The sequence below is a fragment of the Lissotriton helveticus genome, chromosome 1_1 (assembly GCF_964261635.1).
Source record: "Lissotriton helveticus chromosome 1_1, aLisHel1.1, whole genome shotgun sequence".
Taxonomy (NCBI): Eukaryota; Metazoa; Chordata; class Amphibia; order Caudata; family Salamandridae; genus Lissotriton; species Lissotriton helveticus.
The window spans coordinates 518,962,197-519,106,375 of record NC_136057.1 but is presented as its reverse complement, the minus strand read 5'-3'; positions in this window follow the sequence as shown (position 1 = coordinate 519,106,375).

Below are 144,179 nucleotides of genomic sequence, written 5' to 3'. Positions count from 1 at the left end.
AGCTAGAGTGGTAGGCGAATTTGTCACTGACACCTATATAGGACTGTGTCTGTCCTCAAGCAAAGCTGTCTCCTCCCTCCCATTATACTGTATCTGGAGCCAAGTCAGGGAAAGGCAGGGTTTTGTCCACTACAAACACTTTCCTCTGACGTTTGACTACTTCAAAGGCAGGAACTGGTAAAGTACTGGGGCTGTTTCACCATAACTCCAGAACAGTTCTGGACTAAGAGGAAATTCTGCCAAGAAGAACTAAAGCAGCAGCAGGGGAGACTGCCACTCTCCTTGTTTCTGTGTTGTGATGGCCTTCTGTTTGATGCTTCTGTCTTTTTTTGACAGTGAAAGGACTGGAATTTTGCTTTCTGTATCCTGCTTGCCAAAGTTCTCCAAGGACTTGTGTGTGTTTTCCTCCTGTTTAGAAGTTTCAGGGCCATCGAAGACTTAATCTGCAGCCGCTGAACTCCTCTGCTGGGAGTTCTGACCTGCCAAGTGGTGCCAAATTGAGTGTTGGGCCCTTAAGCCTGTTTAAGGTTGTTTTGCTGCAAGGGTTCTGAAGAAAATCCATGCATTGACCTACAGTGTGGTTTATCCTGACGCAGAACTGCTGTGCAGCTGAAAAATCAACCCCCAGCCGCATTCCGGCCAAAGAATTGATGAAGCACCTGCAGGGCGGCTGAAAGATCACTGCAGCCTGAGTCCTGAGCACTGTGTCTTTGATGTCCGAGGCACCTGCTCAGGGCCTGCTGAGCAGCTGAAGAAATTGGAGCAGTACCTGCTCCGCAGCTTGATAATCAATAAAGCACCTGTTTCGCCACTGCCCAGTTCAGATTTTTGATGCATCGCACCTGTTCGCCAAGTTCTGCATCGATGTTTCCCAGCAGTATGGAACCGAAGCCGCATGTCTGGAGACCGACGTATCAACTCCCCTGACAGTAAGGAACCAACACAGGACCTCACCTGCGCTGCAAATAAGGAACTGACACATCACCTCCCTGGCAGTATGGACCCGAGGTTGCATCACCTCTCCTTGGAGTAAGGAACCTATGCATTGGTTTGCTTTTCTAGTGTCTCACCTCCCTTGTGACTGTTTTTGTCTTTGATTTTGGTGCATTCCAGGTACTTCGTGATAAAGGTGATGCATCCGTAGTTTCCTATGGACTGAACTATTTTAAAACTTTTAAAGTGATATCTTTGCTTGTGCATGTTGTATTTTGTTCTTATTATATATGGATAAATATTGGTTATTCCTCTAACGAGTTGGTGTACTTTTGTAGTGTTTTCACTGTGGTACTGTGTGCTTATGTACAAATGCTTTACACATTGCCTCTGAGATAAGCCTGAATGCTCATACCAAGCTGCCAAGTAGAGGGTTATCTTGGATGTGTTACTCCCTTACCCTGACTAGACAAGGGTCCCTACTAGGACAGAGTGCAAATCAGTGCCAACTAGAGACCCCACATTTCTAACACCCTTTTCCTCCACGGCTACTAAAAAGGTATGTTGACCAGGGTCGAATTGAAAGGAAAAACCCAGAACATACTCAACAGTAATCTTCTGAAGCAATACAATAACCCTTTAGCAATCTAGTCTTGTAAGTGTTCCTCTGAACTTGGTGCTGGCATAGTGGCAATTGGGTCATTCCTGACTTTTGAAATGCAACTGTAACAAATACCGTATTCATCTTGTTTTCAGTAAGGCTATTTTGGTCTTTAGTTGCCTTTCACAGTAAAGCTGCTGCTCAGATCTGATGTGCACACTGATCTGAAGCCAAACCATGCTGAGAAATATAAGTGGCAAAGAACATCAGTAATTTGATGTAAAGTTGTTGTGTCATCGGCATGATGATAAGAGTTTTTTCAAAGGGAAAAAAGAGTTTGTGTTTTGACAGATTGTGATCAGACTTACCGAGCAACAGCTACTGTCAGGCACAAGCAGTAAGCATCTTAACAAGCCAATTTCCATCTACTATTAGCCTACAAATCTTGCAAGAAATGCGCATGCGCGGGGGCCCGCCCATGCGCATTCGTCTGAAGAAGACGGCGCGTCAACAGGAAGAGGGAGCCCCGGGATGCCGCACTCAAGGTAAGTTCTTTTTCTTTTATTTTACACTATGTAATATTCAAAATAGGGTTGTAGAAGAGGGCGGGAGGGAGGCGGGCAGCGCGTAGTGGTGCTATGCAAAGTGTGTGGGTGTGCGTAGCGCCCACCCCATTTCGCGGAGCCCCACTATGCCCACCCCTAGTTTTATATTGCACAAACTAAGCCAAAAGGTATCAGAGCGCTTTACATGAGCACCAGTTACATTACAGACAGACACATTCATTTTTGCTAGGCACAGGAAGATTAAGTGATTTGCCCAGAATCACAGAATGTTGAGCGTACCTGCCGAGGCTCAAAACCCGGTTCCCCTGCTGCGAGGTCAATCGCCCTAGCCGTAAGGCCACATTCTCTCCCCTACCTTAACCGTTTCATGGTCATTGCCCCTGTTATAACTCTTTAGTATCTTTTTAGTTTGGAGTCAGAAGTGTCCACCTCTGCAAATTCGAACATAGCTAGGACAACACCCAGCTTACCCAAAGAAGTCACCCACAACTTGAGCAACCACACCAAGACCAACAGGGACAGGTGCCCTAACTTGCTATTTTGCTGGGGGTCAGACCACCATGATAAGGATAGTACTGCTATGAAGGCTAACACCCAGCAGAGGCCACTTACAGCTGTCAGTGCCCAGAACTACACCTTTAGCTCTGCACTGATAAGTTAAGGTGCTAATGTACAGGCGTCTTTGGGTTCAGGTTGTCTGTCTGATGTTTTAGAGTGGGGGGGTCACCACATCTTGTAGTGAACACCCCTTTTCCACACTCTTTTCTGTCAGCTGAGGGCTACAATCTCAAGCTGAACAGCAGCCTGAGGGATCAGGACTTCTTGTGGGGCAAGTAGGGCTTCACCAGTGCCAACATAGGAGTTTCCCCCTTCTGGTGTAGAATCTCCTTGGGGGTCACTGGAACTGTGGCTAACCGTTGTCCACCCTTCCTACACTCTCTCTTCTTTTTCTTTTGGGGCTCACCTACACTAGCTGCATGTTCAGCCCCCAAAAATCATTGGGTGAGAACCCACACTGAACCAGTACCGTTGTTTGAGTCAGACCAACCACTGGGTGGTCATTTCCAAGGAGACATTTAAGGGGGAGGTCTTTACTGACTACCACCCTTCTCAAGCTAAGGGGCCGGGCTATTTCTAGGGGCACTCCAGCCACAGGCCTCTCAGTGACCGTCCCTGGGATGACCCTTACTCTCTTTGTCTCACCTGGGATATACTGGTTGGAGAGACCCAGCCAGTCGTTCACAATGGTATAGCTGGCACAGGTATCCCCCAGGGCAGTAGCTGGGATCCCATTCACCAGTAGGCAGTGGAAGTGTCTACCCCCTCTGGAATATTCAGCTCACCTTTTGGGACCACTTCCCAGTTAAAGGGCAGGGTGACCTCCTCCTCTGATGAGTTACCCCCAAGAGCTACACTAGCAACCCCTGGGGATGTGTTAGTGGTTATGTTTTTAGGACAACAGGGGTCCCTGGCTAAGTTCACTGTTTTGTTACAATTAAGGCACCAGGGGCCAGATGTAGGAGGCCGTTTACCGACCGGTAACGGCCGATTTCGGCCGTTTCCGACCGGTAAATGGGTATTTGTGATGTGGGGGCATCATTTTACAGATTCGGTAAATTTACAGAATCTGTAAAATACCGAATCGATAATTTTACCAATTCGGTAAATCCAAGATGTAGGTAGCACTGTTTACAGTGCTACAGGCCTTCAGAATTCGGTATTTTACCACACAATCCTATTGTGTGGTAAAATACCGAATTCAGGTGTGCATGCACACCTATGCCATGTGACAGACAGACATGCCCTTTGGGCATGTCTGTGTGCCACATGGCGCACATTCCTGTATTTGGGGTGCTAGAGGGTGTCAAAGTGACACCCCCTGCACCCTTGCTGGAATCGGTATTTACCGAATCGGTAAATACCGATTAGGTATTGCCCATTGATTCCTATGGGCTTCAATGCCCATAGGAATCAATGTGCATTACCGAATCGGTATTTACAGAATCGGTAAATACCGAATCTTAACGATTCGGTATTTACCGATTCAGAAATACCTACACCCCCCCCCTCTATTTTACCACTTCTTAAATACCGAATCGGTAAAATTCGGTATTTAAGAAGTGGTAAAATAGAATTACCTACATCTAGCCCTAAGCTTTCTGGGGGTCCTAGTTCTTACCCTAGTATCCATTTTTAGTTTGTGAGGGGTCTCTGGGACTCCCATCCTAAAAGGTTTTTGGGGGCCTACAGGGGACTCCTCACTTTTGTCTTTTTCAAAGTGTCCTACTGTCTTTTCTGGGGGTGGGGGGTGTCTTTTTGGCCTCATTCTTTTGGTCACCCCCACCATATCTAGTTTTGGACACTCTATTTCTAACCCGATGATTAGCATACTTCCCCCACCCTTGGTGAGAGACAGGCCCCTCGTCTACTAGATATTGATGCAACTTTTCCTGGAAACAAATACTTAAAAGGTGCTCTTTCATAATTAAATTGTAATGCCCTTCAAAGTCATTCACATTGTTGTTACCTGTTAACCAACCACCTACTGTTTTCACTGAAAAGTCAACAAATTCCACCCAGGACTGACTGGGTTTTTCTAGTCTCCCTGAAATTATTCTGTACTCCTCAGTGGTGAGTCCAAAGGCCTCAATTGGGGTACCCTTCTTGAGGTCGTAAGACTCAGCATCTTTTTCAGGCAATGTCAGGAGTCTATCCTTACATTTTCCTGAGAATAGTTACCGTAAGAGAGGAGCCAAATTTCTTCTGGCTACTTTTCTACCTACGCAGGCTCTATCGAATGCAGTGAACCACTTGATAATGTCATCACCATCTTTGTATTTAGGGACAATCCCTTTGGGGAGTTCAGAATCATAAAAAACCTTCAACCTCTGTATTTATTTGTATGCTGCCAACAGTAAGAGGTCCCATCTCTTTCCTTTGTCGTTCTATTTCCAGGAACGAAGCTTCTAAATCCAGTCTCCTGGTCAGTTTTCTAGCATTTTGTCCTCATCTGAGGGATTCTTAGCTGTATTTAAGGGGACTGACTCAAATCCATCCTCAACACCAATATCATTAGGATTGTCTTCATCCTCAAGACTGGTCCAACAGTTCTTGGTTATTTCTCTCGAACTGAGTTATCAGTTCTCTAAGATATTCCTTTCATGGCTTTTGCCTGGTGTGATTTCATAGCTCTTACAAATGCCTCTCAGATGAGCATGGTGCAGGTCCATGTAAGTGGTCAAGTCGAGCTCCTGAACCAGACTACTGGTTTCAGCCATTATTTGACTACAGTCGGGACCTTTTTAGGAAGTATAAAAATAAATAATACTTTGTCCTAAGTATAGTACAGATTTGTAAGTTTTCACACAGTTTGTTTCGGGGACTTAACCTGAATGAATGAATGAGGGGAAACCTTTACCGCGCAACTTAGCCCAAGGGCATCAAGGCGCCAATTAGGTCATATAGTCTAAAATTCTCCTAGTGCACGTTTACGGGTAAGCCTCTACAAAAAAATACACGTTTTTAATGCTTTACGGAAAAGCGCAAGGGAGGGTTGTCCTGCCAGTTCTGGGGGGAGGGAATTCCAGAGCTGAGGCACCAAGGTGGAAAACGCTCTATCTCCCCACCTTGCTTTTATAAACCTGGGAACTGAAAGAAGATTTTTATTAGATGAGCGGAGGGCTCTGCTGGGGGAGTAAGAGTGGAGGAGGGACCTAATTCCCTCAGGACCAGAACCATACATAGCCCCATGCACGAGACAAAGGATCTTGAAGGAAATCCTAGACTGGATAGGCAGCCAATGTAGGTTTTTCCTGGCCAAAGATGCTGAAGAAAGCCTAGGAAGATTGAGGACCATTTTGGCCGCCGCATTTTGCACTATCTGCAAGTGCTGGATAAGGCTCTTATTCATACCCACATACAGAGCATTGCAGTAATCCAGTCTCAAGGAAACAAGTGCCACAATGGCTTGCTTCCGGGCATCAGGGGAGAGGTAGTGAGCGATCTTTCTGAGGATCCTGATGATACCACAGCAGGTAGAAACAGTCCTGCTGACCTGACGGTTAAAAGAGAGTGAGGTATCTATCAGTACCCCCAGATTCTTGGCGGATTGAGAGGGAAGGGGACAGTCCCCAAGGGAGGCAGGCCACCAGTCGTTCGACCAGACGTCCTGATTGCCCCCAAATACCAGGACCTCTGTCTTCTCTCCATTTAGCTTTAAAAAATTCAGGATCATCCATTGAGATACTGCCTCCATACAGTTCCTGAAATTCAGGGCAGAATCACTCACAGACTGCGTGAGGGAGACCATAATTTGGGTGTCGTCAGCATATGACAACACCTCAAGCCCAAAAGATCTCACTACCCTGGCAAGTGGGGCCACATAGATGTTAAAGAGTGTGGGACCCCACACTGCACAGGTTTAGAGGGAGAGAGAAATTCGCCCAACTTCACCCTTTGTTCTCTTTAGTTAAGGAAAGAGGCCAAGAGGCTCAGAGCTGGGCCTCCGACTCTTATCTCTCTGAGCCGAGAAACCAGGACAGAGGGAGACAGGGTGTCGAAGGCCGCCGAGAGGTCGAGCAGGACCAGAAGGGTGGTATGGCCCTCATCGACCTTCGAGTGGATGTTGTTAATGACCACGGTAAGGGCAGATTCAGTACTGTGGGCTCTTGGAAAGCCATGTTGCGAAGCATCTAGCAGGCTGGAATCATCCAAGAAGGAGCTTAGGTGGCGGTTAAGATGAGATTCAAGTATTGTTGCAGGGGCAGGTAGTAAAGAAATAGGCTGAAAGTTTTTCAAAACCCCAGGGTCCAAAGAGGCCTTCTTCAGAAGAGGTTTAACGACTGCCATCTTCCAGGAGAGAGGGAAGATTCCCTCCGTGATTGCTAAATTCATCACCTCTAGAAGGAGAGGAATAGCGACTTCCCTACAGGCCTTCAAGACCTTAAGCGGACAAGGGTCCAGAGGGGAGCCAGATTTGGTGTTGTCAAGGAGCTGATTGATCCCCTCCAGAGTAAGGAGAGGGATATTAAGGAAGCTAGCGCAGGGTCCATTCGCCCAAAACCCAGCTGTGGGAAGGGCAGGGGAGGAAGGGGAACCCAGCTCAAGGTTGAGGGATTCAAGGGCATTATAATAATAAACACCTTTTATATAGCGCCTGTTTACACTAGGCAACAGTGTGTCCCCGCGCTTTTTCGTTATAGATATCTGCAATATTGGAATGGAAGAAAATCGAGATTCTATCACAGAGCTCCTGGGTTTCCACTATGGGATCCACAGCCTGGGGCACGGAGAGGGAGTCTATAATCTTAAACAGGTCTCTAGGAGAGTTCAGAGAGGCAGTCAGATTAACAAAGTAAGCCCTCTTTTCCTCAATTATTGCTAGCTTGTATTCTTTTAGGAGACGTTTGTGTGGTTCCTTCTCCATGGAATCAAGAGGAGCCCGCCAGAGCCTCTCCTGTTTTCTGCATCCCTGCCTCAGCAACCTGAGTCTATCTGAAAACCAGGGTGCTGAAGGGCTCTTTCTGGCAGATTAGTGCTGTTTGGCAGGGGCCAAGATGTCCACGGCCCCCGAAATGGTGTTTGAAAATTCCAGAGCAGCGGAGTTAGTATCCCTCTTTGTGACGGGCCTAAGTCTATTCATAAATGGAGCGAGTGTCTCATTATTAATCTCCTTAAAATTCCTTCTAGGTTCCCATTTCCTAGGGTCCGTGAGGGAACAGACAGTATGATGGACTTTAAACTCCAAAGGAACGGCCAAATGATCTGACCAGGCAAGAGAGATTGGGGTGTCTGCCTTCAGTCTGGGATCATTGGAGGAAACTCCATCAACCTAGGCCCTATTAGTTAATTTTAGAAATTTAGAACAGTAGACCAATCAAAAATTTGACAAGCTGATGACAATTGTTTATTTTATGCATGTGGTTAAATATTGACATAATGGTTCCTGGGAATGCAAAATCTTCTATCCCAGTGCTGCCACCAAATGTGGACTAAAATGTAGTACACTGTGTAGAGAATCCAGAGAATCACCAATTGGTATGCAGAGGAAAAAGCAGATCATTCTAATGCTCTTTAAGTGGTAGTATGGGAAAGCAGGTAGGCTCATCAGAGAGTAGTGCTAAGCATTTGTTGTCATATACAGAGGCAATAAATGAGACACAGATTCAAGAATAAATCTAAGTCCAATTAGGAAAAATATGGTCATATTTTTATATATTTTTTAGAAACCAAGAACTTTATTCAACAGTCAATAAATGCTTGTATGTCGATTTTTAACCAAAAGCAATTAAAGACACAACTGCTTATAGGTTTTAAGCAACGGCGGTCAATACCGCCAGGCAGAGGCCATCGCAGTCAAAGGGAAGAAAAGAATAGGGTTAGATAGCGGCGTACCGCCAACACATTTATTGTCATGGTCGATGGAAGCAACACTCTGCCACAAAGTTTTAGAGTGACAACGTTCGGGAGAAGTTCTACTCCAGGGGAGTTAGAGTTTTGGAAGTCCCAGGGCTCCAGCATATCAGGCATTTCTAGGTCATTTGATCAGAGGTGCTGGATGTCTTGGGATGCAGAATTGGTTCGTCACTGGAGGTGTTCATCTACAGGTGCGGGTCAGGCAGTCCACCGAGGTCAGTGTGGTCATGCCTAAGTTGTTGCTTTCACACAGTTGGAGCCACCAGAAAGCGGGTACAGGCTCACAGCAGCAGGGCTGTCGAGTCCTTTCGCAGTTGGCAGGGTTTGGCACCAGCTACTTCTGCTGCAGGGCTCAGTTTCTAGATCAGCTGCACCTATTCTTCCTTTGTCTTCTTTAGGTCTGTGAAATCTGAAGTCATGGTCTCGGGGAGACACCTAAATATTGAATTTAGGGGTGTTACAAGGGGAGACAGGTAGTAGCCAATGGGCTTCTTACCTTTAGGGTGTCTACCCTCTAGTGACTTCATCCTGTGCCCTGATTGAAGGTTTTCTCACCATCTCAAGATGGTGGAATTTCAAGAGAGAAGTTCACCTTGCCTGCCCCACCTAGGGGGTGGTGTAGGCTGAAGAGCGTCCTCCTCTTCATCTAACTAATTTTCCCACCTTTACTCCTGCCAAAAGTGGAGCAGGGAAGATGGCTTGGCCTCCCCCACTATGTGGGGGTTCCGGTGTTGGATTTCAAAGGAGTCATAGCCTTTGAAGCTTCCCGTCTGAGAAGACCAACCTGTCCTGGTGGAGGTGTGAAACCCCCACACCCAAGGCAGGTATTGGTTCTGTCCTCTGAGAGTGCTGGTTCTCACCCTATGAGGTTAGAAACATGTCTGGTGGTTGCAGGCTGGTGAAAAGCAGCCAGAGAACCCAGCAGTGTTTGGTTATGTTTGAGGGGATCATCTGAACTGGTCTCCTGTGTGAAGGTATTAATAAATCCACCACTGGCATCAGAGAGGATTTATTAAGTTGAGATGATTGGTACCAAACATCTTAGAAATTAGTGAAGTCATCATGGAGCTAGGAAACTCGTGTTGACAAGTATTCAGGCCATGTACACTTTTTGGCTTCACTGTTCACTCACAACATCACAGAATGGACTGGACATTGTAGGGGTGCATCTGTTCATGCTGATATGCCCACCCATAAGATATAGTGTACCATGCCATAGGGCTAAGGGCCTGCAGTAGGGATGACTTACCTATATAATATGCAGTGCACAGGAAGCATGACCAAGAGGGCTGTGTGTCATGTCGACTCTTTGGATTTTTCTGCACTAAGACATGCAGCCTGCAGTAGCAGAGTGCATACCCTTGGTGAGGGTGCCAACCAGTGCTGCAGCCCCAGAGGACACTCTTCATTACCCATGCCCTATGTACTAGGGGTTATGTTATGTTATGTTATCAAAAGCTTAGAAAGCGCACGGACCACATAGGTTTCATGGCGCTAATACTGTGAAATTGCGTTGCGTGTGGGTTGTTAGTAAGCTTGTTTGAACAACCAAGTTTTCAAAGCCCTTCTGAAGCCCAGAAGATCGTCACAACTCCTAATTGATAACGGGAGGAAATTCCAAAATTTGGGGGCTAGATAGGAGAACCTGAGGCCACCTTGTCGCTTCAGTTTAACGGCTAGGGTGATAGTAGTTGAAGGTGGGCAGAGCGTAAGTTACGCGTGGGGGCATGCTTGGTGATCATGTTGTTAATTAACTTAGGGCTCTTGCAATGCAGCGCCTTGAAGGCAAGGCAGCCTGATTTAATTGCAGCCCGTTGCGCCACCAGCAGCCAATGGAGTTTTTGCAGACAAGCCCTAGCCGATTGCCATCTCGGCTGTTTGTAGATTAGTCTTGCTGCCTGGTTCTGGATTATTAGAAGACGATTAAGCGGGCACAGTGGCAGGCCCATGCAAAGCGCATTTGAGAAATCGAGGCGTGAGAGGAACAATGACAACACCGCCTGAACAGGGGCTGGGTGGGTCAGCAGGTGAGCAATCTTTCTGATTTTTTGCAGTTGGAAAAGGCTGGTGGATACCACTGCCCCACTTGGCCTCTAAGTGAGAGATCTGCATATATGACAACCCCTAAACTTTTTACAGAAGGGGTAGGAGTAGGGGGTGAGCCATATTCACTTGGCCAAAAGTGCGGGCCCCAGCTGATATCGCTTTTCCCGGGCAACACAAGTTCCGTCTTGCCCGGGTTAAGCTTCAGATGGTTAAGATCCATCCAACGTGAATATGGAGCAAAGTGGTTTTAAATTCCGCAACAGAGTTGGGGGAGTCTAGAGGAAAGACTAGCTGGAGGTCGTCAGCATAGTTAAAGATGGTTACCCTCCTCTCCTTGAGTGAGTGGATCAGTGGTCTAAGATATAGGTTAAACAACAGAGGGGAGAGAGAAGAACCCTAGAGGAAGAGGTGTGGCGCCGTGGCCAGGGCGACTGACACTGGAATCTGGGGACCACGGCTCGATCCCCGGCTCCGGCGGCAGGTTAGCCCAGCACCATGTGACTCTGGGCAATAGCTCGCTTAATCTTCCCGACGGCCCCCAGCGCATGGAGACCCTTACGGGTGATTGTGCGCTTTACAAATGTGGACTTTACTTTACTTTACCCCACAGGAGGTGGATACTTTGGGGGACGTAAAGGTGCAAAGGCGTACTGCTTGGGTTCTACCTGTGAGGAAAGACTTGATCCATGTGTAAGCAGGGCCTTGAATGCCAGCCTGTTCGACACGGTTCAATAAGATGTTATGATCAACCGTGTCGAACGCGGTGGACAGATCAAGAAGCACCGAGGCCTGGGAAACCCCTGTCAGCATTGGCTCTCAGCGTATCAATACCCGCGAGGATTACTGATTCCGTCGAGTGCGCAGGCCGGAAGCCAGCTTGATTTGGCTCCAGATATTCTGATTGTTCTATAAAATTAGAAAGGCACCTGGTCACAAGGGTCTCCATGATCTTGGCTAGGAAAGGGAAAGGGAAATAGTGTGGTAATTGTAGGGGTTTGTGGGGTCAGCTCCGGGTTTTTTTAGCAGTGGGACTACTGTGGCATTTTTGAAGGCGCTAGGTACCTCCCTTTTACTGAGAGACTCATTCAGGAAAGGGAGGATACTATGAGGCAGTGCGGAAAAGACGTCCCTGAGGACTGAAGGAGGGCAGCGGTCACTGGGGGACCCGGATTTAACACGGGTCAGAAGATCAAGTAACGTGTTAGAACATATAGCTGACAGGTGATTCAGGCAAAATGGATTTCTAGAGATATCGTCCAGTGATTCCCTGTTGGCATTGAGTGGAATACTCGCCTTGATGACGGCGATTTTGTCCAGGAAAAACTTGTTTAGGGACGTACACAATTCTTGGGTAGGAGCCTGGGTGGGTAAGATTCTCTTGTCGCTACTCAGGTCGTTCACAATTTGGAAAATTTCCTTTGATTTATTATGGTCCTTCAAAATTCTAGTGGAAAAGTAGGCAGCTTTAGCTGTCAATACAGTTTTTTTATAAACATTGCGAGCTAGCACGTACTGCTGTCTATCTGCGCTAGAATAGTGACGCCTCCATTTCCTCTCAGATTGGCGAAGCTTAAGTTTTTGATCCTTTAGTTCGCTAGTAAACCACTTGGGAGCATCATAGTATCTAGCATGGGAGAATTTGGTAAAAGGTACATGTAAGCCACTGGCTGACAGCAACCAATCCGCAATGTCCTTTTCCATAAAGTTGACATTGGGATTAAAAATAGGTGTAGTGCTGGCTAAGGTGGTGATAAAGTCATTTTTATCAAGGGTTCGCCACTTTCTTGTCGTGCCCCCCACCCCAATAGGGGTCTTGGTCCTGCCGCTAAAAGTAGCAGTGAAGTCAATCAAATAGTGGTCAGACCAAATGCAAGGAGAGATAGAGGGCACTGATGTTATGTGGGAATCTAGGACCTTAGTGTAATTTTTCCCGATTCCTGCCCATATATAGGTATAATTCACCCAGTCCTTATATAGGCATATATAATCATTGCCTTATTTAGTTGTAGCCTGTGCAGCCCTAATATGGCATGACGACTTCCACTAAACTCCGAGAATCCACATTGATTTCGTGGTAAAACCAGCCTTCAGCAGTCAGGAACTTCCCCCTGCTTGAATACTAATTTATCCAAGAAATCCGGGTGTTTTCAAGGAACTGAGGCACTAGTGAAAATATTATGTCCAATCTTGCGTTAGACTCGGCACCTTCATGGGTATAAATATGTCTACATTTGCTCAATCAAACACACGGTGGTTCAGGAGCAGATCGACTAACTAATTGCCCGACGCCCTGCTGCTGCAAGTGCTGAAGGAAGCCGACCCTCCAACTGACACACTGAGAGACTCTGTCTTTTCTCCTGCCGAGAAATCCAGCACCGGTGTTTCCAAGCTACCCTTGCGGGTTGCTGGGAGATCGAATCCCGAGAGAGAGATACCAGCCCTCTACCATCCTAAAACCAAGGTGCGGAGCTGATAAGATCCCTAGAGAATTCTTGAACAGATTCCTGGCAGAGAAATACTAAAACTTAAACTACTCCTCACTTACGTCTTCCCTTGTACTAGGCTTAGGTTAGGTACACCGGGGTAGGTGTATGTTAGAAGCACCAGTTGAGTACTTTTAGCCACTCTTTTATTATTGTATGTATTTTATGCATTTATGTATTCTATGTTTATGGCTTATAAACCATATCATGCTTTTACAGTACTATTTTATAATACTATTCGTATTATATGCATTGTACTTCTTAACTAGCATTTCAATTGTAGCAGTGCATTTTTTATGCTTAAGAAATAAGACTGTTCAATAAATACTTTTATTGAAAACGCAGGTCTCTCTATTTCTAAGCAACTCTGGTGAAACGAAGCATGCACATCTGACTGAGTGAAATAGCCGTCTATTGTTTCCGCGACTCTAGAGATACGTTTCATTCTGGGGAAACAACGTTGTCATGTTATATGGTTGTCGGAAACTAATCCCTTCTTGTTTATTCGAGAAAGTTTCTTGTGACCTCTGAGCTAGCTGGCACTCACAATTAAGTCTAATATATTTGGCAGAGACCTAGTCGACTTAAGTCCTACGTCTAAGCTGCAGGATATATTATTCCAATGCGCAGAGCCTATTGGGAATATAGGAACTACACTACATGGCGCCCAACATTTGGTAAGGCGATACTTCAATGCTAGATACTAGAGTAACTCAGTCGTGCTTTTCACACAGACCCCTTTTTCCCGTAAAAACTCCAAAAGACGTTTGGAGTGGGTGAAAGGATAATATCCGCCAAAACTGAGTAGGACGAAATATCCTATGTATTAGTTTTTGGTTTGTTCAACATTGAAGGATACAGTGTTCCAAAATATTGTGCACCTAATCTTTGTTTCCTTGAAACTTGTTCTGCAAACTCTCAGCCGACTAAAATGCCGGATAGTGATACCGAAATGGATAGAGCTGCAGCAGCAGCTCAAGCAATCTTAGATGACGCTGAAATCCTAGATAGCCGAAAACAATTTCACTGTTACTGGAATGAGAAATTTCCCCAGTTTTTTATGTATCTTGAAAGGAAGGCCATCCGGACCTGCTGCTTTGCCTGATTTCCCTGTCATAATTGCCTTCCCAAACTCACTTTCTGTCATAGTACTATTTATATCATCTCTGCTAACTTCGCCAATTAAACGGGGAGCATCCTGACCCAAACAGCCTTGCATCTTTTCTTGTGTTATTACCAGATCCTTATTATACACCTTCTCAAAATGGGTAAAAAGGCCTCTCCTATACCCTCCCTAGTCCAAAAAGAGCTTCCTAGTACCTCACTTTTAACTTCCTTTATGAAACTTCTTGCCTGATCATTCTTCACTTTCCAGTGAAGTAACTTACCACGCTCTTCTAAATATTCATAGTAGGCAAGTTTGCTTGCCTGCCATCTTTTCTGTACTCTTACCTCCACTACCGCTGCAAAATCCAACTTAAGGGCTTGAAGAGAGGATTGTGTTGACCCCTGCTGCTCAACCCCACTCGCTCATAGCTGTTGTCCCAACCTCTGTATCTTACCCACGATTTCAGCAAGCTCAGCTCTATATTTTTTGCTTTTATAAGATTGGATGGAGGTTATTTTCTCCCTCAAAAATGCCTAGTAAGTGTCCCAGACAACCCCCAACGGTGCACTGCCTCTCGTACCCCCGTCCTTAATCCTGGGTCCTCACTTTCCGGTTCCTACCTTCTCTTTCCTGCCGTGCATTGTCTTTTTCCTTCAGCAGGGTCCTGATGCCCGCATGAAACAGCTACCACTATATTACATCTCCCCTTTGCACATCAATGAGACGTGCAGGTCTTCTACGCACACGCTGCGGTCTGCCAGCTAAGTCCTGATCAGATTGCTCGCCTTACGCCTGAGGGGGAGGGAGGTGCAGGTGCGCTGTTTGGCACTTGGTTGTCCTTATCAGCTTTACTTTCTGCTGCAGCTGGTAGTTCTCGGTTTGTTGGTGTCCACTTACAAAAGTGGGCGACATTCCTGGTTATCCTCTTTTCATCAGAGGCAGCCATGATCAGTGCACCTTTTTGATTTATTGCTTGAAGTGGTAGAGCATAATATCGGCTATCAGTCTTTTTCCTGTTTTCTTGCCTGACCAGTACCACATCACATTCTTGGATGGTTGAAGGCTTGGCTCTCCAATGTCGGTTGCATATCTTTTCATCTTTGCCTTTCTGGATTTGTCTACCTCTACTGGTTGTTCCTGTTCGGTCTTTTGACAAGCACAACTAGCTGAGTTTTCCCAAACAGGTATTCTAGTGCTAAGAGTACAGCCCAGCATCAAAGTGGCTGGACTTTTGTCCATTGTGCTATGTGGCGTTGTTTTGTATGGTTACAGTACTTCATTCAAAGCTGTTTGGACATCTCCCAGTGACATTTTGGCTTGCTGTATGGTCTTCTTCATTGTAGCTATACACCTCTCCACCATCCCATTGGCCTGTGGCCACATGGGAGGTATTCGCCAATGTTTGAAGTGTAGGTGCTTGGCAAATGCTGCAAACTCGTTTCGCTTAAATGGAGGACCTTTTGTCTGTTTTAACCACTTTAGGTATTCCCGCTGCTGCAAAGACTTCATCTAGGACTGGTATGGTGGTGGATGCTTTGGTGAATGCTTTGGTGGATGAGATCAGATGTGCAATTGGGAATAGAGAATATTTGTCCATTATGACAAGAATGTATTTGCTTGACTATAATGGACATTTTTAGAGGTGATGGTGGCTCTTCTCGACTAACCAATAAACATTGTGGACAGTCTTTCAGCATGACTGCAACCATCTTGTCAAGGGAGGAGAACCAGACCCGTTTGTGCAATGTCCTTTTTGTGGCTACGATTCCCCTGTGTCCTTCGTGTGCCAAATTGATGACCCCTCGATGCAATTGTTTCAGAATGACAATCCTCTTGTCCCTTAGTAGAAGTCTTTCTTTGGCGAAAGACAATTTGTCTTTTACGTGACAAAAGGAGGTCAGTTCTTGAATGTCAGTAAGTTATTGGTGACTAGACTCATCCAAATGCCTCCAGTTATTTGTTTGAACTTGATGTATTAGGTCCTGCAGTGTGGCGTCTGTTGTGGTGGGGTCAAGAATGGCTTCAAGAGGAACAGCTGGTGGTTTTGCTTGATCAACGATGAAGTGAATATATTTCTCTGCTAGTGACTGTTTTGTGCTTGAGGAGGTCTTAGAGTGTCTCGACATGTAGTCAGCTGGATTTGCCTCTTTGCCAGGCTTGTGGATTCTGGTGTACGTGTATTCTTGAAGGCGAATTCTCCAGCGCTCTATCCTGAGCTGCATTTCCGCCCGGGGGTTTACAAATATGGTTATTAGAGCTTAGTGGTCTGTGATGAGTGTAAAGTGATTTCCATAGATGAAGATATGGAAGTGCTTGCAGGTCCAGACTACAGACAGACTTTCCTTCTCTAACTGTGAGTATGCCTCCTTTGTGTCAGTCAGGCAGAGTCTAGCATAGGCTACTATGTGTTGTTGATCACCTTCCTTGTCATATTGCACTGGTATGGCTCCAAGACCCACAGGACTAGCATCCACAGTGTTTTCAGTCTTTCGGCGAGGGTTGAAATAGGCCAGATTGCTGGCCGATTCCACGGAAGCCATGATTGATTGAAATGCTTGAGCACATCTAGTGGCCCATTTGAATATGTGACCTTGCTTTGTGACTTCACTAAGGGGACAACTGATGGTGGCATAGTCCTTTACATAGCATGCACAATAGCTGGCCATTCCCAGAAATGACCGCACGTCTACTGCATCTTGAGGACAAGGGGTGTTGCTCAATGCTGAGACCTTTTCAGGGTCCGGTCTCATTCCTGCACTTGAGAAGATGTGTCCATAAAATTTCAATGTGGATTTGTGAAATTCGCAGTTGTCTTTGTTAAGGGTTAGATTTGCTTCTAGAAGAGTATGACACACCTGTCTAGTGCTTTATTTTGTTCCTGTGCAGTAGCGTCAAACACCAAAATGTCATCACTGTAATTGAGGGTGTTGGGGATATGATGAATGGCTCTTCTGATGGCTAAATGGAAAATCTTAGCTGCTGAGGCAACTCCAAAGCTGAGCCGTTCGTAACTAAATAAACCTTGATAGGTAAAGAAAGTGTTTCGGGAACTCTCATAGAGTTCGAGCTGTTTATAACCTATGTTAAGGTCCAGTTTGGAAAAGAGTTTCACTGCATTTAACAGCATAATCATGTCATTGATTTGGGGCCCAGGTGTCTTTCTCGTTCGATGGCGGTACACTGGGTTCTCATGACCACACAGAGATGCACTTTACCTTTGGCTCCTCTTTTAGGTACTATATCTACTGGGAATAGCCAGGGAGGGGAGCCGGATGTCCTTTTGATGATGTCCGTTCAGAGAAGATCTTGTAGCTCTTCTTCTAGGGCTTGTTTTTTTTTTTTTTTTTTTGAAAACCTTTATTGGTCAATAACACATAGTACACTGCTGAATGCCTACAACCCACGTCCGTAGGCCGGCAGCTATGACATTCCTTATGAGGACATATAGACGATTTCGGCGGGGGTATACAACTAACACAGCATGCCGCCTACAACCCATCCGGGCCGGCCGCGATGTATCTAGACGTGGGCCATGGAGGAATCTTTATCTTAGCAACATGATCACAGTGCAGTTTATAAGCAACAAAGTCTTGAGGTTACTTTTTATGTTTTGGTTTTCCTTTTTAAAAAAAAAAAAATAATAACATCAACTTTATAACATATCAATCACTTTTTCTTCCCCTAATGGGGCCACCATACGAAGTATGTGGCGTAGTGGATCTTGTAGTGTGGAGTGCCAGTATGATGTCCTGTAGCAGTTTGTAGTGCCGGGCACTCGCAGTAGTATAATGGCACACCCTGTAATTGTCACACAATGTCGGGGAAGGTATAACTTTTTGGTGCCATTCAATGAATCCGATGTTGTGTCATGTCATGGATGTGATGTAGTGAGTGTTTCCTGGAGTGAGACAAGCTGTAATGAAACAAGACAGAGGGGGGGGGGGGCAGCATCATCGCGTTCCACTCCTCCTGTGCAGTCGGTGGCTTATGTACCAGGGTGTTCCGAGCATTGCGTCATGTGTCTATTCATGTGGGTTCTGGGGCGCGCATGTCCTAGAAGGGGGAAGAAATTTAGAGGGTGTGTGCGGGAGTCACACTGCCGCGCTGCGCAGGGGAGTGGGTCCTGGGGGAGGGGCGGTTGCGCGGCTATTGTTACTCATCCCTCCGCTATCTTCCTCTTCGGATTCGTCGTTATCTTGTGCCTGTAGCAGATATGTAGTGAGGGGGCCCCACAGTTCTTTGGGGCGTGACTTATGAGGTAAAAGGTCAGCGTAGTTATGGAGTTGCTCCTGCCACGTAGACATAGTACTAAGCCAGTCCTTAAATTTGGGCGCCCTTCCTCTACCCCATCTGCACGCCACTTGTCGTTTAGCCAATAGGAGGCTTAGTGCAAATAATTTTCGGTGTGTTTTTAATGCCGGGTTAGTGTGTCCGAGTAAGGCTATTTTAGGGCAAGGGTCCGTGGGCACTCCGATCATTACTGATATAGCCTCGAACACTTCTATCCATTACAAGGCAACTGCACGGCATTTCCATGCTAGGTGTATGAAGTCTGCGCCAGGCCTGCCACATCTAAGACAGCGATCGTTGTCTCTGAGACCCAGATGGTGCAATTTAGCAGGCGTGAAGTAGAGCCGGTGCAAGAATTTATAGTGCACTAGTCTAAGGCGAGCGTTGCCTGTCACGGAGTGTGTATGAGAGCAACTCAACACCCACTGCTCGTCAGTCAGAGGGTCGTCCAGGTCTGCGTCCCAATCTTGTCTAGCTCTGAGGGGGGGTGGAGACGGAGCTATTTGAACGTGTTTGTACAACATAGAGACCACATTCTTTGGGGTGTCTGCCCAGAGTAGGGAATGCAGAGGCCATGATTTCCGGCTCATCCGGAAAGTTGGGTGTGATGGATTTAATGTTTTGCCGGAGTCGAACATAAAGGAAAGTATCCATGATCGTGGGGGAATTGTCTCCAAAGAGCTGCACTACCGTGCGTAAAGTACCTTGGAGGTAGAGATCTCCCCAGGTGTGAATAGCGAGTTTTGCGAGGAACTTGCATCCTATTTCTTCACGTGCAACGCTCACTCTAGGGTCATTTGCCAGCACCATCAAAGGTGAATAAAGGAATTGCACTTCCATATGCTCTGCGATACGCTTCCAAGCCCTGACAGTACAGTCCACCGTAGTGGGGTCCCTGTCTGTCATACGGACTGTCGTGTAAAGATATCCCGAGGGTTGTTCCGGTCTCATGTACCCATCTTAAACCGCCAGGTGGGCCATGAATGGAGGGGGGTGGAACCAGTATGCAGCGAAATGTCCTTGGGCACAGTCGTAGTATTTTCGGAAGTCAGGGACTTCAAACCCTCCTTGGTGGTAAGGAAGCATTAGCGTCTGCAGACTGAGTCTGGCCTGTTTGCCTCCCCAGATAAGGCGCGACATTTGAGAGTCGAGGGCGCGAAAGAAACATGAGCCGGGGCTATAGGGAATGTTAGTGAAAAGATACAACAGTTTGGGGAGAACCACCATTTTTACAAGGGAAATGCGGCCTGCCATGGATAGTGGAAGGTGTATCCATTTGGTTACGTTGTCTGTCAGTTTGTCTAGTGCTGTTCCATAATTGGCTCTGATAAGGGACTCTCGGTTTCTGGTGATTCTAATTCCCAAATATTTGATTTCCTCAGATTCCCACACTAGGGGGTAATCTAGAGGAAATTCCTCGGTCCTGTCAGTCAGGGGGAACATGGCCGATTTTGCCCAGTTTATCTGTATCCCCGCTATTGCCCCGAACCTGGTTATCTCCCGTAGCAAGGGATTTAGATTTTCTTGTGGTTTGTCCACATAGAGGGTCATGTCATCTGCATATAACGCAATTAGAAGTTGTCGTTCCGGGTAAATGAGGGAGCGATGTTTGTGGTGTTGGCGGAGTTTAGCGGCTAGGGGTTCGATGGCGATCGCAAAAAGTATCGGGGAAAATGGGCAGCTCTGCCGGGTGCCCCTTTGAATCGCAAATGGAGCAGAGCGGGCGCCGTTGAGCAGCACCGTAGCCTGGGGCTTACAATATAGTAGCCGAATCCAGTCTAGGAAGGCAAAGGGGACACCCATCCTTTCGAGCAGTGCAAGAAGGTAATCCCACTCCAGGGAATCGAACGCTTTTGTGGCGTCTAGGAATACAGCAGCTGCCTCACAGTTAGGATTAATATCCTGCAACACCGTTTGGAGAGTACACAGGTTATGGGACGTAGCGCGGTTCGGGACAAACCCTGCCTGGTCTGGAAGAACGAGCCGCTCCATAAGAAGGTTGAGACGTGTAGCGAGAACTTTTGCTAAAATCTTGCTGTCTGTATTTAACAATGAGAGAGGCCTGTATGAATCGCAATGTTCTGGTAGTTTACCTGGTTCCAGCAACGACGTTATTAGTGCTTCTCGCATTGTAGGCGGGAGTGAGCCTTCCTCTAACGCATCGTAAAAGACTTGCTTCAGTATGGGTGCTAGCACATGTATGAAGGTTTTATAAAAATCAATCGGTAGGCCATCCGATCCCGGCGCCTTACCGGACTTCATGGACATTATTGCGTCTTTGATCTCATCCAGTTCAAGCTCATGATGAAGGAATTTGTGCTGGGACGGTCCTAACCAGGCAATTGCGGTGTCTTCCAGGTATTCCTGCAAGTTGAGTGTGTCAGTTCTATGTTAGGTGTAAAGCGAGGTGTAGTGTTCAGTTAGCACTCGGAGCTGCTGCTTGAGATCACGTTGTGGTATGTCGTGTTTGTCTAGCAAAGTAGAGACGTAATTCTGGTACCTAGGGGCTCTAACTGCAGCAGCAAGCGCTTTACCTGGCCTGTCTCCCTCTCCATATACTCGAGCAGTGAAGGACTTCCCCAGAAATTTGCATTCTCTATCTGCCAAGTCAGAGTAGTCATTCAACTTTTCCCGAAGCTGAGCCTGAGCTGCACGGCCTCTGTCTCCCTGAGCTATCTCTCGCTCCAGCTGCCTGAGCTCGATTTCTAGCTCGTGAATGTCTCCTCGCAGTGCTTTTAGAACACCCCCTCCCTTGGCTATACAACTCCCTCTTATCGTCACTTTGAAGGCCTCCCACACAGTAGTAAAACTAGAAACTGAATTAACATTCCGTTCGAAAAACTCTGTGATGTCCTGTTCTAATTCAGCAGTAAAGGCAGTATCTGTAAGATGTGCGGGGTTCAGTCGCCAGTTCAGGTAAGGGGCCATGATGAGGGGAATCTGCAGGGAAATTAGGACCGGTGAGTGATCAGAGAACGTACGCGCCAGGTGGTGTGTCTTGGTCAACCATGGGGACAGTCCTGCTGACAAGAATATATAGTCTAGGCGGGCCCATGTGGAGTGGAATGTTGAGTGGTGGGTGCCTTGCTTGGAGGTGGGGTGTAGGTGTCGCCACGCATCTACCATGTGGTGTTCTTTCACTATTCCCAGTAGTGATCGTTGAGTATTCGTGTAGTGGGAGGCTTGCGGACATGATCTGTCCATCCCAGGTATTAGAGCAGTGTTGAAATCCCCCCCTAGTACCACGTGAGCTATCCCCAGGGCCTGTATTTTCCCCCACAATATGAAAAGAGCAGTCGGGTCATCAGTGTTAGGGCCATAATAACAAGCAAACAATATCGTATGTGCGTGTAATTTCCCCCAGATCATACAATAACGTCCCTCGGAGTCTATTTCGGCTCCAGCCGGAGTGAAATTCGTCCCACGTCTTACAAGAATTGCCACCCCCCTAGCGTAGTTAGAGTAAGATGAGAACACCTTGCACGTTGCCCATCTTGAAGCAAATGAGGGGGAGCCATCTGGCGTTAAATGTGTCTCTTGCAGCAGAGCAATGGATATCCCCTGTCTGTCCAGATATCCCAAAATCTGCCTCTTCTTCCTCGGGTTATTTAACCCGCGTACATTCCAGGAGGCAATCTGGAACTGCGAGGCCGATTGCGGTCCAGCTACGTCTCCCATATTTCCCACAGAAAACAGACATAACAAAGGTCTCCGACATCCATGTTTATAGAGCACTTGACATCAAATATGTAACGTGATCCCCATCTTCCTTCTTGGCATGCCCAACAACAGGAATAAATGACAATTAGTGCTTTCGTGCAAGCATCATGTTGGAACATTTCCCCTCCCACACCGGCAACCCCAACCCGCCGGGAATTTGGAACCCACCCATCCCCTGCCATCCCACCCTCTCCCCAACTTAGAAACAGAAGCAATAATACAAATTCCCCTACTCTTCTTGCAGAAGGGGGGTATTGGGGCTCGCCCATCGGGGGTCAGTTCTAGGGGCACCCAACCTGCCATCCACCTCCCTACTTGCACCCACTAGGAGCCAGGTATGTACCCGGTCTCTCTGCGTGGGACGGAGGTGGGTGATCGAGCACAAGTCATATAAACCGGTTTATGCAATAGTTTTAAATTGTACCTCACCAGATTATAGGAGTCTCGTTCGCCAATACTCATCTTAGGTGTAGCAGACGTTAAGGCCGCCTTTTATTCTTGCTGGTTCATGGGCGAGGGGGATCTGGAGCGACGTCTTTCAGCACTTTCTCTGGTTTTGTCTTTCTTGTGTTGTTTGAGGAAATCTTCCACCTGTTGTGGGTTTTGGAAGAAATGCTGCTTGCCTTGGAAGGAAACTTTCAATTTTGCCGGATATAGCATGGCATATGTCAACTCTTGATCCTGCAGCTTCTTCTTCACTCCGGAGAATTTCCTCCTGGCCTCCTGTACCGATGGGGTGAAGTCAGGGAAGAAGGAGAGCGTAGTATTGCAGTAGCCTACTGTACCGATCTCTCGTGCTTGTCGCAGCACTGCGTCCCGGTCCCTGTAATTTAGGAATCTCGCGATGATGGGACGCGGCTGGGCGCCTGGTGGTGGGCGCGCGGCTAGGGATCTGTGGGCGCGCTCTACTATTAGGTGCGAGGAGAATGATTCTTTGCCAAAGAGTCCGATGACCAAATTTTCGATAAATACCTCCATTTTCCCCGTGTTTGTGGACTCCGCAAGGCCCAAAATGCGAATGTTGTTGCGCCGGGACCTCGCTTCTAAATCTTCGTTCTTTTCAGCAATGATTTTTAGGAGCCTGTCCATTTGGGTCACTTGTCTGCTATTGGAGGTGGCGCCATCTTCCAGTTCAGAGATCCTATCCTCCGCGTCTTTGATTCTGGTGTCGTGTTGTTCCAGCTTAGTGACCACGCTGTCCATGCGAGTGTTGATCGTGTCTATTTTGGAGTCGATGTTAGATAAACTCTGTTGCATGCTTATCAGCAAGGCTTTCCAGTCCTCGTCTGGGGGTCCTCGGGCGGAAGGGCTGTCATCCGGATCCTGTGCACCCTTGGGGTTTTTCTTAGTTTCAAACGGAATCTTAGATTGTCTGGTGTCGTTTCGACCCATGTCGCGTCTTGGCGTTCGCGAGGCCGATGAGGTAGCAGCAGCCAGGGCGCAGAGGGGTGGCGTCCTGTCCAGTTGTGCGGGGGTGGCTGGGGCGGAGTGGGACTGCGGGCAGTGCTCCTCCTGTGAGATACGGCGAGGGCTACGCCTGTGAGTGGCACTCGGGGTGCAGCTCAGATCTGTAGTGTCTTCCGTGGCGCAGTTTATATTCTCGCCCCACGATACGTAGATGGGGACAGCGGTCCTATCTCTCCTATGGCCTCGGTCTGGGCAGGAGACGGCTGCGGGACAGAGTATTTCGCGTAGCTTCTCTGTCCTCTATGATCTCAAGGCACAGGCGCAGTGGGGTTCCTCAAGGTCCAGACCCCGGCATGTGAGCACAAAGGGGAAGCAGCACCACAGCTGGAGGGATCCAACTTAGATGAGGGAGGTGTTATATTACAACTTTGTGGAGCCACTGGTAGTTGCTTGAATAGCAACCAGTGTGTTCCTCTTTTAAGCTCCCATGCGATTCCGGGTGGCGCAGGTAAAGATGAATAGTGGTCCCCGGGCTCCTCCTGCACCCCGCGTTCAGGCAGCAGCTTACTGATCTGATGTGGCCCTGAATGCACTCTTGAGGAGAAGGCGCGCTAGGGTATGAGGTTGGGGGGAGAAGCGTCCTCCCGTTGTGCTGGGCAGGCAATCCCCATCAGGCAAGCAGGTGACCCGTGAGCTACCAGCCGTGTTTCGCGGTCAATTCAATCAGGGGCCGGTGACGTTAGTGGGCCAGACCAGTGCCCGGGAGGGTACTGCGAGGGGCAGAGTCGGCACCTTTACTTGCCCGGGAAACAATCCGCTATGTTCATTAATCCACCCTTGTCCCAATAGTCTATCGGAGCCGCTGTTGTACCTGCGGGTCCGGGTTCTAAGTCTCACTGACGATAGTAGGCCTCTAAGCCTCGGGGTAAATTTACAGGCAACTGCCGGCAATTAGTAGGCGGCGAGGAGGTCGCAACTGGAGAGCGGACGGGCCCCATCGGCGGCTGAGGCAGTAAAGCGTGCTATTTAGCGCTTTGGCACTTACTGTGTTTCTGGCCTCGCAAGCGCCCCTTCCAGGCCTCCAAGCTTCGGGGAAAGTCTCAGGTCGCTTCCGGCAGGGGAGGCCACAGCCGGTGAGCGGGCGGGTCCACTCGGCGGCCGCTGCTGTGTAGGGCGTTATGTAGCGCCTGGCGATTTCTGTGTCCCAGGCCTGGCAAGCACCGTCCCAGCCGTTCATGCAGTGGGTAGTGGAGCGCCGGTCGTAATGCTTTACAGCAGTCGAGTCCGTGAAGCCCACCGGCAGTTCCCGCCCGCAGTTCTGAATTTCGCGCTTTGTATTTCTTCCCTCTTCAAGCAGGGCTCTCCGTTAACACAGTATGGGCATCATTCGGCAAAGTTACTGGCTCAGGAATCTTGGCAATGACGATAGCTTCCGCCGCTAGTTGGCGGCGCAGCTCCGATGAGGCCGCAAAGCCACGGAGTTTCCCAGCAGGCTGATCCCACAGATGGGCAGGTCACGGACCAGCACCACAGTCCGCTTCCAGAAAGGCTGGTGGATATCTCCGCCTACGGCTGGCCGATTTTGACGGTTTCAGTACCGTTGTGGTCCGTGGAATGTCATAGACACAGTGGCGAGGTGTCTGGGTAGTTTTTCCCGGTCAGGATGGTCAAAAGGATAGTGCAAAGGCTCGATCTGGCGAGAGCCTCACTACAGTGCGGCCATCTTGGTTTAGCGCCACCTAGCGCCCCCTTCTAGGGCTTGTTTGAGATGAAATGGCACCTTTCTGTAGTGATGAGCTATAGGTGTTACTTGTTCAATGATGTGCAATTGAACTTGAAAATTAGCCACCTTACCAAGTCCAGTTAATAACTTAGGGAATTTGTGGATGATATCCAGTTCATCATCCTCTCGGTATAGTACTTCCACCAGTTTGAGTTGTTAAGCTGTGGGTAAGTTGAGGAGATGGTTCTGGCCTTGTATGTGAGAGACGTTTGAAATTGTCCTAGACAGGCAAGGATTTCCTTACACATCTAAGTGTGGACTCGCACAGCAGCTTTGTGCATTTGTGGTAGTGGGTTCATTCTCTTGTATTCTGCAACTGAGATGTAATTGAGAGACGCTCTACTGTGTAACACAAATTTGGCCTGGTGTTCACCCATCTGGAGATATAGTCGCTGGAATTTTTTTTAGTCTGACAGGATCTGCCAGCATGTAGATGTAATCTTCACTGCCTTCGCTATCATGAGATATTGGTGTGAGGGATCTTGACTCTCATGATTCTGAGCGGGGAGATCTGTAGGTGGCATTCGAGTGAAGACTTGATTGCAATGAGCTGGCGGAACGATCTCAGCGGTCCGGTACAACCTTGGCATGATGACAAGAGTTGACTCCCCTGGACTTTCTATGACTGTCAGCTTGTGATGCTCGGCATACCTTCTCAAATTGATTTTTTTTTGCCTTTTGCCAAACCGTCGACATTTTAGACCTATGGCAGGGCATGACTTAGTGTGTGGGAAGTCTTGTCTGCACCTGTAACACTTCAGCTGATGCTCCTGTCTCTTGTCACCTGGTTTAGGACTGCTGCATCAACTTGCTCATGGAGGATACTCCTTCGATTTGGATGCTTGCCGACTTTCAGAGGGGTGACACTCTTTGTGATGAGCTAGAAGCAGAAAGGCTTGTTCAAGATTTTCTGCTTTGCCAGCCTCCATCTTCTTTGCATGTTCTTCCAATTGATTGTAGACTCTAGTTATTTTGTCTATTTCATCCAGCGAGTGGTTCTTCTTTAGAAGACGTCTGCGTAGGGACTCAGATTGAGATCCTTCGATAATTCGTAGCCGAAGGGCATCTTCTGTCATGAAGTTGTCAAAAGCACAGTAGCGTGCTAGCCGTCTGATTCGTGAAATCAATTCTCCCGTGGATTCACCTTTCTCCTGAGAGGCCAAATTGAAGGTGTAGCGTTCTTAGTCAATGTTCCGTTTGTGAAGAAGTTTCTGTTCAGTGCCTCACAGACTGCCCTGCATGAAACAACTACCACTATATTACATCCAGTCTCCAAATATAAAAATTAACAACGAGGACTATGAAGAATAGGTAGACAAAGCATCTGCAATAGCGCACTCTCTGTGACTTATCCCCTGTAAAAAGAAGTGGGGTTTCTTGGGATAAGACGCCTATAACATTAATTCTATGCACAAAAAATGTACTTGACTGGATGAATAATCGATGGCCAGTGACGTACAAACAGCACATGCATCCATCCAGTCGAACTTGGCGCCCTTGTCAAACATGTCTGCAAACATTGCTAATACTGATCCCAGGCTACTTTTTCTTCGCACAGAGACTTACTGACGTCACTTTACAAGCATAACAGAAATGTGCCTTATATTATCATTAGGTTAAGTACATTTTATTCATTCATATTGCTGACTTATGACTGTGTTCCTAACCCAGTGCTTCAGTACTGCTGCAGAGATTATGCCTGCATAAACTTATGAAACGTTTGAGAATTTAGTACAAATATTTGACTGTGCCTTTTTACTTCACAGTGAATATTTCCCCATTAAAAAACACGTTTCTCTATTCAACCTTTTATTTTAACTCTTTTTGGTTTACATTGAACCACTTTCTGCTCACCTACAGCTGGGCCATCCAGATGGAACTTAAGTGTGTAGTTAAATGTACTGATACATGCTTGTGAATTAGAACCAAGTCCACTGTCACCCTTGCATATAGTCAGCTCTATTTACGAGGGATTGGGTATATATCCTCGCGAGCATAATATTTCCTTAATAAGTCATTTGACTCTACTTGCAACGATCACTGCTCTAAACAAAACTTAAAAGCTGGATTTGAAGCGTTCGCACTGCAAGAATTTCAAGGTATATGTTCAGCAATTTAAGTGCATGCATTTGCGTGTGTGTTTCATAATGTATGGATCAGAAATAAATTATGAATGCTTGAGTAATGACTTTTCTCTGGTGCATTTCGGATACGTGCCCACCTCAACCTTTGTGAACAGACCCTGTTAGTATTGGCCCACTCTGCATTCGAAAATACCGCCCATCAAATTCAGACTCCCCGAAGAGTACCTAATTTTAGACCGGTTACATTTTCCAACCTGCCTCGAGTAAGAACCAGTCCAAGGGCTTCAATGTGAATATTCTGGATGTCGGTACTCGCGCAACAATTTACCAATGCACCCCATTCCTATCGCGTAACAATTGTGGCATCATGGTTCTTGTATATCATCATTTTTAAATAATATATTGTAATTCGAAATTAGCTCTGGTCCTATTCTCTTGAAGTTCTTCTTGCCTCCTTTTATGGTTTAGCGCCATTGACTAACACCTACGTGTACATGTGTGTGAATGCCTCACATCTTTGTATTAAACACAAATTGCACCAGATAATAAGATGACCCTAGAGGGCTAGAGTCAATTGAGAGCTAGAAGAGGAAATGTATTTAAAATGTGTGTTTCTGTTTTCAGGCGCTACATGAATATAATTTCCCTACAGTATTACCATCTAATGCACAGCATCATGGCCACGCAGAAAACACGCATGACTTGCATCAATACACTCCTGAGACCGAACATAAGAGCCTTTGACTAGATAGAGCATGATGCTTCCCTGGGGTTATATAGCATTTTAGGCATGCATTTAGATTGGCTTTTCACAACCATTTAAACAATTAACAGAATAATGGAATAATATGACTCTGCTAAAAGAAACTGGTCATGAAAACGTCAAGGGCTACACAGCACTGATGTGTTCCCTCTGTGTCCTTTAACTGACATCTAATAGCTTACCAAGGCACTGACGAGGCTTGCTCGACACTCGTGACTTCCATTTGCTAAAAGACCACCAACGCTTGACTTCTGTACCTGTTGCATATTACCTTAGGGTTCTACCTTCAAAAGTCGGATTTGAAACTCTTTTAAAGACACACTTGTTTTAGCTGACGTGTTCTTCAAATGCTCCTTCGACACCACGCCGGGTGCCAGATTAAGACATGCAGCATGCCTTTTCTTAGTACTGCTTATTTCTTCCCTGCTGTTTGTCAAGGCGGGAAGTTGGCAAGCTGTGAGGGACTGAGGTAATGGAATCGGGCCAGTTCTGAACTACAAATTAGCCATGAATAAAAGCAGCTTGTGAGGAGGCTGCCTGGCGCATGGCTGGGTAAAGGAGGTTCCAAATTTCCTGCTGAATTTGTTAGCCGTGTATTTGTTTATTCAGTCTGCGTTGTGCGGAAGAGTGACTCTGAAAGACTCTTGCCTCATTCCTGGAGCATATTACAATCTGTGCTAGGGTCGTTCACCGGCCATAACGGCATTTTCTAACAGTGAACATTTGAACACTAATGTGCAAACCATAGCGGTAGGAGAAAATATTGTGTGCGTGTTCAAGCTGGAGGAGAAATAATACAATTTCTCTGTGGACACATCTCTTGTTAAAGTAAGAAAAATGAGGCGTTATATGACTTCGTGCAGATATTTCTGATTCCTCATTGCAAACGACATATGATGTGCCCACATGCATCAAAGTCAATTGCATTCGCAAACGGTGCGAATCGCAATTTTCGGCCGTTTGCGAATGCAATTGACTAATTTGGAATGCATCATGCATTTCGCAATTTTACGAATCGCAACCATGTTGCGATTTCTAAAATTGCGATTGCATTTAAGAAATCGCAATTTCAGATTTCTTAAATGCAATGCATGATCATTTTAAATTTGCGAATTGTCAATTTGGAAGTGGTAAATTAGCACGAGGTTGAACCTCATGCTAATTTACCGAAAACCTTCAAACATGGACAAAAATGCATTTTTTAAAGTTGCATGTTACACACACACATGTCCTTTGGACATGTGTGTGTAAATTGCACTTAAGTTTAATTTCAGGGGTGCAGGGAGGGGTTCTTTGGACCCCCCCTGCACCCTTGAAATTGCATTTTCAATTTGCGATTCGCAAATTCAAAATCGCAAATTGTAAATGCCTTCCCATTGATTACTATGGGCCTCTTGGCCCATAGGAATCAATGGGAAGGGTTTTTCTTAATTGCGATTCGCAATTTGTGAATCGCAATTAAGGAAAATTAAGAAATCGCTAAATAAAATGCGATTTTTTAATGCATACCAATTTGCGATTTCTTAATTGCGATTCCTTAATTTTCGCAATTAAGAAATCGCAAATGGGCACTTTGATGCATGTGGCAGTAACATACCAAAGAATAAGGGTCATTAACTCACTAAAGCTTTAGCAGTATCTTGTGCAACATAGCCTTTGTATAAACAATAATAAAAAGGTATCCCCTAAATATTTTAAGGTCTAAGAGGAGGGAAAGCAAAAAACTAACAAGAGAAACCTCTGAACTAACCTATATTGATTTAGATGTGGGCAATAAGTTATTAGTCATAGCCTTTGTACACCCAGAAGAATTAACCTTGCCTTCCACAACGCAAATTTCACCTCAGAGTAAGAGAAACACTATAAAAAAAATATAGTTGTATATATATATATGTATATTACCTACTGGCGGTCGCCAGTAGGTAGTTATAGTTAGGATTGATTTCCATAGGAAATCCGCAACATTCTATTGGGAATAACTTTGGCGCCGGTGGACGAATCTTTGCAAATTTCTCAAAGAAGATGGCCCGCTCCGCTCTGCTCCTTCCCTGAAAGGTTGGGGGGGATTCGTCAAGCGGGGGCCTAGATATTTGGGGGGTCCCAAAACGTGTTTTTCCCATGTTAATTTCCATAGGGCGGTTGGACTCACTTTTAGCCCGAACGGCTGAATGGATTTCCACAATACTTGGCAAAATTGTAGGGACTGGTAGCCCGATGTGCCTTTGCTATGTCTCAAGATATGTGCTCCAGTGGATTTTGAGTAATTTAGGTTCAAAAAAATATATATATCTGGGCAGAGCCTAACCACACATCTGATCTGATTGGCTGTAAGCACTTCATCCAAGAAGTGTTGGCAGCCTTCTTGGGACCAATATACATGATAGCACCTCATTAAAAAGCATTGTAGTTAATAGAGGGGTTTAGGACTTTAGTTACATTATAAATCATTTGTTGATGGTACCATACTCATTTTAGGAATTGTGGTGTGTTCTAAGGTGATTTTACCATGTGAAAAAGCCTTCTGCTGTGATATCATGAATCATGTTTGAAAGAAAACTAATATCTCATGATTTTCCCACAGTCGTTTGGAAGGGGATCTATAAGCTAAACTGAGAGCATATTGTCTGTAAATTCACATTATCTTTCTCAGTCATGTGAGAATGAAGTCTGACATTCTCAGTAAAACATGTACATCCAACAAGGGCAGAGACTGTCAGTTGATTCCTTTGTGTTCTACTGCAGCCTCCTAGAGTGTTCTAAAGAACAACTAGAGCGCTAACAGTCCTACCTATTACAAAGGTATAGCACACCTGAAGCCATCGTGATGGGAATAAAGTGGTAACTCTTAAAACATTTAATTTAAAAAGGAACAAAATGAGGGGGTATATTATGCCATAGAAAGTATTATTAGTGCTGCAAAAAGAAGAATTAGGGCACATTTTGAGTGACTTCTCAAATCCTCTCCTATTTCATTAAAAAATTATGACATGCAGTCTCCCAAGATGGCCACCAGAGACAAAAGAGCCCAAATGTAGCCCAAATATCACCCAGATGTAGGCCAAATATAGCCCAATGACAGAATGTCCCAGAGTGTTCTAAAGAACAACTAGAGCGCTAACAGTCCTACTTATTACAAAGGTATGGCACACCTGAAGCCATCTTGATTGGAATAAAGTGGTAACTCTTAAAACATTTAATTTAAAAAGGAACAAAATGAGGAGGTATATTTTGCCATAGAAGGTATGATTAGTGCTGCAGAAAGAAAAATTAGGGCACATTTTGAGTGACTTCTCAAATCCTCTTCAATTTCATTAAAAAATTCTGACATACAGTCTCCCAAGATGGCCGCAAGAGACAAAAGAGCCTAAATGTAGCCCAAATATCACCCAGATGTAGCCTAAGTATAGCCCAATGACAGAATGTCCCAGAGTGTTCTAAAGAACAACTAGAGCGCTAACAGTCTTACTTATGACAAAAGTAGGGCACACCAGAAGCCATCTTGATTGGAATGAAGTGGTAAGTCTGAAAACATTTAATTTAAAAAGGAACAAAATGAGGGGGTTCATTTTGCCATAGAAAGTATGATTAGTGCTTCAGAAAGAAAAATTAGGGATCATTTTGAGTGACTTCTCAAATCCTCTTCTATTTCATTAAAGAAATTGTGACATGCAGACTGAAACATGCACTTTAAATACCAGCAGCAGACTTCCCTGGTGAGCAGTAGCTTTACTACAGTGATCTAATGAGCAACTAGAGTGCTAACATTCAGAATTTATGGCAAATGTGTGACACATCTGAATGCCTTCTTGATGGAACCAAAGTAAACAAGCATTGAAAATGCAATAGATCTCGCCCTCGTTTAAGTTAAAGCCATTCTGTTTGTAATGAGGTGGCTTTTTAGCTTTGCTTTTATTAGTGTTTTTTAAACTTTCATGTAAATAACATGCATCTGTATGCATATATGTATATGTATGCATGCATTTATATTTGTATTTATATAGATATACAGATTATATATGTTTATATATGTATGTAAATATACATATATACATACACATACATATATATAAATGCATATGCATATATATGCATATATATATGTGTATTTGTGTGCGTGTAGAGAGAGGTAGAGAGGTAGAGGTGTAGAGGTAGAGAGGTAGAGGTAGAGAGATAGAGGTGGAGACTAGTAGAGAGAGAAGTAGAGAGAGGTAAAGAGGTAGAGAGTAGAGAGTGAGTAATAGAGAGTAGAGAGTGAGTAGTAGAGAGTAGTAGAGAGCAGTAGAGAGAGTAGCAGAGAGTGAGTAGTAGAGAGTAGTAGAGTGAATAGTAGAGTGAATAGAAGAGAGTAGTAGAGAGTGAGTAGTAGAGAGTGAGTAGTAGAGAGTAAGTAGCAGAGTGAGTAGTAGAGAGCAGTAGAGAGTGAGTAGTAGAGAGTAGTAAAGAGTGAGTAGTAGAGAGTAGTAGAGAGTGAGTAGTAGAGAGTGAGTAGTAGAGAGTAGTAGAAAGTGAGAGAGAGAATAGTAGAGAGTAGTAGAGAGTGAGTAGTAGAGTGAGTAGTAGAGACTAGTAGAGAGAGAGTAGTAGAGAGTGAGTAGTAGAGAGTAGTAGAGAGTGAGTAGTAGAGTGAGTAGTAGAGAGTGAGTAGTAGAGAGTGAGTAGTAGAGAGAGAGTAGTAGAGAGTGAGTAGTAGTGAGTAGTAGAGAGTGAGAAGTAGAGAGTGAGTAGTAGAGAGTAGTAGAGAGTGAGTAGTAAAGAGTGAGTAGTAGAGAGAGAGTAGTAGAGAGTAGTAGATAGTGAGTAGTAGGGAGTGAGTAGTAGAGAGAGAGTAGTAGAGAGTAGTAGAGTAGTAGAGAATGAGTAGTAGAGAGTGAGTATTTGAGAGTAGTGGAGTAGGAGAGAGTAAGTAGTAGAGAGTAGTGGAGAATATTCCAAAGTTTGGCACAGCACCACTTGCACAATAAGTCCAATCAAATCATATCACTTAGAGTCCTTATTGAAGTGCTGAATCTTGGTGTATATTCAAATGCTTTTATTTTCCTTAAGTTTATGTACCACAGCCTGCCGAAACGTTTCATTCTGTACAACAGAACTTCTTCAGGGCGTTCTTATTTCCTTCAAGTTATGTCGGTATCCTGTTGTCATATAACTAGATATTTCTTCCAAATGTTAGACGAGACGTAAGTACATTCTTATTCAAAGTGACTAGGTATCAATTTTACCCACACAATTCGGGCAGACTTGAGTAATTTATAGCATCATCAAAGTCAGTCTTTCAAAAATTCCAAAGTATAGGACATGATAATCCAAATCCAAATGTTTCTCAAGAAAAGTCATTTTCAATCGTTCGGAAAATATCGGTGTTTGGGCAGATATGACCCAGGGATCCCCAGTATGCAAGGGGAATTAGTCCCCCCTCTGCAAACGCGCCAGTGGCCTGCGTTGCAGAGAGGTGTAAAAAGGGGCATAGCCTCATTACACCTCTGTGCAATGCAGCCCCCTGGTGCATACTGGAGGTTCCAGGTGGGCTAGTTGGTCCCCAGGGACCCCTAGTATGCAAGGGGAATTAGTTCCCCCTCTTCAAACATGCACGGGGGCTGCGTTGCAGAGAGGTGTAAAAAAGGGAGTGGCCTCATTACACCTCTCTGCAATGCAGCCCCCTGGTGCATACTGGAGGCTCCTGGTGGGCTAGTTGTCCCCCAGGGACCCCCAGTATGCAAGGGGTATTGACGTGATGTCACTGACCATGTCATGAGTGATGTAATATGTGACATCATCAGCAGTGCATTGCACGCGCAAGTTATAGTGAGTCCAAATAACTATAACGTGGGAATTTCAATGGTTTTATGCGAGTAAAATTTCCAGCTAACTATAACTGGTGTAAAACCTATGGTTTTTTCAGTGAATTTAATAGGTTTTTTAAATGCTAATTCCTAACTGTAACTGGTGTGAAACCTAAGGTTTTTTCAGTGAATTTCATAGGTTTTTTAAATGCTAATTCCTAAGTATAACTGGTGTGAAACCTATGGTTTTTTCAGTGAATTTCATAGGTTTTGTAAATGCTAATTCCTAACTATATATAGGGCCTCAAACCTAAGTTTTTTTCAGTGAATTTCATGTTTTTGAATAGCTAATTTCTATAGTTATGATATATAATATTTTTATAATAAATCCTATATTGTATATTTATCTAATATTTTTTTATGTATATTTTTCCCTTTTTTTTTTTTGCCTTGGTGCGCTCCCGGTGCGCGTACTGGTGAACGCACGGGTAAGCGCCGTGTTACGGCGCGCCCCGGTGCGCGTACCGGTGAGCGTCCCGTTTGCACAATTGCCGCGAACGAAAACATAATCGTGACGTGTCGCGTGATGCGTCTTATGACACACGGCTCAAGCGCACCCGGAAGCGCCGGAGCGCATACAATCGCGCAACGTGGCGCGTCGGGTCATGTGACCTGAAAATAACACTTTTCATTGGTTCAGATCAGTTTTGGTTTCCAAATGATGAAAAGCCCGGATCATGTGACTTGAAAATGACACTTTTCATTGGTTCAGAACAGTTTTGTTTTTCAAAGGATGAAAGCCCCCACCTTTTTTCCTCATTCTCACTTTGTTCTTTGAGTGAGGAAGACCTGCTTTTTTCTTAGAGATATGGCTACAGTACTATCAGCAGCTGGAGCATCTGCCCCACCACCACCACCACAAGGACCACCAGAACATCACATTGGTGGTCAAGAAAAAGAAGAGGAGGAGGAGGAGGAAGAGGAGGAAGAGAGAAGGCAGTTCCTGCCAGAAGACCATCCCCCATACAAACCTAGGGAGCACTTTATATGGGAGTTTTATAAAATCCCAAGGGGTTCCAAAAAAGTAAACGCTGCAAAGGTGACCTGTCTCATCTGTGGCGCTGTACTATCCAGGGGGAACCCTGCCAAAAAATATTCATTTGGCAATCACACAATGATTCGCCACATGCGACGATTGCATCCCAATAACTATTCTGCAGCAGAGGTGAAAGAACTGTGCAGAAACCTTCCCCAATCGTCTTCCCGAACCTCAACAACCAAAGAACCCACTCCATCGGGTCCAGAGGCTAGGGAGATGGTGCCAAACATACAAACCAAGTTTGGTGGGTACAAAGCCGTTTGCATTTTTTTGTGGCAAAACAATTACCTATGGTGAGCAAAGTATTATTCTCATCAACCTTGCTGGTGACAACCACCAGTGCCGAAAGAAGCCTTAATTTTTTCCTGGTTTTTTTTGCTCCAGTTGAGCTGTTTACAATTCCCTGTTTTTTGTTTGTATAAAATTCTTCATAAAAGCCAAAAAAAGTAAAAAATGTTCAAAAAAACAATAAAAAAATATAAAACAACAAAAAGAATTACAAAAACAGTTCTTTTTAGAACTACCTCTAATTTATAAAAAAATGCTACATTTTTTGAAAACTCTGTCATTCTTTTTTATCCAGGGTACGCGTATCGGTACGCTCCCCAATGCGCGTACCAGGGCGCGCACCAAAATTTTTTTTTTAAAAAGTAAAGGAGTGAGCATGAGGGAAGGACACAGAGAGAGTGATGTTAAGAGAAAGAGAGCTAGAGGGAGCAACACAGAGGGACTGTGTATTAGATAGTAAGACAGAGAGAAGGTGTAATAGGGTGTAAGTGAGAAAAGGAAAATGAATAAGGGAGCAAAACAAGGGAAGAGAGAGGAAGAAAACTAAAGCAGAGGTACTGGGAGAATGTGAATGGGTGTTGAAAGTAAAGGGAAGGACAGTAAAGGATGGGGAATGAGGGGTAGTGACGGAACCGGAGTAAAGGAACAAAGGTGAGGGAGGGCTAGAAAAGAGCAGTGACTGTAAGTAAAGAGAGGTGAAAGAGGGTGGATAAAAGTGAATAAGGGTAAGACATGGGGAGTGACAGAGAGAAAGGAGAGAGAGACTAAAGGAAGGAGTGACTGAAAGGGAGTGAGTGAAGCAGCAAAGAAAGGTAAGTGAGGGAGTGTGGGTGAATTGTAGGGAGTGAGCATGACGAAAGAGTATTGACAGAATGAGGGGACAGAGACAGCGACGATAAGAGAGACGGAGTGAGGGAACGGAAGCGAGGAACTGTGAGGACAGGCGGACTGAGAGAAGGAGTGACAAGAGTGAAGTAAATGATTAAGGGAAAGGGAATGAGTGAGGGAGCAAAGGAAGGGAACAGAGGGTAAGGGAAGTAAAGCAGGGGGACTGAAAGAAGTTGAATGTGGGAGGGGAGTTAGGGAAAGGGGAGTAAACATGGAGGATAAGAATAAGTGAGGGAAGCAGAGTAAGGAAACAGGAGTGAGGTAGGGTGAGAGAATAATAGTGAGGTTAAAGCAAAGGGTGATGACAAACTAAATTTTTTATTCACACTTACCATATAATTAATGTAACTTTAATTACATTTTTTTACTACACTTTGTATCTGTGAAAGAGAGAAGAAAAAATAAGTTATAATTAGTAAAATATATATTTTAAAATAAAAGATACAAATGAAGAGGTTAAAAATCATAACAGTGTATTAGGAAATAAAGTACGAGTGAAAGACACAGAAAGGGAAATAAAGTAATGTAGAAGGACAAAAAGAGGGTAAAAGAAATAGACGGAGAGCAAATTACTAAGAGTAAGGCATATAGATTCACTGACAGAGAGGAAGAGAAGAAGAGAGAAATGAACTGAAGGTAAGAAAGATACTAAAAGAATGTGAGTTAGCAAAACTAAATCAGGAAACAGGAGTAAGTAAAAAGAGAATGACTGAGAGGGAGAGGAGTCTGATTAAGGATGCATTTAAAAGAATAAGGAATGGAAGATAACTGAGAGTAAGTGAAGGAGAGTCATAGAGTGAAGGAATGAAGGGAGAGAGGATAATATAGAAGGATTGAGGGAAAAGGAGTGAGGACGTTAGTAGACAGAGAGACTAAGAAAAGGACTGAGTGAAGTACAATGAGTGAGGAAAGGAAAATGAGTAAGGGAGCAAAAGAAAGAAAGAGAGGAGAAGAGGACTAAAGCAGTGGTACTGAGAGAAAGTGATTCGGTGATGAAAGTAAAGAGAAGAACATTGAAAGATAGGAAATGAGGGGTAGTATTGGAACCGGACTAAAAGAAATGGGGTGAAGAACGATGAGAGAGGAGCAGTGAAGTTGTTGTAAGAGAAATGATAGAAGGTAGATAAACACAAGTGAACATAACACAAGGAGAGTGAGGGACTGAAGACATAGAGGTAGTGAACGGAAAATAGAGAGAAGAGGTCAAAAGAAAGGAGCAAACAAAGATAAGGGAGGGAGAGTGGGTGAGTTATAGTGATAGAGTGCGACAATACTGGTGAGTGAGTAAAGAGGAATTACTAAAAGAGCAAAGGAGGAAAAGACGGAAAAGACGGAAAAGGGAAGTAAAACAAAGAGACTGAAAGCTAAAAAGTGGTGCAAGGGAAAGATGGGATGCAGACAGTTGAAATGGAAATGAGGCGTTGTGAAAGAAGTGGAGTAAATGAATGGGTGTGAAACAGAGTGAGAGAAAGGCAGTGTGAGTGAGTAAAGAGAGCTGAAAGAGAGAGTCAAAGGAAGGTGAGTGTGAGACAATGGGAATACAATATAAATTACACAATACAAACTATAGAATAATTTGTACAACATGTTAGATAGTTTATTTTTGCTGTTCTCAGAACATATTGAATTTCACTAAAAACAGTGAGTTCAAACTATTCATCATATGACAGCGGGAAAAAAAACACAATCAAAAAGATTGTGTTTAAAAAAACCATATAAACTTAAAAATCACATATGTACACTAATCTTTGATTCACTTACTTTTCCTTTAGGCCAAATAGTACATCATGAAGGTCCTTTTCGTTGGAAGGTACTCTACTGTTCTCTAAAAATTCCATTTCATCAACTCTCTAGAAGAAAAGCTCCAAGAACATCTGAAATATGTTTCAATGTTTTCATATACTCCTTGTGTTCAGTCATGACTCTTTGCTCATTCCTTCACCTTTCCTTAAGGCCAAATAGTGTCAGATGTATCAGTATATTTTCAAATTACTTAAAACAAACACTAAAATTACCGTTTTCCCGACGTTCTGAAAGAAAGGCTCAAACAAATTTTCACAATATTTAAATATTCATAATTCCATCTCTGGCTCTCTCATGTTGAACATTTCCTATAATACTGATATCACTTACTATGCGATCCACTTACCGTACCTTTATGAGAACTATAATTTTTATATTATCTTCATCACTTTTACTCACAATATAATGTTAAACAGCAGACTAACTTTTATTAACTGCTCCTGTCTTCATAGGCCAATTACCTTTACTTAAATTTTGGTTCTAAAAACACGAAGTATGAATTTTTTAAGTCAAAAGGCAAACGTTGTTTGAAAGTCAAATGAGTATCATTACAGTTAGTCCAACCTTTTCGACATTTTAAATAGCATGTGTAATGCCCTGATGTTGTTGAAGGACCGTCATGATAAATAATAGCTACAGTTGCAAAGGTTCTTCCTGAAATTGATAACTGAGAAGCCACAAAATTTTTAATAGAAGTTGTCAATTTAGTTCCATCAGGTCTACATCGTTGGAACATTAAAATGACATACTGACCATAATTTTGTATAAATAATGTGGACAGCATTGCAGACTTACATTGGGTACACACCATATTGTGATCAGCTGCTTTAACTAGATTATTAAAAGGCACTGATTTGCAGTCTGGTAAAGTCAAATATATAAATCTTTCGGTGTCTATTGTAGTACTACTTGATAAACTACAGTTGTCGCAGTCATGCTGCCATTGATAAGAAAGGCTAAAAAGATTTTTTATATCTACACCTTCATCTTCCAATACATCAAACATATACATTAAAAATTCCTGACAATCCTGCTGAATATTCTGTGAAAATTGATTTTGACCAGAACATATGTCTAGTAGATTTCGAATTTCAGAAACACTTTCTATTTTTGCTCTATCACTGCTACATTTCTCAAACACAGAATTCAATAAACAGCAGAATGTTTGATCCCGATTTTCAACAATCTGTTCTTGTAAATTTTGAAGAAAAAAAACAACATTAAGCACTACATTAGCATAGCAGTTGACACCAGAACTGTTTTCAAACTGAAATCCAACAACATCTTCAACAGAATCCTTTTTCTTTCTGCTTACAATTACAGTTTCATCTACTTTTTGTCTTTTTGCTACTACCTCACTGCAATTATACTAATTTCTTCTTTTTCGGCCTACCACACGTTTTTCAAACAGAGGATATTGAGGCAAATGTGGAGCATACTCTCTTCTTAACCTATTGTATTCTTTAACACAATCTAGATCTGCACAAATCTTTGTTTCCTCACACTCAATCAAGTACAATCCTGATAAAGTTCTGACTCGTGATAATGCCACATATGCCATACCCTCTTTAAACACAGAACTTCCAATGTTCAACAAAGCACTATCTACACTTAAACCTTGAGATTTATGAATTGTCACCGCATATGCCAAACAAACAGAAAACTGTTTTTGGCGAACATATAAGTCTTTCACAAGCAAAAATCTAGCTGAACAACGACAACTTTGTTCTATTTCGTCAATGCCATCAAATTTAATTTTTAAAATTTCAATTCCATCTCTATTTTTGTAATTCACAAAATCAACAACATGACCCATTGCTCCATTTACCAGACCTCTTTCAACATTTAAATTCCTTCTCAAAATGATACGACAATTTAAACACACATTCAGAGTCTTTTCAAAACCAGCAGTTTTAGATATACTCTTCTCTAATGAATCCAATTTTGATTTCAAATTTTCTGACAAAATAATTGTTGCTCCCATATGCTCTATTTTATCTATAGCTTCCAGTTTCACAATCTCTTCATTTTCTAACTTTAACATTTTGTTGTTGAAGATGGAACATTCTTGCAGAGTTGGCATCAAACATATCCCAGATTTGTTCTCAGTAATTTTCTTAAAAATATTCTCTGGAAGAATGTTTTCATTTGGATACAAATTTGAAATTAATCGTGCATGTAATGCTTCTTTCCCATGCTCACTTACTTTTCCGATTCTTACATCTTGTAGAATATTTTTATAATCTTCATCCTTTGCCTGTCGCATATTTTGAAGCAGTTCTGCATATTTGAAATGTAACCATATATTAACGTTTCCAATGCTTCCTAGGCACTTCCTGGTATCTTCATGCGTGAGGATGTCCTTTCACTGGAGTCAACTGCAGTAGATCTCCAAAAACAATAATGTGTTTTCCTCCGAATAAGACATCATAGTCTGTTCTAAGAATTTCTTGCATTCTCAAATGCACAAAAGCAAGCATTAGATTTGAGACCATGCTTACTTCATCAATGATAAGAAGTTTAATTTTCTTCAGGACTCTAGAAACTTCAGAACAGGCATCTCCAGATAGCTTGTGGTATTGTAATTTGTTATCATGCTCAACTGGTAGCATCAGTAAACGATGTAAAGTAATCCCTTTAATGTTATGTGCTGCAAGCCCAGTTGGAGCGGTAACAACACAAGACAGCGGTGATTCAGTCCTTTTCTGCAGATAAGTTGCAATAGCTTTAATCAGAAAACTTTTTCCAGTTCCCGCTTCTCCACTCACGTACAGTCGGACAGGCTTAAATGATGTACATGAGCACTGTTTTTTCTCATGACTGAATCCATGTTCAACCTGTTCTGTGACTTCGGCATATATCTGTTTCTGCTCAAGGTTTAGTTGTTTCACCAAATCTTCTAAGTTAACTACATCATCTTGAGCTTGTTCCATAACTCTTTCCACCTCATACATGGCAGATGTCAGCTTCATTTTGGATAATTGGTCCTCCTAGTGGATCCTGACTCAATGAAGCAGAACTCTGACTGTCTTGAGAACTGTCTCTAGCAATCTCTACAACAATTGTGGCTTCTTGCTCTATTTCTTCGTTCAACATTTGCTGATAATTTGGAAAATCTGGACATTCTATGGTATCCTTGGCTGCATTAAAAGAATCTTTGTAACAGAGAAAATCTCCAAGTAGTTCCTCTTCTGTACGCCATGGCTTAAAGATTTGCAAAAGAGCTAAATAGTAAAATTCCCTTTTCTCTGGATTTTCGCAACTCAATTTTCGATGATTAATCAAATGGCCTTTTCTCTGCTTCACTAGACATCCTTCACACCCAATGTTAGCATATATTCCATTATTGATATCTTCTCTGATGGTCCTCTTATAAATATAGTTTTGCAGAACTTCATACAAACAACTGTTCTAAAGATGAATACTTCTATTTGGATAGTATGTATCCAACATGTTTGTCTTCAAAATATCTGTACTGTTTGGTTTCTTGGTTCTTTTATTATTGTTGCAGAAAATGAACAGAACTGACATTATGATGTGAATATTCATAAAGATTTACTTTTTAATGTTATCTTCTCCTGACACTCTGTGTACCTTCATATACAAAAACTCTAAAGATTGTTATCTTTCTCCTGTGAAAGAAGGCAACTCTGTCTCGACCTTGTTATTTTATGGGACCTTCTAGCCCATTCCATAATGCATATTTTCTAATGACTGCCTACTCTGGGAAAATCTCTCCAAGCCTCTACAGATCAGGATAATAGATCCTGTAGGCTATACATGTGGAGTTCCCTGGCCTGCCTGGTACCCAGTGTTGGAGTATCCCTCACAGCATTTTTAATCTAATTGCATGATTTGGACCAGCCATTCCATAGTACAGCCTTCTCCAGCTAGCCTTTTATCCTCCCTTGCCCTCGCATCTAGGCCTTCAACCATTCTTCTACCAAATGGAAATTGAGTTTATAATCTTCACATACATAAATACCTCTCCTTTCACTTGAGACTTTCACCACTGCCTCTAACTTTCACAAGTAAAAAATCTCCTTGGGCCTTTAAATGGCTGTAATCCCTTCATCATCTTTCAACACCAAAGCCACTATTTCATGCTACGATAATGGTAAAATAATGATACAAGTTGCAGATAATAATTTTCAATCCTTGAATACAGTCTTTGACTCTGCTGCATAAAGTATTAAAAATGCATTACAGTCCAACATCAAATATGTTTGATTCATTTCCTGTTCCCTACTCTAAAAAAGATTAAACTTCTTTTCCTATTAGCTCCAACATTCGCCAGCTCTTCCTTACAAAACCTCAACTGTGATAAGAAAGCTTTGAATCTCAACATGCCACTATACCTGCAAAACAACCCCATATGAACAATTGCATACACAGTAACTCTTCTCCTTGCTGGAGTTCCTATTCGTCAGATAGCATGGGCTGGCCTTCTTCAGCATGTCAACCAACATGCCTTTGTGGATCCATACCACTTGGAGGGATTACTTCCAGCCAACTTCCACAGATAACCTGGCACTCTTTATAGAGAACGTGGCTTAACCTCACCATCCCACATTGACTCAATAAAAGACCAACATGCCACTATCAGATGTATTTGAAAGTAACATATATTCCCTCCTAAGACAATACAAATCTACTACTTACTACAAAGTCTCCCTATTATGGCTGGGCAAAATTTCCATCACACCAGCATATTCTGGTGTCATTTCTGGAATTTGGCATAAGAAAATGTATGATTAACGCCTGAAAATACGCCTTTATGCCACACTGCATATCGAGAAGATTGTTGAGGAATAAATCCTAAAGCGAGAGCCTGGAAACATAATTGGCAGAAATGCAAGCTGCATTTTCCGAATGTAAAAAACAGCTGTTCTTCTGTAACACAGACACAAAAATCAAATCAAGCACACATTTTTAATTGTTTTTGTTCCTAGGTAGACCCTTCAGGTAATTGTTTTAGTTCAGCTTTACGTCCGTGGAAATGAAATGTTACTGTTTTCCGGTTCCGGGTCAAGTGATGGAGAGACTTTGCGAGCCGCCGGGGCGGAGCTGGTGTGAGGTTGCAGAGGTTGCGAGGGCGAGAGGACCGCTGAGCACTGTGGAGAAGACAGAAAGACAGGAGCCAGAGACCCGTACCTGGGGCCATAGCAGGATCGTGTCGGCTTTAGTGCAGCATCGGCATTAGCAGTGGCGGTAGCGGTGGCGGATAGGCGGTGGTGAGGCTTCTCTAGCCATGCGTACCAGTGCCTCGATGAAGATCTTGTGTGCTGGAATGACAGTTTTTACCCCCAGCCCGGTCCGGTCCAGCCATTCTCCTGCGCTACTTTACCTCCGCCCCCATGGCCCCTCCCCGCAGTCAGAAACGTAGCCTGAATCCCGGCTGCATTACCAGAACTGCATCACTGGATCCTCACTGAGGAAGAAACAACAAACAGGGTGTAAGAAGCCCTGCCACCCCTCATTCTTGACTTGCGGTGAACTTCTCAGGACCACAGCTGTCCCGCAAATAAACCTCAATTTGACCCCCAATTGACCCGCAATTGCCTCGCCCCAACTGATTTGGCAGTGGGGGAGGGTCCCAGCGGGGGTTCAGCAGCAGCTCCCTAAGTGAGCTACATACCACTCAGAAGCGAGAGGCAAAAGAGGGAGAAGGAAATATCTGCGGTAAGTGCAAGTGCAAGCGCGGCCGCCAGCAATTGGCGGCTGCAGTGACAGTAAGCCCTTGGTAATTACCTATGGTGAGCAAAGTATTATTCTCATCAACCTTGCTGGTGACAACCACCAGTGCCGAAAGAAGCCTTAATTTTTTCCTGTTTTTTTTTGCTCCAGTTGAGCTGTTTACAATTCCCTGTTTTTTGTTTGTATAAAATTCTTCATAAAAGCCAAAAAAAGTAAAAAAAATTCAAAAAAACAATAAAAAAATATAAAACAACAAAAAGAATTACAAAAACAGTTCTTTTTAGAACTATCTCTAATTTATAAAAAAATGCTACATTTTTTGAAAACTCTGTCATTCTTTTTTATCCAGGGTACGCGTATCGGTACGCTCCCCAATGCGCGTACCAGGGCGCGCACCAAAATTTTTTTTTTAAAAAGTAAAGGAGTGAGCATGAGGGAAGGACACAGAGAGAGTGATGTTAAGAGAAAGAGAGCTAGAGGGAGCAACACAGAGGGACTGTGTATTAGATAGTAAGACAGAGAGAAGGTGTAATAGGGTGTAAGTGAGAAAAGGAAAATGAATAAGGGAGCAAAACAAGGGAAGAGAGAGGAAGAAAACTAAAGCAGAGGTACTGGGAGAATGTGAATGGGTGTTGAAAGTAAAGGGAAGGACAGTAAAGGATGGGGAATGAGGGGTAGTGACGGAACCGGAGTAAAGGAACAACGGTGAGGGAGGGTTAGAAAAGAGCAGTGACTGTAAGTAAAGAGAGGTGAAAGAGGGTGGATAAAAGTGAATAAGGGTAAGACATGGGGAGTGACAAAGAGAAAGGAGAGAGAGACTAAAGGAAGGAGTGACTGAAAGGGAGTGAGTGAAGCAGCAAAGAAAGGTAAGTGAGGGAGTGTGGGTGAATTGTAGGGAGTGAGCATGACGAAAGAGTATTGACAGAATGAGGGGACAGAGACAGCGACGGTAAGAGAGACAGAGTGAGCGAACGGAAGCGAGGAACTGTGAGGACAGGCGGACTGAGAGAAGGAGTGACAAGAGTGAAGTAAATGATTAAGGGAAAGGGAATGAGTGAGGGAGCAAAGGAAGGGAACAGAGGGTAAGGGAAGTAAAGCAGGGGGACTGAAAGAAGTAGAATGTGGGAGGGGAGTTAGGGAAAGGGGAGTAAACATGGAGGATAAGAATAAGTGAGGGAAGCAGAGTAAGGAAACAGGAGTGAGGTAGGGTGAGAGAATAATAGTGAGGTTAAAGCAAAGGGTGATGACAAACTACATTTTTTATTCACACTTACCATATAATTAATGTAACTTTAATTACATTTTTTTACTACACTTTGTATCTGTGAAAGAGAGAAGAAAAAATAAGTCATAATTAGTAAAATATATATTTTAAAATAAAAGATACAAATGAAGAGGTTAAAAATCATAACAGTGTATTAAGAAATAAAGTACGAGTGAAAGACACAGAAAGGGAAATAAAGTAATGTAGAAGGACAAAAAGAGGGTAAAAGAAATAGACGGAGAGCAAATTACTAAGAGTAAGGCATATAGATTCACTGACAGAGAGGAAGAGAAGAAGAGAGAAATGAACTGAAGGTAAGAAAGATACTAAAAGAATGTGAGTTAGCAAAACTAAATCAGGAAACAGGAGTAAGTAAAAAGAGAATGACTGAGAGGGAGAGGAGTCTGATTAAGGATGCATTTAAAAGAATAAGGAATGGAAGATAACTGAGAGTAAGTGAAGGAGAGTCATAGAGTGAAGGAATGAAGGGAGAGAGGATAATATAGAAGGATTGAGGGAAAAAGAGTGAGGAAGTTAGTAGACAGAGAGACTAAGAAAAGGACTGAGTGAAGTACAATGAGTGAGGAAAGGAAAATGAGTAAGGGAGCAAAAGAAAGAAAGAGAGGAGAAGAGGACTAAAGCAGTGGTACTGAGAGAAAGTGATTCGGTGATGAAAGTAAAGAGAAGAACATTGAAAGATAGGAAATGAGGGGTAGTATTGGAACCGGACTAAAAGAAATGGGGTGAAGAACGATGAGAGAGGAGCAGTGAAGTTGTTGTAAGAGAAATGATAGAAGGTAGATAAACACAAGTGAACATAACACAAGGAGAGTGAGGGACTGAAGACATAGAGGTAGTGAACGGAAAATAGAGAGAAGAGGTCAAAAGAAAGGAGCAAACAAAGATAAGCGAGGGAGAGTGGGTGAGTTATTGTGATAGAGTGCGAAAATACTGGTGAGTGAGTAAAGAGGAATTACTAAAAGAGCAAAGGAGGAAAAGACGGAAAAGGGAAGTAAAACAAAGAGACTGAAAGCTAAAAAGTGGTGCAAGGGAAAGATGGGATGCAGACAGTTGAAATGGAAATGAGGCGTTGTGAAAGAAGTGGAGTAAACGAATGGGTGTGAAACAGAGTGAGAGAAAGGCAGTGTGAGTGAGTAAAGAGAGCTGAAAGAGAGAGTCAAAGGAAGGTGAGTGTGAGGCAATGGGAATACAATATAAATTACACAATACAAACTATAGAATAATTTGTACAACATGTTAGATAGTTTATTTTTGCTGTTCTCAGAACATATTGAATTTCACTAAAAACAGTGAGTTCAAACTATTCATCATATGACAGCGGGAAAAAAAAACACAATCAAAAAGATTGTGTTTAAAAAAAACATATAAACTTACAAATCACATATGTACACTAATCTTTGATTCACTTACTTTTCCTTTAGGCCAAATAGTACATCATGAAGGTCCTTTTCGTTGGAAGGTACTCTACTGTTCTCTAAAAATTCCATTTCATCAACTCTCTAGAAGAAAAGCTCCAAGAACATCTGAAATATGTTTCAATGTTTTCATATACTCCTTGTGTTCAGTCATGACTCTTTGCTCATTCCTTCACCTTTCCTTAAGGCCAAATAGTGTCAGATGTATCAGTATATTTTCAAATTATTTAAAACAAACTCTAAAATTACCGTTTTCCCGACGTTCTGAAAGAAAGGCTCAAACAAATTTTCACAATATTTAAATATTCATAATTCCATCTCTGGCTCTCTCATGTTGAACATTTCCTATAATACTGATATCACTTACTATGCGATCCACTTACCGTACCTTTATGAGAACTATAATTTTTATATTATCTTCATCACTTTTACTCACAATATAATTTTAAACAGCAGACTAACTTTTATTAACTGCTCCTGTCTTCATAGGCCAATTACCTTTACTTAAATTTTGGTTCTAAAAACACGAAGTATGAATTTTTTAAGTTAAAAGGCAAACGTTGTTTGAAAGTCAAATGAGTATCATTACAGTTAGTCCAACCTTTTCGACATTTTAAATAGCATGTGTAATGCCCTGATGTTGTTGAAGGACCGTCATGATAAATAATAGCTACAGTTGCAAAGGTTCTTCCTGAAATTGATAACTGAGAAGCCACAACATTTTTAATAGAAGTTGTCAATTTAGTTCCATCAGGTCTACATCGTTGGAACATTAAAATGACATACTGACCATAATTTTGTATAAATAATGTGGACAGCATTGCAGACTTACATTGGGTACACACCATATTGTGATCAGCTGCTTTAACTAGATTATTAAAAGGCACTGATTTGCAGTCTGGTAAAGTCAAATATATAAATCTTTCGGTGTCTATTGTAGTACTACTTGATAAACTACAGTTGTCGCAGTCATGCTGCCATTGATAAGAAAGGCTAAAAAGATTTTTTATATCTACACCTTCATCTTCCAATACATCAAACATATACATTAAAAATTCCTGACAATCCTGCTGAATATTCTGTGAAAATTGATTTTGAACAGAACATATGTCTTGTAGATTTTGAATTTCAGAAACACTTTCTATTTTTGCTCTATCACTGCTACATTTCTCAAACACAGTTCAATAAACAGCAGAATGTTTGATCCCGATTTTCAACAATCTGTTCTTGTAATTTTTGAAGAAAAAAAACAACATTAAGCACTACATTAGCATAGCAGTTGACACCAGAACTGTTTTCAAACTGAAATCCAACAACATCTTCAACAGAATCCTTTTTCTTTCTGCTTACAATTACAGTTTCATCTACTTTTTGTCTTTTTGCTACTACCTCACTGCAATTACACTCATTTCTTCTTTTTCGGCCTACCACACGTTTTTCAAACAGAGGATATTGAGGCAAATGTGGAGCATACTCTCTTCTTAACCTATTGTATTCTTTAACACTATCTAGATCTGCACAAATCTTTGTTTCATCACACTCAATCAAGTACAATCCTGATAAAGTTCTGACTCGTGATAATGCCACATATGCCATACCCTCTTTAAACACAGAACTTCCAATGTTCAACAAAGCACTATCTACACTTAAACCTTGAGATTTATGAATTTTCACCGCATATGCCAAACAAACAGAAAACTGTTTTTGGCGAACATATAAGTCTTTCACAAGCAAAAATCTAGCTGAACAACGACAAATTTGTTCTATTTCGTCAATGCCATCAAATTTAATTTTTAAAATTTCAATTCCATCTCTATTTTTGTAATTCACAAAATCAAAAACATGACCCATTGCTCCATTTACCAGACCTCTTTCAACATTTAAATTCCTTCTCAAAATGATACGACAATTTAAACACACATTCAGAGTCTTTTCAAAACCAGCAGTTTTAGATATACTCTTCTCTAATGAATCCAATTTTGATTTCAAATTTTCTGACAAAATAATTGTTGCTCCCATATGCTCTATTTTATCTATAGCTTCCAGTTTCACAATCTCTTCATTTTCTAACTTTAACATTTTGTTGTTGAAGATGGAACATTCTTGCAGAGTTGGCATCAAACATATCCCAGATTTGTTCTCAGTAATTTTCTTAAAAATATTCTCTGGAAGAATGTTTTCATTTGGATACAAATTTGAAATTAATCGTGCATGTAATGCTTCTTTCCCATGCTCACTTACTTTTCCGATTCTTACATCTTGTAGAATATTTTTATAATCTTCATCCTTTGCCTGCCGCATATTTTGAAGCAGTTCTGCATATTTGAAATTTAACCATATATTAACGTTTCCAATGCTTCCTAGGCACTTCCTGGTATCTTCATGCGTGAGGATGTCCTTTCACTGGAGTCAACTGCAGTAGATCTCCAAAAACAATAATGTGTTTTCCTCCGAATAAGACATCATAGTCTGTTCTAAGAATTTCTTGCATTCTCAAATGCACAAAAGCAAGCATTAGATTTGAGACCATGCTTACTTCATCAATGATAAGAAGTTTCATTTTCTTCAGGACTCTGGAAACTTCAGAACAGGCATCTCCAGATAGCTTGTGGTATTGTAATTTGTTATCATGCTCAACTGGTAGCATCAGTAAACGATGTAAAGTAATCCCTTTAATGTTATGTGCTGCAAGCCCAGTTGGAGCGGTAACAACACAAGACAGCGGTGATTCAGTCCTTTTCTGCAGATAAGTTGCAATAGCTTTAATCAGAAAACTTTTTCCAGTTCCCGCTTCTCCACTCACGTACAGTCGGACAGGCTTAAATGATGTACATGAGCACTGTTTTTTCTCATGACTGAATCCATGTTCAACCTGTTCTGTGACTTCGGCATATATCTGTTTCTGCTCAAGGTTTAGTTGTTTCACCAAATCTTCTAAGTAAACTACATCATCTTGAGCTTGTTCCATAGCTCTTTCCACCTCATACATGGCAGTGGCAGCATCATTTTGGATAATTGGTCCTCCTAGTGGATCCTGACTCAATGAAGCAGAACTCTGACTGTCTTGAGAACTGTCTCTAGCAATCTCTACAACAATTGTGGCTTCTTGCTCTATTTCTTCGTTCAACATTTGCTGATAATTTGGAAAATCCGGACATTCTATGGTATCCTTGGTTGCATTAAAAGAATCTTCGTAACAGAGAAAATCTCCAAGTAGTTCCTCTTCTGTACGCCATGGCTTAAAGATTTGCAAAAGAGCTAAATAATCCCTTTTCTCTGGATTTTCGTAACTCAATTTTCGATGATTAATCAAATGGCCTTTTCTCTGCTTCACTAGACATCCTTCACACCCAATGTTAGCATATATTCCATTATTGATATCTTCTCTGATGGTCCTCTTATAAATATAGTTTTGCAGAACTTCATACAAACAACTGTTCTCAAGATGACTACTTCTATTTGGATAGTATGTATCCAACATGTTTGTCTTCAAAATATCTGTACTGTTTGGTTTATTGGTTCTTTTATTATTGTTGCAGAAAATGAACAGAACTGACATTATGATGTGAATATTCATAAAGATTTACCTTTTAATGTTATCTTCTCCTGACACTCTGTGTACCTTCATATACAAAAACTCTAAAGATTGTTATCTTTCTCCTGTGAAACAAGGCAACTCTGTCTCGACCTTGTTATTTTATGGGACCTTCTAGCCCATTCCATAATGCATATTTTCTAATGACTGCCTACTCTGGGAAAATCTCTCCAAGCCTCTACAGATCAGGATAATAGATCCTGTAGGCTATACATGTGGAGTTCCCTGGCCTGCCTGGTACCCAGTGTTGGAGTATCCCTCACAGCATTTTTAATCTAATTGCATGATTTGGACCAGCCATTCCATAGTACAGCCTTCTCCAGCTAGCCTTTTATCCTCCCTTGCCCTCGCATCTAGGCCTTCAACCATTCTTCTACCAAATGGAAATTGAGTTTATAATCTTCACATACATAAATACCTCTCCTTTCACTTGAGACTTTCACCACTGCCTCTAACTTTCACAAGTAAAAAATCTCCTTGGGCCTTTAAATGGCTGTAATCCCTTCATCATCTTTCAACACCAAAGCCACTATTTCATGCTACGATAATGGTAAAATAATGATACAAGTTGCAGATAATAATCTTCAATCCTTGAATACAGTCTTTGACTCTGCTGCATAAAGTATTAAAAATGCATTACAGTCCAACATCAAATATGTTTGATTCCTTTCTTGTTCCCTACTCTAAAAAAGATTAAACTTCTTTTCCTATTAGCTCCAACATTCGCCAGCTCTTCCTTACAAAACCTCAACTGTGATAAGAAAGCTTTGAATCTCAACATGCCACTATACCTGCAAAACAACCCCATATGAACAATTGCATACACAGTAACTCTTCTCCTTGCTGGAGTTCCTATTCGTCAGATAGCATGGGCTGGCCTTCTTCAGCATGTCAACCAACATGCCTTTCTTGGATCCATACCACTTGGAGGGATTACTTCCAGCCAACTTCCACAGATAACCTGGCACTCTTTATAGAGAACGTGGCTTAACCTCACCATCCCACATTGACTCAATAAAAGACCAACATGCCACTATCAGATGTATTTGAAAGTAACATATATTCCCTCCTAAGACAATACAAATCTACTACTTACTACAAAGTCTCCCTATTATGGCTGGGCAAAATTTCCATCACACCAGCATATTCTGGTGTCATTTCTGGAATTTGGCATAAGAAAATTTATGATTAACGCCTGAAAATACGCCTTTATGCCACACTGCATATCGAGAAGATTGTTGAGGGATTAATCCTAAAGCGAGAGCCTGGAAACATAATTGGCAGAAATGCAAGCTGCATTTTCCGAATGTAAAAAACAGCTGTTCTTCTGTAACACAGACACAAAAATCAAATCAAGCACAAATTTTTAATTGTTTTTGTTCCTAGGTAGACCCTTCAGGTAATTGTTTTAGTTCAGCTTTACGTCCGTGGAAATGAAATGTTACTGTTTTCCGGTTCCGGGTCAAGTGATGGAGAGACTTTGCGAGCCGCCGGGGCGGAGCTGGTGTGAGGTTGCAGAGGTTGCGAGGGCGAGAGGACCGCTGAGCACTGTGGAGAAGACAGAAAGACAGGAGCCAGAGACCCGTACCTGGGGCCATAGCAGGATCGTTTCGGCTTTAGCGCAGCATCGGCATTAGCAGTGGCGGTAGCGGTGGCGGATAGGCGGTGGTGAGGCTTCTCTAGCCATGCGTACCAGTGCCTCGATGAAGATCTTGTGTGCTGGAATGACAGTTTTTACCCACAGCCCGGTCCGGTCCAGCCATTCTCCTGCTCTACTTTCCCTCCGCCCCCATGGCCCCTCCCCGCAGTCAGAAACGTAGCCTGAATCCCGGCTGCATTACCAGAACTGCATCACTGGATCCTCACTGAGGAAGAAACAACAAACAGGGTGTAAGAAGCCCTGCCACCCCTCATTCTTGACTTGCGGTGAACTTCTCAGGACCACAACTGTCCCACAAATAAACCTCAATTTGACCCCCAATTGACCCGCAATTGCCTCGCCCCAACTGATTTGGCAGTGGGGGAGGGTCCCAGCGGGGGTTCAGCAGCAGCTCCCTAAGTGAGCTACATACCACTCAGAAGCGAGAGGCAAAAGAGGGAGAAGGAAATATCTGCGGTAAGTGCAAGTGCAAGCGCGGCCGCCAGCAATTGGCGGCTGCAGTGAGAGTAAGCCCTTGGTAGCACTGCGGAGGTGGCCTGACCAAGTCAGGTGGAGCTTGCAGCCCAGCCTTCTGTGCGCGCTTGCCCCGCCTCAGTTCTCTTCCCACCTCAGTCGCACACAATATGCCACAACCTCGACAGCCCATAACAGGCCAGAAACACTCTAGAATCCAGAGACAAGAGCAGCCAGGAGCACCAGATGTTGCTTTACCCATCCAGGGAGGAAAGGGGGAATAAGAGAAAAGGATTAGCGGGTGCCCCCTGATCACCAGCCTCCTACAATCAGCACACAACAGCGACAGCTACCTGCTCTGTGGCAGCAACCAACTAATCAAGTCACATAACATCACTCATGGGTCAGAACAAATTCTCGATCTCCTGCGTTTTAACCTGTATCAGTACCCGCGCAATGAGTTCAGGAAAAATCAGAGGCGCTGTAGGAAAATCACAAGGGAAACCTAAAAGGGAAAAACGAGACCAACAAGTAGCGGACAGCCCCAGCAGAACCCAGGACTGGGAATCAGAGATTAATCAACACAAGGACATGGATACTGACTTGGACAACTCCAAAGAAGGCGACTTGAGCCCCACTATCACCACCAGCGCAATCACCAGAACTAGTGCCAAATCTAGTAAGCTGGCACTTATTAAGGATTTTACAGACTATACCCGGAGAAAAATAAAACTAATAAGGAAGCCAAGGAAGCAAAAAGAGCCAAGCAAGGCAATATCACCTATGCCACCAATGACACCGATGACACACTCTGAGAAGGCAACGGTAATAGCGGCAGCGATAATAAAATAGCAACAAAAAAAAGCGGAACAAGGGGGTCTTATGCCATCCACAAGAGACGGTAAAAGCCATGACAGTCCTACACACAACCGTTTAAATTTACCAACTAACCGCCAAGGACACCATCTTTGGGTCGCAGAGGCATTTATCCATATAGAGACAGGCACAAACTGGGAAATTACACACAGTCAGTGGGTCAGCCCGGTCCAATTAAGCCAACTTAGTCAAGATCAACAACAGCAACAACAAAATGCGTACCAGTGCCTAAATGAAGATCTTGTGTGCTGGAATGACAGTTTTTCAAGCCCTTGTGTATCAGCAGTTCTACAAACACAATTACCGGACCAACCCAGGGAGCAAATTGCTTGCGGTCAAAAACATGTTCCCGGCATGCTTGAGACACCCTCAACTCATCCCATCCCGCTCAGCAGATGGAACGGGAACCATCACAAAAAAAATAAAGGGGGTTGTGCCCCTTGAGGCCACGTTGGCCCCCCTTTAGAACCACAAGGTTTACGTGAAAACACTATTAAGAAACGTCGAGGAACAAGGAGACAAATCCTTGACGGATGCACAAATATATCCACCAACCAGTTCTGTTTGTCACTACTACTAGGCACCATGGAAACCATTGGATCTGCCACGGCATCCCATGCCAACAAGCTAGACGCTCAAGTCGAGCTATTAAATGTCTTAAAAAGAAATATCCAGGGGATAGAACCGAGTTAGCAAGATTTAAACACTATGATAACGAAGGTCCAAAAAGAAAAGGATATTACATATCATACCTGTCACTGCCCCCAAATATTTGATAAACTCGCAAGGGCTCCAACCATAATGTCAGAGCTGCTAGGGGCAGTCAGGGAAACACAAATAAACCCTACATCACCATCTAAGGAAAGAATCCCCAAGGAAATGGACAGAGTTGGCGGGGAGAGCCCAAGTGCCAATATTCCAAGAGTGAAAGCGATAACTAAGTTCCAAGACCACGAATGTAGAATCTCATTTGACACCGAGAATGAGTTTGAACTACTGAACGATCAATTACACCTAGAAGGGTCCGCCTCAATTCCTAATCAAGATTACTTCCAAAAGGAAGCAGTGGAAACCAAGGAACAAACAAGTCTGTGAACCTCACTCACAAAGAGGGAACGAAAACACTTGAGGAAAGCAAGGAAAAGCAAATGAAATAAGACCTGCCCACAAACATCACTGACACCTATCCAGAATGGCCACGGAAAAGGAGCAGAAAGTAAATGGTTGTGGAGAGTACACTGGAGCATAATATCTTAACAAAAAAGAGGCTGCTGTCTCAAGAAATCCTAAACCACAAAGCACCGAAACTTTACAACCAACCAAAATTTATGATATATTTAAAAATCCGGTTAAGAGGGAATTTAACAACACAATAAGTAACGATATTCACAAAACCAGCATAAGTCAACTTTCTCAGGAACTCAGGACAAAACCAAGAGAAGTTCAAAGAAGCTTTATTTCGATATTCAGAATAATATCATAAAAGCAAGCATTATTAAAAACAAATATATAATCACAAACTGCCAATTGCGTTACCATCATAGGTATAACATATATTTTAAAAACAGGGGTATGATCTCAAAGTGCCAAGTGCAATAAAAGCAAAAAATAACAATAGAAAAACAAACAAGAGGAATCATATACATTAAGATCTAAGAGGTTAAAAAGGTCAAAAATACATAAGTATATATCATATATTACATCGAGTTCCTAAACTTTACCAAGAGTTTCAGAAAATTGGCTCGGGTGTGGGCCACGTCCATATTTTCCAGCCGTTGTAGTCTAAGAAAAGCGTTTCTACAAGACCGGAGGCCCCACTCCTTAAAAATTGGTTTAAGTAGGATCTTTCTTGGAACCACATAAAATTTACAAAATAAAATACGATGCATATTAGTTTGGGGGGGAGAGATCATCACAGGGACAGGGCGGTAAGTCTCTCGACCAGTCATTACAGGCTGGGAAAGTAATTAAGCGATAAAAAAGATCCCAGTCTAAACCTTGAGAGAAGCATTCTAGTGTAGCAATTAAAATCACTTTCAAGATACAATTGGAGCCTCGGTTCAGAGGTGATTTGCTGATAAGCTAGTACAGAGTTTTTAAGTTTTTCCGTAGACCATCTTTTGTTCGCTAGATAGTCCATTGCCAATTTTCGCAGGGCTTTCCTAGGCATCGTTTCCATACTAGGGGGGTTCCTAAAAAACTCGGGATGGCCAATCTCGATCAGCATTGTTTCCACATAAGACAGCCATTTAATTTGCCTTATACCATCAAGGTTTAGGCAGTCAGAAATTGTATTGCGATTAAAGGCTGTCTCTGGAGTAACCCACAGCTTATGCCATAGCAGGATGGGCTCAATCTTTATAGTATCAGAAATATAGGGGAGACCCAATTCTATATGTGAAAAATAGCTAGCTGAGGATTTAGGGACCCCCAGAAGATATCTGAGGAAATAATTTTCAGATTGCTGTATTGAAGTTATAGTGTCAATCCCCCAGATACCAGAGCCATACGTGGCCGTAGATAGACATTTAGCCTTGTATATTAAAATCAGCTCCTTGACGAGTCTACCCCCAATTTTTGCCGCGAAATTCTGCAATGCTCCGATCACCCTAGAAAATGCTAATTTTCTAGTTTTAATTGCTGTATGCCAAGAGCACTTCCTGTCGAACGAAATCCCAAGATAGGGGAATTGGTCTGTTGTCTCTACCCTTGTACCCTCGAGGAATATGGGACAGGGTGCTTTCTTTGTACCATGGCCACAGGACATAGAAAAGGTTTTTGATATGTTAAACTTAAGACCCTTTTCCCTTATAAAAAGTGTAAACTTTGAGACAGCCCTCTGTAAGCCCTTCCTGGTTTGCGACATGATGGCAGCGTCGTCCACATACAGATAAATGGGGACAGGGTGACTCTGGACTGAGGGGTAATCATGCTGAAATCCCTTGAGGTGGTCGCCAATAGAGTTAATATAGAGGGAGAAGAGTTGGGGCGCTAAAATGCACCCCTGTCTCACCCCCTCTTGATGGAAAATCTCGACGAGCACTCCCCTCGTTGTCCAAAGCGCACCCTCGCCCCAGCATCTCTGTATATTTCCCTAATGAAGTTAAGGATTGGAGGTTCCATACCCAGGTCCCTAAGTGTGGACCATAACTGATTGTGGTCGACACAATCGAAGGCTGAACTCAAATCAATAAAAGTAATAAAAAGGTTGCCTTTCTTAGCTTGAGTATACTTAGAAATTAAAAAATACAAATTTAGACTCTGCTCAACCGTTCCCATACCAAGGCGAAAGCCATACTGGAAGCTAGATAAAATGTTGCCTTCCTCAGCCCATTGTTGCACACGCTTTAAAATAATGCGGCCAGCTACCTTCATTAAAGCATCAAGAAGGGAGATGGGGTGATAGCAAGTTGGATCATGCCTGTCCCCTTTTTTAAATATAGGGACAAGTTTCGCCTCTGACCACGTTGCGATAAGTCCATGAGTGTTGGCACAATTCATCACAATGGTTAATAAAGGGGCCCAGAGATCAATTTCAGCTTTAAAAACATCAATAGGTATCGCATCCGGGCCCGGTGCCTTGCCTGATGGGCTGTCCCGTATAGCCAGAGTGACCTCCTCACAAGTAAAGAAAATATCGAAGGGGAGGGTTCCCAGGCAGGATCTACTATTATCGCAAGACGTGGGAAGAGCCGGAGGAGATAAATGAATGGGGAGTGGATTGTCATAGAGATTTTGGAAGTGAGCCACCCAGATATCCCCGTTTATGGCTATGTCTATCGGCTCAGAATTTTTGTTCCGGACATAGGGGGCATTTACGGCCTTCCAAAAGGCAGTTGGATCCCTGTTTTCAGAGGCAGATATTAGTGCTTGCCAGGTCTCTTGCTTTATGGATTTCTCCCTATTCTTAATTGCTTGACGATAAAGGTGTCTGGCCTGTCGGACCTCACATTGGGATCTAGGTGTGGCGTGTAAAACCTTTTTTAGGGATTTTAGTGCAGATGTGCAATTCTTATCGGCAGAGTAGATGTTTTAAGGTTGCTTGTATCCTTGAAAAAGAATCCAAAATTTTGGAGGGATCTTGCAGGGGGGATAAGCAGATGTTAATCTCTTCCTTTCTTGACATAAATAATTTAGCAAGAAGTCCAGCGGGATCAACCATATCCCATTTGAGGGTATAGCCGTAGGTACGCCCAAGGGAAATAGGTTGTTGATAGATGGAGCAATTGTCCCTAGATGCCTGCTTATGTAAAAGCTTGTTTATAGTAAAAGAGATAGCATAATGGTCGCCATAAATATCATCTAAGATTTTCCATGATGACAGTAAATGGGCGTGTGTTTTGGCGAAGAGCGTAAAATCTATTACGGTGTTGCAACCCCTCCCATGAAACGTTGGCTGAAATGGTAGAGGTGGTGAGCATAAGTCATTAATGTATGACAAATTAAAGTAAAAAAGAAAATTTTTCAAGATGTCCCCCGTTTTAGAATGAGTGAAATGATTCGGAGTATCATCCAAAGAGGACCCAAGGCCCGAAATTCCCTTCGGGCCATACTGGCAGATATTACAATTGAAATCACCCAACCAAGCAAGGACGCACTCCCCACCTTCAGATTCGTTTAAAGTGGTAATTGTGTGCCTCAACTCATCTATAATTCGTAATAAATTTTCTAAGGGCACATTATTTTAAAAGTTTATTAAAATCAAGTTAACAGAGTTACCCCATCTGATCATTACTATCTGATAAAATTCAGTGGGGATATGTTTCAGCACAGTAAGTCCACTGGAAATACTAATATAAACACATAGACCGCCCCTGTTTCTTCCCTGGGCACTTACTGAGGCTGGTGAGTGAAAGGTCTGAAACCCAAGAAGATGGACAGGATTTAGTACCCATGTTTCCTGGAAACAAAGGATGGTGTAGTTACTAATTAATTCCAACCATGGTTGGAAGCTAGTTTTGGTTGCCAGACCTGCCACGTTCCAATTAAGAACTAAGTGGGGGGAAGATTCATGTATTTGAGTAGGTTTCATAAAAGCGACCCCTTTTTCTTCTCCAATACTGGTGGAGCATGGTATAGTGGATAAGAGAGTATGTTGTTCCCTAGCCTCCCCCGCTAAATTAAGTTCTACTTTCTGAAGAGAGGGGGTGAAGGATTCTACAAGGCTGGGCTCACCAAGTGTGGTAGAGATAACAGGACTGTTAGGTGCTAAGTTACACCCGGAGGCACAATGATTTTTCACATAGTGAGAGCATAAGTTTGACGCAATTTTTCCCATTATGGCAGGTTTCGAGGGCACAAGATGGTCCCCTATGCTAGAAGACAAATCTGGTTGTGGTAAAAAATTATCCCCGGGGTTAATTGGGGGGGCTCAAGTGCCCTAGGAATAGGGATAAGTGTAGCAGTAGTAGCTTCATAGGTTGTTATACGATTAATTGTTTGATCGTGCATACATCCTAATTGGAAATCAGGTAGCGCCAGTCATTCATTTTCATCTAGACCAGAGAGGGGATCGAATGGATTGTTTACAGGAATATCCCAACGCCCGTTGGAATTTATCTGATGGTACGTACTAACAGGAGGGAGAAAGGGCCTATTGGAACATTGGGGTGGGAAAAATGGGGGAACGTTATTGAGTCCATATCTTGATATTGTGATTTGAGAATTGCGATAAGGGGTTTGCGAAGGATTGAATCTATTCAGGGTGGGTGGAAAATTTAGAGGGGTCATCAGAGCTTTAGGATAGAAATAGCTCAGATTACTGGATGAAACACTGCCATCACCTCTCCCTGGGAACCAATCACTAATATGCGTTATGACTCTATGATCCCTAAAATTGATTATCACAACGTCCCCCTCGATATCTTTTGGTGGGGGATCCACCCAGTTACATCGTCTAACAGACACTATATATCCGTTTAAATGTGGTGGAAGAGGTCTGTTAGTGAGTAGCCAATAAATGGCTTTGTGTTTAAGGCTAGCATCGGTTTCTATACTTCTTTCTGCCAAAACTGGGACTCCGGTCAGAATGATGACGTAATTTGATGCCTCAGGGGGTAAGTCTATATAATTTCTGCTATTGAGTTGTGCCATATACGTTTTGGGTGCCTTAGTTGGTACTGTACTTTTGGCAATAGGGAATTTCGAAGAACCTATTTTGGTTTTCTCTCTATGTTGCTGTTGAGACAGCTCTGATCTAGAAGGAGCGGTCTGGGGAATCACTGGTTTGGGTATGGGGCACTCCGCTTGGGGCCTAATTGGTTTCTGTATAGAACATTTAGTTAACGGGTGGTTTACATGGGAAGTAGATTGCTTCGAAGCCTCTTCAATGGATTTGGAGACTTCCAATAAACGATTAATTTGCTCACCCAGCCTCTTAACTCTCTCTGTGAGCGGTAGCAAGAGGGATTTTAAGAGGTGTTCCATAGCCTCCATTAGACCTTTTAAGGACGAACCTTCTGGGAGTAAACTTATTAAAGGGTCTGATGGTACAACCCTCACTGGATCTATTGATACATCCCTCGTTAAGTCTGCTGGTGGTATTTTTGGACATTTACCCACTTTTCTGTCCCCACCCTTCTTCCTTCTTTTTTTTGGTGGTGATCCTTGGACTCCTTGTTGCCTTTTACTACGTTTATTTTCTTTTTGGACACTAACCACTGTCGGGGAATGTGTCTCTAAGGCTACTTTCAGCTCTACTAATGAGTTAGGTAAGGAAGGTGGGACGTATATATTTGTCTCTGAGACTACTTCCAGCTCTATTAATGACTTAGATAAGAAAGGTGTGTCATTTATATTTGTATCATTATTTATATCGTTGGTAGATGTTGTGAGAGATCTATCCTGCAAAATTAGAGGGATGCTCTCAATACTGGATAACTCAAACTCCACATTTTCTAGTAGATTGTTGTTTTGTGGTAAGGTAACTAAGTGCATTGGACCCAACAATGAGGACTTATGTTTGAGGAGTTCGACAGATAACCGGCGCTCGGCACGTCGCTCAGTCAGCGCGATTTTTCTGTCTATTTCTAAAGTGGCCCTGGTGAAATAATTATATAGGGGTTCTATTGTTGTCCCCCCTGCAGTAGAGGGTTTAACTTTTGGTATACGCGTGGTCATGCTGTAGGCAGGTATCGCTAGTGATAAAAACTAAGCCACTATGAACTACTAAGTGAATGTCAAGAAGATAAAATAGTCATTTAGCATTATCCATCAATAGAGTCAGATATGAGGTTGAGGTGAGCAGAATGCGGCTTACTATGTCAAGGTCCAATGAGTCCTGGCCTCAATGAAAGAGGGTAGGCCCAGCCCAGCCTCCTGCAGTCCCATACGGCCACAGATGGCCCGCCCTTTGCCCGGGCTTCGCCCACCGTCCCGCGAACCTGGTGGTGCGCGCTTTTTGTAGCGCCTCCGGGGCCGGGAGATGACGTTGGGGGCTCCTGCCGCTATGCCCCCAGGGAAATGTAGTCCTCCACTCGGCGGCCGCTGATGTAAAGAGCGGCGGCGGGAGGACTACTGCTGAAGATGGAGTTGACTGTTAGCGGCTTGGGCGGAGGGATCAGGAAAAGCCAGGTATTCGGGAAGGTCTGCCCCAAAAAAGAAAAGATTGCACCCAAAACCAAGAGAAATTCGCACCCAGGACAACGCTGCCAAGGAAATGGAAGTCTCAGAAGATTTTAGAGTCAATAAAGAAGCGAACAAAAGTCCTCTTTGCCTGAAAGGCAGAGAGACCACCGAACATATCCAACAGAACCAAGTTGGAGATAATCACCAAGGGGCACTACACAGTCAATGCCCACCAGAATCATCAAATGGACCCTTGATTAATAGAACAAAAATACAATCGACTGCTTCTCATACCAAACACCACGACCAGATAGAGCTGGTCCCACACTACACCTCGAGAGGGGCCCATGATATATTAAACAGGAGTGCAATAATTAGGCTACTAGGAACCCTTCCATCCCTGAACCATATTAAATCAAGAGAGCTGGAAAGAATTGAGTTCAAACCCAATCGGAATCAACCAGGGTCTGAAATAACAATAGCAACTTGGCTAGATGATCTCATTCCTGACCAGATCCTGAGGCATATGGAGGACTTTGCATCCTGGGTCATAGAACAAAATAAGGTGGAATCACCTAGTTACCCAAGCCCACTACAACAACCCCAATGCACAAGGGGTATATTAAAAGGAGCAAAAGGTCCTGACAACCTTGATCAAACTAAAGGTGCCGGCCAAACAATTAGTCATATTACAATCACAATCTCACCCCTGAAATATCTACCTTCGATGACAATCCACAGTTCATTGCCACAAATACAAAATATGGTGCATCATGAACAAATATACATAAAACTCTCAAAAAGTCCAGGGATGCAAGGTCTGCTCCTGGAACATGAATGACTTATCTTCCAAACTTGATGAAACAGACTTCATAAATTTCAGCTTACAGTATGATATGCTGTTATTCCAAGAAACATGGCAAACAACAAACACCTCAATAGAAGGGTACTGAGACCACCATAACACAGCAATAAAGGAGGTAAACCACAGAAGAGCAAAAGGTGGTCTATCAACTTACATCTCAACAGACATCCTATGAAAAATTGAGGATATCGAACTAGAGTCCTCCTGGATGTAATGCACAAAACCTGAGGCCAGTCATCTAGCACCTTGTTAATCTTGAATACCTATATCCATCCTGCTCACAAGGAGAAGCGGAAAAACATCCAACAACTGCCCGCTGCACTCAGAGCTTTAAAACTCACCTACTCACACGCCAACATAATATTGTCTGGGTATTTCAATATGAATCTAATGCAGGCTCAAGAAGAAAACCTACCATCACACAGGCAGGCCAAACAAGGCATTTCATCTAGATGTGATAGATTAGGCAAGAGATGTGCTGCATTAATGGGCAAACTCTCACTGTTCACCTTAAATGGAAGAGGCTCGCAGGACAGCCCTGCAGCTTTTACAAGAGTGACAGCTAAATCAAGAACAACTATTGACTTTACCTTAGTGGATCCCGACTTATTCCCTCTCATATCAAATTTCCAAATAAAGGAAAGAGCAGACAGTAACCATTACCCTCAATCCTTCATATTATCTAACATGCAAGAAAGAACTCAGCCAGCAAGTGCCCTCACACTAGCAACCCAACTGTATAATCTAAAATGATAAACATGGCATAAAAATAATGTAGATGCAATCATGAAGTCATGTTTTGCTCTACTGACTCCTTATGACACAAAACCTTTAGGGACAGAAGCCTGGGAGTCTTTCGCCAATAGCTTAAATATGAAAACAACTCTAAAAGCCAAAAACTATTTGCAACCACCGGGGCAGCCTGGTATACACACACTTTAAGGTTAAAAAAATAAACTAAACAAATTTCATGGACTAATGTGAACTCAATCAATCAATCAATCAATCAATCAATCATTGAAATTTATATAGCGCGCTACTCAACCGGAGGGTCTCAAGACGCTTGGGAAGGGGGGGTCTGCTACTGCTCGAACAGGCCCCCAACTCGACAGGCAGTCCTTGGCAATAATTGAACAAATTAAAAGAGACCTAAAGAAAAGACTTCAGAGCGGCAAAGCGATCTTACCAGGAGCAATTCTGGATGAAAATTCTTTATGTCAGCAAGCAACAACATTCAAAACAGTTTTGGGCACTCATTAATCTTCAATCAAATGGCAAAAACAGGCACTTCAATTCTGATATCACGGAACACATGGAGAGTGCACATAGATGCCACATTTAACACCCATACCTTTTCAGGGGCCTCTGTCAAAAATAAAAAATCAAAGGAGATAAGGATCAATAAGACCACTTTAAACAAAGGGACCCGGACGAAAATCATTCCGGGACTGAACTCCCAGGTCCCAGCATTCAGAAGTAATCAAAGAATATAGCCTATGGCCTATAAACCAAAACTGATAAATCACCCTCACTTTCAAATCAACCAGTCAGAAGGTAATTCTCACTTATGCTCACTTGAAACATCAAGGCCCGACCCTCAAGACTACCATCCACAGATCACGGAAAAACAGGTTTTGAATGCCATAAAAAAACAAAGATCTGATGGGGCCCGGGACCAAATGGTCTGCCCAACGCCTTATTTAAAAAAGACCCAGCATTTTGGTCCGTGCATTTAACCTCGCCGTTTGCATACACATTAGAGACCGGTACCATTCCAGATTCATGGCGAGAGAGTATCCTGCAACCAATACATAAATCAGGGGCTCGTTCTGATCCTTCCAACTACAGATTAATTACCCTTATAATTGTTGAGGCAAAAATCTACGCAACTAATCTGCTGAAAGATCTAGAGGACTGGGTAAATTGCACAAAACTGATTCCCAACACACAAACAGGCTTTCGAGCACGGATGGGCACTCTAACAAATTTATCAGCTGTTACACTCTTGGCCAATCAAGCTATAATTAATTTAAAAGTTTTGTACACCTGTTTTGTAGACCTCAAAGCAGCTTTTGACAAGGTCCCTAGATCCACGCTGTGGGCAAACATGAAGTCTTGGGGATCCCCCACAAAATTGGTAGATGCAATCATCAATCTCTACTCAAAAACATGGGCCAAATAAAAATGGGGGCTGGTCGAAGTCTAACAAACAAAATGACAACCATAAACGGCTTAAAACAGGGGTGCGTTTTGACCCCTGTTTATTCAACATCTATACAGCCGACCTAGACAATAACCTTCATCTAACACAAGGGGACCTCCCAAAATTGGGCAACGTCCGAACAACAAGCCTACAATTAGCTGATGACATTGTGTTGCTCTCTCAAGCCCCTAGAGGACTGCATTGCTTGATAAATCAACTCGCACAACAAGACAAGGGGCTCTTGCCAAATATTATTGGAGAATGATGTCAGCGGAGGAAGACTCTTTAGCACACTACTGCTGGCTGGAGGTTGAAAATCAATCAAGATCGACTAACGGAGTCTGCTTTTCCTTAAAACAATCCATCACAGCTCTAAAACTAGAGGATGCTTGCAATACAATATTGTCTTACCCTGAATTCAAAGAAATAGTTAACAAAACCATAAAGCTACAATGTCAGGTAATAGACTAAGCCTCCTTGACTTCAGCAACCAAGGCCTGGAAAGTAATGCCAACATATAAAATGCTAAAACCCCAACCATACCTGACAGAACATTTCGCAAATCAAAATAGGTGGAAACTGAATTTAAAAATGTGAGAAAGTGCCCTCTTTCTGAACGGCTGCCCCTACTTTTTGCTGAATTGCTGATGTACTTTGGCTGAGTGTGCCCTGGGCACCTGCTAATCAGGTAACCAGGGCCTATGTTCTTTACCTAAAACTGCATTTAAGCCTAAACCCAATTGGCATCTCTGGCTACAGGACAGCCCCTGGTAAATGGTACCACAGATACCCAGGGCACTGTGACCAGAGAAGGCCTCCAAGGGCTACAGCACTTATTGTGCCACCCTTAGAGGTCCTGTACCACTACACTCACACACTGCCTTTGCAGGCTGCATGTTTTGGTGAAGAACAACGTGAAGAGTTGACATGGCACATCTCCCAGTGTGCAATGCCTACAACCCACTGCCCTGGAATAGATCAGTCACCCGTCTAGTTGGGTGCACTACACCAGTGGTGAGGGTACAGGTGCATGAGCCCTGTACCCCTACAATGTCTAAGTCCATTCTTACTTAATAACAACTAGAGAGGAAGGGAGACGAGGACGCTCCTATTCCCCTCGGATCAGGATACTTAACAACAACAGAGGAGTGTCATATATGACGCTCCTCTGTTGTTGTTAAATAAGTCCATTCTTAGACATTATAAGTGCAGTGCTGCCATTTAGCGTATATGGTTCCAGGAGTTTGTCATTATGAACTCCACAGCAACATAATGGCTACAGTGAAAACTGAGAAGTTTGGTATCAACCTTCTCAGCACATTAAAGCCACACTGATGCCAGTGTGGGATATAATGGAAAATGCACACTGAGGGCATCTTAGAGATGCCCCCTGAAAACTAACCCACCTCTTGTGTCCTGGCTGAGTGGCTGCTTTCAGCTGCCACCGCCAGACATGTTTCTGGACCCTGGTTCGAGAGCCTGCTGCTCTCCGGGGCCTGAAACAATGCACATTCCCAAAGCTCTGCGGGTCAACCTACCGTTTGGACAGTTCTTGAGAGTTAGGCGCAATTGTAGCAGCCTCTCTGATTACAAGACCCAATCCACCATTCTGTCTAGAAATCTAACTGACAGGGCTTACCCTAGTAGAGAAGTGGCTAGGTCACAGAAAAGAGCTCTCAACAACCACAGGGGAGCACTTCTCGAACGCAGGATTCCGATTCCAGGATCCCAAGGGAATGACCCTATAACATGCGTCACCACATTCACGCCTGCTTCCAATGAAGTCAAGAGAATTATCAAACGCCATTGGCAGATCTTGAACACGGGCAACCTTACTTTGGAGCTGCCCCGGTTCGCATTCAAGAGGTCAAGGAACATAAAAGACATCTTAATCCAGACCAGACCCAAGAGACAGGGACCAGCAAAACAAACGACGTTGTGACAATTACCACAAGTGAAAGGACACTACCCTTGCGGGATGTGTAGCGTTTGCTCTCTCCCATCTGTACATAAGACTGTGTCCCTTACAGAGACATTCACATGGGAATTAAGGGGCCATACTAACTGCAACACACCCAACTGTGTTTACCTACTTAAATGCCTATGTGGACTACATTATGTGGGGATGACCACCTGCCCCATTAAAATACGCATCTCAGAACATCGGAGCAACTTTCGTTGCAAGAGGAACCACACTAAGATGTGTAAACACTTCATTGATTGGAACCATACAGCTGACTCCCTAAAGTAGCTGATACCAGAAGCCAGCCCAAATGCGTCCAAACAGAGCTTGTTCTTTAAAGAGCAAAGATGGATACATCGGTTGGCCACAAACAGGAGGGGCCTGAACGAGGACATTCCCTGGAGCTCGCTATGAACATTTGAGACCAAACCTATTCCAATCCTTCCTAGCTCCTAGCCAGCTGAGAGCTGTATATATAGGGGCCGTATTGGGACTACCATCGGCGAGCACTTGACCCGGTCCCTAGTTGGATTAAGTTGCCAGTTGCCCTTGACTACATTGCTATACACGATACCTGATCATAAGACATTTCTGTGGTACTTCCCATTATTTATGGCTATTAACCACACTTCTGTAACCGAGTGCCTAACGCCATGATTACATACTCCATATCCGGCTTCACTCTCCAGCTCCACTCTAAGATGGCCGCTGCTGTAACAGCCCTGTCCATGTGACCCGCGCCTTAGGAGGGATTGATCCCGCCCTCTTTGTGTTTTAAACCTTTACCGCCCGCCGGATCAGTTCTACCCGGTACCAGCGCAGAGGGGTAGGCAAACACGAACGGACACGGGGGCAGAGAATTAAGTGCTTTAGGCTTCCAGAGAAGTACCGCACAGCCGCTGAGATTGCAATCACATGGCTGACCTCCGACACGTTAGTACGCGGAAGAGTCTTGCAACCGGCAATGTTGTTTGATGTTTGTTGTTGGGGGTTTGGCTTCGCACAACCCCATAGGCACTTAGTTTTTCTCCATGCGTCTGAACCTCTTTCACTATCATACTCAGAAGAGGTCTGACGCTGCTGGTATTGTTTTTTACATTTTCCTCGCACAACACACCTCATACCTTTTTGCGGGACTGACACGGAAGCAAGCTTATTTTACTGCTTTGTGTATCTGCGCTACCCACCGGAGATTTTACAGAGTATGATTGAACACATGAGACACTCCGCATACCACACTGCGCAGGTCATGCCTGCCTTGAGTGTCATGCCATTATTAGACTTTAGTCGAGGTTTACCTTGTTTCTGTGCATACATCTTGCGGCTCACAACTGACGTGATAAGCTTACTGAGGAGGCACTTACTGCCGACTGGAACCATGCGCATTTTCTTGAGTGCCTCTGAGAAAACCATAGTATTTATATGTTGTTGCCCCATTAAACGCATTGCCTCAAGAACCACCAGCTACTGTCCCTCGTACTACTGGGGCTTGATACATGCATGGTGTTTACTCTACTTTACCAAGGGCCAGGTGCTTACTACTATGAGAAGATTTCCAGCATCAGCGGCATTATGTATTTTGCTTCTATCCTCTCTTTCTTTTCTCCATACATAGCCTTAGATACAGAGGCTTCCCTCCGGGTGTACGACCTGCTGGCTACTGTCGGTGCACATAAATCCTGACCAATAGGTGAGTTGGGATTGACCTGAAAATAGCTGCTGCTATGTTTTAACTGTACTCATCGACAGGGGCATGCTCCACACTGTGCCCTCTGAGTTGAGTACTCACGTTTGGTTTTAATCACATACTAGCAACACCTTCACTAGTATGTCACTGTGTGTGTTAGGTCACTGTGAGCGTGTTTTATGAACTTGTCCTGTTATTTATTTGTTTCCATTGCCTCCCAATACAGGCAAGGACCAGTGTAAGACAGGTATTTCTTTTCACTAACTGTAAAGATTCACTGATACTTTGGTAGATCATGTGTTGTAGACAGTTGTTACCTCTATTTAGGTCCTGATGAATCGCGCGTCAATGTACCACTAGCGAGGAACATGTCGACCACATCCTTCACTTTCTAGTCTAGTCTCGAGCTGCGAAACCTAATTCCCCAGCGAATACAGACTTGTTTTCGTTATTAATTGGAGCAAAGGGACCACCAGAATAAAGCTGTTCTCCGGTACCCTCTGCCTCATTTTAACACACTATTGTGTCTACAACTTCCTGGCCCCTCACCCACACTTCACCCATAGGCAGTTGGATTAAAAGATCTCCGATAAAGAGCCCCTCTTTGAGGTGTTGCCCGTTGGGGATTGCACCGCCTACCCAACGAGGAGCATTGCCTATGATGAAGCATGACACCTGCAAAGGTGTGTGAGGCCTCTATATCCAACAAAATGGATACCCCTTGGTAAGTCTCCATCTACCTTCACGTCACACCCCTGTGACTGATCCATACGCACACTCTCCAGGAACAGCCCAGTTTTCTGTTGGAACCTTGTATCATTGAGGGCACTCACTGTGGCTGGACCTTCCACTCTCCTCGAGTGGTACTTTTGCCCTTCTAGATTGATTTTGATCTTCTCCTCCCCCTTGATTGTATACATCTCCCAGTGTGCCATGCCTACAACCCACTGCCCTGGAATAGATCAGTCACCCGTCTAGTTGGGTGCACTACAGCAGTGGTGAGGGTACAGGTGCATGAGCCCTGTACCCCTACAATGTCTAAGTCCATTCTTACTTAATACCAACTAGAGAGGAAGGGAGACGAGGACGCTGCTATTCCCCTCGGATCAGGATACTTAACAACAACAGAAGAGCGTCATATATGACGCTCCTCTGTTGTTGTTAAATAAGTCCATTCTTAGACATTATAAGTGCAGTGCTGCCATCAAGCGTATATGGTTCCAGGAGTTTGTCATTATGAACTCCACAGCAACATAATGGCTACAGTGAAAACTGAGAAGTTTGGTATCAACCTTCTCAGCACATTAAAGCCACACTGATGCCAGTGTGGGATATAATGGAAAATGCACACTGAGGGCATCTTAGAGATGCCCCCTGAAAACGAACCCACCTCTAGTGCCCTGGCTGAGTGGCTGCTTTCAGCTGCCACCATCAGACATGTTTCTGGACCCTGGGTCGAGAGCCTGTTGCTCTCCGGGGCCTGAAACAATGCACATTCTGGGAAGAGGTATCAAGCCTGCTCTCCCAGGATGGGCAGGGTTCAGGAAGGGGAAGCTTCAAAAGCTTGGCACCTTTGTGAGCTTCCCCAGGCCAATTTCTGCTTTCAGAAACTGGTCCCCACTGGTTCTGACCCCCACTTTGGGCAGGAGAACCGGCGGGAAAAAAAGTGAGGAAGAGAGGTGTGCCCACCTCTGCCAACTCCACACCTCAGGTGAGGGAGGTGAGGTGAAGCACAACTCTCAGTCCACGCCATCTTGAAGTTGGGGGACCCCTCCAACCAGGGACAGGCACATGCCCCCCTCCCACTGGAGGGTGGCATAATAGGGCGTGTACCCACCCCAAGGAAGGGACCCATTGGTCCCTGCCTTTTACCTACCTGTAACACCTTGAAATCTAGTATTTAGGGGCACGGCTGAACCTTGCTTCCCCACATCCAGACAAGAAACAAGTAGAAAAGTAGAAGAAGGACCAAATAGCAGTGCAGCAGCTAACAAGAGGAAGATGCCCACTGTCTTGATCCCAGCCCTACTCCCCCTCGAACCTGCTCCTGCAAAATCCCTGTGTGTCCTTCAGCCAGCAACCTCAAAATCCCCGAAGGCCCTGCCTGCCTTCACTTCCAAAGACTGCTTCTCCTGTGAGCACCGGATTTGTTCAACTGCAACCTCTTACAGCTGCCGGAGACCACGAATCCGCCCCAATCTTCACCCGCTGTCCACGGCCCGATGAGGAGGTCACCCCGGAAATCCTAAACCGAGATCTGGTGACCCCTGACCTGCCTCAAGCCTCCAGCCGACGCCTGCAGCCTAAATCCAGAAGGCCCCCCTAAATGCAACCAGGAGCTGGTAAGAAGATCCGACCCCAAAAGGCACCCCTGTACCCGATGCCCACGGCCTTGTGTGCCCAAACCTAATTTCCCAACATATCTCTCGAAGTGGGGGTCGCACCTAGAAGTCCTTTGTCTCCCTGCCTGCAGTGCTTTTGCAAACCGAAGGTTCTCCATCGGAAGCAACAGGGCATCCGACCTCGAAACAGCACCCTGAACACCCTGCCGCTGAGGGTGCACCTTTGGTGCTAATTTGTTTCCCCATTTGCCCTGAGCTAAAGTCCAGGAGCTTTGCTTCCACAACCCAGCGGCCTGCTTGCCAGCAGACACCAACCGAATGCCCCCAATCACCCGTTGGATAACATTGGGCCTCAGCACCCGGCCGCACTAGTGCCGCTAAGGGTGTAATGAGAGTGCATCCTTGATGCTGAGGGAACCCTTGTCCTAACCCCAGAACCTCAATTCCAAACACCAATCACTTCCCTAAAAAAGGATAACCATATTTTCTTCCTTAGGATAACATTGACACTTTTTCCTGAAAAAGTTTCAAAGTTTCTAAGTGTGGAGTTTTTGAAACCTAAAGCAATTCTTAAAAATTGTGCGATTTAACAAAAACGCTTTTACTCACCTGTTTGCAGGAAACATTCCAGTGCTGCATCCAGGCGTACAGCACTGAGTAAGAAAAGTAATCCAAAAGTAATTTACCTGATATTTTACTGAAAATCCAGTCTATATATTGTATTTACCAGTGATTGCATTTCTCTGAAACAATACTGTAAGTCAAACCATAGTACATTTACAATTGCATTTGAGCTGTATTACAATCAGCATTTACTACTGTAAAGCATTTATTTCTTACCTGTGCCAGGCTTGCTTAGTTCTAGAAATACAATAACTAAAAGAATATTTTTATACAAAAACAATTGGTCTGAAGTTCTGTCTTTGAGTGTGTGAATTAATTTGCTGACTGAGTGTGTAGAACAAATGCTTAACACTGTCCTCCGATACTGCCTTACTGCTCGACCACAATATCACAAATAGAGAGTAAGGTTCTATCTAACTTTACCTCTGCCTACCTTTGGGTTCCACTGGACTCTGTGCACACTATACCTCACTTTGTTATAGTATATACATAGCCAGCTTCCTACAACTGAGACTGAGTATTTATTCATCAAAAGATCTTCTTCCAAAATAAAAATGGGTTTAGCCCACAATGGAGTGTTACCTTTATGGCCAAGGAGAAGAGTCGCTACTCCACCTACTATGTATTTGTCCAGCTTTACTACATATTCAGAAAGCCCTTCTGTGGCTGTTATTGAAAAAAGAACCAACAAGGACTTGCAGAACCGCCGTAATAAAATGCCTAGGAGGCTCGACAGTACAACTGGCATGCAAGGCAATAACGTTTCTGAGTATAGAGGCAAAGGAACTGGAAAAGAGCGATAGACACCTTGAACCAGCTGGGGATACAAGGTGATAAAGTGCAGTTAACATTCATCAGTCTACTCACTTACAGCACCACGCACTTTACCTTGCAGAAATACCAGGAAATTACCAACGGTACTAGTGCTCACTTTAGATAAAGTGCAATTGAACATTTTGCAGTCTATTCATTCACAGCACCACACACTTTATCCTGGAATGTACCAACTGTACTAATCATCTGTTTAGACCACCAAGCCGACTCTATCACTAGTAACAGTACTTAATAAACAGGAAGAGAATTTGACCTTTTAAAAAAACATGAACCAAAAAAAAAAATGTGGGGGAACTGTCAAATCATAGTTGTCTTTTACTTCAGGGCCTCTTTTTGGATTGTGATCTGGTGTGCAGCTCAAGCTGAATCCCACAGTAAGCCCGCTCTCTACAGTCCGGCTGGCTACCAATAAGTCTCTAAGACCTAGTGCATTCCTTTTTAACTTGTTTTAATGCAAAAATGTAATGAGATTCATGTTAATTACTGTATTGATATAATTGCTCGTGTATTTTATGCATATTGGTGGATGTGCCACCCTTTTATGATTTAAATCAAATCAAATAAAAGTAACGTTTTCATTTATTTTATTCATGGTGGTGGGTAATGGGCAAATACATATTTCAGGTACATATTGGGCATTTAGATTTTTTGCATTACTTTTCTTCCAATGCAAGAAGTTTTTTTTTAGGAGGGTTGTGAAGTGGTGCAGGCATGTTTATTGTTCTGCTTGTCTCCTTCTTTGCTGGCCATGTGACAGACAACCATTTTGTGAGGCGTGTTGCTGGACATGTGGCGATGGCCATTTTGTCTTTGTTCTCCCTGTCTTCCTCCTTGCTGACCCAGGCTTCGTGGTGAATGGCCACCATTTGTCGAGTCAGTGGGTGTTTCTGATTATTATAATGTTCTTCCATTCCCTAGGAGTATTGATGAAAGAAGAGGCCCATGCCATTTTTGTTCATTTTTACTTTTTTCTCATAACTTTTTCTTCATGTATTTATTTGTGATTGTGGCTGATTGGAGTAGCCTGCAATGTAGTTGATTTTGATTATATCATTTGATTTGATTTTTTTCCCGTCACCCCAGCCCCACTTAGACAGCCTCAGTTTGCAGCAATACACTTCACAGTGGTAAGCCAGGAAGACGATATATTAAGGGAGTGAAAAACCATCACAAAATCATGTCAGAGGTGCACCTCAAAAGGGTAGCTACTTATGAGATGGAAGAAGTTGAACTGATATAAGGCGGTGATGGTGAGGAAAAAGAAAATGTTGGCATCATAGGAGTCAGCCTGTGACTGTTGCTCCTTCTGTGAGGTCATCACTTCAGAAACCTCTGAATGGCGCAAGGGACAGAGGGATAAAGTTATACCAAATATATAGTACAATGGGAAGCAGGCTAAAATGTTTGCGATTGACCTCCTCTCTTTGTCTTTTGTGGAGCGAGAGGGGTTTCTGGAATTTGTAGAATCCCTCTGTCCAAAATGGAAAGTTCCCAGACCGATCTTTTTTCCCATGATTGCTGTGCCAGTGCTGCACTATAAAGTGATGCAATTGGATGTTGAAGCTATAAAGGAGAGCATTGTTTTGTCCACCCACTTCACGTCAGATATATGGACCAGAAATCAAGCAGAAGGTTACATGTACATCACCACACGCTGGATCATCCTCAAGGGTTTAACAAAAGCTAGCTACTGATCTCGCCACTGGTGCTCACCAGTACCCCCTTGCTGCTTGGCAGTGCCTCCTTCCTCCGTGTGTCTCCTCCTCCATACTGCTGCTAGGGCTGCTCCTTCCCTCTGCTGGTTAGTCCTGGTCAGCCAGCCTTGTAAGCCAGTATGAGTTTTATTTTTAAAAAGATTTGCCATTCTTTTTCCTGCTCAGTGCCGTCCCGCTTCCCTCCACCCTCTTCCTGCCACCCACCTCCCCAGCATCCCTCCCAGGACCTACTTGATGAAGACTGCACATCAAAGGCAAGCTCAGTGCCAGGAACCTCTCCCACCATCCACCGTTACTCTAGGACTGATCTTACAGCCCTGAACTCAGACCCCACAACAAGAACTGCTGTCGTACCTCTCCAAGCTCTACAGGAGGAACCCACGCCTTCTACCTCCGCAAGTTCTGCTACAGCGCTGACACACACACATTCCCCAAAACCTTACCCAATTCAATTCAATTCAAATACACGCAAAGTTTTTGCTCAATGCCTGATCACTTTTCAAACATGCAACCGAGATATGAAACAATATCACCACCCTCACCCCGAATAATCTTCCTCACATAGAACTGGATAAACATCTTCCTCTGCACCTGAATCAACATGGCCACTCCCCTTGGCTACAAGATTGCTCATTGGGACTGCATCAACAAACATGGTGGTGGAATCGCCACCAGCCATAAGGAATAAATCCACTGCATCACCACTACGGATGATACCACCACGACCATGGATTTCTTCAACTTCCAGCTCAGAATAAATGGCAAGATCACCATCAGAGGCACCCACAGGCAAACAGGACCCCGCCCTTTCTTCTGTGATGCCATCCCTGAACTCATCACACCTGTGCCATTGACACCAAACACTACATTTTCCTCAGAGACCTTAATATCCACCTCGACAATGCCAACATTATCAACCTTCTGGACAGCATGAACAACATCGCTCGGATAGTGATGTCAGAAATATGCTACATCACATCCTCACTTCCAGAAACTGAGTCAAATACAACTATACCACCGATTTCACCTGGACAGACCATGCAATCATACACTTCACTTACACAGCAGCTCCTAGCCGAGCCCTAGAACAGTCTGCTCCTCCCCCTGCAGTTGGAACATAGTATCCTAGAGCGGATGTATGACGTTACAATGCAGGCTATTACAACGCCTGCCTTTACAACGCTGTTTTTACATCGCATACCATTACAACGAATAGCGCTTTTGGTGCTGGATAGTGAATAGTTTAATTTACTATTCCAACTCCAGTCCCCGTGGACACTAGGGAAGGTGTTGGATAGTAAATTAAACTTATTCCCTATCCTAGAGCGCCCCCCAGCGCAATGCGTTGTAATGGTTTGCGTTGTAATGACCGTGTTGTAATGGTAGTGCGTTGTAAAAGTTTCGTTGTAAGTGATGTTTACCCCTAGAGCCAATGGACCAACACCTCTAACTCTTCTCCCTGACACCTCCTCTAAAGATAAACAAGCTGTCAAAGTCAAAGCACACTTTATTCGATTTAAAAAAAAAAAATCATAAAAGCACATACAATACATATACATTAAAATCACAGTTCATTTATGTACAAAGTCAGTGAAGGCCGTAATTAAACTGTACTGCATCTTGTTTGGCTCATAGAGTTAAAATCAATTAAAACGATACCATATTTACAATAAAGTGTTCAGTGGTACACGTTTGTTCCTAGTTCTGAAAGCTTCCGCTAGAAAGCTGGCAACGCTAAAAGTAGTGTAAATATTGCCCAACATCTGAAGGTAGATTAATGCGGGTCTGACTTGAATAAAGCCAGCCTCCCTCAAAACAGGTAACAAGTGTTTTTTCCTAGCGGCAGTATAAAACCCACAAATCATAAAATGCATGGTATCTTGCTTTGAAAAATTATCACACTCACAAGGAGGGGCATCCTCTGAATTACTCCATGATGGGTAGCAACCTAGAGAGAATTGAATCAGATTAAACCTGAATCTTACTAAAAGGAATCTGTGAAGAGGTCTTGTAACAAATTTCAGGTATGGTTCCAGAGAGGGAGTAGTGATTAACATAGAGTGTGCTCTTACAGATGGTTTCATTATTTCCTTCTCCTCTCTGTTAAGACGGACTCTCTCCATAAAATGGACCTTGATCCACTTTACATCTTCTCTCCTGATATTAGATGGAGATAAAAAAAGTTCCGGTCTACCTAGAGCTGAAAATGTTTTTTTTAAATACTGCAGCCACGGTATTTTCATGGCATGGTCCAAAGAAGTGACATCCTCCAGAATAAGATGGTTCAAAGTTAACTCTGGATTTAGCCATGTCTTTGCCCAGAATAGGAGGGGTGCCAGGTTCAACTTATCTACAATGTAAGGCAAACCCACTTCCTCGTGGATGGAAAAGGTAGGGGTCGATTTGGGGACTGAGAGCAGTTATCTAATTATCCCATTTTCTACCCTTTGGATTTTATCTTGGGTAGCGTAGCCCCACAAGGCGGCCCCATAGGTGGCAATGGGAATACACTTGGTGTTATAAACTTTTAGAAGTGCTTCCATCGGCCTAGCCCCCAGCCTTTTTGTAAAACCCAACAGTGCAGATGTCGAGCGAGCCAAGGATAAACTCTTCACCTTTATCTGGGGGGGCCCAGGACCCCCTTTCGTCAAAGAGGACCCCCAGGTAAGGGAAGACCGGAACCCTTGAAACCACCTCGCCCTTACATATGAAGGTTTTAGATCTAAACTTTCCTCTTTGTTTGCCCACTATCATAGAATGAGATTTTTTAGCATTTACCTTCAGGTCAAGGTTTTCCATGAAGGAGCCAAAACGATCCAATAGTGTCTGTAGACCGATACCTGTGCGGGCAATCAGTACGGCATCGTCCGTGTATAGGAGGGCCGGGACCTGCAGTCCTCCCACACACGGAGCGTCTACCCCCCCTCCTCTAGATGTTTTCCCAACCCGTTTATGTAAATGGTGAAAAGAAGGGGGGCCAGAATGCACCCTTGGCGGACCCCTTTCTCCGACCTAAATGTGTCCGTACACCTCCCCTCATTTGTGAGCCTAACCTTGGCGAATAGCTCCTGATGTAAAGAGGCCATGAAAGTGACCAGGGAAGGATCTATTCCCATCTCAAGAAGGATTAACCACAATTTGGACCTATTTACCAAATCGAAGGCCGAGGAGAGGTCCATGAAAGCCAGATAAAGAGACCCCTCCCCGGCCACCGCATATTTGGCAATTAATAGGTGCAAATTCAAACATTGGTCCAGGGTACCTCGTTTCTCTCTGAACCCGTATTGTATGTTTGAAAGCCCCCCACAGACCTCCAGATTTCCACTAAGTTTAGACAGTAAGACTCTGCCTAAAATTTTAATGGCCGAGTCTAGGAGGGAAATTGGTCTGTAACACCCCGGGTCCTCACGTTGTCCCTTTTTAAAAATTGGCACTATAATGGAGGTTGCCCAGGTATTGGGGAACACGTTGTCATTTGCTGCCCTAAAAACTTTAGTTAGTACCTGAGACCAAGTTATCAGAGAATGTCTATATAGGTCTGCAGGTACGCCATCGGCGCACGGCGCCTTGTTTTTTGAAGTCTCCAAAATGGCCTTCAACACCTCCTCCTCAGAAAACTCTACAGGGGGGGACACCCGAGCAACCAAGTGGCCGCCCGGGGCTGTACTATTCTTGTCACCATAGACGTCTTTGAAATGAAGGACCCACTTCTCGTCCGGAATGACGCAGTCAGTGGCTGCATTGTGAGTCCCGGCAAAGAATGGGTGATTTATGATAAACAAGCTGTCAAAAACTTCACCACTTGGATCTCCATCTGCACCAACAGAGTCACCCCCAGCAAACCCTCCAAACAAACCAGCTTGTACACCCAGGAACTAAGAACCTTGAAATGCAACTGTGAAGAACTGGAAAGTAGAAGGTGCAGAATCAAGGAGCCTCTGAATGGACCACTTTCAGGACATCACTCAGACTGTACCACAAACTCCTGACAATCACCAGAAAGAACGCCTTAGCCAACCGCCTCCAACAGCTCCAACCTCAGCAAAGAAATCTTTAGCATCATCACAGAGTTTTCCAGCCCCTCAGCAACTGAAAACAGCATCACCCCCTCCCAGGAACTCTGCGATTCCCTAACTGACTTCTTGCACAACAAAATATCCACCATCTAAAGGAACTTCAAAACTCAACCCACTGCTGCTTATATCCTCAGCCTCCAAGATCCCTCCAGATACACCCACCGACAACAGGGTCACAATCACCACTAGCCACATGTGCCCGTGCAAGGTCGAGACCCACGTGTAGTAACAATTTGAACATTAATTTATGACCATAAGGTACCAACCAACATTCCTCATCATGTACGGTACTCCAGAAATGTTTATGGCTTGATGTAAACAATTATGAAAGACTAACTAGAACCAAATGTAACTTGAGATCATCCTTAGACCTCATACCTGTTACTGTTCTCCTGACTGAATTGTGTAATTAAACAAAGCTGTTCGTGTTTTGCCAAACTTTCTTGTCTTCTGTTTTTTAAGGAATTTGAACCCTAGAAACAGAAGCATGTGGAGGGTGAGGAAGTAGGTAGAGGAGACTGCATTGATCTGGCTCTTCATAGTGAGTTTGCTGTTTATGATGATGCTGAGGTTTCTGGTTTGTAGGGGTGGACTGGGGTCCTAGGTCAGTGGGACATGAGTAGTCGTCCCACGGTGATGCAGAGTTCCTGCAGATCAGGACTTCTGTTTTATCTGGACGAGTCTGAGGCAGTTGGCGATGCTGGTCATACCGAGGTGGAAGTTGGCCTTGGTGGTGGAGGGGATAATGAGAGGATGAGCTGGGTGTCATCTACGTAGGAGATGATGTTCAGCCCACATCAAGCCATAAACGTATCCGGAGTACTGCATGATGAGGAATGTTGGTTGGTACTTAAGAGTTATAAATTAATGATCAAATTGTTACTACAGGTGGGTCTCGACCTTGCGCAGGCACATGTGGATAGTGGTGAATGCATCCAGAAGTCCGCCGTGATCACTATGGGTGCTAGGCCCTGATTGGCATGCGAGGTAGATGTGGAATTTGGAAGGGTGATTTTATCAATAGGGATGACTGTTAATTTTTATCGAAAAATGCATTGATATTGTTAGACCTGGCACCATTGGCGTGGGTCTCCCTTCCATTTTTTACTGTTACCTCATGTGTTTTTTCTGGTGTTAGATGCTTTGGGCACTGTGCCACTGCTGCCCATTGCCACAGTGCGAGTGCTCCCTACTGTAAATGGATTTATTGATTAGTGGTTCCATGATTGGATGTTTGGTTTACTGTCAGATCCTAGTACAGTGCACTGAGTGGGCCCAGGGAGTGTAAATCCAAATGCTGCTAGTGGGCTTGCAGCACTGGTTGTGCCACCCACAGAAGCGGTCTTGTAAAATGTGTCTAAGGTCTGCCATTGAAGAGCCTGCGTGCAGTCTGGTACAGTCATGCTGACTGGGCAAGTGCACCCACTTGCCAGTCCCTAAACCTTCCCTTTTCTTCATATTAGTCACCCCTATGGTAGGCCCAAGGGCAGGGTGCATTGTAAGTATAAGGTAGGATATAGTGAATTACAGCCATTTTCGTTTTTCACTTTTGTAAGGCTACCTGTTCTCCATAGGCCAGAATGGGCTTGCCTCCCACAATGCTGGCTCCACCTCCTGTGAGGCGTCTGATGTGCCTGCCCTGTGTGGTGAAAGGAAAGGCGAAGTCTGGTAAACAGAGTACTTCAGAACTGGCTCGAACTGGGCACAGGCCCCTCTCCCCTCAGAGAACAAAAGATTTAGGGGTCTAAATATTGGGACCCTGATCCCAAGAAATTAGATCACTTCTGGACTTACAAGACAAAACCTCTACTGAGGAGAAGGAACCTGAAGAAACTGAGAAGAGACTATTCCCAAGCTGAAGTGCTGCTTGGGGGATTGGCCTGCAGTGGTTGCCTGACTGCCAAAGAGAGGAGAAAGAACGTTGAGGACTTTTCTTTCAACTTGTGCAAAGATCTCCAAGGGCTTGGAAGAGAGCTTGCCCCCTGACCGAAGTCCCAGGACCAGTGGACTTCATCAGCCTTTGTGAATTGATGCTGGAAACAAGTGGCTACAGAGGCAGGGAGCTGTGACCGACTCTCCCGACCGGCCCGGTGTCCTGTAGGCACCGCACCAAGCAACGTCCTGCTCGAACAACGCAAGCTCTGCGCTCACCGACTCCGTCCTGATGCCATCAATGAGCCCTAGCCTGCACCGAGACTGGAAGGACACCGCGATGTGCAACGCCTCGCTACACCAAAACGAACTGGTCTGACCAACGCGGTCACTGCTGCTGACTTCGAGCCCTGTGATCGCACCGGTGTTGGGCACCGACTCGCACGCTTCGTGACGTACCACCTGACTGGCACCGCTATCCGGACTGACCGACGCCAGCTCCCGAACTCCGGCTCTGTCGCCCCACCGTAAAGCTGGAAGCACCGCAACGAGCAATGTCCGCCTCGAACCTCGCAAGCTCTGAGCTCACCGACCCCGTCTCGATGCCGTCAACGAGACGTAGCCTGCACTACGACTGAAAGGACACCGTGACCTGCAACACTTTCTTTTTCTACACCGCAACGAACCCCGGAACCGGCTCACACATCTGTGCCGGCCGCCTCAAGGAAAAGGTACTGTGACTGAGTCTGTCGACATTTGAGTGGGCCCGGACCCCCACGGTCTGCCCGATTTGTTAGACTCTGTGTTCTTTTCAGCAACGCTGTAGCCGGAAAAGGCTACCGAGATGCACAGAACCTTGAATTAAGCCTTTTTAACCGGAACTCTTGGAACTTAATAGTACTGTGGATTCTTTTTGTCCTTTATTGGTCTTGTGATAACTCTATATAAAGTATACTTATTTTTTATATAAAACCTGTGTGGTGTCCATTTGTAGTGTTGCCACTGGGTTACTGTATGTGGTCACAACTGCTTAACTTACATCGCCTCTGAAATAAGCCTTGACTGCTGGCACCACGCCGCCTAGAGGGTGAGCAGGGGTTATTTTGAGAGAGTAATTCACTTGCCCTGACTAGAGTAGAGGGTCCCTGCTTAGCACAAGTACCTACCTGTGCCAACCAGAGACCCCCAATTCTAACATTGGAAGCAGCGGAAGGATTCAGAATTTGCATTTGTGACTCATGTACAGTGATTGGTGAACACTACTTAGTGAATGAAGGCCATAACGCAGTCACGTACTTCTGATTCTTGTTTTTACCAGAGATCTCCATTTTTTTAATCATGCCTGATTCAGTCATCATGGAGGAGACAGCCTCAGTCACATCTGTCGACTGTGATCGGGACTAAGAGAGAATAGAAAGCTATACCAACAAGCAGCTCAAGAGCTCCTGCAGGAAGTTTAAAATTTCCATGGCCGGAATCACCAAAAAGGAGCAATACCACAAGGTGCTGAGGGCCTGGGTGGAAGCAAGGAATGCCCCAGGTGATTTATTGAGTTATGAGGATGCAGAGGAGCAGCTTGGTGGGCCACTGGGTCCTGAGAGGTGCGCCCTCCCCAGTGGGTAGCAGTGTTTCTGCCTGAAGTCTGTCCCAGAAGAGTTGGCACACAGGAAAGAAAACATGATGTATGAAATGGAGATGGCCAAGCTCAAATTGAATGGGCAACCGGAGCTAGAAAGCAAGAAGATGGCTTTAGAGGAAAAGAGATTGCAATTGGAGCATGACAAAGTTTTGAGGGATTTGGATCTGAATAGCCAGGAGCCTAGAGATGTCTCCCTCTGGAAGCAGCACACCGTCAGCACCTGGTGAAGGTAGAGTGTACATCCCCAAAGATGTGGTAAAGGAGTTTTTTAAGAATGATGATAATGGGCAGTGGTTCAGAGCCTATGAGGTAGCCATGTCTTCCCACCAGGTCCCTGAGAGAGACTGGGGAGCGGGGTTGTGGGCAAGGTTCCTTAGTGAGGGGCGGGACACACTGTTGGACTTGCCTTCTGAAGTCCATAATTCCTATAGCCACATGAAAGAGGCACTCATGACTAGGTATGGTTTTACCCCTGAAATATATAGGCAGAGGTTCAGGAAGTGCAAGAAGATAGAAAGTAGTACCTGGGTAGAGTATGTCACTTTCTTATCCAGAGCATTGGATGGTTGGTTGAAGGGCAGCATAGTTAATGATTTACAAGGTCTCTTAGATTTGATTGCATGGGAGCACTTGTCTGAAAATTGTTTTCTAGAGCTGCGACAGCATCTGATTTATAGGAAGTTGACTAACCCTAGGAAGCTTGCTGAGGAGGCGGACCACTGGGTCAGTACCAGGGTCCACAAGGGTCACGTGGGAGACTCAGTCAAAGTTGGGCAGGGTTCCCAGCAGAAGAGTGGGGGGACAAGGGTAAACAGTGGGAGTTCCGCAGAAGGCCCCAAAGTAATTCCCAAGGGATCCAAGTGAAAGGTTCCCAGCCTCCCCCTGAGAAAAAGTCAGTGGTCCCGACAGGTTATCCTGTTCCACAGGGACCCCATAAATGTTACAGATGTGGGGACCTGGGTCATAGGGCGAATGATACCAGGTGCCGCATGTTTGGTAAACCAGCACCCACTGTTGCTCCGCCCCAGCAGATGGCTAGTGTAGCCTTTGGGGAGGAGGTGGAAGTCCAAGGTGGGTGGGGTTCCGCAGAGATGTCCCTTGTCTCTTTAGGCGACTGTGAGGTGGTCCCAGAGAACCATCTGCCCAACAACACTAAGAAATATGGGCAGTGGGTGACCATCAATGGCCAAAAGGTGGAGGCTCTTAGAGACACAGGAGCCTGTGTGACAGCTGTCAGGTATCACCTGGTGTCTCAAGAGCAGGTTGTCCCACATGCATCCTGCCGAGTTGTTAACGCCGACAACACAGAGAGTCATTGTACAATGGCTCAGGTTCCCTTTGAGTGGGGGAGGTCTCTGGTACTCTGGTACTCTGTGAGGCCCGCCATGCCTGTTGACTGTTTGTTGGGGAACGATTTGGAGAGCTCACCTTGGGAGAAGCTGGAGAAGAGTACTCACCTGAGGATGGTGGGTCTGCCTGACTGGGCGTGCGTGACCACCCGGTCAATGGCAGCCAGTGGGGTGCTCAAGAGGACCTGGAGCCTGAGAGGGAGGCCCAGGAACCTGCCTTAGAGAGAAGAGGCAGGGGGTGCGGGAAACCGGCCCCCGAAGTTCCCACGGCCCAGGAGGAGGTAGACCCTGAGGGGGCTGCCCAGGAGCCTACTGGGGAGCAGGTAGCTGAACTGGGGTACCTGCCTGAGCTGACCCATTGGCAGCAAGAAGGAGGCCCCTCCAGGGAAGAATTCTGCAGGGAGCAGAGAGAATGCCCTTCTCTTGAGGGCTCGCGAAAGCAGGCTGCATGCCAGGCAGCAGGTGATCAGTCTGGGTCACATTGGATCTATTGGGAGAATGGTCTCCTGTATAGTGAGCCTAAGGTTGCTGAGCCTGGGTCAGCCGTGTTGTGGAAAAGTAAATTTTGCCATGTTCTGTGTCCCTACGCCTCATCCATCATATGTTATGTGTGCATGACCAATATGCATATGTTATTCCCCATGTCTGATTAATGACGCAATTACAGTTGTGTCCACCTCTGGTATGTCATTTTCCAGTCCTCGTGAATACTACGAATATCAGGCCTATGTAAAGTTATGTTGCCACGTTTCTCAGTGTGCACGTTATTCCATTATAAAATCTCCGTTTCCAGGCCTCAAAAGGGCCCGGACCCTAGATTCAGCTCCTGTTTCCTGAAAGCCTCGCTGAGGAGCGATACAGCCCCCACCTGTATCCTCGACCCTTCACTTACTTCCTGCCTCGCAGTGCCCGGTGCAGCCCGGTTCTGCCTCTGAGTCTGCCAAAAGTATGTTATAGTTCCAGTTATCAGTTCAGTCCTCCTCTTCTGCATTCCTAAGCTACTGAACTGCATCAATAGTTTCCGTCATTGTCTAGCCTTTTCGGCTCCAAGTTAGAGAAATACTGTATTAATGGTCATTTAATATTCTTCATCACGCACTACATGTAGAATAATGCATGGTCCAGTCTTAGAATCAAGTTAGCTTTTCCCCTCATGACTTCTAGTTTATATCAACATGTTCCCTAAACATCAGATACCAGATAGGGTTTAGGTACATGTCGCTCCGACCCTCCAGACTCTAGTCTCTGCTCCTAGCACAGAGTTCGTAGCCCCCAGCTTCTCCTAGTAACACGTCATTGCCAGTTTCCGCGCACCATTAGGTTAGAGGTCCCGGCTCCTTAGGTAGCCCCCTCCAAGGTTTCCGCCCATTCATGACATATTCTGTTACGTTTTCATCACATGTCTATGTATACTCCCAGTTACACCTCTTTTTACTGTTATCTTTCACGACTGCTACGCGTCACGCCTTCTGCTCCACCCACTGTTACGCCTACTGCAATGTAATGCTATGTGTTTGCGCTATGTATATAAGTCAATGTATTGTTATTAAAAGTTAGCGCGCTCATCCCAGACCTAGCCCCAGCAGCTGCTGGGCCTCTTTTCCCCTGTTGGGCCCCAGTTGTCCTGCTGGACCCTGTCGCTCGGTTCCTATGCAGGTTGTCCTGATCCTGTCCTTATGCTGTAATAAACCTGCACAAACTCCTACTACCTCGAATCTTGACTCTTATTTATTGAGCTATCTGTTATGCTATAAGTCTAGTCAAAAATAGGGTATTATTTATTTATTTACCACATAATGGCGCCCGAACAGGGACTTGCCCTTTCCCCACGCGTCGGTGAAGCCACGCCGACCCCCTGACCCTCTGCAGTCGTGACGGAACTCTTCTGCGCAGTGGCAGATATTTCTGCTCAAGTATCCCTCAGGCCCACGGAGGAGACGGAGGAGGCGGTCCAGCATCCGAACGAGACGGTGGAGGAACGCGGCGAGTCCCGACCAGAGCCCAAGCCGAGAGTCCAAGGTCCGAGGTATCCGGAGGTCCACCTGTAACTGAAGTCCGAAGTCCGAAGTTCGTCGTCCGTCGTCCAGTCCAGTCCGAGGCCTTCCATTCCGTGCTGCCCGGTGAGTACCATTGCTGGGGTAGTATCTAGACAGGACCAATCTAAATTGACTCCTGGTCCGTGGGTTGGTGGTGCCCAGACCCACAAACGAAGTGTTCACCTAGGTGGATACGGGTCTTGATGCGTTCCTTTATGGGACCGGTATGTTCCGTACTGTTACAGCAGTGCATCCAGTAATTCTAGTCTGTTCCGTTCTCGAGAAATTCTGTTCTATTTCTGTTCTCAGTGTTTCAGGTAATATTCTGTTCGAATTGTTATTTATAATGTTCTTCATGTAATTTACTGTTGTGGTATGAGTGCGATGTGATTTCGTGTTTTTATTGTGTATTGTATTGTGTCCAGATTACAGTTCAGTCATGCCTATATTTTCCAAGTTACGTCAGTTAAAAACTAGAAAAGGTTTATTAGAGGAAGCAGTTCCTGTCCCGCCTAGGGACAGTCCAGGTCACTTTATGTATCAGAAACATGGCATAAGCGCCATATTGTATCTAGATTTATGGGTAGAGTATACCAAACAGTTAGAAGAAAAGTATAGATGGCCCGTATCGGGTACATGGGATGCCGAATGTATCATGCGAGTAGAAGAAGCATTATGGAAAAAGAAAGCCAGACAGTCACAGAAAGATGCCATCGAGTTATGGCGTAAGGAAGCGCATAGAAGAACGGAAAAGGAAGTCAGAAAGTCAGAATTAAGTAGAGAATCCCAAGAACGAGCCCAAGAAAGAGAATTGATCGAGATAGGTGAACAAATCAAAGCCGAACAGTCAGACAGACAGAGGCATGCCCTTATTAAGGGTATGTATCCTCTCCTTGCCGAAGGCTTGCCAAAAGCGACCCCAGAGGCACCCAGTAATTTCCCGCCACCATTAATTCCGACCAAGCTACGTCACAAACCGACCGCAGCTGATATTTTTATTTCGTCCTATCTGGACGACACAGTCCCAGAATATGCAAATCCTGTTCGCGCTCCGCTAGTCCCTGTAAATCAGGCACTTCCCGCTCCTCCAGACACCGGAGTACCTGTTACGGTACCCCCGGTCCAGCCTACAGTTCCATTTCCCACTCTGCCAGGACGTAGAGCCTCAGTAGACGACTCTAGTCTAGGGGCCGCAGGAGGAGCTACTCCTCAAACCCCGCCGCCACACAAACGTTTATCGGCACTCGAATTACATGCTCAAGCATCACAGCGTACTCCTAAAAGTAATAAGTCTGTTACAGAAATCAGGCAAGCCCTTAACGAATGTGTCTATGATCCAGTTCCAGGCGAATATACTATGGTTTTATATTCCTTACGTGTAAGGAGAGTGACCGAGTATCTAGTCACCTTGCCGAATATGAAAGAAGATCTAGACAGAATATATCGTTTCATCCGTACAGGGGATGATCCAGAAAGTATTGGCGAGATTATGTCTCAAAGGAAAGCCGAGATTCAGCTCATGATATTAAAGTTCCTGATCAATTGTCTAATAAGAGAACAAGATTACCCGTCTAAAGATCCCGCTGAAATGAGAATCCTGACAAGGTGGAGTGATAATATAGCCGAGGGTAAGCACAAGACCGTCAGTGCCATGGAGAGTATGTACAAGAAAATTCGTAAAGAAATAATAAGGTTACACGAACAGCGTAAAGCAGCACAAGTAAGCGAGAAAGAAAGTATCTCTGATCCTGAAGAGGAAGACGAGAATCCCGCCAGAATAGCGTATGTAGGAAAATCTAGATTTCCAGATCGCCATTTACGCCTAGAATACAAGTCTATTTTTCATCATACAGCGCCAGAACAAGGTTCCCTAGAACAAGTATTTCAAGCTACCGATCACATTCTGAAATCACGAGTCGGTTACAGTGAATTAAGTACCATGCATGAACAAGAACTAGCCCGATCAGCAGTCCGATGGATTACTGATTCTACCACTTTTCCAGACGAAATAGTGGCACAAGTGTTTCTGAAACTGCCCCCAGCCGAGCAACGACTGGTGGGTATGTATATGATCCAGCACCTCATTACTCTGTATGAGGGTCAACATTCTGATCCAGGCCCGTTACACGATATCCTGAACGAGTTACTCCAGTATAAATGGAGAGGTCTAGGTACCGATTTAATTAGTGTCATTCTAGAACAGCGTCACAAATATAGAACGTTCCTGAACCCACATTTTGTTCATATCTCACCCCCAGAAAGTAAATCATTTTACATAGACAGACAGAATCCGTTACGAGAAGTCCACCCAGTCCAAGGGGCGGGGGGCGTAATGCAACGAGTGTTTGTATACACTCCAATTTCAAAGATGGAACTTCTTGAAATGAAGAAATTAATTCCCTGTCATGACAAAGATCCAGCAGGGTTCCATAGAGAATTAAAAGACATGCTCCGTATGGGAGAATACACTTACCCAGATATCATTAAAATGTTAAAGGTCCTGTTACCCGCAGGGGTGTATGAAAAGTTAAAGGAAAAAGAATGGGAGGTGGGAGAGAAAAAGATCGATTGGGCAGCTCTAGAAGCTGAAGACAAGGCACGAGTACCAGGTACCGGTCTTGGAGATAAATGTAAAGAATTACCAGAATTATTGATTCAAGTTTTACCCAGATTATTGACAACTAGGAAAGAAGACTGGGATGCAATCTCAGCCTGTAAACAGAAACAAGATGAAGATATTAGTGATTTTTATTCTAGATTTGAGAAATGTTTCAGTATCAACAGTGGTCTCAAGACAAGTAGTGAGTCATACCCTCATCTTTTCGTTACTAAATTAGTCGAGAATTCAAGTCCACAAATTAAAAATCGAGTTTTGAAAGTTGAAAGCACCTGGCAAGCAAATACTCCGTCCCAGATGCTCCAGATGCTCCAGTATCACCAGAATAGAATTAGAGAAGAGCAAGAACACGAAAGAAAACGTATGAAAGACACGAAAATGAAAGTGCTAGTTGCACAATCTGTTCCTCAAGACAGTCAGAAGAGGGGTCCGAATCAAGCCAGTCATCCTGCAGCTCCCGTTAGAGGGAACTGCAATTATTGTAAACAGCCAGGTCATTTTATAAACGAGTGTGCAGTTCTGAAACATAATATAGCTACTGGTAAGACTAAAGAAAGACCACGTCCGCCTAGACAAGAACAAGTTTCACAGATTCCTCAGCCACAGAATGCACAACAGACAGTTACAGTACCGCAGCCTATTGCTGCAACACAGCACGTTACATCACAGATGTACCAGTATGCGCAGTCTGAGTATCCAGAGTACCAGTCATATTCATGAAACAGCCTAGAGAGGGAGGTAGGCTTGCCTCTCATCGAGATACCTGTAGATCAAGAAGGTCCCTATGTTCACAGTCAAGTATTAGGGAAAGACAGAAAGTTTTTGATCGATACAGGGGCAAGTAGGACCACAATTAGTCATGCCGAAGTTCCAGGGGCTCCGCTCTCAGGCTCAAGAAATGTTTCCCTTGGATTTTCAGGAAAGCCAATAGTTAATGAGATATCAAAGCCAGTCACTCTAGAAGTAGGTCCATTGTCCCGTACTACTGATCTGTTACTTACTAAGTCATGTCCAGAAAATCTGTTAGGCATTAGGACACTGAAAGAGTTAGGTGCAGTTATTTGCTGTTCCCCAGAGGGAATACGTCTGTTCCTACGTGACTTTAAGGGTCACTATGTATTACGAGATTTTGATTCAAGATTGTCTAATGTTCCACAGCATTTATGGGCGCAAGGTCCAACTGATGTAGGTTACATGCAAATCACACCCCATCGTGTGACTCTCAAACCAGGTGTAGTGTTACCACGAATCAGACAGTACAGATTGCCACCTGAGGCTGTAGCAGCCTTATCCAAAATTATTGACGAGCTCATGGCTCAAGGAGTAGTTGTAGAAACTGACTCCAATGTATGTAATTCTCCGATCATTCCAGTCATGAAACGTACTGATCCAAATGCACCCCCAGTATATCGATTAGTGATTGATTTACGAGAGCTTAATAAATGTATCATTCCTCAGTACCCAGTTGTCCCAGATATTTCTTCCCTGTTAACAGCCATTGATTCCGAAGCCATGTTTTTCACTGTCATAGACCTTAAGAATGCATTTTTTAGTGTTCCAATTCATCCAGACAGCCAGTTTCTTTTCGGATTTTGTTTAAATGGAAGGAGCTATATGTTCACACGCGCTCCTCAAGGTTTCACAGAAAGCCCTAGTATTTACAGTCAAGCACTCAAGAGACAACTAGACAACATTCACATGCCAACTGACACTGCCCTGCTCCAGTATGTTGATGATCTACTGATCACAGCCCGTTCTGAACGTGACTGCGAACGAGCGTCACTTACAGTTCTATATTTCCTTGCCGAGATGGGGTACAAGGTGTCACCTTCGAAGCTTCAATTCTGTGTCCAGCAAGTGGTATACTTAGGACACTTGCTGTCCAAGAGGGGTAGGCAGTTGACACCCGACCGTATCCAGTTAATAGCGAGTCTTCCCCAGCCCAGAACCCAGAAGGAGGTACGTGCTTTTATCGGCCTTACTTCTTATTGTAGACAATGGATTCCCCAGTATGCATTTCTAGCCAAGCCACTGATACAGTTAACGACACAGGAGGCAGCCGTATCGACTGTCCTCCCTTGGACGTCTGAACATACACTTAGTTTCAACGAGTTAAAGAAAGCCCTATGTCAAGCTCCAGTTCTAGCTACACCGAACTACAGTAAGCCTTTTACACTTTTTGTTACTGAACGCGAAGGTACAGCATTATCTGTTCTCACACAAGATCAAGCAGGACAATACAAGCCCTGTGCTTATTTTTCTAGCACATTAGATCCAGTCGCCCAGGCGTTGCCTGCGTGCCTCAAGTCAGTTGCAGCCACAGCACTAGCTATCAGACAAAGTGATTCCATAGTTTTAGGACACTCCCTGATTGTACAAGTTCCACATTCCGTAGAAGTTCTTTTAAACCGAACACAAACTCAGCACTTGACAATTGCACGTTTAACGGGTTATGAATTAACACTGTTCCAGCCACACATAGAAATCAGACGCTGCAACGTTCTGAATCCTGCTACACTGTTACCATCAGTTAATTCAAATCCAGACCCACATGATTGTGTGGAAGTAGTTAACATTACGACAAAGCCAAGACAAGACCTGACAGATATTCCGTTACCAGATCCCGACCTGACACTTTATGTGGATGGTTCATGTATGAGAACTAGTACAGGAGAACTAGTCGCCGCGTATGCAGTGACTACTGACACTGAAGTTATTGAAACACACCGTATTGACACCCTGTCCGCTCAAGCAGCAGAGCTAGTCGCTCTGACACAAGCCTGTATACATGCCAAGAACCTGAAGGTTAACGTTTACACAGATTCACGTTACGCATTCGGAGTTGTACACGACTTCGGAGTACTCTGGCAGGAGAGAGGTTTCATGACTTCTCATGGAACCAAGATTCAGCATGGTCTCCTTATTCAAGCCCTGTTAGATGCCATACATTTACCGACATCTATTGCTATCATGAAATGCAAAGCACATACGAAAGTCACTGACATTATTTCCCAGGGTAATGATCTAGCAGACCGCACAGCCAAGCTTACAGCACAGACTCCAGACATTCCAGTTAACATGACACATACTCCAGATCCGATTACATGCATGACAGTTAAGGACCCTACACAAGATGTCATAGATATACAGTTACATGCTACTCCTGATGAAATCAAGAAGTGGTCTGAACAAGGAGGGGTCCAGACAGGTCAAGGATGGTTAACGAAGGGTAGAGCCACATGGTTTCTCCCCGATTCTATGGTTCAAGTCATTATCAATACCGCACATAGTCCAGCACATTTAGGAGAAAAAGCTATGTTAGACAGTATCCAGAACATTTGGTTCAACAAGCATTTACGAGCTGCAGCCAAGCAGAAAGTCCGTACCTGTATGATATGTTGTCAGTTTAATCCAGGTAAAAGTGTCCCGGTGGAACAAGGTGGTTTCCAGCCCCCTGACCACCCTTTTGAGGTCCTCCAGATGGATTATATTCAGATGGAGCGATGTCGAGGTTTCAAGTATGTCCTTGTAGTTGTATGCGCTTTGTCCAGGTGGACAGAAGCATATCCAGTCCCAGATTACACAGCCGCGACCACTGCCAAGCAGTTGGTTCGTGAATTTTTCCCTAGATACGGACTCCCTAGAGTCGTATATTCTGATAACGGCCAGCCATTCTCATCTGAACTCATGAAGCACGTTTCCCTTTTGTTAGGGTACCAGTGGAAGTTTCATTGTGTACGCCATCCTGAAGCAGCCGGTCTCGTAGAGAGACATAATCAGACTCTGAAAATCCGCATTGCAAAAGTCTGTAAGGACAAAGGTGTAGACTGGCTAGTAGCTCTGCCAGTCGCTTTATTTTATATGCGCATGGTCGCACATTCCAGATCAGGTCTGTCCCCGTATGAGGTCGTATTCGGCCGCCCCCCTAACATGTGGGGTACTCCTAGACCCCGAAGTATTACTGATGTTTCATGTAATATGCTGACAGATTACCTAGCTTCCTTGATGTCTGCCCTCAACTCATGTCGTTCACAGGTTGCCGCCGCATTTCCAGACAATACCGAGGTGGCACCGCACGAGATCGTTCCAGGCTCCCTTGTGATGGTCCGGAATTTCGACAGATCAAGTCCGCTGGAACCACGTTGGAAGGAGCCACGCCAGGTCCTCTTGACCACCCGAACTGCCGTCAAGTTGGAAGGCAGGAAGGGGTGGGTCCACCTTTCTCATGTAAAACTTTTCAATGGATTGAAATCAGTCTCCAAGAACATTTCCAAGGATTTCCAGGATTCGAAGGACTGCCAAAACATTGTCTTAAAGGACTGTCCCGCACAAGACATTATTACAACCCCTCCCTTGTTAGAGAAAACTCCGCAACAGGAGTATAAGCTCAAATTAAGGTCTAGTAAAATAAGTCAGTCAGTTTGATTGTATAAGTCCTCCCCTAGGTGAAACGGTTAGATTGTTTCTGACATGTATAAAATAGACCCCCATAGTGAGAGAGTCAGTCGAAGTTCACTTCAATGTATCGTTTTTCTAAGTTTCATATTGTTTCTCAGCATAATGATTTCCTGCACTAGTTACGCACTTTTCCTGTGTTTTCCAGTTCCTCATGTAAATATGTCTGCTAATGCTACAGTAGAGCACACGTTTAGTGATCTGCCTCCTCACGAATATTCTTACCGCCTCGCTATGCGCAACAACACATTCATCCGTATGTTACATTATTCACACCAGACCAGCAATGCCACTAATTGTTGGGTATGTGGTCGACTCCCCCCTTTTCAGACACCGAAGGGAGTTCTGCCACTCTTTCCTTATCCATTCTCACACAATGGTTCGTGTGGAGCATGGTCCACGTTAACGTCATCCTCAACAGATATGTCTTTTCTTAACAGTACATGTTTCCCAGACAAGCAAGGTTTCCCCCACAGAACAGGTTTAGATCTAGAAAACGAAGTATATAATTTAGGTAATTATTCGTCGAATTTCATGGTCCTGAATGTTCAGTCTGATACTACTCCAGACTTACCTGCTATTTCAGTACTACCTGTCAAAGGCGAATTATGTGTCCGTAATTATGGTTCTGTACACATAGGTCATAGTGAATGTACTACTATTATCAAGTATAGTGACAGTGGGAAATCTATTTTCAAAGCTTCACGTCATTCTTATTTTATTTGTGGTCAAACTGCATATGTCCGTCTGCCCCTCGATTGGGAGGGAACCTGTTACATTGCTTTCCTACTGCCACCTGTTTTTCTAGCCCCATCTGATTATCACAGAAACACACATCTAGTACACATTAGACATAGAAGGGAGTCCCCAATTGTCGATTATACTGAAACTACTCTAGAACAGTATACAGATTTCAATAAAGGTTTCTTCTTCTTTGTAGGACCTGTCCAGAATAGTAAACTGATCCGTAGGTTAACAAGAACCCTTGAAGCTGTAGTTAATGAGACTGCTTCTGCTCTAGGTAACCTAACCGAGGAACAATCTGCTATGAGATTTGTCGTTTTGCAAAATCGTCTCGTCCTTGACGTCATACTGGCCGATAGGGGCGGGGCCTGTAGAGTCATCGGATCTAGTTGCTGCATTTTCATTCCAAATAACGCGCCGTCTGTTTATTCAGCTATAACCAGACTCCATAAAATTGCCCATCTGTTACATCAAGACCCAGGCACCTGGACATGGTCCGGTTGGTTCTGGAATATAATTTCCGCATGGGGATGGAAAGTCCTGTCCTTTCTAAGTACAGCAGTAGCGATCATATTTAGCTGCTGCCTCTGTATACAATGTGGCCCTGCGATTTGCAGCATGTGTGCTACCTCTTGTATTCCTAGTCCCAAGCCCCGTTCTAAATCCCGTTCCAAGACAATTCGAGACGAGCAAATGGTACTGTATGAAATGATAGATGGTATCATGAAAATTGATGTTTCCTGATGGAAACGTAGTGACAAGGAGGGAATGTGGAAAAGTAAATTTTGCCATGTTCTGTGTCCCTACGCCTCATCCATCATATGTTATGTGTGCATGACCAATATGCATATGTTATTCCCCATGTCTGATTAATGACGCAATTACAGTTGTGTCCACCTCTGGTATGTCATTTTCCAGTCCTCGTGAATACTACGAATATCAGGCCTATGTAAAGTTATGTTGCCACGTTTCTCAGTGTGCACGTTATTCCATTATAAAATCTCCGTTTCCAGGCCTCAAAAGGGCCCGGACCCTAGATTCAGCTCCTGTTTCCTGAAAGCCTCGCTGAGGAGCGATACAGCCCCCACCTGTATCCTCGACCCTTCACTTACTTCCTGCCTCGCAGTGCCCGGTGCAGCCCGGTTCTGCCTCTGAGTCTGCCAAAAGTATGTTATAGTTCCAGTTATCAGTTCAGTCCTCCTCTTCTGCATTCCTAAGCTACTGAACTGCATCAATAGTTTCCGTCATTGTCTAGCCTTTTCGGCTCCAAGTTAGAGAAATACTGTATTAATGGTCATTTAATATTCTTCATCACGCACTACATGTAGAATAATGCATGGTCCAGTCTTAGAATCAAGTTAGCTTTTCCCCTCATGACTTCTAGTTTATATCAACATGTTCCCTAAACATCAGATACCAGATAGGGTTTAGGTACATGTCGCTCCGACCCTCCAGACTCTAGTCTCTGCTCCTAGCACAGAGTTCGTAGCCCCCAGCTTCTCCTAGTAACACGTCATTGCCAGTTTCCGCGCACCATTAGGTTAGAGGTCCCGGCTCCTTAGGTAGCCCCCTCCAAGGTTTCCGCCCATTCATGACATATTCTGTTACGTTTTCATCACATGTCTATGTATACTCCCAGTTACACCTCTTTTTACTGTTATCTTTCGCGACTGCTACGCGTCACGCCTTCTGCTCCACCCACTGTTACGCCTACTGCAATGTAATGCTATGTGTTTGCGCTATGTATATAAGTCAATGTATTGTTATTAAAAGTTAGCGCGCTCATCCCAGACCTAGCCCCAGCAGCTGCTGGGCCTCTTTTCCCCTGTTGGGCCCCAGTTGTCCTGCTGGGCCCTGTCGCTCGGTTCCTATGCAGGTTGTCCTGATCCTGTCCTTATGCTGTAATAAACCTGCACAAACTCCTACTACCTCGAATCTTGACTCTTATTTATTGAGCTATCTGTTATGCTATAAGTCTAGTCAAAAATAGGGTATTATTTATTTATTTACCACAGTGTGCTAGTGGTACCCCAGAGCCTCAGAGCCTTCCTATTGGGGCTGGCTCATGAAGTGCCATTGGCAGGACATTTGGGGCAGGACAAGACCTTTAAGAGGCTTGTCACCCACTTTCATTGGCCCCAAATGTGCAAGAGTTTGGACACTCATTGCAGGACCTGTCAGACTTGCCAGGCTAGTGGAAAGATTGGGAGGAAGCAGAAGGCTCCTCTCCAGCCATTCCCTGTGGTCAGTACCCCCTTTGAGCGGGTGGGGATTGACATTGTGGTGCCACTGGACCCCAAGACAGCCATGGGCATCAGGTACATCCTGGTCTTGGTGGACCATGCCACCTGATACCCAGAAGCCATACCTCTGAGGACAGTGACGGCCCCTGTGGTGGGACGAGCACTGATGGGAATTTTCTCACAAGTAGGATTCCCTCAAGACGTTGTGTCTGACCGGGGCACCAACTTAATTTCTAAGTACATGAAGTCCCTGTGGCAGGAGTGTGGGGTAACTTACAAGTTCACCACTCCTTACCACCCCCAAGGAAATGGGTTGGTTGAAAGGTTCAACCGAACCCTGCAGGACATGATTATGGGTCTTGAGGAACCCATGAGGCGTAAGTGGGATGTCCTCTTACCATACCTGTTGTTTGTATACTGAGAGGTGGCCCAGAAATCTCTAGGGTTCAGTCCGTTTGAGCTTCTCTATGAACACCCGGTCAGTGTACCTCTGAGTCTGGTCAAGGAAGGCTGGGAGCAATCTCCCAGGAAACCTCCCCAGGATGTATATAGCTACATGCTAGCCTTCAGGAACCAGATTAGGCGTTTCAGGCAACTCGCTGAGGCAAATCTGTATGCCAGCCAGGAGGAGATGAACCGGTGGTACGACCAGAATGCCACTCTGGCAGAGCTTCAACCTGGTGAGAAGGTGTGGGTTATGGTCCCAGGGGAGCCCTGTGCGCTCCAGGATAAGTAGGCCGGACCATTTGAGGTTGTGTAGCGCAAGAGTCCAGTTACCTACTTGGTGGACTTGCGGTCTCCCAGGAACCCCTTGAGGGTCCTGCATGTCAACCGCCTTAAGCCCCACTTAGAGAGGTCTGAAGTGGGCATGCTCTTGGGGAAAGATGCTGGAATGGAAGAGGAGACTGAGCCTCTTCCTGACCTCCTGGCGGCCACAGAGCAAGATGGGTCAGTGGATGGTGTTAACCTCTCTTCCACCCTGGCCCCTGAGCAACAGAATGACTGCCGCCTACTGGCTGGGACAGTTTTCTGATCTGTTCTCCCTGGTTCCTGGTATCACAGATTGGTGCGTCTATGATGTGTATACAGGAGACAGCTTACCTGTGAAGCACACATCATACAAGGTAACTGACAGGGTAAGGGCTTGCATCAAAGAGGAGGTCTCAAAGATGCTTGTGCTTGGGGTGATTGAGTCCTCCAGCAGTCCTTCAGCCAGCCCAGTGGTCTTGGTCCCAAAGGCTGCAGCGCCGGGTGCCACACCTGAACTCCGGTTCTGTGTGGACTACCGAGGGCTCAATTGGGTCACGAAGACCAACACGCACCCCATCCCCAGAGCTGATGAGCTCCTTGGTCGGTTAGGGGCTGCCTGGTACCTCAGCATGTTTGGCTTGACGTCTGGGTACTGGCAGATCGCCTTGACTGATGGGGCAAAGGAGAGGTCAGCATTCTCCACACCAGATGGGCATTTTCAGTTCTGGGTTATGCCCTTTGGGATGAAGAATGCCCCTGCCACCTTTCAGAGGTTGGTCAACCATGTGTTGGTTGGACTGGATGGTTCAGTGCCGCCTACCTGGATGATATAGCAGTGTTCAGTGTCAATTGGGAGGAACATCTGCGCCACCTCTGGGAAGTGCTGTTGGCACTGCGGAAGGCAAGCCTCATGATCAAGGCGAGTAAGTGTCAGATCGGGCAGGATTCTGTGGTGTACTTGGGACACCAAGTTGGGAGCGGCCAGGTGGCGCCCCTACAACCCAAGATTGAAACCATCCTGGCTTGGGAACCCCCCAAAACCCAGACAGAGGTGCGGGCCTTTTTTGACTCACAGGGTACTACAGGAGGTTTGTCAAGGGGTATGGCAACATGGTTGCACCCATGACAGAGCTGACTTCCAAGAAGCAGCCCAAGAAAGTGATTTGCACTGACACATCTCAGAAAGCTTTTGAGGCCCTGAAAGCTGCCATGTGCACGGCGCCCGTGCTCCTGGCACCCAACTTCTCCAAAGAGTTCATCGTTCAAACAGACGCTTCGGAGCATGGTGTGGGGGCTGCGTGGTCACAAATGAATGAAGAGGGCCTAGATCAACCTGTAGCCTTCATCAGTAGGAGGTTACTTCCACGGGAACAGAGGTGGAGTGCTACTGAGCGTGAGGCATTTGCTGTGGTCCGGGCACTGAAGAAGCTGAGACCATACCTGTTTGGGACTCACTTCCGGGTTCAGACAGACCACAGGCCCCTCAGATGGTTGATGCAGATGAGGGGTGAGAATCCAAAGCTGTTGAGGTGGTCCATTTCCCTACTCTCCGCGGCATTCGACACTGTCTGCCACCGCACCCTAGTGCAGCGCCTCAGTAACGTCGGAATCCAAGAGAAGGCCCTGAAATGGATCATCTCCTTCCTCGCCGGAAGAACACAGAGAGTCCGCCTCCCCCCGTTCAGATCAGAAGCCACCGAAGTCATCTGCGGCGTACCACAAGGATTATCACTCAGCCCCACGCTGTTCAACATCTACATGAGCCCCCTTGCAGCCATCGCACGCCAACACAACCTCAACATCATCTCCTACGCCGACGACACCCAGCTGATTCTCTCCCTCACCAACGACCCCGCCACCGCCAGAACCAGCCTACACGAAGGGATGAAAGACATAGCCGAGTGGATGATGAACAGCCGCCTGAAACTGAACTCAGATAAGACGGAAGTCCTCATCCTGGGATCATCACCATCCGCCTGGGACGACTCCTGGTGGCCCCCTGCCCAGCGCTCCCAAACCAACGGACCACGCACGCAACCTGGGCTTCATACTGGACTCCTCCCTCTCCATGACCGGACAAGTCAACGCAGTCTCCTCGTCATGCTTCAACATCCTACGCATGCTACGGAAGATCTTCCGATGGATCCCCACCGAAACCAGGAAGACAGTCACCCAGGCCCTCGTCACCAGCCGTCTGGACTACGGCAACTCCCTCTACGCCGGAACCACTGCAAAACTCCAGAAAAAACTCCAGCGGATTCAGAACGCCTCAGCACGGCTCATTCTGGACATCCCCCGACACAGCCACATCTCCGCACACCTAAGAAACCTCCACTGGCTCCCCGTCAACAAGAGAATCACGTTCCGGCTCCTCACCCAGGCACACAAAGCTCTCCACAACCAAGGCCCAAGATACCTCAACGACCGCCTCAACTTCTACACTCCCACCCGCCATCTCCGATCGACCAGCCAAGCCCTCGCCGCCGTACCCCGCATCCGAAGAGCCACAACGCGAGGAAGATCCTTCTCCTACCTGGCCGCCAAGACGTGGAACTCCCTCCCCACCCACCTCCGCCTGACCCAAGACCACCTCGCCTTCAGGAAGCAACTCAAGACCTGGCTGTTTGAGCAATAGCGGACTCCCCCTCCCCAAGCGCCTTGAGACCCTCCGGGTGAGTAGCGCGCTATACAAATGCCTGATTGATTGATTGATTGACTTTACAGTGGAACACCGCCCTGGTACAGAACACGCCAACGCTGATGGTCTGTCCAGATTTTTCCGCCTTAATGATGAGAACTCCCAGGAGGTAGGGCAGTTCTCCCCACATTTCAGCTGGAGGAGATACGTGTTAGACCTGGCACCGTTGGTGTGGGTCTCCTTTCCATTTTTTGCTGTTGCCTCATGTGTTTTTTCTGGTGTTAGATGCTTAGGGCACTGTGCCACTGCTGTCCAGTGCCACAGTGCGAGTGTTCCCTACTGTAAATTGATATATTGATTAGTGGTTCCATGATTGGATGTTTGGTTTACTGTCAGACCCTAGTACAGTGCAATGAGTGTGCCCAGGGCGTGTAAATCAAAATGCTGCTAGTGGGCTTGCAGCACTGGCTGTGCCACCCACAGAAGCGGCCTTGTTGTAAAATGTGTCAAAGGTCTGCCATTGCAGAGCCTGTGTGCAGTCTGGTACAGTTATGCTGACTGGGTAAGTGTGCCCACTTGCCAGTCTCTAAACCGTCCCTTTTCTTCGTATTAGTCACCCCTATGGTAGGCCCAAGGGCAGGGTGCATTGTAAGTATAAGGTATGATAAGCCCTGATGTGTGTGGCATGTCCTAATAGTGAATTACAGCCGTTTTCGTTTTTCACTATTGCAAGGCTACCTGTTCTCCATAGGCCAGAATGGGCAGTTAGAATTATTACACTTTATAATCCTAGCAGACTCAGAGAACATGGTAGAAATTCGAGTTTAGTATGCCTGGACTCAGAATAATAAAATACATCTTTTAGTAAAGTTTATTTTAATATTCTGTGTTTGCAAATACCACTTTTAGAAAGTAGGTATTTGCTTGCCTAACCATTTGAGCCTGCTTCTGCAGTTCTGTCAATTGTTCCAATTGCTTCAGGATTTTTGTTCCTTGCATTTTCACTTGGTACTTCAGTATAGATTGGTGTGTCTCTGCTAAATGTCTTTATTTGGGTTTTCAGAGGTCTTAGTTCTATTGCATTATTGCATAGTCCTTCTTGTTCTTCTGCAGGCGTTTCGAATGTGATGAGCCTTTTTGACAGGACCTCTGTGCTGGTAGCAAACCTTGGTGTTCTGCTACTTATTGGGAGTCCACTTGGCCTACTGTTTGTTATCGGCCACATGTTGTGGTTTTACCAGGTCGATGGATACAACTCGGTTCTCCTTTTTTCCAGCAAGTGGCGGTAGTACAACTGATCTTGTCCCGTTGACAGACAAGACAGGAACTGCTTTTCTGTAAGAAGGCCCAAATTCCTTCTTTACCGCGATCTTCTCCCTGACTAGATCCCCGACTTTTGGAATCCAGACAGGTCTTGCTGGGACAGGTGGTGATTCTTCAGTGGTTGTTGGCTGTTGTTTCAACTGTATGTTGCTCAGGTCTTTTCTTGTTTTGTTTAAGTCCTGCAAAATAGCCAAACGGTCTTTGACATCAAAGCTTTTTTCTATTACCACTGAAGTCTGACTATCAAGGTCAGAGATCAACATCCTAGTTCCGAATAACAATTCGTACGGACTGAATCCCTTCAGAGAATTTCTTGGCAAGTTATTTAGACTACGTTGGACACTTATTAGATGTTTGACCCACCCAGCTCCCGAACCTAATATCCTTTCCATTATAGATTGCTTTCTGCCTTGGTTTTTTCTTTACACCATCCCGTACCCTCAGGAAGGAAGTGAGAAGATTCCCGCTGGGCTGTGCTCATTTGGCCATGTTTCCCCCCCAGGCTGGATTGCCTGAGTGAAAACAATGGTCGAACGTAGCATGCTCTTAGCGTATATGCCATTTAGACTCGCAAATCTTGTATAATAGTCCGGACGTCAGCCGAGTGCTGGTGATCTACATTATAAGTGGAAACTAGCCTGTATATGTTAATCGCAAGCCATTCCTTTTGCTGGTAATATTATCTGCCTTGATACGACGAGGTATTAAACTGCTTCTCTCCCCACTGCGATCTCTGTTGCAGTTTGGGCAGTTTTTTACAAACATGGTGTAGTGCAGGCTCATGCCTGGCCACCAGTACCGTGATTGTAATTCTTCCAGAGAATCTTTTAATTTAAGGTGTCTGTGACCCTCGCCCATGTGTGCGTCTGCGATTAACAAGTTTCTCCTGTCCATGTTTGGAATCACTCTATCCCCCACTCCAGGGATTCGAGCAAAAGGGACGGAGTTTGCATCGATTATGTATGTATAATTGAGTGGATAGTTGATCGGTAACGCTGAGCAGTCGCCTTTTGATGACGTTTTCACCGCCAGCATTGTTTCACCGTCAATGTATTTTAATGTACGCTTTTTTCGATCTACGGGAGCCGATTTAGTGGCTGCCGCTGCGGATGTTTCAGCCAATGAATTCCCTACAACGTGAACGCCATCACGTTGATGACTCAGTGAGTGAGTCACGTGAGTCTTTGGTAGTTCTTTTTTCAAAAGAGCTACTTGTTCCCAGAGCAGTCTCTGCTTTATTGGTGCATCTGTGTCATCTTTGTAACCGTTCTGAATCCATGTCTGCAAATCCTTGTTATATGCTTTGACGCAGTAATATGAATCTGACACTATAAGCGTCGGGAATTCGCGATCCGCATTATCTAGCGCCATTTTCAAAGCTATTATTTCAGTTTGTAGTTCTGAATTAGTTTCTACTGAGTGTGATTTTGTTAATAGAGGTCTTAGTTTACCTCCGCGCCACACTTCTTTTGTAATCTCACATGTGGGGTTGTATGCATGTTCTCCCCAAACGGAGGGTTGAGCATGTCCGTCTGTATAGATTACACAGGCGTAATGTCGTAGAGGAAGAATGTCGATTGGCAGAGGATACGTCTTTTCATATTTTAGATTTTTTAATTCTTCTAGTTCTGGATCAAAGAAGTAGTATACTTTGTCCATTGTGATTGAATTCACCCATTGTATCCATTCCGGATTCAATGTTGTTGTTGGTAAATTACACGGTGCTGTTAGTGCCTCAAAGGCTGATTCTGCTGTTCTGACTGTGATATGTCTACCGTCAGCTATGTCTTTTTCTCTAGCTATTGCGGTTTGAACTGCACGAATGATTTTTTCTGTATTACTGAATTTCTGTTCAGCTTCTGTGTACAAGTGTGATTTGAATGCAATTGGTACCTTTTCTCCTTCATTAGAAGTCAGGTATGTGAATCCGCATCTCCCTGGGATGACTCGAATCACAAGATTGCGTGTGTTATCACGTGTTTCTAATTTTGTTTTAATTAGCATGTCTGTTTGTAAGGATCTCAAAATTTCTGTGTGTGTTTGAGTCCAACTGGATCTTTTAAAGTCTGGTTTAATTAGATCATAAAGGGGTTTGACCCTTTCTGCGTAATTTGCAATGTATGTTCTTCCGAAATTTAGGAAGCCTAGAATTGACTGTAGGTTTTTTAGTGTTTTAGGAGCTTGGATTACGGCACATTTCTCTAGGAAATTGTCTGCCAGGCTTTTACCTTCACTTGATAACTCATATCCTAAGAATAGGACCGTCAGATGGGCAATTCTGGACTTTTTGAAGTTGAATTTGTAACCCTCTGCAGCGAACCCAAGTATTATGGTGTTCACTCTTTTCAAGTGAGTCTCCAAGTCATCATCTGTTAGGTAAATGTCATCAACATAAGATAATGCTTCATCATCATATAGTTGTAGTAATTCTGTTACTCTCGCTGAGAATACCCCCGGGCTGTTCTTGTACCCCTGGGCTAACCGACAGAATTGTTTTTGAGTGCCATTTACTGAGAATGCAGTTAAATATCTGTTCTCCGGTGCTATGTTTTGACAAAAGAATCCATTGGAGATGTCCAAGGTTGTTTTGTATTTTTTGCGCACTATGTTATTCATTAGTGCAGCACTGTGTGAGTTTTGTACTGCAAAGGTTTTGCAACATGTGTTAAGGTGTCGGTAATCCAAAACTAGACGATATGAATTGTCTGGTTTGGAGACCGGAAACAAAGGATTGTTCATTTGTGAGGTGCAAGTTTCAATCCCCCCCTGGTATTCTAGCTGATCTAGTATTTCATTTACTTGTTTTTTAGCTTCTTGCTTAATTGGGTACTGCCTTTGTGCAGTTGGTTGTGATTTTAACTGGATTTTGTGAGGAGGAGAATCCTCATCCCATCCTACATGATTTTTATATAAAGCAGGTGCTAAGGCCACTGCCCACTTTCTAGCAAGTGTGTATTTTTTATGAATCGGTATTTGATTCGAGAAGGCAGGCATAATTACTTCTTCGCCATGAGGGCACTCCCTGACAAACTCTGGTGGCCAGTCTTTTTCAGCTAGAAGGATGTCATAGCCTTTGGAGAGGTTATCCCAAAATAGTCCCCTTATTTTCCTAGTCTTATCTCCCTCTATACGTAATGTTATCTCGTATATCTTGTGGGGCTTGCTAACTCTGGTGTCTGCAGTTTCTACTTGAAGGTATTCATTCGTGTCCACTGTCTCCAGATGATTCATAAGGACTTTGCGAGCTATGCTCACCTCTGCTGCGCTGTCTAGCATTGTCTGAGCCCACTCTCCGTTTTTCAGTTGTGTCCTCAGTATTCTCGGCATTGTTAACTACCTTGATACTGGCTACCTTCTTTTTTGGAAATTGTAATTTCTTTTTTAGCTGAGCAGGTTCCTTGTCTTTGGACTTGGCGTGCTCTTCTGATCGTCCTCTTCTTTCCGATTTCTGCGAGGAATTCTGAAAAGATTGAGAGGGACGTGTATCAATGTCTTGATATCTATCAGGTTTTTTAATATTATCCCTATTTCTAAGGTTATATCTATTCCCAGAGGGGTCACTCTGTGGTGACCTCTGTCTTTGGTTTGGAGATTTCTCTCTTCGCCTCGGAGACCTTCCTCTGGACTGGAATTTCTTTTCTTTAGGATTGGATTGTTTATTTCCATCCCAGTTCTTTTTTGGTGAATTATTATTATTAAAAAATATTTTTTCTGGACTTGTAGTCAGTTGCGGTTTTACTGGTATTCCACCTAGACTATCTCTGCCTAGTTCTTCATAGGATTTTTCTATGATTCTGGCAATTTCAGCTGGTTGGTCTGCTATATCTGTCTCTTTTAACCTCTGGCGGATCGCCACGTTTGCTGCTTCACCTTTTATGTTGGCTAATAATATAGCCGAGACCTGCTTGAAGTCTTTTAGTAATTTCATACCAAGAGTTAAAGCAGGTTCTGGACCGTATTCATCTTGAATTTGTTTTAGCACATCTGGTATTACCGAAATGGATGGAACACCGTGCGTTTTTGTGTAGATGGAAGCAAAGACTGTACCCCAAGTGTCACAGTCCTCAATATGTGGTGCGATTCCCATTGGGAGACATATAGTCAGAATCCTGTGTTTTTCCAGCGGGGTGGTGTCAGGAAACACCGCCTCTATTTGGGTGATTTTCTGTGCCAACCAGAATGGTATTTGTTCCCGTTTAGCTGGAACTTTACCTAGGCAGGATTGGATGTTCTGTGGTGTGATTTTATTTGTGTTCCCCTGGTGAGGGGTCAGCTGTGGAAGTTTAATCGCTGGCTGAATTGTTGAAGTCCGCATTACATACTGAACTAATTGTCTATGAATTTTTAGTAGTTGTTTTAGCTGTATTAATAGCTCTGCTGCAGGCATTCTTTCGATGTCTGGATGTGGTGTGTATCCGGCTAAGACCGGCCACGTTGCTCCTGGTCTTCCTAAAGGACCGAGCCTTGTAATGTGATTGTTATGTTTTAGGGCGCCATCAAATAAGAGCAAATGCTCTTGGAATTTGAGTGGTACTTCCACCTCCTCGAAAGGAGTGTACGTTTCAGGAGGTTCCTCTACTTTGTAATAGTGGAAGTACTTTGTTACAGCATTTGCTGCTGGAAAATGTATCCATGAATAGTATACCTCTGTCTGCCGATATTCGTGTGCCTCAATTACGAATATGACTGTGCCACCTCTAGGTGTCAGTCCATTTTCTATAAGTTTTAAGGTTATAGATCTCCTTTTTATGACCGGAATGAGTGTTATATCCGCGTCTGCTGCTTGCATGGTAGCATCAGCATCTGCGAGTTCAGTTGCTAATCTAACTGCCTCTCTTTCATCCTCATTGTCTGACATTTTACTGTCCAAAAGGTTATTTTGTTTGTTTGCAGATCAGGTTTCTTATGGAAACAGAGATTAGATGCACAATATTTTGGAACTGTTTATCCTTCAACGTTGACTTGACCAAGAACCATACATAGGAGTTCCCTCCTGCGAGGTTTTGGAGGATATAACCTTTCACCCACTCCAGACGTCTTTGGAGTATTTGGGAAAAGGGGTCTGAGTGAGAAAGCATGACTGAGTTACTCTAAATGTCTTACGTTAGTTTTATCGCCCTTTCCAAACGCGTTGGGCGCCATGTAGTGTAGCTCCTATTTTCCCAATAGGCTCTGCGCATTGGAATAGTACCTACAGCAGTAAAGGCCTAGGCCAGACGTTAACTAGGTCTACTACTGTCGATACTAGACTTAATTTTTGGGTTTGCCAGCTAAGCTCAGAGTTCGCTAGAAACTTTCTCGAATGTTCAAGGAAGGATTAACTTCCCTGAACAGACAAGAAGGGATTTAGTTTCTGACAACCATAGAACATGACAACTTTGCTCTCCCCTAATCAAGAGTCAATCTCAAGAGTCGTGTGAGCACAAGGCAATTATTTTACTCAGTCAGTACGTGCATTCTTAGTCTCATCAGAATGTAGAGAAAAGGAAGAGACGGGCGTGTTCAATAAAAAGGTGTTATTTATTGATCAGTCTCTTTTCTCGTACAAGAGAAATGGATCGATATTATTGCAATACTTATAGTTAAGTAAAGTGCATACATTAAAAGCAATAGTATAAAATAATACTGTAAAAACATTGATATGGTTTCTGAGCCATATGATGTTTAAAATGATTAAAATATATTTACATACACATATACATTTGACTAAACGTACTCAACTGGTGTTTCTAAATACGCCTACCCCGTGTACCTGACCTAAGTCTAATGCGTGGGCGGGAATAGAAAGTTACAGTTTAAGTTAAGTTTGTTTTTGCCAAGTGAATAACTAAGGAATTCTCTGTGAGGGGTTATTCAGTTCTGTACCTGGAAGTTAGGATGAATGAGGAATGGTATCTCTTTCTCTGCTCTCGATATTCCAGGCTGCCTGCAAGGGCTGCCCGAAAGCGCCGGTGCTGGGTCTCTCGGCTTGAGATAGCAGCGCGTCTCTCAGCGCGTCAGGAAGGCGGGGCTGCTGCCACCGGGGTCTGCTTCTGCTCTCGGCTTCGGCAAGTATGGCTGCTCCGTCTTGTCACCACGCGTGTGTTTGCATAGGGCAAGGTCGGCAATATTTATACCTTAAAGGTGCCGAGATTGACGTAAGGATGGACATAGATACGTCAATAAAGATGTCATACGACTTGCTCGTTAGCACATTCTTTACTAAAGTTCTCTGTGAAATCAAAACAATGGCCGCACGGATTTTCCAGGTTGTCATAGGTTTGATTTGTTATGAGAACGTCGTATGCCTTATCAGGGGCTGGAGGAATGTCGCTTGTCTAATTAGATCTCAAGCGTTATGACCTAATCAGATAACACGTTCCTGTGCCGGAGTGTGACTGCGTCAGATAACGGTATCTGCATCATGGGGGTTTTCTTGCCTCATGGGCTGACTGTTAGTTAACTTGATAGTTAGTTTAACCAGAATAGGGTCAGGAATAGGGGGACTGATTCAGAACCTATAGAAATACACGACAGGTTGTGTATTCCCTGTCTGGGTTTGTGTGTGACAGGGCTGGGGAATTGCAGGAGACAGGCTGGGACAGCCCGGTGATGAATAGGGAGATCAGCATCTAGATGGAGGGAGGAGTTGCACCTGGGACCTGAATAGGGCTGAGCCTTCACTCTACAATGCTGGCTCCACCCCCCATGGTGTGTCTGATGTCTCTGCCCTGCACACTGAAAGAAGAAAAGGAAAACTGTCTACAAAGTGCTCCTGGACTGTACTTGCCTTCCACAATGCTGGCTCCACCGCCTGTGGGGCAACTGATGTGCCTGCCCTGCGTGGTGGATGGGAAGTAGAAGTCTGGTAAACAGAGTACTACAGAACTTGCTCAAACTGGGCAAGGACCCCTCTCCCCTCAGAGAACAAAGGATTTAGGGGTATAAATATTGGGACCCTGATCCCAAGAAATTAGATCACTTCTGGACTTACAAGACAAAACCTCTGCTGAGGAGAGACTATTCCCAAGCTGAAGTGCTGCTTGGGGGATTAACCTGCAGTGGTTGCCTGACTGCCAAAGAGAGGAGAAAGAACGTTGTGGACTTTTCTTTCAACTTGTGCAAAGATCTCCAAGGGCTTGGAAGAGAGCTTGCCCCCTGACCAAAGTCCCAGGACCAGTGGACTTCACCAGCCTTTGTGAATTGCTTCTGGAAACAAGTGGCTACAGAGGCAGGGAGCTGTGACTGACTCTCACGACCGGCCTGGTGTCCTGTAGGCACCGCACCAAGCAACGTCCACCTCGAACAATGCAAGCTCTACGCTCACCAACTCCGTCCTGATGCCGTCAACGAGCCGTAGCCTGCACTGCGACTGGAAGGACACCGCGACATGCAACGCCTCGCTACACCGAATCGAACTGGTCTGACGGACACGGTCACTGCTGCTGACTTCGAGTCCTGTGATCGCACCGGAGTTGGGCACCGCCTCGCACGGTTCGCGACGCACCGCCCGACTCACACCGCTATCCGGACTGACCGACGCCAGCTCCCGAACTCCAGCTCTGTCGCCGCACCGTAAAGCTGGAAGCCCCGCAACGAGCAACATCCGCCTCGATCAACGCAAGCTCTGAGCTCACCGACTCCGTCTTGATGCCGTCAACGAGCGTAGCCTGCACCGCGACTGGAAGGACACCTTGACCTGCAACGCTTTCTTTTACTACACCGCGACAATCCCCGGAACCGGCTCGCACATCCGTGCCGGACGCCTCAAGGAAAAGGTACTGTGACTGAGTATGTCGACATTTGAGTGGGCCCAGACCGCCGCGGTCCGCTGGATTTGTTAGACTCTGTGTTCTTTTCAGCAACGCTGTAGCTGGACAAGGTTAACAACTCGCACAGAACCTTGAATTAAGCCTTTTTAACCTGAACTCTTGAAACTTAATAGTACTGTGTATTCTTTTTGTCGTTTATTGGTCTTGTGATAAAGTATACTTATTTTTCATATAAAACCTGTGTGGTGTCTATTTGTAGTGTTGTCACTGGGTTACTGTATGTGGTAACAACTGCTTAGCTTACATCGCCTCTGATATAAGCCTTCACTGCTCACGCCACGCCACCTAGAGGGTGAGCAGGGGTTATTTTGAGAGAGTAATTCCCTTGCCCTGACTAAAGGAGCGGGTCCCTGCTTGTCACGAGTACCTACCTGTGCCTACCAGAGAACCCCAATTCTAACAGATATCCATATTAACATTTCAATTCAATTCAATTTGATCTTTATTTCGACTGATTCAGCCATAAAAGATACATGATAGTTTGCAACCTATCACACAACACATATATACATATACAAGTTTAAAATACATCTTTTAAAAATAGGAATGAACAATACTAGTACCATTTATGGTACGAGATAAAAACACATGTATATACAAAAAGTGAATTTAGTCACCAATTACATTTGTTGACAAAGGGCACAAACATACACCATTTTCGTTTGAGAGAAGTGTGTGCTTAGTTAAACTACTCAAAGGGGTTGACCAACCTTCTTTCTAGAAAAATAAACTGAGAGAAGAAATCTACTGATACTAAATACAACAGTTTGTAATGTATTTGACTTTGCAATCCTATAGGCCTGAAAACATGTTCTTATTCCTAGGGCATTACACAGCGGTTTAATCCATGTTTTTCTTGCTTTATCATATGCTGAACAGAAAAAGAGGATGTGTCTCTCGTCTTCCATATGAGAACCTGGACACATTGTACACTTCCCCTGTATAGGTTCAACCCCATCCCCACTTCTCTTAGACCAGCGTTCGACATTACTGCCCGTCATGAGGTTCCCATACCTAAACTTCAGGAATAGCGATTTCGCGAGCGGGGGCTCAATCTCATCCAAGAAAATCTCGAAAAAAGGCTCATCCTTAAAGCTTAGGAAATTTTGAGTAAGGGAGCCAATGCTGTTTCCATTAACAAGACGAGTAGAAATGAAGGACCAAAATATTTGTTTTACCATAGATTTTGCATTAAACGGTAACCCCTCCGGGCGTTCCCAAAACTCTGATAAGCCCAGGATTAAAAACCATTTTTTGATATGTTTAAGCCATACAATGGAATGCAAAGAATCAAGACCCAATATCTCTTGAAGTCCCTCCCTATAGTCAATTAGTTCAGGGGTAGACCATAGACGTACCCAAAACATTAGTGGTCTTAATGTTGCATAATCGTCAGTTCTTCTAACATTTCAAAAGATCTTCAAATGTCTTCCAGTCTCCACCATATGAACCATCACTCAAGCCCTTATCACCAGTAGGCTTGGGCATACAACTACGCTATGCTCCCGTAGTTTGCGCAACTACGCGCTAAGCCAATTGCAAGTAGCACAGTGCAAAAATGTGTAGCGTAGCGGACATTTTTTGCTTGCTCGCTGTCCTCTATGTCAAGTTGGCGACCGCGAGCGAGCAAAATAACATTCCGGCAAGACTTTTTCCACGCTCGCGATCAGCAACTTGATGTTTTCAACGCAGGGAGGTCAGGTTTCTCATTGCGAGTCGTCGCGTATGCTCGCGACCACTTATGATGAGAAACTACCAGTTCGCGTTGAGAAAGCTGCAGCTCGAGTACAAACCTACTCGAACTGCAGAAAACAACCGCTTGCACTGTGCAAGATATGGTTTGCACTGATTGCACAGTGCGGACAAGCATCCGGCATTGTGCAATCAGTGTAAACAGCATTTTGCACAGTACACTACGCAGTTCGCGTAGCTACACGTAACTCGCATAGTGTGAAGTGCACTTAGCGTAGCTACACGTAGCGCTACAATGCAAACTACGTCCAGGGTTAATCACCAGCCGCCTGAACTATTGCAGTACACTTCACACTGGAATAAAATCACACTTCCTGAAAAGACTGTAGTCCATTCAGAACTTGGCGGCCAGACTCATCTTTGATCTCCTCAGATAGACGCACATCACCCCCACCTGAAAAAACTCCACTGGCTAACCATCCACAAGAGATGCCAATTCAAGATTCTGAAGCGCGCCTACAAAGTCTTCTACAACCAAGGGCCAGCGTACATCAACCACTGCCTGAGCATTTACTTACCCTCCAGACCCCTATGCTCCTACTCATTCTCCATCACCCACACCTCCCACATCCGCCGCAGCAACAGTGGAGGTAGTTCCTTCTACCTCATCATGAAGTCTTAGAGCCGCTTCCCCATCCACCTTCGGACCTCAACTTCCCTTCAGGAGTTCAGAAGGGGCCTCAAGACCTGGCTTTTCAAATGAAGTCCCTGAGCCTGGAACTAGAGCCTGGATATCCCCACAGGTGATTAGTGTGTTCTACAAATTCTGCTTGAATGATTGATTGATAATGCTTTTTGAGGTGTTTGACAGTATGCAATTGCTGCAATAGTCACCATGGAGAAACGCATAAAGCTACCAACATCTTGGACAAAAATAAATACTACTGTCTACTAATGCCTTCAATGCAGAGATCTCCGCATTTCATTTGTTGCCTCTGACAATGGCAGTCTTATAGGCAGAGCCATGATGGACAAAAGATACCTTAGATTCCTTCATTTAGCACATTGCATAAACCTGATGGTGCAGGGCTTCCGCAAATAAAAAGTTGTAGTCAACAACGTGCTGGTCACCTGTCTCAAAATCTGCATAAGTTTATTCATTTGTTTAAAGCTCAGAAGCTGTTAAAGATCAATCAGTGTGCTTATAGAGCCCCTGTAAAAGTCCTTATACAGTAGGTGCCAACATGTTAGAATGCCATTTAGTACATCATGCAATGCCTGTTTGAGCACCAAGGTTCTATCAATGATTACGTACTACAAAGCAGAGGGGATACAACTGCCAAAGCCATGATGATAGAGGTGGACAAATAGGGGCTAGTGGCCTGATGCAAATCATACTTCCTTTTGAGATTATTACACAGTAGGTGAGCAAGGAGGACTGTACCATGCGGCAAAGGATCCCCTTGGTGCACCTGCTTCAGGAACATTGGCAAAAGGTGTACAAAATTAACCAATGTCAAAGAAGAAGTCAATGAGCAGTTTATTTGGTCACTTAAGAACTCATTAAAGGCTATAAAAAGGCATTACATCATCCCAAGAGTACAACTGTTCCACAATATTGGATTTGTATTTGTATTTGTATTTTTTTATTTATAGAGCGCATTGTGACCAAAATGATATCCAGACGCTAGCTAGACCCAATAATAGAGGCTTAAAAAAGGGGGTATATTCTAGTTGGAAAAAAACAGAAATTTAACCCAATAATGAATGGGGGAACAGCCAGGTTTTAAGGGATTTCCTAAACTTAAACAAGTCAGTTTGAGATCTTACTGAGACTGGCAGTTTATTCCATAACTGAGCCGCTGATTCACTGTAAAGTTGTGTCCTCCCTGACAGACTTTAGTGAATCTCTGTTCTTGGACATAGTTGAGCATAGCCGATCAAAGGGACCTGCCAGTAATATATTTTCTTAGTCTGGCTTTCACAGGTGTTGGTAATTATACTGTACTGCCTTACAGTATAATAGAGAGTGATTTAAAAGTAATCCTCTGTTTAATAGACAGCCAATGGAGATCTTTGAGAGAACGGGAGGCCAAGGAGTTCTGAGCTCTGTTTAGCATTAGTTTCCATGTGACTATCTGAATGTGATCCAGTTTCTTTAATAAGTAGCTTAGAGCTCCTAAAAGGAGGGCATTACAGTGGTCCAGCCTACTTAGTATACCGCCTCTAGAAATCAGGGATCTAGCTTGGATGTTTAACATTGGGTACAGTTTCCTAAGACAGTGAATCATAGTAAAACAGATCCCCGCAACTCCACTCAAATGCTTTTGCATAGAAAGGTTCTCATCTAGTATTACTCCCAGGTTCCGGACCACAGTTGAGTTACCAAGTGGGGGTTCTGTGGGTAGAGGCCAAACATTGGGGGGGTATGGATAGTAGGATTTTACTAGAGTGGCAGCAGAGGAGCTCTGTTTTGCTTCCATTCATCTTAAGGGAGTTTGCATTCATCCAGCTAAATATGTCTAAAATGCAGGCCTGGAAATTGCAATACGAGTTAGCCTGACTTTTATAGAATCAATTGGGTGTTGCCTGCATAATGAATACATTTAATCTTGTGGGACTTAATTTGGGAGATTAGTGGGCAATTTAGACATTGAATGGAATTGGGCTAAGGGAAGAGCCTTGTTGAACACCACTTTGAATTGTTCTAGGTTTAGAGAGAAACGGGCATGGGTACAGCCTGACAACGGTCATCCACGTAAGAATTTTGCCAGTTAAACATCAGGTCTCCGACACCCACTGACGATAATCTAGTCAGTAGAGTGCAGCGGTTGTCAGTGTCAAACGTGGCTGATAAGTCAAAGAGGACCAGTACTCCTGGTTGTCTACTCTCTTTTGTCCTGCGTATTTCATCAGTCGCGGAGATCAACGTGGTCTCTTTTCCATGACCAGGTCAGTAGCTAAATTGCTCTTCGTCTAGCCATGAGTGGTCTTCCAGATATTGAGACAAAGTTTTACTAACATGTCATTCTAATATTTTAACTGGGAAATGTAGAAGGGAGATTGGTCTGTAGTTGGCCAAGACTGTAGGGTCGGACAAAGCTTTCTTCAGCATCGACTTAACTGTAGCCCTTTTCCAGCATTTTGGCACCACTTAAGTTTCAAGGGATTGGTTACAAAGTTGTAAGAGGGGTCCTGACAATTCATCGTCCCATCCTATCCATTGTTTTGAGGGAAGGGGGTTGAAAGGTGAGCCTGACTTAATAGATCTGTACAAGGATTTAAATGCTTCTGTAGAGATAGAATCTAGCTTGGTCAAGGTCGCTCGGGGGGGGTCCGATAGATGTGACGTAGCAAGCCAGGGTGGACTGTTAGTGTTAGGAATCCAGATATTTAATTCATTAGATTTATCAATGTCTTCTAGAATCATCTTAATTTTATTTTCTAAGAACTCTGACAAGTCGTCACATAATTGTAGTGACTACTGTAAAAATGTCAAAATAGAACTAGAGGTTTGTGTTATGTATGGTTTGTAATGCTTAAGAAACATTTGACTGACCAATCTTTTTCAAATGTAACAAAATACTAGTTGATGCATTTTTTATATTTGTATTTTGTTGTCATGGTAGAAATTAGAAAATTGTACCTACTTCATTTAAAAATATACAATCATTTGTCAGCCATGGTGAATTAAACCATTAATGAAGAGCCACAATTGTTTAAAGCACAATATCCAAAATACAACTGCCATCAGAAAGGTGAGTGTGTCCAGAAATTAGTTCACAAAGGGAATGGTAGTAACACATTGGAGGAAATTAGGTTGTGTGGGGCAGATTTACAATCCCCTTGTGCCTCATTTGTGCTGCCGTTGCATCACTTCTGTGACGCAGCGGCGGTGTAAAGCATGGCCCACGTTGCGCCCTATTTACAACGTGACACATCTAGGGAGATGCGTCACGTTGTTAAGCTCTGTGCCACATGTGGGCGTTCCGGTGCAGGGGGGGCGTTCCGTCGCAGGAACGCCTTGGAAAAGTGCTTGTGTGAAATCTACCAGATTTCACCTAGTCACTTTTCTGATGCCGCTGCATCAAAACCTTGTGCCTGCTTGAAGCAGGCGTAAGGCTTGACTCCTATGTTGGACATAGGCAGGGTTGGAACAGTGCTGGAGTTGCGTCGCGCCCGCAACTCAATTCCAGCACTGCGCCAACATTACGCAAGCAGATGCGACACGCATCTGTTTATCCTTGCGCCATGATTCGCCGCATTGTAAATGCGGTGCATCTGTGGTGGTGCAAGGGTAAACTTGCGTGACGCATCTTTCCTGGTGCATCCCTGCTGATTTGTAGGGATGAGCCAGGAAACAAATCTGTCCCGTGTCTTTTGCAGGTGATGGTGGTGGTGCTGGTCTTGCCATCCTCTTTTAGTGGTCTGGATAAACGTGTGCTCCTGCGGGAGGCTGGTGGATCCACAGTTACAGGGACCTAGGTGGGTGCAAGTGTTGCCTCTTTGGGCAGGGACTCCCTTTCTGTGGCTGAGTCAGATGTAGTCGGACTAAATATTGTTGGACCACACAAAGGGAAAGATAGTTCTGGAAAAGCCCTGCCCACATGGGTGTAAATGTCCCTCAGCACCATAGTCAGGGAACCCACATTAGAGTTAAGATTCTCCATCTGTGCATTGTACCCCCTTTGCAAATACTTCATCTCCTGGCCCATCATGTCTTGACACTGATGGAGGGATCCCAAGCCTTAGTTGACTGTGGCCTGTGTGACAGTAAACCCAGTGGCCTCCCTTTCCTGGCCCATATGTTCCCTCCTCAAGCCCTGCTCCCACTACCCTGTGCTCATGACCCAGTATGCCCTATCTCACTGGTACCTGGATGAACTGGAGGTGGTGGTGGTGCCTCAACAGCAACCAGGACTGGGGGGCACAAGATCAGTGTGGTGTTGGTTTGGGCACAGGAAGTGGAGGTATCCATAGATGAGGTGCTGTAACAAGTGGGGTGGAAAGTGTAGGTGTGGGCTGAGTGAGAGTCACTGGAGCCTTCTGCCCAGGCAGATCAGATATATCAGGACTCTCCTCTTCCTTTGTATATTTCCTTAGGTTCCTCAGTGACAGATGTTTGGCCACATGCTCTGGCTGTTGGACCTATTATGAATGTAAAAAAATAAATACATTGTAAAAGTGTGAATTACACATCCAATGAGTTTTAAGCAAAAACTGGTAGCAACCTAAAAGGGGAAAGAAATTGAATATTGTGATTTAACCTTACAGTGGTATTGTACTTAGCTACACAAACAGTTTATATTTAAGACAAACTACTTCTAAGGAAAAGGTAAGATGTCCTCAAATGAAAATAAAATAGTAACTATACATCAACGGGCACATGCATCAAAGGAAATTGCATTCGCAAACGGTGCGAATCGCAAAATTCGGCCGTTTGCGAATGCAATTTCCATTTTTGGGATGCATTATCATTGTAGGTATTTTTGCAATTTAAGAAATTGCTAAATTGCGATTTCTTAAATTGCAATTGCATTTAAGGAATCTCAAATTGAGATTCCTTAAATGCAATGCATCAATTTTTAAAATTTTGCCAATTCGCGAATAAGGGGTGCAAATTACCATGAAGTTGTCTTTCATGGTAATTTGCGAAAACTTTGAAAAATGCACAAAAGGTTTATTTTACACACACACATGTACTTATGGGCAGATTTCAGGGGTGCAACAGGGTGTCCTTTGGACACCCCTGCACCCTTGAAATTGCATTCTTAATTTGCAAATTTCTAATGGTGAATCGCAAATTAAGAATGTTATTCCCATGGGCCTCTAGGCCCATAGAAATGAATGGGGTGGTATTCCTTAATTGCGATTCTCAATTAGAGGATCGCAATTAAGGAATTTTAGGGAATCGCTATTTTTTTAACGATTTTTTGATGCATTGCATTTTGCAATTCCTTAATTGCGATTCCTTATTTTTCGCAATTAAGGAATCGCAAAATGCAATATTGATGCATGAGGCTGCAAATGTGCCAACTATTCAACACAACACAGTAGAAGGAAGAAATGTGAAATTAGCCATTCCAAGGCCTAGTAGGCTAAACAACAGACACTAACACTTAGAATAATGTTTAGCATCAGTCATCATATAAACGGTGGAGAGTACATTTTTCACATATACCACTTATATTCAGCATGCAAGTTACATGCCTTAAAAACATTTCAGTCAAACTTTTATTTGTGAAACTAATGACTTCATTTGAAATTGCATAACAAGAAAAGGACAACATACAACATTCTACACAAATCAATTTTTAAAAGAGAGCATTAAATAGAGATTGATCAATAAATGACACGTTACCATATATGAAAATGTGATAGAAAGGCACAATGAGCACATTTACATTGCAGTATTATTTTCACAAAACAGAAAAAAAGGCATATTGGTAGTTTAGTTCTTTTAATTAAACATTCACATCAGTTCCAAAATTGTAACTTGAATTTACCAAGTGAAAATCAGCAGTAAAAAGAGAACAGACATTTAGTATATGGAACACATATGTCATTTGTTATTTGGTGTACAAACACATATAAGAACAATCACATCATGTAAAATGTAGTGGAGACTGAAACCTGTTATTTTAAATACAACACAATACATTTGAACAAACAAGCCAAATAAATATTTACTCATATATTTAGGTTTCTATGTAAAAAGCAAATGTGCTCAACACATTAGCAACAGCTAACTTCAAAGCAAACAGGATATTTAGGTTTAGTGACATATTGCAAAGTATTACTTACCAGTCTCCACTCCACCAGGGATTCCTATCAAGCCTTCAGGATGTAGTATCCGCAAAACACTTTCCACCCAATGAAATAGTTGTAATGGGGGGCTGTGAGAACTTCCACCAGTCCTCTGGGCCTCCAGGTGATGCTGGGAGGCCAGGGAATGCACTCCCTCCCACAAGTCGTTTCACCTCTTCCTAATTTCCTCTTGTGTGTGCAGATTGTTTGTGACAGCATTTACTCTTTTAACTATTCTGTCCACATTTGCCTTTTCTGAGATATGGTTATATTTTGGATTTGGGCTACAAAAAATTGAGGATCCACTCTAATGATGTCATCTACCATGACTGACAGTTCACCCTCTGTAACACAGGGATTTCTCCTCAGTGCCTCTATCCAAATGAATATATGATAAAACCAAATTAAATAACAACAAGGGAATAAATGACAGCAGAAAAAAAGACAAGAAGCAGGGAAAACCAACAAAATAACCTGATGTCAGTGAGAAAATTTCTCCTTTCAAAAAAGGAGTGAAAAAGGATCATTGTCTGAAATGGCGTATAATATAGTCAGACCCTCCAGCTTATCGCGATTTTGCGATTTGCAAAAAAATCGCGAAATCGACCGATCTCGGGAAATGCCGCGATATTTGGCATAAAGCCCGCGAAATTTGCCGTTTCCGCCCGTCGCCCGTTTCCGCCTTAAAAGAAGGCGCGAGGCACCCATTTTCCCATTCCCCCCAGGATTCATTTGCGGCGAGAGAAGAGAAAGGACGGCGGCCGAGCGAAGGGAGAAGACCAGCACCACACCAAGAGGGGGAGAGAGCACGAAGCGGCAGCGACACGAAGACTCTTCCTCAGAGACCGAGACCGGGGCTCGGAGCAGGAGGAAAGCCGGCCGGCAAACAGAAGACAGGTACGTCCGTCCTACGCTGGTGGGGGCCCGCCGCACACATAGGGGAGAGCGCTGCCCTGGTGGGAGGGGGGCAGTGGAGATGTGGCCGACCGGCCCCCGGCCTGGGCTGCGTGTTTGTGGGAGAGCGCTGGCCGGGTGGGAGGGGGGCAGTGGAGATGTGGCCGACCGGCCCCCGGCCTGGGCTGTAAGCACCTCCTTGATGGAGGGAAGGCAAAGCATAAAATATCACATACAAACCAAAACACTGTCAACACCCACAATACTATGATTCCTTGAGTTTGTAACCAAGTGCACTACTGGAGTGCATGTGTAGGTATCAGGGTTGCGAAGGGATTTTCTTGCCAGGGAAAGCTCTGGGCTGTAAGCACCTCCTTGATGGAGGGAAGGCAAAGCATAAAATATCACATACAAACCAAAACACTGTCAACACCCACAATACTATGATTCCTAGAGTTTGTAACCAAGTGCACTACTGGAGTGCATGTGTAGGTATCAGGGTTGCGAAGGGATTTTCTTGCCAGGGAAAGCTCTGAGCATTTGCGATTTTCACCCTTTCAATGATTAGCAATTACTTACCGGTTTACCTCTGCCTTCCCCCAAACAAGGTTTTTACTCAAATTGCAAGGTAATTCAGAATGCAAAATGAGATAATTTTCACTCTCAGCAATCCCTGCCATGCTAGGAAAGATACCAAGAATATTTCTCTGTAATTTTACGTGTGGGAAATTTTGTATGCACCTGGGAAAATGTTTGCGGATTTTTTAAATTTTCGTTTATCTTTATTGGCTGAGCTCTTCTGTGCACACTGCCAGAAGAACACCTTGGCCCGATCACAAAATAGCAAAAAATCCCGATTTGGGGAAAACTCCTTTTTGCGTTGTAAAGGCACTCCAGGGTCCAGGGGAGACACAAATATTGGGAGGAAAGAATGATGCGCTATTTGTGCACCCTGGTATACTCTACAATACCTGCTTGTTTTTCCCCATTCCAAACTGTACAGCCCCACATTGTGATGTATGTCATTCCATTATTTGTTGTAACTGTTCTCTATGCAGGGGATGGTGTTGGGGTGGGGGAGTGTGTATGTGTGTGTGTGCGCGCGCACCCTGCTGCTGCCTGTGCTGTACCTGCTCTGTGTGTGAGGGAAGCTTGCACTGCTGTTCCCTGTGCTGTACCTGTTCTATGTGTGAGGGAAGCTTGCACTGTTGCTGCCTGTGCTGTACCTGTTCTATGTGTGTTGGAAGCTTGCATTGCTGCTGCCTGTGCTGTACCTGCTCTGTGTGTGAGGGAAGATTGCACTGCTGCTGCCTGTGCTGTACCTGTTCTATGTGTGAGGGAAGCTTGCACTGCTCCTCCCTGTGCTGTACCTGCTCTGTGTGTGAGGGAAGCTTGCACTGCTGTTCCCTGTGCTGTACCTGTTCTATGTGTGAGGGAAGCTTGCACTGTTGCTGCCTGTGCTGTACCTGTTCTGTGTGTGAGGGAAGCTTGCACTGCTCCTCCCTGTGCTGTACCTGCTCTGTGTGTGAGGGAAGCTTGCACTGCTGCTGCCTGTGCTGTACCTGTTCTGTGTGTGAGGGAAGCTTGCACTGCTGCTGCCTGTGCTGTACGTGTTCTATGTGTGAGGGAAGCTTGCACTGCTGTTCCCTGTGCTGTACCTGTTCTATGTGTGAGGGAAGCTTGCACTGTTGCTGCCTGTGCTGTACCTGTTCTATGTGTGTTGGAAGCTTGCACTGCTGCAGCCTGTGCTGTACCTGCTCTGTGTGTGAGGGACGCTTGCATTGCTCCTCCCTGTGCTGTACCTGCTCTGTGTGTGAGGGAAGCTTGCACTGTTGCTGCCTGTGCTGTACCTGTTCTATGTGTGTTGGAAGCTTGCACTGCTGCTGCCTGTGCTGTACCTGCTCTGTGTGTGAGGGACGCTTGCATTGCTCCTCCCTGTGCTGTACCTGCTCCGTGTGTGAGGGAAGCTTGCACTGCTGCTGCCTGTGCTGTACCTGCTCCGTGGGGGCAGAGCCTTTCTCTGGGGTCAAGAATGTAATAGTGCAGGTTTTCCTCTCTCCAGGATATTGTGACTCTTTCATTGCCTTTAAATTGCCACAGAATGCCTGGATAGCTTGATTCCAGTGCCATGGAGAGCACGGAACTCACGTCTGAGCATACCCGTCCCACTCGCTCAGAGACCTGTCTCTGCCTCCAGCATGCCTAGTCTGAAACCTGTGGGGGCCGGGGGGCCGTACATAGTTTTGTTTATGCTTTTTGTCACAGGGTTGACCACAGATGAATGCACTATTTCACCTGTGCAGGTTTTATCTGCATTCTCCACCACTTGGAAAGTCTTGTCCTGAATCTTGACCCTTTTTCATGATTTTTTACTTGCGCTGTACTTCAGTTTCAAGAGCCATTTGGCCCAGCTGCCGCAGCGCACTGGTAAGTTTGGTGTCCTGGGCACCTGGTGAGTATCCTAACTCTTTACTTGTGTTCTTTTGCAGAGCATCACTGGGAAGAATCTGCTGTTGCAAGAGCCAGAATTGGGTCAGCTGCCGCAGTGCACTGGTAAGTTTGGGGTTGTGGGCACCTCTGGGGAATTTCATAATTGTTTGTTTTAGTTCTGGGGAATTGTTGTGTTCTCTGGACTGTACTGCATTTTTTTCCTGAATCTTGACCCTTTGGCCTGATTTTTTACTGTCACTGCACTCAAGTTTTGTCCTGAATCTTGACCATTTGGCCTGATTTTTTACTGTCACTGTTACTGATTTTTTGTCCTGAATCTTGACCCTTTGGCATTCATTTTTACTTGACATTGGGCCAGGTGCCGCTGCGCACTGGTAAGTTTGGGGTTGTGGACACCTGGTGAGTTTCCTAACTCTTTACTTGGTTTCTTTTACAGAGCATCACTGGGAAGAATCTGCTTTTGCAAGAGCCAGAATTGGGTCAGCTGCCGCAGCGCACTGGTAAGTTTGGGGTTGTGGGCACCTCTGGGGAATTTCATAATTGTTTGTTTTGGTTCTGGGGAATTGTTGTGTTCTCTGGACTGTACTGCATTTTTTTCCTGAATCTTGACCCTTTGGCCTGATTTTTTACTGTCACTGCACTCAAGTTTTGTCCTGAATCTTGACCATTTGGCCTGATTTTTTACTGTCACTGTTACTGATTTTTTGTCCTGAATCTTGACCCTTTGGCATTAATTTTTACTTGCCATTGGGCCAGGTGCCGCTGCGCACTGGTAAGTTTGGGGTTGTGGGCACCTGGTGAGTTTCCTAACTCTTTACTTGGTTTCTTTTACAGAGCATCACTGGGAAGAATCTGCTGTTGCAAGAGACAGAATTGGGTCAGCTGCCGCAGCGCACTGGTAAGTTTGGGGTTGTGGGCACCTCTGGGGAATTTCATAATTGTTTGTTTTGGTTCTGGGGAATTGTTGTGTTCTCTGGACTGTACTGCATTTTTTTCCTGAATCTTGACCCTTTGGCCTGATTTTTTACTGTCACTGCACTCAAGTTTTGTCCTGAATCTTGACCATTTGGCCTGATTTTTTGGTTTGGGGCAATGGAGAATTTCATAGTTGTTTATTTTGGGGCAATTCTTTCACTTTCTTTGCACGTGGCTTTGACATTTTACATTTTCAGGCACTTGGAGCTTTTCAACAATTTGCATGGCTTTTTCCCCCTGCGCTTTTCTCTCTGTCTGTTTGCTCAACACCGTTCGGGGACTGGCATTTACCATTGCAGTTATGGCCCAACACGTTTGTCACTTTACTTGTGCTTCAGGGTTGCATGCATTTCTTATCGTTGAGCATCTGCGCTTTATGAACTTTCCATTCAACAATTGCCTTTCCCCCCTTCCCTATCTTTGTAGGTGAGGTAACTGACAGCGCCACAACAGCGAGATCTTCTGTCTTACAAGAGAGCAACAAGCCACCACAAGAAAAGCAGAATGGATAAGTTTGTGCTGCACCCTGCAAAGGGTGTGAAGCACAGATCACACCTGCCCACCCAGATAACCGCAGCAGACCGGGCCAGAGACTACAGCACCGTGATGCACGCTGACGGTGGGGTGCTGTTTTGCAGTGTGTGCAATGTGGCGGTGGACCACATCCGGAAACACACTGTGGATATGCATGTGCGGTCCCAAAAACATTTGAAGCGCTGTTCAGATGATCCTGACCTTCAATCGTCTCCAAAACGTGCACGGCAGATGACAGTGAACTCGCTATTCACAAAGAGTACAGCTGCCGGTGCCGCAAACCATGAAATGATAAGTGAGTGGGTTAACGTCTGCACTGCGTTGAACATTCCGCTCAGCAAAACCGACCACCCTGTGTTGCGCAAGTTCCTACACGAGCGAGTACGGAATGGTGGAGCGATACCTGGGAGTCATCAGCTGCAAGAACGTTATCTCCCTGAGAGATATACAAGTGCCAAGAACGAGCTGAAAGAGCTATTGAAAGATCAGCGTTATCTTTGACGAAACACCAGATGTCGAAGGGCGGTGTGTTTTGAATGTGCTAGTTGCAGTAGTCTCTCCGCAGGGTGCCCGTCAGATCCATACCTACCTGGTGGACACAGTCTTCCTATCCCAGTGCAACCATGGGACTATTGCGCAAGCTGTTGTAAAGGTGCTCACAGAGTACAGCATAGACTTCCAGAACGTTGTTTCCTTCAACACTGACAACGCGGCATACATGCTCAAGGCATTCAACACAGTCTTGAGGAATCTGTACCCAAACTCCATCCACATCACCTGCTTGGCACACATCATGAATCTTGTTGGAGAGTCATTTAGGAAGCCTTTTGTGGAGCTGAATGCTTTCCTGCTGTACTTCTCCCGCATCTTTTATATGGCTGGCAGCAGAAAGAGAAGGTACCTGCACCATCTTGCAGAGAACCATGGGATGAAGGCACGGGTGGCACCTGACCCTTGCAGTACCCGCTGGAATTCTTGGTTTGCCGCAGTCCAGTACCACTGCAAGCACTTTGAGGCCTATGCTGGGTTTGTGGAGTCAGAGATGCAACTCAGCAAGTCTCCCCAGATTCCCTTGAAAATCTACAGAAGATTTTTAACACCGACCAAATGGAGTGCATTAAAGTCCAATTGGACATTGTGGCAGAAAAATGCCAAAGCATTTTAAACCTCATGGAGCTATTCCAGAGTCAGACACCAGTGACCATGAAGGTATACGATTATTTGGAGGACCTCCACATGAACTTAACCAACAATTCAGTCCTCACTGTGGAGTCACTACAGCCGTTTGTACAGACCACTGCAGGGGCAAAATTAAGCCTGGCACAGAAAAAAAAAATTACAGCCCAGCTTAATGAAGCTTTTGAACATTCACTAGAAAAGGTGGCCAAATACATGGGGGAGGCCCAGCCAGGCATACAATTCTTGAAACAAGTGCGCCTCTTCAACCCTGCGCGACCCAGCATCCTGCCTAATGAGAAGAGTGCCTATTCAGCAATCCCTGGTTTCAGCGAAGTTCCCGATCAGGAGCTTCGCCTCTACTTTGACAATGTAGGGCCAGAAGCAGTGCAGGCGTCTGTTTTCTTATTGACACCAACCTCTTTTGGCGTGGGCTGGCTGACCGCATTCCAGCTCTTTCCCAACTTGCAGCTGTGTATAAGGACTGCGTCACAAGCTCTGCAGATGCTGAAAGGAGCAACAGTATATACAAAATTATTCTCTCTTCCAGACGACGGTCCCTTTCTGAGCAATCAATCCGGGCATTATTGTTTTTACATTACAACCAGCAGCACAATACTGGTCTTGATTTGGAGTGCTCGGAAGAACTTACCGTACGTGGCCAAGACTAACATGCCTTTTAACTAAAACAAATGGGCTGAATTGTAAATAAACAAAATGTACATAGCTCCATGTTGTCAAATAACTCAAACAGTAAGATATCTGTGTTTGGTGTTGCTAAAACCACAAAATAAAATGCCGCTAAATACCGCTAAATTTCCATTTTTGTGCCGCTAAATTTTCATTTTTGTGCCGCTAAATTTGCCAATCCATGCCGCTATATCCTGGGGGGTCTGTATAGTATGGTATGCAGGTGAAAACAATTAGGCAAAACACATCAAATGTGTAATGCTATCATCTATCCTACAGCCACAGGACTAGTCCAATGCTGACCGAACCCATGACAGAACACCACCATTATAACTGTGAAATCTAAATAGGCTCTGTACAACCCTGCTGCCCTGGTGGCGATGGAGTACTATTTGCTAGCAGGGGAGTCTGCCACGTTGGCAGCGTTGAGATGCATACGGGATGGCAAACCATCTGTTGACGTGGATGGAGATTCATCCTGCATAGATCTAAATAGGGTGGGCATGATTCCGTCAGCTTGACGGAGTTCTTGGATACTCCGTCGCAGAGTGACATTGGTAGTCAACCAATATCTAAATCAGGCCCTAGGTTTGAACGTAAAGCCTTCACCCCGACTTTGTTCAGGAGCTCCCTGACAATGATGCCTTCTCCTCGGGCACTTCGTGCAGCCTTAACCTGGTGAATTTCTACCTTCTCAGACACTTTTTCCTCAAATTTCTCTGAAGGTAAGCACTGGCTCGGCCCAATTCATTTTTTCCGTCCAAATCGTGCTCCATCGCTGTCGGACATAATTTTTTACTTTAACCCAGTCTCATGCAACTAGATGTCAGCATTTTGCGCTTTGATCATTTAAATGACAGTTTTTACCTTAAACTTTAATAATTCATAACTCTAGTTCTACTGATTGGAATGATGTAATTTTGGTGTCAAATAATGTATTAAAATGTACTCTATCTTTCTAAATGGGTGTGGGATTTGTTTGTGTTGTATGTTCACTTTATTGATGTGTGTGTGCTACATGAATGCTTTAGACATTGCCTCTAAGTTAAGCCTGACTGTTTTTTTGCCTACCTTCCACAGTGTTAAGCACAGGTAATTTACTGATGTTTGTGGTTCACCTTCACAAATATTGTGTCTGTTAACACCACACTTAACCAAAAACCCAATTCCTCACAGGCACACCGAGACTCTTAATGAAAACCATGTGGGACCCACAACCTTTCCTTAGAGATTCTCAGACCACCTATACTTTCTTCTAAAGTCATGCAGCCCGTGCTCACATCATTCATAACATAAAGCCTCTCATCTATCCTTTAGAAACATTTAGCCAAAACTTAAAACAACAGTGGCCTCAATGGGCCTCTCAGTCAGAATTTGGTTACCCACACATAGACCTCAGAGACAATTACCTAGCTCTATGAGAGCTAGATTGCATACCATTGACTCATAACATCACCTTGCTGATACCCTAAGGTCCTCAGAGCCCCTCATCTGAGTCTGTGCCAGTGTGCTGGCCCACGGAGCAACCATGCAAACAATAGGAGACATTCTGCTAATTCTCAGAGCTCAATTGCTGGCTATCGAGCAACTAACCTGGACCACAGAGTCCTTAGTCTGTATCATATGTAACCTACTTGCAGACCCACTGCTGACATTCAAAACCTGTCCTCTGGCCATATGTCACCCTCATTAGTCCCTCAAGAGTCCCTCACTGTGTCTGATTGCCACCAGAGACCCTTGGCCTATGCTCAGATATTATCAGTGGATCTTAGTACCGTCATTAGACCTCAACACCCCTGAACCAGCTTGTAGATAAAGGATGTAGCCAATTACATGAACTGAAATAAATATGATTCATGTTTAAATGGTGATGACATGCTTTGAATATCATGGCAGTTGGTAAAATGCAGCAAAAAATAATATTTTAAAGCCAAATGTATCCAAATGACTTGACACATAAGTGTGCTGACCCCACAGTGGATACAGACCATGCCTGTAGAACATAGATACTATGTGAGACCATTTCACAGGCAGGCTTGAAATGATTTTTCCTAGATGTGAAGTATTATCTTTAAATAAGTGAACATATAGTAGAAAATGTATCCAACCCAATAAACAAACAAATTGCACTTTGTCGCTGACAGCCCTATTCTACCTCCTACATTTAACCATCTATCCCTGTCTGAAGACAGCTTGCTAACTCATTCATAACTGCTGCCCTAACTACAACTCTCTAACAGCCCAATGAAGAATAAGAATTACTTTCTGTACTTCTTGGCCAAGGTCTGACTAGTCCCAGAAAGCTTGGTATGTGAAAGTGAAGAGGAGGAGTTGGGAGGCAGTGTTGCTGCTTCAATCCAGGTTGCAGCTGTCTTGGCCCCCACATTATGCAGTAAGGCTCACCAGTAGGACAGCCAAGCTCCCTGTAACACATTGTAATTCCCTTTCCATGCTGCAACTATGAGCCTTTCCGCCTCCTCTGCTTAAGAGCCTATGTACTAATTCTTCAACTGCGCTGAATTTTTGGAGTCATCCTCCTGGCTTATTCCCAGCTTTACATCTTCTGCCTCAAGAGTAAGAAGTGCACTTATTATTAGTGCTCCAAAGGGCAGATTGATGGAACCAGATATAGTGATCATGGATGTAGTGGCATCAGAGTCAGTGGCAATGGCAAATGTGGCTGAAGCTGCACTTATGGCATGGGCAGATGTGCCAATGCATACAACACAGTGCTGTCCCTGGTAGTTTTCTTCTGCTCATGGTTGCTAGAGGACACCCTATTCTCCTCTTCAGCATGCATGAGCTAGCTCTTGACCATTAAGTGTGTATTGGATCTTTGTTAACTTCCACTTCTCAGACCCCTGCACAAACAGGAGTTTGTTCAGGGACTTGATTTATGAATGTTTTGGTAATGTCCACATCCCACTAATTAGGTCCTGATGCATTTTGACAGAATAAACTTTACAGACATTTTCAGGAGGATGGGAAAAGAACATTCTGATACATTCAAAAAAGTTATGGCATGCATCTCTTTCCATATTCAAATCACCATTTATAGGGGCCAAACCTTGAATCAGTGTTATTTAATGTGCCAGGGAAATATCTTATTACCTCCATTTGTAAAAAAGTGCATTATTAATTGGGGTGGGTAGCAGTCCACCACAAGTAATAAAATCACTAAATGGGCCGATTCACAGAACTAATCTGAGACAAAATACTAAACGTACTACTTTTGGTATTCACAGAGGGCATTTAGTAGTAGTAAAGTTAGGATTTTGTCTTAAGTAGGATTTTGTGTTAAATTAATTCTTAAGTTAAACTTAAGTTTGTCTTAAGTTTTGGTCTTAAGACAAAATCCAAACTTAAGACAAAATCTTAATTTAAGACAAAATCCTAAATTTATCTATACTACTATTATAAAGAGAGAACTGTGTCCTTTGAGCCAGGTAAACACGAAAAGTACACCACCAATCGCAACACCCAATACAGCGTTGGAAAGGGGGGGTCCAGTAGATGGACATAGGCTATAAAAAATAAATAAAATAAACGTTATTTAAAAAATAAACAATAAAAAAAAGTAGTCCCTAAGAAGTAGCGCCAGCCGTGTGTGCTAACAACGTGCGTGCTGACATCATCAGAGGACAGGAACGCGAGGAGGAGCGGACAACAGCGCAGGGAGGAGTGGAAAACTTAGCCAGACTGGAGGGAATGAGGTACGTGAACCGCGGGGAAAAGCGGTGAAGTAAGGCGGACTGGAGCGGAATGGAGGACAACAGCGCATGGAGGAGCGGAGAACGTAGCAAGACTGCAGCGCCATGAGGTATGTGAAACGCAGGGAGGAGCGGTGAAGTACGCGGGGAGGAGCGGTAAGTGAGGCGGAATGGAGCGGGATAGCGGACTGCAGCGGGGCGTGCAGATTGGCTTGGTGTAGTGGGGGGCGGTGAAGTGAGACGGACTGGAGCGGGGGCCTGGGTTTGAGCGACTGGGAGCAAGCGCTGAGGTAAGGTGCACGCAAACCTGAAATGCTACCCCCAGCCCCCTTCTGCCCCGGGCAACGCTGGGGTGGGCTGCTAGTTACTAATAAATGAGGATTTTGTCTCAGATTAGTTCTGTGAATCGGCCCCTAAGTTGTTATATCCAGTCAAAGGTTTCAGTAATGTAAACTTGAGCTCAACTCCTGGTAGCTATGGCATAGAGCCGACAATCCTATCTTAGGAACTTAAGGAAAATTTGCAAAGCATAAGGAAGTAGCAAAACAATTAAACAGTCAAAAGCACAACACCTTAATAATCCCACTCCAATTTATAAAAATAAAGGAACATTTGAAGAAAAATGTGACATTAAAATAACAAAAATTTAAAAAGGGTAACAGGTGATATGATTTTTTTAGGTTTAAGTGACACTAGTACCAAAAATCAAAATGTGAAAATAGTAGTCAATGGTCATGGCAGACTAGGACCTAAGTGCGATTTAACATTGATCGTACCAAGTAGATTGGCCCTGCTAGGGCCTGGAACTAGAGAAGTTTAAAAACATTTCTAAGTCCCAATCTAAAAAAGGGCGTTGCTGTTTTGGGCCAAACTTGAAATTCAGAGAGACACCATGAACCTCCTGATTGAATACTGTTCATGCAGGCTCCTTGAAGCTCTGTTGCTCTGGAGCAAAAGCTTTCAAAAACTTCTTTTAGTGCCCAAACAACTACACGGATAAACCCCCAGCCCCTCAAGGGCAGAACTTAGAGACTCAAGCAGAGGGCAACAGCAAAGCTCAATGTGAGTCCAGTTGGCAGTGGTCCATTTCAGCTTTTTTATGTTCCTGGAGCCATCTAGTGTGCAGGCCTTATGATTCTTAAAGATCTTTCTGTCCTTGGATTTCAATTTGAGAGGTCCAAGCTCTAGGGGTCGCAGATGCCAAGTTCAGCACTTTCAGTCAGCATAGTATCATTTTACAAGTCGAGAAGGTGCCTTGAGGTACCACAGTTATGCTTTACCCTAGCCAGTGGGTGAGAATAACTACTGGGCACTTCACAAGCCATTGTGTAAAAGTTCTACAGGACAGTCATACCCATCTTTTGAGTCGTTCCTGTATGCCTTATTGAAAACAAGCCCAAAATGTAGCCCAGGTATTAGATGTTGGTCAACATACCTGTCAAGCAGGATTTGAGACTGTACTGTCAACTGAATGCCCGCCGCCCCACTCTGCATTTTGTGTAGAGTTCACAGGAGTCATCACTGCATATTCAGGTCAGCCTATTTTATGCTTCTGAGAGGCATTTCACACCTCTTTCACACCTATGCCCGGGCTTGAGTGTAGGATGGGAGCTGGCAGAGGCTTCTACTGATTAGTTAGTTCATGCTGGTAAAGAGTAACTTCCCATAAATTACTTTTCCCTAATATCTATCGGATCTTCAATAACTTACAAAAATAGTGGTTTAATAATTGTTCTAGCTTGTCCCATTCCTGAAATAGCAGTGTTAGTATTTTAAGCTGTACACTAAATATTGTTCATGTCCCACTTTTAAATACCATGTGACCATGAATCCTATCTGTGGGCTATGAGCTTATTTAGGGTTGACTTACTAATATTTGAAAGGGAGGTTTATACCTGTTTAAAGGGTTATTTTAACAAGTTGCACACATCGTTTAGGCTGTCAGGCTACAATAGTAGGCCTGAAGCCATATTTTCCTTTTTTACATTAGTGGATGCACTGTAAGTGCTGAAGTCCACAGGTGAAATTTAATTATTCATGCCATGCGTGTATTTCAGCACCCTATAGTATGGCTTCATATTCGAAATGTTAAATAACCCAATCAGTGATTACCTAATTTCTGCATGTTTTAGGATTCTGAATAAATACAATAGGTAGTAGATAGCTGTGCACCAGTGTGCAGAGAACAGCAATAAACATCAGCAAAAATGTGGGTGACACCACAAAAAGGCGTATTTTCTTCACTCATCCAACAAACAAAACCAATAATTGCTGGATGCAGTAAATTCTAGTAAAGCACCCCCATACTCGGAGATTCAGTTTAATTGACTGACAGCAGTAACTGCAAGGGTGACATAAATGTACCTGTGTTGGAAAAATTGCAACAAAAGACTAAGGCTCTCACTTGAGAGTTGCTGTTATTATAAAGAAATGATAAAAAAATCGAGTTATTTAATTATCAGACATTTCAATCCATCAGCCCTTTTTAAACATTGACAGTATAAATTGGGACTTGATATTTAAGGGTCAAACTTCTGGCAAATAAAAACTGATGTGAATATACTTAATGCACTGGTCGTAGCCAGGTAATGAATCTCTAGTCATCCTGAAATTTGAGTGACTGTGCTTGCAATGTAAAGGAAATGACATTTGCTGATGATGTGATCTGTAATAGGAATTCATGGCAGGGTCCCTTTTTAGGTCTCGCCTGTCGATGCGCATGCGCATCGAGCAAGCGAGACTATAGGGGCTCATCGACTCTTTATCTAACTTGCAAGGAATCGTGGCGATTCCTTGCAGTGCCCGTGACTTTTAAGCTCAATGCGCATGTGCATTGAGCTTAAAAGCGCGTGCACAGCCGCCCGCATTCCTCCGACACCTTTGAAGTGAAGCTTAGCTTCACTTCAAAGGCCCGGCTTCTTCACACCCACATGCCGCTCTGCCCCGCTCCGCCCCCTCCCCTGAGTCATCCTGCCTGCCCAGACTTCTCCTCCCCCCTACTTACATCCCGCTTCCTACCCTACCTGAGACTTCTCCTCCCCCCTCCTCCCCCCTCCCCTTCTCTCTCTTCCCTCCGCATTTCTCCTCCCCCCTCCCCTTATCTGCCTTCCCTCCGTCTGTTCCCTCTCCCCGCTCCGCCCCCTCCCCTGCCCGCCGTGTCGCATTTCTCCTCCCCCCTCCCCTTCTCTCTCTTCCCTCCTTTCCCCCACCCTACAGCCATTAACACGGTTTCGTCTTTTTAGTAATTACAATCCTTGCATACTGCAAAAACTGTCCAGCCCACTCTAAACGTCTCGCAGGCCTCCTGAGGTGTTAGGAATTCCCCCAACCCACCTCCTCTCCAGGTAGACGTCTTTCAGGATCATGTATCCCCTTCCCTCCACCACCAGCCGATCACCAACATGCCCTCCACGATGTGTTGCACGCCATGAAAGTGCTTGCTTTTACCAGCTGTCTCCCTTGTGTACTTCTCTCCAGTTGCTCTGTCATCCATGTGCTTCTCCCGGCCCCTTTCCATGTTGCGCTCTCCCTCGTGCACTTCCCTGGTTCTATCTCGTCTGTGTCATTCTCCCAACTCGCTCTATGTTGTTTTCTCACCTATTGCTTCTCTTCTCCACCCGCACCACCCCTTCGCGCCCATTGGCATCGCCAGTGCTTGTTTAATAAGGGATAGCAGGAGTTTGAGCGCAATGTCGCAGGAAACTGACTTGCAGGAGGACATCTACAGGAAGCCATGAAAGACAACATTCCTTGTAGCAGGACGTTTTCTCAGGTAGACCTCCGGTATGTGAGCATGGGTGTATGTATACCTGCCTTAAGTAGGGTTTAGAATCTCTGCGTTACGTTTGCGATTAATTGACTTTCTTTTTAAAATGTATAAAGGCTTAATTAGACTTATTTCCTTTGTCGCTTCCTTTTTTTTAATTTTATTTAAATGTGTAGTTCTTAGATTTCATAGACCAGACCAGTGTGTGCAGGTTCCTTGCTGTAGGCCAAGTACACCCGCCGCCCCTCCCACACAAGCGCCTTCAAATTAATTCGGGGTGAAAACCCATCAGACGACACACTGGCGAACCGTTCCGCATTCAGCCTTGCAGACATGTCGGATATTGTTCGGCGCCTAAATGAGTGTTGCCATGGACTCGGCCGTGCTGCTTATTAACCCAGACGGTGCCCTTTGACTCCGGGGCCCAGCTGACGTCAGCCCGATGTGCCTGCCTGGCATGGGTTGTTGGTGCTGCCTGCTGAATCAGCGCTTTTCTTTCCCAGAAGATTAGAAAGCAGGTGCCCTGCCTCCCTCTTGAGTCTGGACTGTGCTGTGTTTGTGACACTGCGGGCGGAGTACCAGGCTCGGCCGCTGCCAGACTCGGCCAGTGAAGCCCGCAGCCCTGCTAATTCCTTGTCTAATGAGTAATCCCTGCTCTCTGGATGTGCCTGGACTGCGGACGGGGTAATTATGAGGCAATCGCAGTAGGAAGGCTCGGGAAGGGCAGGCTGAAATGGGATGTCTTCATGTTATTTTAGCTCGCAGCTGTCAAAGGATGCTCCTAATTTCATATTTTTGTCACTGTTTTTATGTCTCACTCAGCACCAGAGTGGCCATGATTTTTCAGAAGGTAGAGTTGGCTTGCAGCCTCAACCTGTGGTTTGTGTGTTTCCTCTAAAATATTCATACGGCGATGTTACCCCTCCCATCAAAAAAATATAAAAACCATCTTCAAATCTCTAAGCATAAAACCCACTGTTGGGTGACATTTCAGACACAAGCACACCATATGTTAACTTATGACGTGCAGACGGTGTACTAAACACAGTGATCCAGAACCAACAGGCATACTGCTTCTTCCATAATGTGTGGCATGGACTTTGGACAAAGTAGTTCTTGTTCTAGGGGTCTCCCGCCTGCCCCCACATCAATGGAATTAGGTTGACGATCATAGTAGTTAGCCTAAGAAATACATAAATACATTGTGGGAGTTTGTTTTAGACCCAGGGCGTGTACACAGGAGCATGATGAGTTTCGAATACATTGGATCAGTGTTTTTTTGTTGTCCTTGGCACAACGAGTTTATTTTGCCTATGTTTTTTTTTTTTAATAGGAGGTGGACTGGTCGAGCTGCATCATACTTAGCCTGAGCCTCTACACTAACGCCACTCACCCTCACTCACCCTCAACCCCTCACCCCCTCACCCTCACTCACCCTCACTCACCCTCACTCACCCTCACCCTCACCCTCACTCACCCTCAACCCCTCACCTTCACTCACTCACCCTCAACCCCTCAACCCCTCACTCACCCTCACTCTCACTCACCCTCACTCAGCCTCAACTACTCCCCCTCACCCTCACTCACTCAAAACCCCTCACCCTCACTCACCATCACCCTCACTCACCCTCAACACCAACACCTCACTCACCCTCACCCTCACTCACCCTCACCCTCACTCACCCTCAACACCTCACCCTCAACCTCAACCCCTCACCCTCACTCACCCTCACTCACCCTCACTCTCACTCACCCTCAACCCCTCACCCTCACTCACCCTCACTCACCCTCACTCACCCTCACCCTCACTCACCCTCACCCTCACACAGTGCAATAGTTCTCAGACCATTTCAGTTAGAGCTTTTAGAAATGTTTATGGCTTTTTTTATTTGTAATACTTTAGCATTGGCTACAGGAAACAAAAATGCTAAACATTTACAAAAAAAACCCATAAACAATTCTAAAAGCACTAACTCTAATGGTGCGAGACCTATTGCATTTCCAATGCTTGTTGTATTCAGCCTCTGGTTGAGGGCCGAGGGGGCGCCGTAGGATTCCTCTTGTTGATCCCTGCACATTGTGGCAGACACCTTGAGGTGCCTGCCACGGGGTGCAGGGATGAACACAGACTCCAATTCCTCTATGGGAGAAGGTGTTAAGGACGGTTTACGGCTCCCAAAGAGGAATGGGACCATGCAACAGCAATATGAGAAGTTGCATCATGATTAGGGGGTCGGGACAGTCAACCAGAGACCCGTCAGTCCCATTTCCCTGGCGGTGTCAACATCGAATTAAGCACCTTGGGATCCTGTAGAGAGAAGTTGTGTGATGTTTCATGAACCAACTATCAGGGGTGTGAAAACATTTGTTTAATTTGCTTTTGAGTAATTGCTGGAAATTTTGACCATATTAAGGGAAATTACAAGAAATTATGTGAAATGCAAATCTTTCTTTGCGCTATATTTTAGTTTGAAATGTGCACTCCAATCAATTTTTGGCACAAGAACACTCTTAGGAAAAGCATCACTGCAGGCATTCTGTTCTTTCTGTGTGATAATTTTTGCCATGAATGGCATAATGTAAAGTGTTGTAATGGTGTAATTTTGGGAGTATGGCACTCTCAAAATGATGTGAATTACACTGACGTAATTGAAATTTTTCCAAGGACTACAAGTTTATATCTGTTCTTTTCTGCCAGCCCAGTTTCTTTACAATTTTTAAAGTTATGCACTCTTTGCACCATACAATCTTCCCTCTATATAGAACATGTAGGTCTGGCCATCCAAAAACATTTATGTGTCTTGTTAAATTTAAGAAGCTATTGTCTTCTATTGCCTGGTTTTAGCTGGACTGTTCCCGTTGGGCGTAGGTTCAAGACTGATTTGCATATGGCTGGGTCCAAACTGGAATGGCATTGTGAGCAAAAAACTATGGATTTAGGCCCAGATCTCTGTACAGGGGTGAATGTATGACATTGTTCTGCATTCTGTCTATCAATTGTTCTTTTTGAATTTGTCACCCCGAGTGGGACAGGTATGCCCAGACGTGGCTCCCGTGCTCTCCATGCCACTGGAGTCAAGCTATCCTGGCTGATGCGGGTTGAAAGCCCAAAACCGGTCCTAAGCTGCTTGTTTCCAGTCCAGGGTGGACCTGGCCTGGCAGTTCGGGCTGGACTACAGAGTCAAGACTGATTTGCATATGGCTGGGTCCAAACTGGAATGGCATGGTGAGCAAAAAACGATGGATTGAGGCCCAGATCTCTTCACTGGGGTGAATATACGACATTGTTCTGCATTATGTCCATCAATTGTTCTTTTTGAATTTGTCACACCGAGTGGGACGGATATGCCCAGACGTGGGTCCCGTGCTCTCCATGCCACTGGAATCAAGCTACCCTGGCTGATGCTGCCTGAAAGCCTTAAACCGGTCCTAGGATGCTTGTTTCCAGTCCAGGGAGGACCTGGCCTGGCAGTTCGGGCTGGACTGTTTCAATTTGGTGCAGGGTCAAGACTGATTTGCATATGGCTGGGTCCAAACTAGAAGGGCATGGTGAGTAAATAAACGATGTATTTAGGCCCAGATCATTGTTCTGTATTCTGTCCGTCAATTGTTCTTTTTGGTTTTTGCAAATGTTACGTTCTTCTTGGCCTACGAAAGCACCTAACATAGTTTACACTAAATGTAGGATTACTGTTTCCAGAAAGAAAATTTCAAAAACAATATGAAGAAAGGAACAAATTAACTTTGCAGCACACACAGTACGCGTAGGTATTTCCAATCTTAGAATAGACTAAGTTCAGGTGTATTCAAAAAACCTTTTCAACTGCCCAAACTTAAATTTTATAAACATCTGTAAGGCACATGACCTCTGCCAAAGCTACTTTAGAGCTAACGTCACAAAATTGAAAAGGGAAAATTGGATGACGTTCAAATCAATATGTGTTTATGTGAGGCAAATAGAAATCATTGATTGATTTTTAAAAGCTCATGCAATTCCTTTTGCTTCTTCACATCCTTTTCAATGACATCCTTTCCCTTTATGGATCACTAATGCACAGTAATGCAAGTGCTCTCTTTTGATTGCGATCGTTCAAAGAAGGGAAATTCTTTTGAAATTGCCTGTCCTGGTGCCTGGAAGTTCGACGACATTGAAATAATTCAGCATGAATTAGTTTCTGGTGTGCACAGTACAATTCAAATGGAATAGGTGAAGCCACCTACCTGTTCTGCTAACAGCAGCTACTCACCCACCCTATCTACTTATATGATACAAATAAACGTAATAGCTTCTCTTTTAAATCAACTACCTACTGCAAAAAGGCATTAGGTTAATATTGTATTCAGTGAGTAACATCAAAGGGTTTAACAAAGTAACATCTTGCACCATCACATGTTTTAACATTTAACATATTGTATCACAGCCTAACACTCAATATCAATGCCAATAGATCTGTCTGTTTAGTCGACATGCAGGCACACAGAACATGCACACAGGCACCCATTAACATGCATTAAATGCATAGGCTAGAACACATGCAAAGGTTTAGAATATGCATAAAAAGCAAATATTCACATCTGAAACTTAGAATGGCTAAAGATTCTGGACAGCTTAGATACAAAACCAAAATCTTGCGTAATATCCCTTTGTTCATGAAAAATATCAGAGCTGTCATATCCTTCTCAGGCAATACCATAAGGGCATGTAGGGGTTTACCTGTGCTTATCAAAAATGCTCCCTTCTTCCCTACATTCAAAACCTCAAAATCTTAATCATAAAAAGTACATAAATCTTCATAAACAGTGACTCCACCTACATGATGACTTAGTTTCACATGAAGTCTTGCTACCACAGCAGGTTTAGATTACCTCTTCCCTTCTCTCCTCTTTTCACTCATGTACTCTTTACAACTTCCTTCATCCTTAAATCTCTCTCACTCATTCTTATTGTGTATAAACCCCTGTCTATTACAAACTAGGGCCTTATCTAGAGTTTTAAAGACAGGGCATGGGCCACCAAACTCTTGGTCCAAATTCCTCATTTCATGATGGGCAGATCATGAAATTTCTGTTAACATAGTGCCCATTGATTCTGTCGAAGGAAGCTTACTTTGACAGCTCGACGGAGTATGGGTCATCTGGTAAAGGGTATTACACCACCAACCCTAATTATGGTGGGTGGCGTAATGTCCTTTTGTCTGTCCTAAAATAATCACTGCGCTTTCTCAAGAGCAGTCTCCAGGTGCAGAAGTTAGTGTTGCTTTAAATGGGCACTTTATACCCAATCAACAAGCATACATCCAATGTGATCTGTTATTGATTTACGATTATTTAATATCATTCTTCAATCAGTTGTTTTTAAATTGAAATTACACTTTTTGGTCATGTATTCACAATGTGTTTATCCTTATTGTTAATTTACACTCACTCTTTATGTGAATATGTCCATGAGTCATGAACACCACAGCATTTCAGGCATGTGGTCCTTCATTTAGGAGACATACAACCATACTGTACAAAGAACAATCATTTACCATCCAATATAAATATTTTTTAAAAAGGATCAGAAAAACACATCTTATTATTGCCTCAATGTAAAACTGAGTTTTAAAACACATCACCTTGTTTTCAACTATGTGTCTTTCACAAGTGATACATTGTTAACATGTAACTTTCAATTGATCTTGGTTTTTAAGTTGATGTTAATTCAAATATCTGGAATCTGACCTGGGTCAAACAACATACCACTTAAAAACATCTGCAATTAAACACCCTGTTGGTGTGGAGATTCCTGTGTTTATACTTGTACACCCATGCTCTCTGCATAAGTGCATCTCACTTTCTACAAATATTAGAATATCTACTGTAAAAAAATAAACGTTGCCTCTATTACCAGATCACAAGTGAATATACCTCCAGTGGCAATCGTGTGTGCCAGTACGCGTTATCTTAGGGTATGCATCATGCGTCACAGTGCCACATGGTGGATACTAACTAATGTGATGAGGGGTACTGCAATACAGTGTTGCCATCTTTGAAAGGTGTTGTGTACCATATTAAAGATAATTAGATGCAATGTGTTAGCAGTCGAATTCCTTATATTTCGTGCAATGCATATAAACCCAAAACCAACATTAATTTAGCAACTCAAGCTGGTTGCACATATTTGGAAATAACTGTTTGTGTCCTTATATATAATTTGCTACGCTTGTTCAATATGTGGACATGTACCCATAACTACAGTGAAGGCTATGTCAATGTTGACGTTATGGCAAGTGAATACATTCATTTATTTCAAAGATACTGTCCCTTGCTCATTGCACCATCAGGATTCAAGCAAGCCGGGCCGAAGAAGGCTGTGATGCCAGAAACCGGTCCCCGGAAGCTTGTTTCCTTCCCAGTATAAGAATTGGCTTGGTAGTTTGGTTTGCCCTGTTCCCATCAAGCACTGGGACAGGAACAGACTAATTTGCATATAGCCAGGTTCTGAGCTGGGATGGTGCAGTGAGCTAAAAAACGGTGATGGATTAAAACCATGATCTATTGACGTGGTAAGAGTATTCTGTATCATTCAGAAACTCTGTCCATCACCACCCCCCTTTTCCAAAATCGGTTTTATCCACACTATGCGTGGGAGGGCATACTCAGACGTGAGTCCCTTGCTCATTGCACCATCAGGATTCAAGCAAGCCGGGCCGAAGAAGGCTGTGATGCCAGAAACCGGTCCCCGGAAGCTTGTTTCCTTCCCAGTATAAGAATTGGCTTGGTAGTTTGGTTTGCCCTGTTCCCATCAAGCACTGGGACAGGAACAGACTAATTTGCATATAGCCAGGTTCTGAGCTGGGATGGTGCAGTGAGCTAAAAAACGGTGATGGATTAAAACCATGATCTATTGACGTGGTAAGAGTATTCTGCATCATTCAGAAACTCTGTCCATCACCACCCCCCTTTTCCAAAATCGGTTTTATCCACACTATGTGTGGGAGGGTATACTCAGACGTGAGTCCCTTGCTCATTGCACCATCAGGATTCAAGCAAGCCAGGCCAAAGAAGGCTGTGATGCCAGAAACCGGTCCCCGGAAGCTTGTTTCCTTCCCAGTATAAGAATTGGCTTGGTAGTTTGGTTTGCTCTGTTCCCATCAAGCACTGGGACAGGAACAGACTAATTTGCATATAGCCAGGTTCTGAGCTGGGATGGTGCAGTGAGCTAAAAAACGGTGATGGATTAAAACCATGATCTATTGACGTGGTAAGAGTATTCTGCATCATTCAGAAACTCTGTCCATCACCACCCCCCTTTTCCAAAATCTAAATATAAAAATTACCACAGTAAAGCAAACTACATTACTTCTGACCCTAATGAATAAGTTGCTATAGCACTGGAATAAAAGCATAAGTATCTTACAAGAGGGTTTCCTGAAACTATAATAGTTTCAAGTTTATTTATTTGCGTGCTTAGTTAATTAAAACCTTTGTACTAACCATGTCAAAAGAAATATATTCATGTATAAAAACATTCAAATGTTATAAAAAGCTGATTATTCATAGTAAAAATGGCTTAACTACACGATACACTATATATAAAACAGGAACATTCTGATTGGTACAGTATCAGTACTAAAATTGCACCGCATGGAGCACTACACCTAGGACTAGATGCATGACAAGTTGATTTTCTCAGTATCTAATTGCGATTATTTGCGAATCGCTACGAGAGACTACCAAAATCAAAGGCATATTTGGCGATTCCCAAATGGGTCGCAAATAACTTGCCTCATTAATGTTCATGAGGTAGATTGCAATTTGCAAACCATTGGGAATTGCTGGCACTCACGGGCATGGGGTCAGCAAGCCAGCATGTCTTTAATGGACTGGTAGTTAGTTAAATTAAAGTTTGCATCAAGGTAGCAACAGTTAAAGTATTGTGCAAAAGAAGGGGCCAGGATGCCGGCTCGAGTCCGAGTTTGTCGACGCCTGTTAGATGGTAGATGTTCGGCATGAGTCTTATGGACAAGAAAGTGGTGTCATATGGTTCATACTATCTGTTGGAAATGGCCCTTTTTGCAGGGTTATCTCCAAACTTTTTCCTTCTTCCTCCGATTTTTTCCTGACCTGTTGTCGTTGGCTTTAGGACTCTGGTCACTTTACCACTGCTAATCAGTGCTAAAGTGCATATGCTCTCTGTGTAATTTGTTATTATGATTGGTTATCCATGATTGGCATATTTGATTTACTGATAAGCCCCTAGTAAAGTGCACTGAGTGTGCCAGGGCCTGTAAATCAAAGGCTACTAGTGGGCCTGCAGCACTGATTGTACCACCCACATGAGTAGCTCTGAAAAGGTAACCCAGGTTTGCCAACACAGCGTCTGTGTGCAGTTTGTAAATTGCCATGTCAACCTGGCAAGTGCACCCACTTGCCTGTCCCTAACCTTCCCTTTTCTTACATGTTAGTCGCCCCTAAGTTAGGCCCAAGGTACCCCTGTGGGCAGGGTGCAGTGTATGTGAAAGGTAGTACATGCCCTGATATGTGTGGCATGTCCTGATAGTGAAATACTGCCAATTTTGTTTTTCACTATTGCAAGGATATCTGTTCCCATAAGATAGAATGGGGAGTTTGCTTATAACATCTTATACCCCTGGGCAGAAGGTAGGAAAATAACGTTTAGTATGCCTGAACACAGAATCTAAAGAAGCATCTATTAGGAAAGGTGATTTTTACATTCTGCGTTTGAAAATACCACATTTAGAAAGTAGGAATTTTCTATCTTAGCCATCCTGTGTGCCTCTGCTGGGTTGTGCATTGACTGTATGTCTTTGGAGACATGGCCCGGGGAGGTGCAGTGGCTCCAGAGAGTCTGGATGAGTCAGCGCTAGGCTGAATAGGCATGGTGTGCATTTGGAGTGCTGGGAGGGGTAGCACCTGCACATGAATAGGGCAGTGCCTGCCTTCCACAATGATGGCTCTCCCCTGTGGTGTGTCTGCGGCCAGGGCTTACACTTACGTTGGGGAGTATTTTGCAATGGAAAGAGGATTTTTAAGTGCCCCCCAAAACTGGTTTGGACTGGGCTCATTGCTCTGGGCCAGGAGAGAACAAAGAGATTTACTGTATAAAAAGGGAAACCCATACCCCAGACTTTTAGATCATCACTGGAATTCAAGAGGACCCTTTGCCAAGGAGTGTTAGTACAAATACTTTACACATTGCCTTTGGGATAAGCCTGTCTGCTCTTGCCAAGCTACCAAGGGGGTGAGCAGGGTTTATCTAAAGTGTGCATCCCCCTTACCCTGACTAGAAGCATGGGTCCCTATTTGTACAAAGATACCTACCTCTGCCAACTAGAGACCCCCATTTCTAACACTATCTCAATAAGACTGTGTGCTTGGACAACATAAATGTCAAACCTGTGCTGGACTGAGTCCTTGCACACCATCATGATATGTTAATCTTAGTCCTGATGATCTCACAGTGCGCCACCCGGACCTCAAAAACGTAGGAGGTACCAGATGGTATGTGCAACCTAAGAAGATGATAACCCTCCCTCCCCAATGAAATTGTGGAAACAGATCTAACCCTTTTGTGAAAAACTCAGGCATGCCCAAATGGAAACACAAGAAATGCTTAAATTGGCATTTCAACCATCTAACTCCCCGTTTACCTGAGGGTATGTGCCATCTGGAAGCCTGCCTTTGTTGTAAAGCAGGACACTGTCCTTCTCAGGATGGTAACAGGATTCAGCTGAGCTAGAATTTCGGCATGGAGCGACCTCAACAGTGCCAGCAAAATGTTGCTCTCCAAAAAAAAGGACCGGGAGAGCTTTTACAATAAACTTCACCCTTACTCTCTATGCCGGAGTTCTAGTATGGCTGTTATTGTGTTTTTTTACCCTTGCTGAGCTGTCGCCTAACATCGCTTATTATAGGCCTACAAAGAAGTGTAAATGTAAGCAAATCTATTTCTGAGAACATTATACCATACGGGTGCGCAAACAAATGTGTTTTAAAAGTCATTGTTTAGAAAAGATATCAACTTTAAACTTGAAAATGTGAAATCCTGGTGTTCTGTGCAGGGGGCCTATGTAACCACATGAAATTGGCAGTGCAGACAAAGTCTTTGAGCGGGAGAAAGGGGGTTATGACATGGAGCACCAGGCCAAGTATCTTTTTAGCATGCTAATAGGAGGTGGAAAAACTGCCCAGTCAACCACTCAAGAGTAAGCTGGAAGTATGTAGTGTGCCCGTGCTTAGCTGTGCTAGGAATCGATACGGGAGCTGGCAGGAACAACCTGAACCAAAAAGAATCTGAAGTGAATGCGGTTAAACTAACGAAAAAAGGTGACGCCCCTAAAAACGAAAGCTTGGCGTTTAGCCTCTGTGCGGAATCTCCAATGCTCTGGCAGCCGCTCGCCCAAACAATTGTCCAATAATGGATAAAAGGCAATCAGCAACAGTATCCATGACTAAGGAAAACTGATAAATAACTATTCAATCGCCAATCAAGAGTCCCAACCAACCTGAACGGACCTGTACATGCACTCAGGAAGGTACCCAACTAATAGCCCTGAAGAAAAGCCCGACGAATAAGAAACAGGCTTGGAAACGCCTCGGCTTAGTTTTGTTCGTCGCATTTACGAACACTTATTCCGCAAAGGGCCATTAGAACGTTGTGTAATTAGCAAATGAAATAACGTTTATTAAGCTCTCTGCCCTTGCGTGACCAGTCCTAGATTAGATATAAACTACTTATCGTAGGTCTGGTGTTTAAATTAGTTAGTAGGGTACAACCTAGAATAGGTTTGTAAAAAATGTATTCAGAAATTGTAATGTGAAATGTATAATTGTATCCCAATTGTCTAGTGTGAAAAATGTATATATTATATGTATGTAGTAACTTTATGTTTGGGCAACAAGTAAAACCTCAGAGTATTTGAGAAGTTCACAAAGTGATGTAACTTGTACTTGATAAAAATACGTATAACACCCAAGGATTAAAACCTTAAGGTGTATAATCTGCTCAAAATAAAAAAGTGGCAGAATTCAATAGTGACTGGGTTCCCTTATTTGTTAAATATTGTTACATTGTCCTACCCGGCCCTAGTAAGGACACAACCCCACTTTTTTTACAGTTGCAGTAAAGTGGCAGTCAAAGAGAGTCAGAGTACCAAGTTGATAAGTCTGATTTTTCATAGTAAAGTGGGTGTCCTTATAGAGATTTCTGCAAAAAAAGTGAGTTTAAGATACCTGATTCAGCCTAGATGTTGTGCAGGTTGTTAAATGATTTATTTTCTGTTCTAGTCTTGTCAGGTTTTTCACTAGTCTACAGTTGAGCTGGATGCCTCAGAAATTGAAGCAGGCTATACGGCCTGCCTACAATATCACAGCCCCCTCATTGTAAATGCTTGTCTTAATACAGCTTTCCAGTCCTCCAGGTTTAATTACATTAGCATATTTGGTGAACTATAGGTTCAGTGGATTGGCCACAGAGTCAACAGGCCTCTAAGCTGGCAGGGCAATTCCATGGTGGCAGACAGTAAACAGCCCAGATTGGATTTCAGAAAGAATCTTTTGGTCTGGGCTTTGATACATGCTACCCTATATGGTTGTTGTACAAACTTTCCATAGGATCCTAATGTGAACCAAGCATGCTGTCTCCTTGAGAATACCTCCTTGTTGGCCAGTAGGGAGGTGCACCTGAGTCTTCTGTTTAAGATGGCTTTGACTAGGAGAAATTATCTTCCATATAAATAAAAATGTAAATGTTCGTTTGTTCAAAATCGCAAATCTCCGAACGTTCTTCACCGATTGCTTTGAAATTTTGACATAACATTAGATTCAAATACACACGTGTTTTTATATACATAATGTTGGATTCCAATATGCGCGTGTTGAATGCGTGCGTGTTTTTATTCGAAAGCCCGAACAGACACACAAAAATGTCAATGTTCGTTTGTTCAAAATCTTATATCTCCGAAAGTTCTTCACCGATTGCTTTGAAAATTTGACACAACGTTGGATTTGATTAAGCCCGTGTTTATATAGACACAACGTTAGATTAGAATACTCGCGTGTCCTATATCTGCATGTTTTTAATTGAAAGGCCGAACAGACCCTATCGATTTGGTTGCTGCTCAACAACTACAAGGGACGCATAGAGACAATAGTCTACATATATTAGGATGGACAGTTCGTGTCAGGATGGCAGACCGGGAAGTTGGAGGAGGGAGAGGGGAGGAGTTGGTTCACTTTCCAACATTAGCGCGTGTTTATATATACACAACGTTGGATTTGAAAACGCGCGTGTCTAATATGCGCGTGTTTTTAATCAAAAGGCCGAACAGACCCTATGGATTTGCTTGCTGCACAACAACTACAAAGGACGCATAGAGACAATAGTCTACATATATGAGGATGGACAGTTGCTGTCAGGATGGCAGACAGGGAAGTGGGTGGAGGGAGGGGGGAGGAGTTAGTTCAATTTGCAACATTAAGAAAGGACGCATAGAGACAATAGTCTACATATATTAGGATGGACAGTTGGTGTCAGGATGGCAGACCGGGAAGTGGGTGGAGGGAGTGGGGAGGAGTTGGTTCAATTTGCAACATTAAGAAAGGATGCATGGAGACAATAGTCTACATATATTAGGATGGACAGTTGGTGTCAGGATGGCAGACCGGGAAGTGGGTGGAGGGAGTGGGGAGGAGTTGGTTCAATTTGCAACATTAAGAAAGGATGCATGGAGACAATAGTCTACATATATTAGGATGGACAGTTGGTGTCAGGATGGCAGACCGGGAAGTGGGTGGAGGGAGGAGGGAGGAGTTGGTTCACTTTGCAACATTAGCGCATGTTTATATATACACAACGTTGGATTCCAATACGCGCGTGTAGAATACACGCGTGTTTTTAATCGAAAGGCCGAACAGACCCTATCGATTTGCTTGCTGCGCAACAACTAAAAGGGACGCATAGAGACAATAGTCACAAAAACATAACGTGTACCCACAAACATTCTGAAATTAAACATATTAGAAATGTGCGCTTACTCTTTTCTTTCTCTTCCATTTAACCAGACTGAGCCACAGCAATGCGTTGCCGGGTACAGCTAGTATTAAATAAATCTGTTGAAAAAGTAGCTACTATGAATTGAGCACAGCTACTGGAAAAACAATTTGTCAAAATAACCAAAGATTTACTTTTATTTCTAAATTTTCTACAAGCAGTTATAAAATCAAAAGAATCATCAACAAAAGATAAGATATGGTATAAAAAGAAAGTGGTTTTGGCAAATGTTACAAGAATCCTCCACTGTACATATTCCAAAGATCACGTAACATCAGGGAGCTATTAGCCAATAGATCTAAATAAGAGAATCATAAAAGTGAACACATAGGATCAAAAAGATGTTTAGTTGTGTTCATTACAACAGCGTGATACAAGGAAATGTTCTGGTACATCCACATAAAGGTTATTGAATATTTCTGAAGCAAAATGCAAGCTGTGACATTAAAACTCGCATTTCCTCACTAAAATGCCTATGTGAACTACTTAATGTGAGAAAAACTGAAAGAAAAGTATATATAAGGCTGTCAGAACAGAAGAGTAACCTCAGGAACCTAAATGATAAATGCAGTGCGGCAGCACATTTCGAGATACAGTGACACAATGCAACACAGCTCCAGTTTCACATACCACAAGTTGTGAAAGACATAAGAGATAATGACATTACCAGGAAATTGATGCAAAGACAGATTAACTGAATTAGGCTTATGGAGGTTCTTCAACCTGAAGGAATGAATGACCGCTTGTAAATAATGGGTTTTTGTAACATTGGCATTGTTAATTGGCCAAGGACAAATCGATCAATTAAGGAAAGCTATGTAAACCAATTATTTTCAATGAGTTGTGAATCCCTTATGTACTTTGAGTTACTAAGGTAGCTTTTATATATAAAGCAGTATCCTTGAAAATCAATGTATTCACTTACCATAACGACAACATTAATTTGGCCTTCACTGTATTTTCGGGGGATGTCAACATATTGAACAAGCGTGGCAACTCATGTAGAAGGACACAAGCAGTTACTTTCAAATATATGCCACAGACTTGAATTGGTAAATTAATGTTGTTTTTTGGGTTTATATGCATTGTACGAAATATAAGGAATTATGCCGTTAACTCAGTGCATTTAGTTATCTTTAATATGGTACACATACCTTTCAAAGATGGTAGCACAGGTATTACAGTAATTCTCATCACATTAGTTAGTATCCATCATGCACCATTGTGATGCACATTGCATACGCTAAAACGCTTTTAGAGAATACAATTGAAAAATATAGAACATTTGAGCAATAAAGAAGTTACGATTGTGATATAAAACCACTGTGGGATGCAGCTTGTGGCACAGGCTTGCAGCTAGAGAAATATCTGTTCAGAGTCAGGTTTTATTTTAATACATTAGATCTTCTATTATTTGTAGATAGTGAATGCAGATATGCTGACAGCATGGCTGTAAAAGCATAAACACATGAATCTCAAACCCAACTGGTTGTTTAATTACACATGTTTTCAAGTGGTATGTTTTTGGATACAAATCAATCAATCAATCAGGATTTGTAAAGCACAATTGCTTCACCCATGAGGGTCTTGAGGCGCTGTGGGATCATGCTGCTGGATTATACTGCCTGTACCTATAGGTTGTAATAAGGCAAACAAGGGTACCCCAATATGTGAACCTGGGGTGGTCAGCTGTTTTGGTAAACAATGATTCTGGTGTGGCCTAAAGGTTCAAGCTTAAGTGACCATGAGGGGGGCACTATGATTGAGAGTAGGAACTTAATTCTTACAAGAGAGCGGTAAGTAAAATAAGGAGGGACATGTAGGTCAGTCTATGACAGAGGTTTATTCCACAACAATAGTATTCAGGTGCTCACACAATTAGTGACAATAAACGTGGCTTGAAAAGTGAGGGTGATAATAAAATAAAGACATTGCATTGACAATAGTAATAGAAGCTCCTTTAGAAGATTTTTACAGAGTAAAAGGAGTTCATGTCGTAGAGGGTCGACGGCGTTTCAAACTCAATTATTTGAGCTCA